The sequence below is a fragment of the Conger conger genome, chromosome 10 (assembly GCF_963514075.1).
Source record: "Conger conger chromosome 10, fConCon1.1, whole genome shotgun sequence".
Taxonomy (NCBI): domain Eukaryota; kingdom Metazoa; phylum Chordata; class Actinopteri; order Anguilliformes; family Congridae; genus Conger; species Conger conger.
In genome coordinates this window covers 39127521-39237586 of record NC_083769.1, presented here as the reverse complement: position 1 = coordinate 39237586, position 110066 = coordinate 39127521, and the positions used below count along the sequence as shown (strand labels likewise).

At 44.8% G+C, this 110066-nt stretch overlaps 7 protein-coding genes and 1 pseudogene across 18 annotated transcripts; 2 read left to right on the top strand and 6 right to left on the bottom strand.

Annotated features, from left to right (window-relative positions):
• Window positions 1-5195: 5195 nt before the first annotated feature.
• tmem82 (transmembrane protein 82) lies at window positions 5196-9727 on the bottom strand. Of its 2 annotated transcripts, XM_061258416.1 has the most exons (6): window positions 9403-9727; window positions 9135-9207; window positions 8440-8626; window positions 7585-8002; window positions 6897-7081; window positions 5196-6715 (listed from the first exon to the last, which is right to left on the bottom strand). In XM_061258416.1, the coding sequence occupies exons 1-6, from the start codon at window positions 9485-9487 to the stop codon at window positions 6674-6676; spliced, it is 990 nt and encodes a 329-aa protein (XP_061114400.1). In that variant the 5' UTR covers window positions 9488-9727; the 3' UTR covers window positions 5196-6673. The 2 variants fall into 2 exon arrangements, with proteins under 2 accessions (XP_061114400.1, XP_061114401.1); XM_061258417.1 differs by lacking the exon at window positions 9135-9207.
• A 3327-nt stretch (window positions 9728-13054) lies between these two features.
• LOC133138803 (F-box only protein 42-like) lies at window positions 13055-21245 on the bottom strand. Of its 3 annotated transcripts, none has more exons than XM_061257851.1 (10): window positions 20606-21245; window positions 18313-18569; window positions 17846-17962; window positions 17288-17422; window positions 16935-17088; window positions 16671-16781; window positions 16107-16203; window positions 15807-15863; window positions 15188-15304; window positions 13055-14891 (listed from the first exon to the last, which is right to left on the bottom strand). In XM_061257851.1, the coding sequence occupies exons 2-10, from the start codon at window positions 18566-18568 to the stop codon at window positions 13812-13814; spliced, it is 2124 nt and encodes a 707-aa protein (XP_061113835.1). In that variant the 5' UTR covers window position 18569; window positions 20606-21245; the 3' UTR covers window positions 13055-13811. The 3 variants fall into 3 exon arrangements, with proteins under 3 accessions (XP_061113835.1, XP_061113833.1, XP_061113834.1); XM_061257849.1 differs by having other exon boundaries at window positions 18313-18573; window positions 20606-21244; XM_061257850.1 differs by having other exon boundaries at window positions 18313-18573; window positions 20945-21244.
• Window positions 21246-25009: 3764 nt separating this feature from the next.
• On the top strand, window positions 25010-30983 carry szrd1 (SUZ RNA binding domain containing 1). The gene is made up of 4 exons (XM_061257657.1): window positions 25010-25101; window positions 26890-26939; window positions 27483-27752; window positions 28860-30983. The coding sequence occupies exons 1-4, from the start codon at window positions 25051-25053 to the stop codon at window positions 28969-28971; spliced, it is 483 nt and encodes a 160-aa protein (XP_061113641.1). The 5' UTR covers window positions 25010-25050; the 3' UTR covers window positions 28972-30983.
• A 2424-nt stretch (window positions 30984-33407) lies between these two features.
• LOC133139111 (microfibrillar-associated protein 2-like) lies at window positions 33408-38597 on the bottom strand. Of its 4 annotated transcripts, none has more exons than XM_061258420.1 (8): window positions 38524-38597; window positions 36653-36732; window positions 35943-36002; window positions 35651-35722; window positions 35491-35532; window positions 35320-35407; window positions 34803-34876; window positions 33408-33754 (listed from the first exon to the last, which is right to left on the bottom strand). In XM_061258420.1, exons 1-8 carry the CDS (start codon window positions 38532-38534, stop codon window positions 33651-33653), a joined length of 531 nt encoding a protein of 176 aa, XP_061114404.1. In that variant the 5' UTR covers window positions 38535-38597; the 3' UTR covers window positions 33408-33650. The 4 variants fall into 4 exon arrangements, with proteins under 4 accessions (XP_061114404.1, XP_061114406.1, XP_061114405.1 ...); XM_061258422.1 differs by having other exon boundaries at window positions 36653-36729; window positions 38489-38569; XM_061258421.1 differs by having other exon boundaries at window positions 36653-36729; window positions 38524-38552.
• Window positions 38598-38782: 185 nt separating this feature from the next.
• On the bottom strand, window positions 38783-65703 carry atp13a2 (ATPase cation transporting 13A2). 5 transcript variants are annotated; one of them, XM_061257669.1, is made up of 29 exons: window positions 65578-65703; window positions 60912-60988; window positions 59399-59566; window positions 58614-58672; window positions 58245-58314; window positions 58083-58162; window positions 57628-57705; window positions 57324-57393; window positions 57074-57208; window positions 56048-56114; window positions 55821-55952; window positions 53555-53716; window positions 52856-52966; window positions 52525-52571; window positions 51179-51367; window positions 49742-49948; window positions 48328-48423; window positions 47769-47925; window positions 47176-47287; window positions 46890-47014; window positions 46496-46659; window positions 46101-46193; window positions 45493-45572; window positions 45043-45195; window positions 44065-44161; window positions 43590-43813; window positions 43057-43208; window positions 41379-41551; window positions 38783-39150 (listed from the first exon to the last, which is right to left on the bottom strand). In XM_061257669.1, the coding sequence occupies exons 1-29, from the start codon at window positions 65585-65587 to the stop codon at window positions 38959-38961; spliced, it is 3480 nt and encodes a 1159-aa protein (XP_061113653.1). In that variant the 5' UTR covers window positions 65588-65703; the 3' UTR covers window positions 38783-38958. The 5 variants fall into 5 exon arrangements, with proteins under 5 accessions (XP_061113653.1, XP_061113656.1, XP_061113657.1 ...); XM_061257672.1 differs by lacking the exon at window positions 65578-65703 and adding an exon at window positions 62331-62456; XM_061257673.1 differs by lacking the exon at window positions 65578-65703 and adding an exon at window positions 62297-62317.
• Window positions 65704-68309: 2606 nt separating this feature from the next.
• On the bottom strand, window positions 68310-70381 carry LOC133139537 (succinate dehydrogenase [ubiquinone] iron-sulfur subunit, mitochondrial-like; annotated as a pseudogene).
• A 3256-nt stretch (window positions 70382-73637) lies between these two features.
• Window positions 73638-89839, top strand: LOC133139648 (ATPase family AAA domain-containing protein 3-like). The gene is made up of 16 exons (XM_061259255.1): window positions 73638-73938; window positions 74661-74737; window positions 75997-76098; window positions 76212-76271; window positions 76852-76921; window positions 77256-77421; window positions 77512-77581; window positions 77748-77903; window positions 78133-78189; window positions 78984-79109; window positions 80321-80445; window positions 84450-84501; window positions 84617-84687; window positions 84794-84961; window positions 85488-85596; window positions 86931-89839. The coding sequence occupies exons 1-16, from the start codon at window positions 73752-73754 to the stop codon at window positions 88473-88475; spliced, it is 3141 nt and encodes a 1046-aa protein (XP_061115239.1). The 5' UTR covers window positions 73638-73751; the 3' UTR covers window positions 88476-89839.
• On the bottom strand, window positions 89425-103763 carry tmem240a (transmembrane protein 240a). 2 transcript variants are annotated; one of them, XM_061259256.1, is made up of 4 exons: window positions 102815-103763; window positions 102310-102416; window positions 97659-97870; window positions 89425-90756 (listed from the first exon to the last, which is right to left on the bottom strand). In XM_061259256.1, exons 1-4 carry the CDS (start codon window positions 102869-102871, stop codon window positions 90602-90604), a joined length of 531 nt encoding a protein of 176 aa, XP_061115240.1. In that variant the 5' UTR covers window positions 102872-103763; the 3' UTR covers window positions 89425-90601. The 2 variants fall into 2 exon arrangements, with proteins under 2 accessions (XP_061115240.1, XP_061115241.1); XM_061259257.1 differs by having other exon boundaries at window positions 102310-102931; window positions 103089-103763.
• Window positions 103764-110066: the final 6303 nt, after the last annotated feature.

Sequence of the window (110066 nt, the reverse complement as noted above, 5' to 3'; positions counted from 1 at the left end):
GCACGCGCTACAATGCGGCAAAGCAGGGGAGCCGCAGTGGACAGAATGCGCATGCGTTTCCACGCCTTCCAATTTGCGGGTTGGTCGAGCAGGGAACGAAGCCACGGCTGGTTCGAGTAGCAGAAATTTCTGGAAAACAGACGACGACAGGAAGGATGGAAAAGAGCAGCTTTCTGTTACTGAGGAAATTATACACAACCTCCACAATGCTCTTCAGACAAAATCCAAACAGGGGAATACTTGGAGTTTATTCGCTTTCCTCTCACGAATAAGATACGTTACAATCTGCAAAAACTGCTGGTATCTTCATAATAATAAAAGAAACACTGAAGGGAGTAATAAAGATAGTTATAAATCTTTTCTTTTTGGAATTTATGGTGGAGCTTTACTGCCTGGCTGTTACATAACAATGTGAAATGGAACTACAATCAGACTCAGATGAGTCGCTAGCTAGCTACCTTGCTTGCTGGCTAAATCCCTCCATCCCACACATACGGGCTTGGTCTATGCGGGATTTTATTGAATTAACAACTTCGTCTTCTACCCCTCGTTACTTTGTGTTGGAGCTATCACTGGAAGGACTAAAAAGTGAACAAAGTGAACCAGTGGATTTACCCAACCATGTTTATCATCATCAGTGGTTTAAATCGCCTGCAACACAGCAAAATGAAGTGACGTCCCCCATATGTAACTTAGATACACAGGATATGTCTAGCTAACATTTTGTAGACAAATGGTAACTACGTTACAAGCAAGGCAAACAATGTGTGCCATCAAAATAGCATTAAGTTAACTTAGTCATTTAGCTCGTCCGACAAAGCTGGGTTTATTGAATCGCACTGGCTAAGTAGACTACTTGTTTGTGGTAAAATTGCCAATGGATTTGTGGCTATTATGGAAAATGTATCATTTAAAATGTTGTTTGTGCACAATTTGGAATGATATTTTATTGATATTTCGAGTTCGATAGCCCGTTTTCTTTTTGGGTGTTGTAACATAAAACGCCATTTTGTATGGGCTTCGACCACAATGACTTGCTTACTTCGGCCATTTTGTATTTAGTTCAAGTACTATTAGTTCTCTGCGCACACAATTGCCCAGGCAATGTTTGCGTATGAGCTAAATGGCTGACAAGATTCCTTGCGACTTGCCTGGTTATTCACCGACAAAATTAGCTTATTTTGCGTGTGTACATTTCCACATTTTCTCATTATTACATATCAGTATGTTTATGAAGGCTTTCTCTGGGTACACGGTAGGGCGTTTTCCGTGCAACGAGTCAGACTGAGAACGCCACGATGCCACTCTATGGATCCTTATTTTTAGTTGGCTAAATTACTGGAGCACTTTGCAGGGTATTTAGCCGCCTTGTTCAAAACGATGGCAGAGTTGCTTAGCCATAGCCTGTTCGCTTAAATTTGGTCCGGGAACCAAATTGAGTGACAATTAACCAGGTCTAACTTATCCACTGTCACAATGTCATGTTTGCTGGTAACGTTATATCAAACGAAAATTGCTCGTTGGCTGTGTTTGTGAGATTGAGATTAATGGCAAGCGACTCATCTATCGGTAGACAGAGTTGTTGGCTTTACATGTCTTGGGCCCACGCAATGTTCACATGCTTATCTGTTGATAGAATGTAGACTGATTGGACAACCGTCCGATGGGGAATTAACCTAAAAAAATCGGTGACTGTAGACATTTCAGGTAGTCTCTCTAATAATTTTATAAGATGTCCAGGGACTATATTGACCCATAAGAATCGATGAAGAATAGGCCTATGTGTTACGAGTACATTTTGTGCCAATAAGTAGCCTAATTGTTGTGTGTCATTCTAGACAGCCCTTAGGTAACATCAAAATGCAGGTTTGTGTGTCTTTAAACTTGACAAATAGGCTACTCCAAATTTCTTGTTTAACTCATGACATGTACCAGTATATTATTTTACTTTCACCTTTGAGCTGTTATGCAATGCTCAATATAATCATAAGACGCCAAGTATTTTGACTAGGTATCCTACAGTTAAGTTACAGCATGCTTGTTGCACTGAATTGGTAATTTGGTCTGTACTAAAAATATGAATACCCGTAGCAACAGTACAGTGTAATGCCTTCATCAGACCAATGAATTACCTTGCCTGCCCACCACTGATAGATCAGCCTTTACAAGAATGTATTTTTCTGCGTATTTTCGTTGTTTTACAAAGCAACCGTGCCCACCACCGTTACACTGACGCACATAGCCACACATAATGTCACAGAACATCTGGAAGATTAGATATGTTCAGAGAAGGACGAATGCACAGAACCAGCATTGCATTAAGGATTCATTTATATGAAGCTGACCTGATTCTTAAGGATTGTGTTTCTACAGTGGAGGACAAATATTCTTTAATTTGTTATGCAGGATTAAGAGGGCGAGGAGAGGTTAAGCATAAACATGGAATCAAAAGCTTGGGGAGTTCTTTGCGGTTGATCACAAGACTATATTTTTGCCCTGAGGTTTCACAAGGTTCTCAGACTTTATGCTTATTATTTTCAAGACATATATCTACTTCATCCATGCATGAATATCTTCAAGGCAGTTAACTAAACTAGGGAGTTGTAATATGCATTTAATGTAAACCCAGTGATGATATTTTGAGTGATGAAATTGGATATGAAAGTACATGATGTCTAAATGCGAGAAATTAGGTAATGAAGATGCACATTCGACCTGGTTGCACCTAATGCCATTTGTTTCTGTTGGAGTAGGAGGAGGGAGACTACTCTTTACATAGCCTGCAGACTTGTTTGACTATTTGCATTTAATTATTTTGATGTACCTGAAGCATTTTAAATGTGAATTACTCTTGGAATATTTTATATACGGTATAATATCTGATAAATGCTTTGCATTTATATAGCGCATTCTCACAACCAAATTGCTTTTTAAGTTTTTAAGTTGCTTTTGAGTAATATTTCTCAATCATTCATGCTTAGGGTGTGGATAAATACTCAGGTTGTTATTTTACATGTAATTCAGTCCTCCCCCACCAAGGGATCAACAGAGGTTTTACTTCAAAATAACATTGGACTATATTAATTCAGTCTTACAATGTATGAGAGAGAAACGTAAGTGCATTCACCCGATTAATATGAGCAATAGCACCAGACCTGACTTCTCAGCCCCCTGAGTATAGATGCAGCATTGTTCAAGCACAAGTGCCTTGTAAGCTTTTACCAAGGTTTTAAATTTGATATGAACTGTAACTGGTAGCTAGTGAAGTGAGATGAGGAGTGTTGAGCTTAGGAAGGCTGTAGAATTGTGTGGCTGAATTCTGTACTAGCTGCAGTGTTCAGGTTCACAAGCAGGGAGACTGGTGGAAAAATAATTGCAATCGTCCAGGCATGATGATACCAGGGCATGGACTAGGAGCTGTGTACAGCAAGCAATGAGGAAAGGGTGAATTCTTCATTCTGTAACAGATTCATTGATGGACAGCAGGGCAGTGTTCGGTGTGTGGATTGTTGTCATGTACCACCATTGTAGCCTGAAAATATTCCAAATTTGATTTCCAAGAATAGCTGGAGAGTATTATGAGGGGGTTGTAGATATAGCAAGCATCATCCAAATACGGGGTAATTTTGAGCTTGGCATTCCCTGCTTTAATGATCGGGAAGAATTTTGTCAGATGGTAACTGGCAAAGATTCAGTAGAAAACTGCAAATAAAAGGGGACTGGGGACTGGTCTTAGGGGACTGTCTAGCACCCCCTGAAGTGAAGATGATTGGTAAATTAAGGCATTAGAAATTGTTTAGAGTTTAGGGTGTTTTATAACTATTTATCAATTATATTCTATACAAAACTCATATTTATAAGATTTGGAATAGAAAACTTCTGCGTACTCGAAATGTTTTTCCAGCATCTAGTGAGTTTGGACTTTTTTGTCAAATGTGCATTTTTTGGTACACACGCATTTGCTACAGGAAATAAAACAAATATGTATATATATGTACACATGATTCTGTGTATTCCTATTTGCAAAACTGAGAGTAACACATCAGGGGTTTAACTGAGACTATTTATTTAGCACATTGTAAATGTTGATAGAGCATGTAGCTCTGGAGACAAGAGATGTCACAAGAGAGGAATATGATTCATTAGCAAAAGTAGCTTAAGTGGCAAAGTTCAAGTTGCACCATAGATTGGACACATAGGGTCAATTGCAGTGTGTTTAGCTCGAGTTTAAATATCAGAATTGCAATGCATCTGGAACAGGTATTGACAACTGTTAAATAAGGATTTAAACCTCTAAACTGCAGAATTGCATTACGACTGGAAGAGCTAATCCTTATTTCACAGATTTGGATAGCTGTTCCCATTGTAATGCAGTTCTAAGGTTTAACTCCAGCTCAGCACACTCCAATTGACCCATGAAGACTAATCGGCTTGTTAATCTATAAAGCAGGGGTGTCCAATCTTACCCAAAAAGGGCTGGTGTGGGTGCAGGTTTTTGTTTTAGCCCTGTAATACAACAACTGATTGACTAATCATAGTCTTCAGTCAAGACCTTGATAAGTAGAATCAGGTGTCTTAGTGCTGGCGTACAACAAAAGCCTGCACCCACATCAGCTCTTTTTGGATAAGACTGAACAATAGTGCTATCAGGGATAGAGTATGGGAAATGCTTTGAAATGGTGTGTTGCATATTTCAATATTTTATGTAACATTAGTATTTCGATATTTGTGGTTATAAAATGGAAATACAAGAATAGAATGGTAAAATGTGTGGTTGCTGGTCTTACCTTGCCTGACCTTGTGCAAAATTATATACACTTGTCTGCCCTCTGGTGGCCTTCTAAGGCATTTATCTCATGTGCTTGAACATGCTGTCAATATAACACCCATATCATATCTTATGGGATTAACTGTAAAATATGTTTATTATGCAGGGCTATAATCTATAAACTGAATTAGAAAAGAAATTATGCACAATGTCCTCCGAAATGGTTCATACCCTTAATAAAGACAAAAAGACGAAAAAAAAGAAGATAAAATGCGTACTGAACTACATTGTAATACTCAATGTGGAAAAGAGAATTTTTTTTTTTTAATAATTGGGACAAAATTACTTTTACCCAAATAAATCCCCTTTGACAAGGATAATGGAACTGTCTTATAGTGTTTTATTATGAGAAAATATTGTAGGGTCTTTCACCATTCCTCCGAATCCGAATCATTTGCGATTCTTCGGTCTGCCCTTCTGGACTCCCCACTTCAATCCACACATTTTTGGAGACTGAGGTAGCCCTTGTAGAACAGACATTTAGTGGTCGGTTCACCACTTCTGGGTTGATTTGGGGGTATGCTTAGTGTCAATGTGTTGTGAAAAGATCCATTTGCAGGCAAGTTTGAGCTTCCTGGTAGGCAGAACCAATTTTTTGGCTAAAATGTCCAGGACCAGTACATCAGAAGAAATAACCATCATGAAATCATATTTCAACAGTCATCCCCCTTTGATTGCCAAGCTTACCACTTTTCTGCATGGCCAAAAAAGCTCATTTTTCATCTCATGTGACCAAAACATGCATTTCTAATGGTAGATTTCAAGATTTTGTGTGCCCACCATGTAACCGAGCTGCAACCAATCTTTGTCGATCTCTACATGTGGTCCTTTAATTTTTCTTTGCTACCAAACCATCTGCCTCATTTGCATGTGGACAAGATGTACTTGTACCTCCCTTTCAGTTGTCTTAATGTTTAAAACCACTGAAAAATTATGGAAAGTGGTATATTTTTGAAGGCAGACAACCCTTTATTTTGTTTCTTCTGGGAGCTCATTGCCTTGGATGTCACCTAATTCTTATACTATAGTGAACCAGCATGTTCACTAAAATTTGTTTTTCTCTAAATCTCTCTATTAAAATTATCTCTAAATGTTAAGAATTGTATTACCATGTAATCCAGCTCATTAACTGTGTTGTTAATTTATACAAGCTTCTTTTATCTTTTTTTATGAAGGGGTGAATGATGGCAGAGGGTATTGTAATTTATTGAGGTCAGATTTCATGAAGAAAAAGTGTTTAGCACCAGCAGCCTGTGATCTATTCACCTGTTTCTTATTATCACCACCCTCTTTCATTCCTTCTCTTTCATTTTATCTTTTCATTTTTCATAGTTTACACTGCTTATTCCCTTGCTTCCATACCTTGCCTTTCTTTTATTACCTTACTCGATCTTTTAAATAGCATATACCCAACGACAGCACTGCTATTGTGCATCCCCAGTGACGTGGACCATAAAAATACTGAAATAATATTTCATTATCAGAATCATGGAATAATAATGAATATCAAAACATTTATCTGATATAAATAAAAATCTTATATTGTGAACAATGAAATCAATATATTACCAATTAATGAGAAATGCTTTTTTTTTAAATGGCACACCAATCCTTTTAAAGGGGGACCCAAATGAGGATTTTGCCCAAGTTCCTCCTGTATTTATTTCTTATGCCCATTTCTTGTAGTAATCACAAGTTAACAATGCTGCACACCTCACTGAGGTGTATTTTAAATGCAGATAATCATCCAGGAGAGAGAGGCTTAGTATTAGATGTTTAGATGAGGCGTTTTCTTTCAGGAGTCAGATGTAGGGACTGTCGCTCTGTGCCTTCTCTGGCTCTCGGTCAACTTCCCTTGGGAATTCTGGGAATTTCTTCACTCACATCCTACATGGAAAAACAGGCATGGTGGTGGTATATCAATATCTGTACAGCATAATTTAGAAATCGTAAAACAGTGCAGAAAAAACAACACTACAATCCAACAGACAATGGTTAGGAGTCAGATCCTTCTGCGATTCAATCACACAGCTCAAGGATGGACAGGGTGCATGGCGAATAAGCTCACACGCAGCGCGGCATCCAGCAGGTCCTGTGTGGGAATCAGACAGCCGGCTTCGCCCAGAAAGCACACGAGAATGTGGAGCACGTCGCCCCAGCGGCCCACGGTGAGCATCAGCACCATCAGCCCACCGAGCCGCACCATCACCGTCTGCAGCACCGCCTGCGCCCCCGGGTGCCGGCTCTGCTCGTCTGGAGGAGGAGCACACAGCAGTCCTTCATTCATCACCTCTTTTCCTGAGGCAAAGAGTGAGGCTCCTATCCCACCACAGGCCCATCACTATCCCTTACACAGCCTAGGGATGGGTATCGTTTACATTTTGCTGATACCGTTGCAAAAGCAATACTTTTTAAATCGTACCGGTGACTAAATGGTGCCTGAACCAAACCTTTATTTAAAATAAAGAGCAAACAATGACATTAATTAATTTTATTGAAAAGGCGCATTTTGAAATTATATTTTCTACTTCTACCATTTCGCTTTGGCGTTGGTGAAGGTGAAGGTGTGTGGCCCCGAAATGAGACACTGAAAACTGTTGCGATTCAGTCCGGTAGGTACTAGCCATATGGGAACCAGTGCTATAGTGGTACCGGGTTTCAGTACCCAACCCTGCTGCAGGCCCAGAGCCCACCCCTATACCCACACCGTTTCCCCGTACATGGTGTCCTTTGGCCTACTGCCTCCCCTCACTCACCCTGCATGTACACCACCAGCAGCGTGTAGCAGATAGTCAGCGGTGTCCAGAACCTGAGGGCCTCAGTGGCTGACAGGAAGTGGTGGTTGATGGTGAACACAGCAGTGACAGCCGCCACAGTGAAGGTCAGCACCAGAGCGCGGGTTAGCGCAGGCAGGAGGGAGCGGCCTGAGGTCAGGAGGGTGATGCACACCCCACAGTAGCGCTGGGAGCTGTGTAGCGGGTACAGCGCCTTCACGTGGCTCCAAAGACGCGCACTCCGGCTGGCCAGCAGCCAGCTCAACCCTGCTGCCAGGAGAAGGCTGAGCAGGCGCTGTGGCGCCCCCTCGTGGAGAAAGTGGAGACTGCAGCTCAAAGCACAGCCCAGCGAGAACTGGCATTGCACCATGAACTGCCGGGTAGAACTGGACTGGGACTCCTGGGTTTAGAGAGGCGGGGGAAAGAGAAAAGGTGAGAGCAGCTGAGTGCTGCCATTTAAAAATCAAGCATTATAAACTACAGAAAGCAGAGCACTGCCATTTAAAAATCGAGCATTATAAACTACAGAAAGGAGAGCACTGCCATTTAAAAATTGAGCATTATAAACCACAGAAAGGAGAGCACTGCCATTTAAAAATAGAGCATTATAAACTACAGAAGGGAGAGCACTGCCATTTAAAAATCAAGTGTTATAAACTACAGAAAGGAGAGCACTGGGAAAAATAAGAGCTGAGAGTGGGACAGTGATATGCCCAGTGAGACGCAATGTGTCTCTCTCAGCAAGACAGCTGCTAATTACAGTGCCACTGTATTAGCCTGTTGATGTGTGCAAATATGCAATTATGTGTCAGTACAATCTTTATGACTGAGGCTTACCGGTCCGGCAGTAACACGGGTCGACACTGCTCTTAGGCAGAACTCCAGAACTACCAGGGAGGCAACTCGAGAGCCGACCAGAGATAAGATCAGAGTCAGGATCCAGAACTGGAGCCATGAACCGAGTCCGCCCTTGGAGCCACTCGTGTGCAATGACCTGTCCTTGCTATTTGGTTCACTGCCTTTGCTACCAAGAGATTGCCAGAAACAAGAAACCAGTTCATACAGTTGCTTTGTTAATCTATAATAATAATCAAAATAGATCTGTACTGTTAGGAACCTGAAAGCAGACCCTTCTCCAGAAAAATATCTTTAGTCTTACAATTCCTGTAACATTAGATATTTTTCTAACAGAGAACGGTCAGGTTTTCATTAGTGGCTCATGATCGCTGATTATATTTCCTCTGGCATTGGTCCCGAGTAAAAACTGCTTATAAAGAGGCCACACAAACACCAACACACGCCAGTTTGCAGTTACAGCCACACCAGAACATGTGCACATGCACACACCCTGCCCTGTTTGTCGATTTTAAAGCAGGTTTTGTGCTGATATAGCCCTACTAATCCTCATATTTCAGATCATTGCAATCATATGTCCACTACCAGCCTGTCCAGATCATATCAACAACATGAGTATATGCATTGATCAAAGTGAACAAGCAATTTGTTTTCTGTCAGTGTGCCCTCTATCTCACCTAATATCTTTGATGAACAGATGAACTCTCATCAGATTACACAGCACAGATATCCCACAAGCACCCACCAGCCCTGTGCATCACACAAACACAACAATCACCATTAGTGTTTAATGAGTAGTTCATTTTAAGTGTTAAATCAGGAACAAGTGGTTCCTGTTCCTGTTCCTCGTTCAAATGAAAACAAACGCTCCAATGCCGTTTTATATAACAGGAACAATAACAGTAAACGTATATATTATAGCTAATAAGAGGAGCTACAACTCACCTTGTAGGAAACTGTTCAGGGGTGTAGTCTCTAACGTGAGGCAGTCCAGTATCCATGACAGCCACGAGCCAATGAAGGATACCATGTTGCCAGCGTACGAATCAAAATCAGTTTAGGTTTTTTTTTACGGCAAAAGCCTATTACTGTTTTCTTCAGTAAGTAATTATTCATTCAAAATGCCGTACCAGAAGTCACATTTTTAAAGCTCCACCAGGAATGCGAATTACTCAATCAATGAATACATTATATGAAAGTGAAACGATTTTTTATAGCTAGCTTTGCTGTTCGGACTTCGAGCAGCCTACAAAATTCTTCATTCTTTCTCACTGAGTATTGTGTACCGTCCCTGTTCAAAGGTCATTGTCAGGTTATGCTGCGCAGACGTCTAACTATGGCTACACACGAAAAAGTAGTCCATACAAGTTACTTTATTTATGAAAGTATACTTAAATCCATCAATTTTATTATTTTGTAACGCGACCTTATAAAACTAAAATGTAAGTATATGCAAAGCATTTCCTGAAACTACTGTCATAAATTGGTAGCATTTTAAAACGTGGTTTACTTCGGGAAGTGCACTCTTCACTACCTGGGATTTAGTTCAGCAAAGGCCTACTTAAGACATAGAATACTTTTATAAACTTCATTTTTGTAAGTGTGTAACCTACTTGGTTGAATGGTTATATCACTGGTTGGGAGGTAAAACAGAAATAGAGCATACAAAGATGCAACTAACTGCGTATTACTAAATGTTTCCACATCATCACGGATACCTTTGTTGATTTCAATATCGTTAAGCACTTAATTCTCGCTTATCTAAAGTTTGGTAGAATGAATGCAAGAACAACACGCTCCGGGTTATATAAATGAGCAAACAGCGCCGTCCCGTGGTGGCAAATGTCACAACCGACGTTTTCAACGAAATAGATTTTCAAAACAATCTGGATAACCTTTGTCCTACTGCAAGTCATTCGTATTCAAGTGCCTTTGCCCGATAATCTGGTCATCAAATTGATTTTATCGTGGATGGGAGGAATGCAAAGATCGGTTTGTGAACATGTGATATCCGCTTCCACATTTGGCTATCCGCAGATAATTTACAGATAATTAATTTAATTTACAAAGCTCTCGAGGACTTGAAAGTAAAATAGGTCCACAGTAGAACCTAAAAAGCCTAATTCCAGACTTTTGTAAAACACACATAATCTAGTATAATCATGAATTAGCCCAGTTATTAAATGTATAATAGTGTTGTTTTCATTATTAAATATATTAAATATACGCTGGCTTCAGTGAGTGCAAGTAATACATGTTGAGGATTCCAAATGAAGACTGAAAAAGCTTTTGAATTCTGGATAATTAAGATGCTGTATGCTAAAATTCAACCTATAGCTGTCCCATATATTACAGATACTATAGAAATAATTAAATGGTTTTAAATAACTGGTATAGCAATTTGTATTCAATAGTTTTCAAACTGTTTATGTAATGAGGTATAGTTTTTATGAATTCAAGCAAGATTCTTGTTGAGCTGAAGAAAATAATATTTTAAATATGTTCAGCTGTTATTCTGCCCATTCCTCAACCCGATACCTCTAATTTCTTTGAAACAAAGTGCCCATTCGTGTCATCCATTAAGTCACTGACCTTTGCTTTGGGCCATGGTTCAAGTGCAACCAGAGCCTGTGCGTTTGTCAGCCATTTTGGCATGAAACTATAAAACTTTTCATTTTATTGTAAACATATGTCTGAAATGGCTTTGGAGGCAGTTCTGTGACACTGTTCTTGTTGAACCCTTAAGTTTTGGCCCTTTTATTGCTGTTACATGCCGCTATATTTCATTTTAATGGTGTATCACTGGTATAACCTTGTTTTCCTTCGTCCTTTTTTTACAAATGCACTCATACTATTTTCTCCCCTTATGCCCAAACTCTAAATCACCAATTCATGGTACGTGCAAGGGTAGCCAGAGTCTGTCATTTGACATCCTTACTTGGTAGCCAACGACCATTTCACACACTGAAAGCTATACAGTATATGCTCAGAATACAAGTGGAGTCAAATCAGAATATCGATACAGCGATATATCGGAATTCACTTCTTGACGATTCAAGATAGTGATGTCCGTAACGATAGTGGCGGCCGTATATGTTTTGTTTTTTTCCTGATGTAAAATGCCAGCATTTGTGTTTTGTCTGAGCCTGTTCATAGATATGCTGTTAAAATTATATTTTAGAAAGTCAGTGTGATTTAACAGTTCTTATGTTAAAATTATATTTAATGTTAAAAAGTCAGAGCTATGTAATTCTTTTTAGTTTTATTTTGTAGATTTTGGCTACCACTTCTTAATTATATAGCTCTGTATAATATATTCTACAATAAACAACTGAACTTGTTTACTATTCAAATAGCCTGTATGAGATGTGCTTTTTTCCAACAGAACTATTTATTCCCATTATTTCCATGCCTTTCCGTTCACGGTTTTCATTCCATCTTCTGGCCTTAATTACTGAATTAGCCCTAACAAACCGTAAGAGCACAAAAACATTTCAGCCTCAGAGATGAAGGTTCATTGGTCTGCAGCTTCAGCATCCACAACAGCAGTGTTGCTCCTTCCTGCCAGAGAAAATCGCAAACCGGACGGGTGTCTCTCCCAGAATCTGATTTATGAACTGTGAATGTTTTCCTCTCAACAAGATATGGGAGCATGTCCGTTCCACTACAGAGAGAAAAGGAAGAGAGGAGGGTTACCGGGGGCAACGCTTGCATTGTAAATACAACTGGCAAGACAATATAAAATAAAGTTTTAAGTGAACATGTCAGTTATTCCACGTTAACCAATGCTGAGAACATTTTTGTCAGAAGTCACCATTAGAATACCAAATAGTGGTTTTAAAAGCATCTTCACACATGGGGGTTCTGACTGGAGCAACTAGCCAATTCAAGGTTCACAGATTCAATCTTCAGCACATTGGTTCCAGCCGTACACCAACATGAACCTACCAAGCTAGCTCTCCGTGTTTTCTGAACAGTGCAAATTTCATGACGAATATCTAAAAAGTTACTTCCAGATCAGCTTTAGTTTTTGTGTGTGTGTGAAGTACATTTCCTTGCCGTTTTCATAAAAACTTGGTATGAGTCACATACTCGATCCATTTCAGCATACAGTGGCATGGTAATAGTGCTCCACTGTGACATTGTGGTGGGGAAGCTGTTGCCGATGAGACTACAAACCGGACAGGCTTATACGGCGGTGTTCAGACCATCATGAGCTAACACACGGTCTTCTGAACACAGGGAAGTTGTGCAGTTATTTGTAGTTTTCTCTATAGTTATTAGTACAAGTCACATCAAAGAGTTTTAGTGTCTGAGATAGTCAGACAACCATACGCAACCATAATCAGGAGAAAAAGTACCATTGAACAGAACAGTTAACTTCTGGTTGAAGCGGCTGCTTCCCCGTGTTCCTTTACGCGAGTGCTCACACTCCCATTCTGTACTCCACTCTCTGCACTGTTGGCACCACACAGTGGGTTTGGTACGCTAAATGGACCAAATTGGCCTTTTAAGAAATATGAATCTTGGATTCCCCCCCCCCCCCCCCCCCTTAATTAAACAACCTGGAGCATGCATAACACAGATTTAGAAAAGGTAGCATTTTTTTCACTTTTTATTTTTTTAATGATTCATTCATTCAAATGTATACATTTACTCAAATATACTCCAAATTCCATGGTGGTTTTTGCTCTTGCCATTTGCATTATTTTCTCCAACTGGTATCCTTCCTTTTCTTATAGCCCATCCTGCAACCCTCACCAGGAAAAAATGGAATATAGTCGAGTGAAAACCACTTGTATTTTTAAACACACACAAACACACTCACACACCATTGTAAACAATGAACTTTGAAAGCGTTCCTCCATCAATGCAAAAGACAAAATAATTAAAAAATATACACAACAGTCCACTTCTCCCTTCTCTTCCACAGAACAGGTTTGAAGCTCCTCTCGACAGTTAAGATATCCTGTCACCCAGAGAGCAATGGATGAAAACCCTCCATTTATTTTTATTTATTTTCCTGTGGAGACAGTGGTGGGAGGTAAAAATGTTTATTTTTAGCTAATTGTTATAATGACCATAATCATAGTCAGGTGTCTATCTGCTTTTGAAGTCAAATTTCTTTGAAGAAACGTTTTTTGCAGGAGAAAAGGCCAGAGATGAACGGGTTTAGAATGTCTTAGCATTCCAGTCTCTTCCATCTCCCCCCATTTCCTCCATTTTGAGCCAGAGCACACAGCCAAGAGTGGGTTAAACAGAAACCTCATCAGTTCTGTGTTCAGGCTGGACCGGATTAGTGTCTCTTACTGCCCCTTTCTCTCTATCTCTCTCTCTCTCTCTCTCTCTCTCCACTATCTCTTGGCGCGTACAAAATACAAGGCGTTGGTTTTGGGGTAGTACTTCACGTTCTGCTTCTTGTCCATCAAACCCCCGAAAATGATCAGCTCCCCTCTTCCCTGGACCACTGTGTGCAGGCTGGTCTCGGGGGGGCCCACCACGGCCATGCCCCCCCCGGCCCCGGCCCCGGCCCCCGCTGCCGCGGCGCTGCTGAAGACCTTCCAGGAGACGAGGCGTCGGTCGCGGGCCTGCGACAGGTCCAGCACGTACATCTGCATGGGCTTGCAGTTCAGCGACTGGTACAGGGGCTTCCCCACGTTCAGGCTCTGCGGGGGGTGGTGCCCCAGGCGCCGCGCGATTGGAGGGATGGAGTGTCCGTCAGCCGCCGCCTGCCCGGGAGGGGGCGGGCTGCCGGACGAAGAGGGAGAGGGCGTGGCCCCGCCCGTGGCCCCGCCCGTGGCCCCGCCCGTGGCTCCGGCTGCCTGGGCGTGAGACGTGGAGGAAGAGGGCAGGGATGACGATGATGATGATGACGAGGAGGTAACGAGTGCTTTGACCGCCTCCAGGCCCCTGCGGAGGGCGGCAGGGGAGACTGCCCCGGGGGGGGTGTGTGGGGAGCCCGGGGGGGTGTGGAGGCCGTTAGCGCTCGCCTGCTCAGGGGCAGCGACCGTGGAGGAGGGGGAGGAGTCCCAGCAGGGGGGGTGTGGCCGCGGGGCCGGGGGGGAGGCGGCTTGGCCGGGGCTGGTGCGGGGAGAGGGGGAGGACCCGTTGTGTAAAGGGAGGGTGGGTAAGGGCGGGCTGGGAGACTGCTGCTGAGAAGAGGAGGGGCTGGCCTCTCTGGCGCCCCCTCTGGCTGAGGGCCGCGGGCGCAGCGTTCCCCAGCGGCCGTTGACGCAGGGCGCTTCCTCGTACGTCCCCGGGACCGCCCCTGCCCCCGCCCCGCTCCGCACAGGCGAATGAGAGCGCAGGGAGGGCTGGTCGGGGGCGAGGGGCGGAGAGCTGGCGCTGATGGGGGAAGGTCGAGAGTTCAGGCTGGGGCTCAGGGGGGCATGGCCGGAGGGCGCCTGGGAGAAAACCACCACACACTGGCCCACCTGCAGGAAGAGAGCGAGCTGGTTACCCAAGGTGCAGAGCGCGTTTTAAACCGAAACCACACTAGACTAAACTTGAGCCAATCCCCACCTGGAGCAATGTGGGGTTAAGGGCCTTGCTCAAGGGCCCCAACAGCTGATCTTATTGTGGCTACACTGGGGCTTGAAGCACCAACCTTCCAGGTCATAGTCAAGCAGGTCCTACGAGGCAACAGGCTGCACTTCACACCTCTTCAATGGAGAAAGTGACAGACTAAAGGGGGAAAGGGGAATTTAAGGGATACACCCTGCAGACGTACCCTGCAGGCGGGGTGACACCACAGCTCCGGAGCTCCGTGCTCCTCGTTCTCCACCCGCAGCTGTTGCCATGACCACGGGGCAACGGCCATGTGCAGGAGCCAGGCGTCCTTCAACAGCTGGGATATGAAGAGAGGAACGGATATTTACATTCACACAGTTGGATGCATACTGAAGCAGTTCAGGTTAAGTACGTTCCTGAAGTCTAGGGTCCTACCTGGGGATCAAACCTGCAACCTTCTTACAAAAATATTATCATCATTTTAAATTTTGCATCGAAAATTTGCTTTACAGCCAAATAAAATTAGAATTTTGCAAAAGAACATCAGGTTGATCACACATACTCACTCAATCTTGATGCAAATGAAAGGTTTTGTGACCCAAAAAAACCCCCCAAAAAACCCACCCAAAAAAACCTAAGCCAACCGAGGGTAGTGTAATCAGTTACGAGGTCTCATCAGGTTATTCACTTCATCACTTTAACAGACATGCATTCAGCCCCACGCACAGTCTCACACACATTCAGCCCCACGCACAGTCTCACACACATTCAGCCCCACGCACAGTCTCACACACATTCAGCCCCACGCACAGTCTCACACACATTCAGACGCTACTCACAGCATTGGGACCCCCACAGCCACCTAGAATCAGCAATGTCTTGTCATCGAGGACAATCTGGGAGAGAAGCAGAGAAATGTTCCAGATGAATATAAATGCAGAGAAGAGGAGAAACAGAAGAGAGAATGCATCCAGAGCTTACCTATCACAAGTTCTTTCCATTAACTGGCACTCTGGCACTCTGGCACTCTGGCACTCTGGCACTCTGGCACTCTGGCACTCTGGCACTCTGGCACTCTGGCACTCTGGCACTCTGGCACTCTGGCACTCTGGCACTCTGGCACACACAATGACCCTTACCTGTGACTGACCTCCCCGCGGGTGGGGGGCGGTTCCGGTGATGGGGGGTTTGGACCAGGACCAGTGCTCCAGATCCAGCACCCAGACCTCATTACTCCTGACCAGGGAGGAGCGAGGGAAACGGGACACAGGACAGAACGAGTAGGCAGAGAAAGTAAGTAATGTTATACTCAGATAGGGCACTGATCAATTTACCAAAAAAGGAAATGCAGCTGATCTGAAAGCAGTTTTAATTCCAACCGGCTTTAAAGACACTGAGCGTCCTGTACAGGGGTCCTCCCAGGTTGTGTGCCAAAACACTAGCTGTTGTTGCAGTGATGCCCCTGGCATTGAATAATGCCGATGTCTGTGCCGACTATGACCAGCACATCCCGTGCTCATGGAATACTGCCCTTCTAGTTTAACACTGACTACTTCCAACAAATCCCCGGTCGGATTTCCTGCTACGGTACCATTGGACGTAGCAGGCCGCTGTCGGATCAGTTTGTCTATGGTTTCATTTGACATTATTTCCTGTTGTCCGAGTGGGAGCAACTATAAATCCTTTGCAAAATTGGAACTTACATTTGCCGTGCTCCAAGGGAGCCCCCAAAAACGACCATCTTACTGCCGATGACTGATGAGGAGTGTCCGGCCATGGGAGGGGGCCCGTGGGTGGTCACTACACAATTCCACCTGCGATGGCAAGACAGAGGGGTGGAGAAAAGAAAAGAGAGATGTGGGGGCATGAAACAAAGTCAAAGATGCATTTAATCTGTTTATACAGGGGAGGTTGACTGAGCACACATGGTCATTGACAACAATGTCCTGTCATACGTCTCCACTCACCAGTTCTTGGATGGCGAATAGGTGTGGATCTCATCGAAGAACCTCTCCGGTTGGTGCAAGGGGTAGGGGCTGGGGCGGGTCCAACCCCCAAAAAGAACCAGCAGGTCCCGGTACACCACCAGGGTAGCCCCAGCCTTTGGAGAGGGGTACGAACCTGGTGGGACAATGGTGGGACAATGTTGGGACGGGGGGGTAGCCAATATGTTCAGCAAGTACAGATACACACACACACACACACACACACACACACACACACACACACACACACACACACACACACACACACACACATATATATATGAAACCAAGACAACGCGAGCAGACGGGTGTTAAGGGGAGCGTGTTGTCTGCACCTGATGCCAGAGGCCGGATCCACTCTTTGCTGTTGAGGTCGAGCCTCCACAGGTCATTGAAAGCAGCGTTGCAGCTGCTCTGTGTGCAGCCACCAAACACGTACATGGACTGGTTGGAGTCATAGTAACATGCACCTACACAACACAAAACACTGAGTCACTATTACCTCATCACAGACTTGTCATCAAATCTACTATTCCCTAATTTAACCAGTACATAAGAATATCATATACACTGATACTACAATTAAGGACAGCTGATGAAATATAAACTCACTGAGCAATTTATTAGGACACCTACTTATTCATGCAATTGTCGAATCAGCCAATCATGTGGCAGCAGTGCAATGTATAAAATCATGCAGATACAGGTCAGGAGCTTCAGTTAATGTGTCAAACCACTAAGTGGATAGGCTACAGCAGCAGAAGACCACTAAGTCTAAAAAATAAATCTAATAAATACCTAAAGTGCTCACTGAGTGTACACCAATTATTCTAGTCATGTCACTAGGAAACTTCAGAATGAGAAGACTGGTGAGGGAAGGCTGAGCCACTGACTGTGTGAGAAGCGCTGTGTGATGGGGGTCCCAGGGTAGGGGTAGGTCCGACTCTCCCACTGAATATTGCCTTCCTGAACAGCCTTCAGGAACCCGTGGTAGCACTGATGTGCAACTCCTGTGGGGGAGACCATTTACAGTTAAAAAAATCGGCTGACCATGTCCGCATGAGACGTTCTTCAAAATTCTTCAACTTGTCAAAGCTTTTCTCACAGAAACAGATTAAAGAAATACAAAGAAAGGTACTCAAATGTCAAAATGCGTCAAAAGCTCAGAGGTCGAGTGATAAACAATGCCTTACTGGGTGTGTCCCCAATACTGAAAAAATCCTCCTATACGGAGGACGTATAATCCTCCTTTTCTCGGGGAGGAAACGAGTGGAGGAAAGGAGCATACTTTTTTTTTTTTTTTTTTTTTGGATGCACCCCCATCGAGTCAATATTGATTAATTGAAACGCCATGGCTTACCTTTAATGAGGCGATACCACTGTTTGCACACCAGGGCGGCGGTCTTGTGCTCCTGGTATGGGGACAGGAAGGACAGGATGTACTCGAGCACCTCCTCGGGCAGTTCTCCCATGGTGCGCTCGCTCGCTGTCGCGCGCTCCCCTCCCCGCGGCTCCGCCCGCTCGTGCTCCATGGCCAACTGTCCCGGCCCCGCTGCACCCTCTTCTGTATCCATGGCAATGAAGCTGTCATCCTCACTGTCTGAGGAGCTGGACATCCTGGCTGCCAGCGCGGGCAACAGGAAAAAGGGAGCAAGACAAAAAGACAGGTAAATAAGAATTCGGGAACCATCAATAATCACTTCTTTCTCCACATGGGGAAAAATGGTGATGATGATGATGACGATGAGGTTTGCTCAGTTAAAAACACCTAGTAAATAATGGGGGACACAGCAATGGTTCCCAATGCTGCTCCTGGAAATCTACCGTCCTGTAGGTTTTCACTCCTATCCTAAACTCACACCTCATTCAACAGCTGTTAATTAGTAGAATCAAGTGTAAAAACCTACAGGACAGTAGATCTCCAGGAACAGGGTTGGGAATCTCTGGGGTAGAACCTTAAACCTTCATAAATAAAAAAAATAACAAGTGGACCTGTCATAGCAGTAATTATATACACAGAAAGTTAACAAAGTATGTTTTTGCACAATAAAGTGACAAAAATAAAAGTGCATGGTCCATATGCTCTTTGACACTGAAAGGCCTAATTAGCCATTTCCTCCGGGAAAACGCCTGCGCTGCTTGAATGACATTAGCATAAAGCTCACGAGTGGTCTCGAAAGGAAAAGGAAGGAAAGCAGGTGGAGGTGAGCGTACTTTAGAATCGCTCAGGCAATACAACGTTACTGAAGCCGAGACAATAAAAGAACAGGTTAGATGTGCAGTGACTTTGCATCACAGGCCAGTTTCTGTTGCCAAAGAAAGGCAGGAGCCCAGCCAAATGAACAGCGATTACTTATTCTGACTTCTGCAGCTCATTTGCACACTGTGGTAAAGTTCCATTAATATTCCCAGATAAAAATTGTGACCTACAAAATAAATTAGAGGGCCCCCCCCCCCCCAAAGGCAAATAAGTGGCTCTTTCATCCAGAGTGCCAGGGACATGACACCAAATGTGATAAATGATATAATAAAAGCAATGTAACACCTATGTGCCGATTCAATGCCTCAATGTAAATTCTCTCTCCTTTCACCCTTTAATACCACTTTACTACCTTCCCCCAATCACACAATCTTTTTGACCATCTGTGCTGCTGCATCACAACCACCTCTTCAATACTTGCACAAATCTTTGAATATATGTGCACTTGAGGATGCAAATGTAATCATTCCTAGACGAAGCATGAGAATTTTGCATGATGCACGGTTTGGAGGGGGGGGGGGGGGCGTAAAGTTGATGTCATCCCTGCGGAGTGTCCACTTAAAGGTGTGACTAAATGAAAATACGTTCGTACGAAAACACGAATAGGAACTACTAGTTCACTCTTCAGTTCCTCTAATGCTTATAGTTAAACTATCGCTAACCAACATAGAAAGTAACATTCCCGGATGGCAAGTGACTCCGGACCGGATCTGTGTCGGCCCCGACCGACTTCGGGCCAAAATCGGGGAGGATCCGACCAGGAGACGCTTGCTGTTTGAGTTGTTATGAGGGAGCCAGAAAAATACATTGAATCGTCATCGTCTTTTCTGAAGAATAGCTCATGTTAGAACAGCTCGAATGAACTAAGTCAACATTAAGTGCTTGAGGCGATGAATAACTAGCGTTCCCCATGACGCCACAAGAGTTAGCCAACTTGTGCAATGTCAGCTAGCTAGCTTCGGCGTATTGAAAGGTGCATCATGCATTGACCCAACAGTGTCTATTAGTTAGTTAATTAGTTAGCTAACTGCGTTAGATAATGTCGTTAATTAATAGTATTGGTCATAGGCAACCAAGCAGGCTGGTGCGACAGCTGGCGAGCTGGCTTGATAACTTGTTACATTGTGATAGCTAGAGCTAGATAGCAGCACCTAGCTTGTTAGGTTGATAATACTTAGGTAACCTAGCTTTTAACGTAGCTAATGAACGTGGCCACCAAGCGAACGAACCAGCCAAGCCGAGTTCAACATAGAAGAGAGCAAACCCGGTAACTTAGCCGACAATTTAGAGAAGAATAGATGCAATCTGTTAACTGCCTAGCTTACAGTTAGCCAATGAACCCAATTTCACCTAGCTAGCTTGTACTCGTACTCCCAAAACACATTACTCTCACCTCGCCCCTGTCCCCGATTGCGATGCTTTATCCCGGCCTCCCTGCGAATTCCAGTAGCGCCCACTCGTAAGTCCAAGATGCAGAAACGCCGTCGTCTCTTTCTCGCTGGCAGCAACACTACCCCAACTCCCCTTGGCCCCACTACAGATGGGCAATTTCCAACTAGACTAGCAAGCTAAGCTACGTAACTTAGCTAGCTAGCTAGCTATCTGCCGGTGTACAGCGCAGCGGCAGCTAGGATTGAGGGGGTCTTATCACTCATCGATCATCGAACTGTTTGCTGAAGGTCTCTTTCCTGTCCCTGATCTCTATGCCCTATTGAACTGTATCTATTCTTACCTCTCGTTTGCGTCTTTTCTATGTCTTTCTTTCCTACTTATGCCTTGATACCGTTCACCAGTGTCCACACAGACGCCATCTTCCTTGCAAGCGGCATCACCATTCCCAGTAACTACGGGAGCGCGCACGTAACGTATAAAAAGAGGAGGAATAAAAGAAGTTGAAGAGCTTCTGGTGATAGGCGCGCCTTTCCGTGTCTATCACCAGAACCCGAGTGAACTGATATTAATACTATTGAAAGACTAGATATGTCAGGTTCTTCCTCAAATGTTCTTCTTCAAATGTCCTTGTCCTCTCAATTAAATACCTCACGTAAATGATACACATGCCTGCCTATATTATGCCTACCGTATATTAACATTCAATCATGTGATGCTCTTATTGATTGCCTGATCCAATCTAAAATGCCCTTTCTTACCAGAGCGATTGGCTTTACATGCCTAACACCACCTTACAATCTAAAAGCACAAACTCTCCGGCAAAACGAAAGGCGTCACAGTGATCCTACAACACTGTTCTCCTGATCAGGAATCTTTTTTCATAAACTGCAAACCCTTCTGCTCCCCCCGTGAGTTTGTTTCATTCATACTAGTTGGTGTTTACATTCCACCGCAGGCTAACGTGCAGGAGGCACAGCGCATGCTCGCCGATCAGATGCTGTGTGTGGAGCGGACAAACCCGGACTCTTTAGTTATTGTCCTCGGCGACTTTAACACAGGAAACGTCAGCCATGAACTCCCTAAATACAAACAGTTTATTAAATGTCCGACCAGAGAGAAGAACATTCTGGATCACTGTTACACCACAGCAAGCAGTGCTTATCATGCCGTCCCCCGCGCTGCACTGGGACACTCTGACCACGTCATGGTCCACCTGATTCCTGCATACAGGCAGAAATTAAAGCTCTCTAAACCTGTTGTGAGGACATCAAAGAAGTGGACCAGTGAAGCTGTGGAGGATCTTCAGGCATGTTTGGACTGCACTGACTGGGATGTTTTCAGGACTGCTACCAACAATCTAGATGAGTACACAGAGGCGGTGACTTCCTACATCAGCTTCTTTAAGGACAGCTGTGTACCATCACGCACCAGGGTGGGTTACAACAACGACAAACCCTGGTTCACAGCAAAACTCAGACAGTTAAGGTCAGAGAAGGAAGAGGCATTTAGGAGTGGGGACAGAGTCATGTTTAAAGTGGCCAAGTACAATTTTAGCAAGGAGGTGCGAGAAGCTAAACGACTGTACTCAGAGAAGCTGCAACACCAGTTCTCAGCCAATGACTGTTTCTGTCTGGAAAGGGTTCAGACAGATCACTAACTACAAAACAAAAACCCTCTACTGTCACTTTGAAGGTCAATGGGACAGTCCTGACACCATCCCCCATGACAGCAGCCACCAGCTCCAACTCCAGCCCCCCTCCTCCCCCACCTCCTCCATCACAGCAGGTGCCTGGGCCACTCCACAGCTACTCACTTCAGCGACACCTCTGTCCTTACTGGAAAGAGATGTCAACAGGATCTTCAAGAGGCAGAACCCCCGCAAAGCAGTCGGGCCTGACTCTGTCTCTCCATCCACTCTGAAGCACTGTGCTGATCAGCTATCCGGTGTTCACAGACATTTTTAACATCTCACTGGAGACTTGCCATGTACCAGATTGCTTCAAGACCTCCACCATCATCCCAGTCCACAAAAAGCCTCTGTGGTGATGCCAAAGACAATGATGGTGCACTTCTACACTGCCATAATTGAGTCCATCCTCACCTCCTCCATCACCATCTGGTATGCTGCTGCCACTGCCAAGGACAAGGGCAGACTGCAGCATATCATCCGCTCTGCAGAAAAGGTGATTGGCTGCAATCTGCCATCTCTTCAGGACCTGTACGCCTCCAGGACTCCAGATTGCTTCAAGACCTCCACCATCATCCCAGTCCCCAAAAAACCTCTGTGGTGATGAAGTCTTTTGAGCGCCTTATGCTGTCCCACCTCCAACAGCTGCACTTCCAGTCACCAGTCTGTCAAGCTCCTGAAGTTCGCGGATGACACCACCCTTATTGGACTCATCTCTGGTGGGGATGAGTCCGCCTACAGGTGGGAGATTGACCATCTGATGACCTGGTGCACTTAGAACAACTTGGAGCTCAATGCTGTGAAGACAGTGGAGATGGTTGTAGACTTCAGAAAGAACCCAGCCCCACCCACCCCCATCACCTTGAGAGACTCCCCTGTCAACATTGTGGAGTCATGCCGCTTTCTGGGAACCATCAGGACCAAAACCTCTCGCCACAAAAACAGTTTCTACCCATCTGCAGCTGGCCTCATCAACAAGGCCCGGGGGACCCCCCACTGTCACAGAACCCTTACACCAGACACGTTACTCCCTGTGATTAACGTCAACAAGGCCCGGGTCTCCCCATTGTCACTGACTATATCCCGCCCCCATAGACTTTAGATTTTGCACTTTAATAATACTTCACATACCCCGTTTCAGTATCATCTTGTATTGTAAATATTTATTTTTATTTTTTATTTATATTTACATTCCATTTACATTTTATATCTATGTTTCTATTTTTAGTATTATTCTTTATGTGGTCTGCATGCATCCACTAACCAGAGAAAATTCCTTGTATGTGAAAACTTCTTGGCGAATAAAGTGATTCTGATTCTGATTCTGATTCTGATTATGTTAATTTTCCTCCCTGCAAATCCTGCTACCACTTCTCTCGCCAATTTCTCCACAAGTGCGGAAACACCCTCTCCTCTGTTGCTCGTAAAGGGCTCTGGCCTCGTTTTTAGATTTAATTCGCAGGGCTGCCAAAAAGGTGCCTAATTTCCCGTTTCAGAAGTTCCATGGAAAAACTTGGGGCTGAGCTACAGAGCTTTCCAAAAGTAATAGTGATGGTAGAGGGAAATTTACCATTTTGGGCTTTTTCAAAGATTCATCTGAGACGAAAGTACGGACAATCAGCCTTTTGTCTGGACCAAGTTCACTTAGTGGAAGGTTGATGGTTCAAGCCCCAGTGAAGAAACAAAAACATCCCACATTGCCACAGGGAGAATTGGCCCTTGCTTAGTCTAATCAAATATAAATTGCTTTGGACAAAAGCATCAGCTTTTTGTGATGACATTTCAAGGTATTTACATGTATGCAACGATTTGTCACATGTCACCAGCTACACCCATTACCAATCACCTGCAATTTATATGCACTTATTAGGTATTTAATAGACTTATTTTTGAGACTTCTGCTGCTGTTATGATGTGTTGTGTATTCAGAGATGCTCTTCTGCATACCACTGTTGTAATGTGTGGTAATTTGTGTTACTGTTACCTTCCTGTCAGCTTTGACCAGTCTGGAGTCTTTCATTAACTTCTGTCCGTTTCTGTCTGAACTGCTGCTCACTTTTTTTGTTTGTTTTTTGCACCATTTTTTGCAAACACTAGAGACTAGTGTGCATGAAAATCCCAGGAGATCAGCAGTTTCTGAGGTACTCAAACCACCAACAATCATTCCACAGTCAAAGTCACTTAGATTATATTTTTTTCCCCATTCTGACAGTTGATTTGAACATCAACTGAAGCTGACCCGCATCTACGTGACGTGAAATGCACGCTCAAATGGATTTAAATCAGGTGACTGACTTAGCCAGTCCAAAACTGTCCACTTTTTCCCATCGATGAATGCCATAGTTGCCAAGGCATTGTCTGGCCAATGAGGTTGGAAGAATTTATTTGTACATAAACCAGAATAAAATCAGTCTGTACACTTCTGAATGCATCCTACTGCTGCCATCCTCTGTTACATTAGCAATACAGACACAATCAGCCTGTTCCAGAAGCAGCCATTCATGCAAAAGCCATGACACTACTCTTCCATATTTCACAGGGGGGGGCTTTGGATCATGAGCTGTTCCTCTTTTTCTCCACACTATTGGCTATTACACTATTTCCACTGCTTTGGCAAAAGTTTGTTTCGTCCTTACAATAGCGATGCAGTTAGCATCCAAAACAGCAGGTGGCGGCAATAAAAGTTTTGTATGTATATTAATAGCCAATAGCTGGTAGACCAAGAATTCGTTCCTGGAGTGTGTGTGGGAGATTGGAACATGGAAGATGAGGAGGTTACGGAGAACTGGGAGGAAGCAGCAGACAGCGGGGTAAGAAAACGATTGGGTAAACCGTTTTTCCAAAACATCCTTGACGGTCTCTTGGTAGCTTTCTGTTAGAACAGGGGATTTGTTTGAACTGTGCGATAGGATCGAAGACACGACGAAGTCCAGCCCATTGCATTGCCATGTTGTACACGACAAGGCGCAGAGCAAGTAGGCCACAACTTAAAGGGACAGAGGCCTGGGGTTGTGTTGGGGGTGGGATACGGAGGGAGGGAGCGCGAGGAATGGTATGGAATGTAGCTAGCTAGCTTACTAAATAGCTTCCATCCAGCCAGAGAGTTCATGATATCTGATTAGCCGACCCAGTCACTACAGCGGAACTGACAAATTAAGAGGCCAAGTTTAATTTTACTAAAACTTATAGCTCGTCCGAAAGTTGCCGATTATCCAAGTAGCAAAAGAAATGGCTAGTTAGCCATTAGCTCAGTATTTCGCTAAAACGTCTAGCTAAAGCAAATTTTAGCTGGCCTAACGACTAACTAGCTAGCTAGTTGGCTTACAGAGCTTCCTACGCCTGCTACGCCTGTTACTTAAACGAGTGATTTTGCCAACATAGTGTCTGTATACGGCAAAATCACCATAACTTGATTGTTAATTTTATGGCGAACTACTCTTGCCAGCTGCGATGACGTTTGTGGTTTTTTAGTTGGCTAGCTGGGGAGCTACCTAGCTAATGTTAAACCCAAGCTAGGGTAAAACGTTACCGCATTAGCGGCATTAGAACTTGGCTAACTAACGTTAGCTAGGCTAGCTAACTCGATAACGTCTCAATGAATGACACTGTTCATAACGTCAATGCTATTTGCTAAACAGTAAGTTAGCTACCTAACTTCTGAAGTCGATCGTCAACGCAACTGCAAGTAATGTTAGCTAACGTTAGCTAACGCAAGAGTACGCTGAGAACTAGCTGCTAACTAGGCGACTGTCTCGCTTGTGCACTTATCAGCTTGTGAGCCGTCCCATTAATTAATATTTTTGGCTGAATTGCAGGTTGTATATTGTCTGTCCTGTTGGTTAGCTAACTAGTAACCCGCTATCCATGCGATGCTTGAAGTTTGCCACTGAAGCTAGGCAATGCTACAGCTAAGTTAGCCCTTTTAGAAAGTGAGCTTTGGATAGTGAGTTTTTATTTCTATTTCGGTTCTACGCCTTGCTAGCCTTCGGCATTTTGAGACTTCAGGCGCTGACCATAACGTGATAGAAATATGGACATTGTAAGTCATATTGGCATTTCAACTTGCACTGTAATGCAATTTGGCCTGCTATACTGGTAGATTGAGGAGTGAATTTGTCACTACTGGGCCTTATCGCTGCAAGAATGTGGAAAAGTGGCAGTGTGTTATGCAGTAATTGGCATGTCTTTTAGATGGATGTCCAGTATCAGCCCAGTGAGAGAATTGAAGGGTGTTCTAATTGACAAACTGATTTTGCTTCCTCCTCCAGTGTGCCATTCAGTCTCTCCAGTATTCAATCTGCTAAACAAAAATAACTTTGAAACTGAATACCCCCCCCCCCCCCCCCCCCCCCCCCTTGGGTTACCCCTCCTCCTGCCTGTGTGGCCCATGAAAACTTTATTTATAAAAACAATAAAACCAGTTTTACCCGTTAATAAAATCTAGATTTGGAAGTCATTTACATTAAGCAGGCTAGGATTTGAAATTTGAAGCCTCTCATCTTTACAAGTGGCTTACACACTGTCAATAGTGGCCTCTGCCCGCTGAGGCTTATGTTGGCGTATTTGCTGGGCAATAACACTTCATTTTCTATATGCAGGAAATGGAAAGAAGACTGGAGGAGAAACTGAGGATCAGCCAGAAAGAGAAGTGAGTGATGATCAAACCTACAACCTCGCGGCCATTTTTGGTCATGCTGTTCGTGTTCGATAGCTGTTCCGCCTGTTCGCTCTAGTGTTAAAGAACATGTCACTCCAGTGTACAGTAGAACAGCTGTTAAAATAAATTTTAAAGAGTATCACTGTCCTGTTTAACAACAAAGATCAATTAGAAATATGTACAAATACAAAACCTTGGCCAGTGGAAATTTGTGTGACTGCAGAGAGACAAAATTTACTTGAACACTGAATTAAAGAAATTAGAGGCATTCCATTACATTATTGGCATTTGGCAGACGCTCTTATCCAGAGCGATGTACAACAAAGTGCATATCCATAACCAGGGATAAGTTCGCTGAAAGACCCTAGAGGGAAGTACAATTTCAACTGCGGACAACATTCCTTGTCAATTGAACTCTGTGAAGATTATGGTCAGCCTAAAAGGCCAAAACATTGAAACCTGGTGACACATTTTGAAGGAGCAGGAACTGTTGATGAGTTGTGTGGTTGTTGAAACTAAGGCTGACTCCTGCAGAATGTCGGGTGGCGGTTCTGGACGATCTCCGTTGAGGACGGCTATCGTGATCCAGGATGACTCCCTCCCCGCCGCCCCGCCACCCCAGATACGCATCCTGAAGCGGCCCTCCAGCAATGGCTCCCTGGGGTCCCCGCTGGCCCCGGCCCGGCCCCTCCCGCAGGTGAAGTCCCTTGCTCAGCGAGAGGCGGAATACGCAGAGGCCCGCAGAAGGATTTTGGGCAGCGCCAGCCCTGAAGACTCGCCCCAGGACAGGCCCAACACGGACAGGTAAAGACCCGTTCACCTGCCGGCACCGCTAGATGCACTGCAGACCTCGGTCAGATATGTAATTGTTTTGGATTCAAATATGTTTCTGTGCCTGGTTGATCTTGCCTGGTGTAATTGAGCTATCCAAGAGGACCAGAAGGTGTGGTTCTCACTTTTTGAAAGAATTTTATAGCTTCTAATACACCAGACAAGCTCATTAAAGCATAGATTATTATTTGAATCTGAAACAATTTTGACCCTGGTCTGATACACTGATACACTCACCTTAGTAACACTGACACAGGGGGATTCAGTGGACTTGAAGTTCACATGTAACCTTAGTGTTAAAAGTTGTTGCAGACTGTGTAATTAAGTGATGTCTGTTATATTAAACCGTCATCATTTTTTATTCATTTAGTGGTATAATGTGTATAATTCTGTTCTGAGGAAGTGGTGAAATGCATCCTGCAGTAATTATCCTTTTGGCAGTCAAATTCTTTAGATTGCTCACCTCCATTTGTACCAATACTTTCTAATGACTGTGCCCAACAATTAGTTGTCATTTTACCCCAGGGAGGCACTAGGTGGTAATATTTGTTTCAGTTTTTGACAGCACACTCTGAATATTGTGCTCTGCAATCATTTGCAAAAAATAAAAAATAAACGTGTGACTCATGGTTTCCACCATTTTTGTATCTACGGTATGTTGCGAAACTTATTAAAATCAGAAATGTATGAGTCATTCACCGAAGCTACACTTTGTGGTATCCATAGCCTCTGCATACACCACGGGCCACAATGAAACCTGCTGTCTTAGTCTCAAAGACCTTTACAAACTCTCATGACCTCTGTTCCCAATGGGCTTTCAGCATAATTAGTCTTCAGCCAATCATTGTGACTTGCACCAGAGACTTGCAAATTTGATGCAAAAGATGTTTTCAGCTGGTTTGTTTACCCCAATGTTTGGCTGGCCTGCAAACGGAGCTGTACTAAGGCACAGATATTTTTCTTCTGATGTAAACAACTGTCAGGCCAGTGGGCATGCTAGATGCAAAGCATTGTTCACAGACGCATTGTCGTGCATTCATGCTGGCTCATTTTCACTTTTCCTTGTCTTGACCACGTCAGGCCAACGCGAGTGAGCGGCCCCCAGGCCTCGGAGGATTCCCGCTCAAACAATCACGTGATCCGCCAGCCGGCTGGTCCAGACGGTACACAAGGCTTCCGCCAGCGCAGATAGAGGGGGGGCGCATCCTGCCTGGGGGGGGAGGAGAGAAGGTGGGGTGATGGGTGGATGTCAAAGAGGGGTGGAAATTCGAAACCCGATCAAAATGGCGGTATCGATTGATTTGGAGAGGGGAGATGTAGAACAAGTGTGCATGCGTTTTCTCTTCTCTTCCCCCCCCCCCATCTCCCCCCCTGCCACAGTGTGGTAGCAAGGTTAGGGCAGGATGCTAATTACAGGGGAAGGGAGGCAAGGAGTGTGGGGGAACAAACCTCCCCCCTCCACCCCCTCGATCAACACTGTGATGAGGACATTACTTGTTTAGGACACGGTTCACTGTGATATCCCCTTTAAGACACCTGCCCCATGCAAATTCCCCATTACCCCACCCTCCTCCTCACCTGCCCCCCCACTCCCACTGTGACTGGCACCCTGTTGCTGGGAGACAACCTTTTGGCCGGGGACATGACCGACCAATCCCAGGACAGCCTTGGATAACTCTGGGAAGAAGGCTGAAAGACTTGAGTGTGTAAGAGGGTGGAGTTTGGAAGCAGTTGAAGAGTGCTGGAGTGCATCATTGGATCAGAGAAACTGAGAGGTGACAGACAGGCACTCTTATTGGATGAGAGCGCTGCACTGGGTGCTGGCTTCTCCCAGCAATAATACAAATAATATCATTAATGATAATCATCCCTTCCTGCACTGTATACCTGACAGTGTTTTAAACGTGTTTTTTTTTTTTTCTTTTTTTTTTGTATTTTAATTTCAAGTTTTTGGTGACTTTGCTAAATACACTTGTAGTTTTTAAATTGGGAGTGGGAGAGTTGAGATGGTAAGCTGAAAACAGTTGTTGGATTTCTGTACAGTTCTCTTGTTTACGGTTTTGGCTTTTTTTATTATTATTTTGCCTTCCCTGTGTCTTCCTGTCCTGATTTCTATTTATAAACAACATGAATTAAAACCGTAAAATGGAATGACAGTATAGTGACAAACAAATCAGTTAGTCGAGTGAATTCAGTTTTAAAGCGGTGTTTTTTTTATTTTGTTTTATTTTTTGGGGGGGTTGTGATTTAAGGAAAAGTATTTTAATTCAAATCAGCCACAACAGGAAATGGATGTTTGAAAGAAAGCTCATCCTGTAAAGAAGCGGTACTTGAGGGAACCATTCGGTCAGACGTGGCCAGAAAGCGATTTTCTCTGGGTATTGCTTTTTTTGGTGTATTTAGAGACTTAATGAAGATATGACGATATCCTCCATACTACTCGTTTTCATACGTCAGCAGCCAACAGCATCCGCCATCCGTTCCGATGTGCATTACTAATAGGACCTCAGGTGCATGTGATGGAGATTGAAGGTGATCTGTAGTAAGTGAGAAACTTGCATGGGAATGGCAGATTTAGAAAGTTATCTTCATTCTCTGATACAGGTTGAAAATTATGGGCACGTTCTAGGAGATTGTTGAAATGATTATTTTTTAAAGTATACACATTTTGTAGTGGGTCACAGAGTTATTGGACCCAGTGGAAAGGAGAACTGTCCCACTCCTGTGGAGAAGGACAGGACTGGGTGGAGATTATACAGGGCCCCCCCCCCTACGGTTTGTGTGTGAATCATAGTTTGTTTTGAGACCAATGTCTTGACTCTGTTTAATGAATTGTGCTGGAACCGACATGGATTGTAAGCGTTTCACACAGATGTGTATTTTTCTTTCTTGCATTCGGGCTCCCCAGATTCCCGCCAGAGGGTGCTGTGATTTTGAACGGCCATTTTTTTGTAGATCTCCACCCCTCATCTCTTTACATGTATCGAATGATTTACTCCCTTTGTTGGTGATGTGTGAGTGTTCACCCGGCAGCCTGGTCTGAGACCCTCTGGGGCTGCCTGGGAACTCTGAAAATGGCCCTGAACTCACAGCTGCCCAGGCGAGCGTTAAAGGTGGTCAGTGTTGGTTTCACCCCCGAGGAAGAACACAAAATCAGTCTGTAAATACTTTCAAAGATGCCCATTTAATAAAAACTGATTTTTAAAAAAATATTAAAAATGGTAAACCTTTTTATTTCTCTTATATTAAATGTTCTGTGTGTGACTACATTTGTGATTATTTGCATGATATGAAGAGATCACATTGAACTCACTTGGATAGTCATTCTAATGATTCTAATTTTGTTAAATCTTTGTGTTAGGGAATAACCAATTGGGCTTTCATACTTAATTAAATTGGTGGGGGGGAGGGGAGAATGAAATTCACATTTGCTGAGGTATACATGCAATGTTCAGTGACTTTCAGTGCTCAATAACTACTGACCATTAAATGTTTTAATTCCCCTGACCTGGAGGATGCTGTTCCCGAGATGAGACGGGCTAAAGAATCCAAATCAGTAATTCAAAAATAAAATGTAACATGTCTTGTAGAGCAGTTACCACATTAACACAAAAAAATGTGACTACAAAACAATGTGGTGAATAATTGCAAATAAGCAAAATTGAATACATTCACGGCTCAGCAGGACCCCTTCAAATGAGTAGACAGCTGTGGCCTGTTATTGGTTGAAGATGCATCTCCATGGAGACAGATTAAAGCTGTGGTGTTTGTGAAGTGCATTTCCTCTCCGTGTCTGGAAAAGAACAGCTCTGTCAGACTGCAGCAATGCCAAGTGTGAAAGAAACGGACACAGTTTCTGTTTCCCTCCAGCTTGGTCTAATTTTACCCCAATTCCTGGGTCGTTATGAAACTGCTGTTTTCTAGAACATTTCCATGGAGCGCACTGATTTACTCATTCGTTGGTTCAGTATGTGTAAAGACATTTCTGAATAAACCTGCTCACTTTTAATAAAGGCATTGGGGGGGTAAATTTCTATTTTTAGTGAAATTCTAGGTCCTACTTGTCCTACTTATTCACAATACGTACGAGAATGAAAATCATGGGGAAGCGAATTCTCGCCCCCCCGCCCACCGTTCCTCTATCAGGCGTCTCAGACTTCCTGGAGGGAAATGGTCTGCTGCTTTTTTATGACTTTCTTTAAATCATCAGCCAATTTGGGCCTTAGGGACTCCTTAGGCAGTCAATGACTTAAATGAACCACTGTTAAGTGCAGGAGCAAATCAAAGCCAACAGACACAGTCGCCCACCAGGATTTGAGTTTGAGATTTCTGCTCTCTAAGTTGGGCTGAAACACCCACTACCAGGGTCCTATGGAGGGTGCATTCCTGCTGCTAATTCCAGGTGAGTGGATACGTTCAGCAGGGCTGTTGCTTCCTGTTGCTTTTCATTACCATTACGGTGTCTCTTCAGTTACACATCTGAAACATAATGATCCCACTCCAGTATGCACATTTATTCAAATGCACAAATTTGATGTAAAACTTTATTTGTAGTAAAATCTGACAAAACTTTTTGTGTACATTACAGTAAGTTTGTGGACTGTCTTCATAAAGTATTTATAGCTGTCTGATATTTATTCAGCATAATTCCTTACAAAGCAAAGCGCCAAGCCAAGTCAATTTAAGTCTGAAGGGTAAATATGATCAAGCAAACACAGAAGGAAAACCATAATTAAACAATGTCTGGTCAGTGTGTAGAAAATCTGTATTGCGGACACATTTTACACATAACACATAGAAGTGGATACTATGCCACTTCCATATAGTTGTGTCAAATTCATAAAAATTTATTCAAAACCCTTAAAGTATTGTATATTCCCCAGGTCATGGCTTTCTCCGACTCAGTAACATGTAAAATGAACATGCTAATGACATGATATCCCCTTACAATGAGTAGTTCAGACGAAGAGATCACCTGTACTTTAAAGACAATTGAAAAAACCTACATAATGTTCTTTAGATCATAGTGGACTTAAATGCAGGAAAGCACTGGGAAGCATCAGGGGACATAACACTACCTAGGCACTCATTGAATGTAAACCTTTATCCATCATAGTGCAATGGCAAACTTTCTTTATAGCACTACAAGCAAACTATGTGTGTGCGCTAAATGCTGTGATTTACAAATGAATGGCCAAGTCATGTTTAGTTTTCAGGCAATATATTGCCGAGATGCAGCATCGGTTAAATCAGAAATATGCACAAATCACTAACATACAATAAATACAGAGTTTTCTGTCTGCTGTGCTTCTGTTGCAGAACAGGTTAGCCAGAGGGGCTAAGGATACAAGATTCTGGCTCATTCAAATATATTAACTATATTTTTCTTTACTCTGTTTGTGCTATTTTTTCTAAATGTTTATATGGGCTGATTTTACAAGTTTATCCAGTTGTAAATTACATTTCTGTTATGAAATGTGCATGTTGCTTTCCTGGCTTTAGTTTGCAGTTAGTTGTTAACCTGTAGTGGCTTCAGTGAACCCAGCCTGGGACTCAATGTTCTCAATTGTTCGCCTTAAGAATGACCAGGAAAAATACAGCATGAAGAAAAATCCATTCATACAGTTCATGTGAAGCTGAATGACTGGTGCTTAATGTCAGTGACGTGCGGCCACTAAAATATACATTTAGATATGAGTATAATATATATTTCTATACACTTGAGTTGGAGGAAGGTGGAGAAGAGAGACAGAAGATTGAAATATATGGAGAGTGGGGCTGTGTTCTGGGAGAGAGGAGTAAAGTGAGAGGCAGGGGTTTGAGGACTGGATTCTGATGCACAGGTCTCATCTCTCTCTACCTCCTGCAGCCTTAACAGCTTCTGCAGCTCTTCAGGCAGCTCCTACCCATAATTCCACACTGCCCAGTCAAGGCAACTACGCCACATCGAGAAAACTGGTCACGGCAAAAGTCAGCTGCAGAGAGAATACAGTGGACAATAAATGCACAGTATATACATTCAGTGATCACTTTGAGGTAGACCTGTACACCAGCTTGTGAATGCAAATATCATCAAAATCATCAGCCAATCATGTCAAAGCAACTACATGCATAAAAGCATGCAGACATGGTCAAGAGATTCAGTTGTTTTTCAGACCAAATGTCAGAATGGGAAAGAAATGTGATCTAAGTGACTTTGGCCATGGAATGTTTGTTGGTGCCAGACAGGGTGGACTGAGTATCTCTGAGCATCCAGTGAGCAGCAGTTCTGCGGGCAGAACGCCTTTTAATGAGAGAGGCCAGAGGAGAAGGACCAGACTGGTGGAAGGTGACAGTAACGCAAATAACCACACATTACAACAGTGGTCTGCAGACAAGCAGCTCTGAACCCACAGCACATCAAACCTCTAAGTGGATAGGCTACAGCAGCAGGAGACTTAAGTCTAAAAAATAAGTCTAATAAATACCTAATGAGGTGCTCACTGACACACACTCAGTGAGCACTTTATTAGGTATTTCTTAGACTAATTTCTTAGACACAGTGGGCTCCAGAAGTAGTGTAGCCACCTTGAAATCTGAGCTGTGTGCATATACATGTACACGCACTTGCAATAACCAATGTTGGCAAATGTGAAGGTATGGGATGAGCGGCCTTATAGGGCTGTGCTTCCAGTCCTGGGGACCCATGTGTTCCAACCACAAAAACAACCCAAGAACAAGCTGTTCATTTTTCTCAATTACACTTTTTCTTTTTTTAATACTACGAACAATAAAATCCCACATTCACATTGAGCCTTTTGTGCAACACTACAAAGGATGACATAAAAATAAAAATAAAAATAAAAAATAAAAATAAAAATTTTAAAACATTTTGTGACTGATCAAATCTAAGGCCGGGATGAATCAATAGCATGATAATTAAATAACTTAAACTCAACCCTACTTGAGCAAGAGGCTATAGCAAATACAATACCAGCATACGCAGGAGTTTGAGAACCCCTGATATCAGGCACCTCAACTCACCCCGGAGCAGCTCTTCATGTGCGCACACCATCCGCACACACACCTCCTTGTTCACCACATACACTCTGCGTAGGCTGAAAAAGACAGAGACGGTAGGGAGGTATTTCCGTAAAGATTAAACAAAAGGTGAAGGCAAAACCGTAACTGAAGCCAAAAGCAATAAGAATGAAAAGGAGTTGCACTGAGGCCTCCTTTTGACCCACAATTACTCATGTATAGGAATTATGCCAGTTAGTACCAGCCCCAGGCAGAAGCTCTTAAGCGGAACGTTAGTAACTGTGGTTCAGCCTTGCATGTACAACATCACATTAAGGCTTGGACGCTTGTTGGGTGCAATGTTCCACTCTTGCCAGCTGGTCATTGTTACCACATGGGTTTTTATTTCACATACACACGCACTCATCAATTGCACACACAAAAGTGCATGCACACGCTCACACACACACACACAAACACACACACACACACACACACACACACACACAAGAAAGCTGGTGGAAAACCTTTTCTGTCTTACCTGTAGAAGCAAAGACTCTTCAGGCATTGTCTGCAGGGTTTATGAACCGAGTAGAGTCTGGTGCAGGGATACTGCTCCTCTCGACAATCTGCACAACAAAACAACAACTGAGGAATACTCTTCAGCACCTCAGTGCACCCACAAACATGTTCTGCCCAATCTCTTACTCACCAAGGGGTCCAGGTTCAGTCGGTTCTGTTTGAAACTCAATCTCTGAAAACCAAAATGGAGGCATTAATTAATACCAATTTCCTCACAGATCGTCTATCGTTTTACTACAGTGACTTCATCTTAAAAATATATATATGCGCTGAACGGGTCGCAGTCATACCAGTAGGAGAAGGGTCGAGCTGTGGTTCTAAAATGACCTGCTGCTGGACTGAAGAATCCAGCGCTGGAATATCTGAGATCAAGAAAAATAGCATTAATAAAATCGAATTGCATTAAAAAAAGTTTAAAATCTGTTTTAAAAACTAGCTGTATATTGATTAAAGGACAGATATGCACACAAACAGCAGATTAAAGGTACAAGAACAACACTGAGGTGAACAGTGGATGCACTTAGGGAAGGAGTGTTTGTCCAATATGCTGTGTGTTAAGTGGACGGCTCATTCTCGACTCACCCACGGGTTGTTGGTTGAGGAAATCTTCTGTGACATCAAGCTGCTGTGCAAAGAGTAGGACTGTGGGGGTAAAACAGACCATCGCATTGGCACTATGTATGCTGAGGGACAGTGCAAGCTTCCACGACTTCTTTTCGGTCATCCATTGTACTACATTCCACTGCACTGCTGCCATTTAGCAGGCACTCTTATCCAGATTGACTTGCACAGCTTTAGCATTTAAATTTTTTTTGCATTCCATCCGTTCACGCAACTGAATATATACTGACGCCATTCAGGTTAATTACTTTGCTCAAGGGTACAACAGCTGTGTCCCAGTTGGGAATCAAACTTGTAACCGTTCACTCACCCACCATTAGATTACATGGCCACAATGCCAGACGAGAATGCAATTAAGGAAAATGCTAGCTCTTGCGAGTGTATTGTCGCAAAGACATTTGTTTTCTGAGAACTTATCCAATACATCAGCGAATTCATCAATACAGGAATTTCATTCTTTCTGGCACTGTCGCACTGTGTCCTTCAAGGCTCAGGGCATATGACCGTTCAGCTAACAGCAGACTACACTTAGTGATCTGCAGTGCAATTTCATTTGGGATCAAAGGAAGCAGTCACCAGGAAACGGGCACGCAAGGACACGATAATTAACCCGCTTCATGCGTGATTGTTGTTTACGCACAGCGCGCCGTGTGTTGTGTCGCCATACTGACCGGGAACAGAGAGCAGAATTAGACAGCTGGTCCTCATGGTTACACTGTGGAGGTAGACTGGCCCCAAAGCTGAGGGACTGCTGGAACAAGGGCAAGAGAGGGTCAAGCAAAAATACTGTTCCTGCAAAGTTGTGACCCAGGATTACAAAAACAGCATATATTCATTTGCAGACAAGCCATGCCAGTCCCCTTTAACCTTAGCTCTCTAGCTCCCAGATCATGTTCCTCAATTTCCTTCTTTCTCCTCACTTGATCCCACTGTCCCCCCTGGCCTCCCCTGACTTGCAACATTCGTATAAAAAAGGACACTCTAGCAGAAGACTGTGGCACGTTTGTCTACCTCAACAAATCCCTCACCATTTTCCTTCCCCTACTGCACTAAGACATAAATGAACAGAGAAAGACATAATTTCCAAGAAAGAAACCATAAGTTTGAGGTTTTCTAGGCTGACTTCATCGCAGCATTAATACATATCACAGGCCAGAGGGATGAGGGGGGGGGGGGGGGGGGGGGGGTGAGATGAAAAACCTACAAAAAGTTTTTCATCATCTTAGTCTCAAATGAGCCACAAGATTAAATAGATTTGCACAAGAAAAAAAGACAGTCTGCCCAGAGGCACTTGATAGGAGTAATTACAAACACATCATGTTTCGGTTAATTAGTACCGTACAAAAAAAAGAAGAAAAAAAGTAGTCTACTTCATTTCCGCAATGCAGAAGTTCAAATCCCATCACACCAAGTATGAAGGTTGCTGATTTTATCTTTATCAACAATTAAGGTTGGAAGAAATATGCAAAAAAAAATACGCACGAAGCTCAGGACTGATGATAAAAACAAACAAACGAGCAATAAAGACCCACCCATGTATCAATATATTCTGAAATGTGGCACATTAACTGCTATGTTGACCGGGCTACATGCAGGAGCACGGTCAAGTTTATTTTCTTTTTTCCCCGTTTTCAGCGCGCTTCATTAAAATGTGTCGACGAGTGCCTTTCAATGCATATAGCCTATACGCATTCCTCGTGTGCATCACACCGGCTATAGGAGACCTCTATTTTTACAGCACACATCTGGGAACTATTACACCCCCCCTTCCAATGCAATGGGACCGCTGAACAAAGCGCACCCACGCTAAAACAAAGAAAAGCATGATTTATCTGTAGTGATCAAAGAAAATGTTCAAATGAAGAAGCGATTTAAAATATTTAAGACACGAACAATGGAACACAGCACGTTAGCAACATCCAAAAAGATATAGCTTCGTACATATCCCAAACCGTCTCAAAACTCATTTCACTCCTCCAGTTGCTCGCTACATCCACTCCGTAATATTGTTATTGCTTGAGCAGTATTCCAACCCCCTAGGTCCGAGCACGGACCCCCCACCTTTTAAATGAAACAAAAAAATCTCATAATCTGACTAGTCTGGAGACGGTACATGAAAGTACATGAAAGCTATACTCAGACAATTACTGGCGACAAAAAATGACTTTGGAGCAGGTTCTGAGTCACTTCACACAAAAAAAAAAAAAAACGCATTAGCCCACAAATCAAAGGGAAATACACCAAATACGTTATCAAAGTAAACTAGGACAATGCATTTAATAACGTTACCAAACATTAGCACAAAAGCAGTTTGCTGTTACACTAAATTAGAAGTCAACGAGCATCTTCCTACTGGCAACCCAGGTTTTTAAAGTAAAATCCTCATCGCAACAAATTGCCACATGCAGTAATCACACAACCCTTCTTTGACAAGGCTAGTACACCTTGATACCTAAAAGTAATTGGAAAATGATAACATTTCTTAGACACACTTCTCCAGTTCTCACCGGCAATCAGCCAATCTCAATATTTCCAGCGTTACCTCTTGTGCATACAAATCCCGGTTCCCTCTCAGCCGATTTTTGGAACTACAGGACGTCTGTATGCAACACCGATTGACACAGCGCGACAATGTGTCGCCCCGCCCCGGCCCTTTCCCTCCCTCCCTCCAGCCTTGTTCCTCCAGTAGGTCCAGGCGTTCACCGATCAGCATATTCAAACGGTGCACATAATTTCACAAAACTCGGACAGTTAGTATTCAAAAAGGCTTTATTACAGAAGCTTGCAGAATTGCAAAGTCCTTCAAATTGTTTCGTTTTTTTCCCCAGTGGTATTCCAAAAGTAAAACTCATAAATTAAAAAAAAATTGTCTTCACGTGATATGCTATTGTGGCAATGAGGCTCCTAATTGACCGAAATATAGGCAACCATATGCCTGGCAACTGGCTCTTGACAGAGATGTGGCACTCATAATACTCTAGAGGAGAGATTGTCCCTTCGATGTCACCGAAGGCCAAACAGTGCTGTGTTCGGAAGGCAGTGGTTGGTCCAGTGGAGGCCAATTGGGGCTGTCACTGAGGAAGGCATCCAGACGCTTGTACTGCTTCTTCGATTGGCGTTGCCCTTTCAGTTTCCGAAGGCAGTTCAACATTCCATTGTCAATCAGCACCTGCGGCAGATCACAGTGCAGGGATACAGGTGAGGCAAAACCGAGACAGTAAAGTGATGTAGCATCACACAGACAATCGGCAACAGCAAATGTATATTATGGGACTAAGTGAACAAATTCACAGTTAACTCAAAGAGTGCTAGCTAGTAAGCTTGTTGTAGCTTCATTTTACATTCATGACTTGTAACATTGCTACATTTGTGCTGGGATAGAACTAATGGAAAGTTGAGCAGATTTGTAAACACGTGTGCAAGACTGAGTCAGCAGTTCAGTCAGATGAGCTCGATTTACAAAAACCAGCCCGAGAGCAGCCATAAGCAGCTGAAGTCAAGTCTCCATCAGATGAAGAACGCGGGGCAGGCCTCGCGGGGCAGGCCTCGCGGGGCAGGCCTCGCGGGGCAGGCCTCGCGGGGCAGGCCTCGCGGGGCAGGCCTCGCGGGGCAGGCCTCGCGGGGCAGGCCTCGCGGGGCAGGCCTCGCGGGGCAGGCCTCGCGGGGCAGGCCTCGCGGGGCAGGCCTCGCGGGGCAGGCCTCGCGGGGCAGACCAATAAGGCGGCAGGCCTCGCGGGGCAGACCAATAAGGCGGCAGGCCTCGCGGGGCAGACCAATAAGGCGGCAGGCCTCGCGGGGCAGACCAATAAGGCGGCAGGCCTCGCGGGGCAGACCAATAAGGCGGCAGGCCTCGCGGGGCAGACCAATAAGGCGGCAGGCCTCGCGGGGCAGACCAATAAGGCGGCAGGCCTCGCGGGGCAGACCAATAAGGCGGCAGGCCTCGCGGGGCAGACCAATAAGGCGGCAGGCCTCGCGGGGCAGACCAATAAGGCGGCAGGCCTCGCGGGGCAGACCAATAAGGCGGCAGGCCTCGCGGGGCAGACCAATAAGGCGGCAGGCCTCGCGGGGCAGACCAATAAGGCGGCAGGCCTCGCGGGGCAGACCAATAAGGCGGCAGGCCTCGCGGGGCAGACCAATAAGGCGGCAGGCCTCGCGGGGCAGACCAATAAGGCGGCAGGCCTCGCGGGGCAGACCAATAAGGCGGCAGGCCTCGCGGGGCAGACCAATAAGGCGGCAGGCCTCGCGGGGCAGACCAATAAGGCGGCAGGCCTCGCGGGGCAGACCAATAAGGCGGCAGGCCTCGCGGGGCAGACCAATAAGGCGGCAGGCCTCGCGGGGCAGACCAATAAGGCGGCAGGCCTCGCGGGGCAGACCAATAAGGCGGCAGGCCTCGCGGGGCAGACCAATAAGGCGGCAGGCCTCGCGGGGCAGACCAATAAGGCGGCAGGCCTCGCGGGGCAGACCAATAAGGCGGCAGGCCTCGCGGGGCAGACCAATAAGGCGGCAGGCCTCGCGGGGCAGACCAATAAGGCGGCAGGCCTCGCGGGGCAGACCAATAAGGCGGCAGGCCTCGCGGGGCAGACCAATAAGGCGGCAGGCCTCGCGGGGCAGACCAATAAGGCGGCAGGCCTCGCGGGGCAGACCAATAAGGCGGCAGGCCTCGCGGGGCAGACCAATAAGGCGGCAGGCCTCGCGGGGCAGACCAATAAGGCGGCAGGCCTCGCGGGGCAGACCAATAAGGCGGCAGGCCTCGCGGGGCAGACCAATAAGGCGGCAGGCCTCGCGGGGCAGACCAATAAGGCGGCAGGCCTCGCGGGGCAGACCAATAAGGCGGCAGGCCTCGCGGGGCAGACCAATAAGGCGGCAGGCCTCGCGGGGCAGACCAATAAGGCGGCAGGCCTCGCGGGGCAGACCAATAAGGCGGCAGGCCTCGCGGGGCAGACCAATAAGGCGGCAGGCCTCGCGGGGCAGACCAATAAGGCGGCAGGCCTCGCGGGGCAGACCAATAAGGCGGCAGGCCTCGCGGGGCAGACCAATAAGGCGGCAGGCCTCGCGGGGCAGACCAATAAGGCGGCAGGCCTCGCGGGGCAGACCAATAAGGCGGCAGGCCTCGCGGGGCAGACCAATAAGGCGGCAGGCCTCGCGGGGCAGACCAATAAGGCGGCAGGCCTCGCGGGGCAGACCAATAAGGCGGCAGGCCTCGCGGGGCAGACCAATAAGGCGGCAGGCCTCGCGGGGCAGACCAATAAGGCGGCAGGCCTCGCGGGGCAGACCAATAAGGCGGCAGGCCTCGCGGGGCAGACCAATAAGGAGGCAGGCCTGGCGGGGCAGACCAATAAGGCAGCAGGGTGCGCTCGTTAAATTGTATTTTTCGCCTGACGCCCGACACGCTCCTACCTCCAGCAGGTAACAGGTGAAGAGGTTGAGTGCAGCCAGCGCCACCAGCAGCAGTTTGTAGTTCATGTCGGAGACGTCGCACAGCAGCAGCACTCTGCGTATGAAGGGTGCCGGGTACAGCACCAACCAGCACATCAGACCGGACAGGACCAGCAGCACGCAGACAAACACCACTGCGCAGACAGGGAAAGACCATCCGATACAATTAGACCGTTCAGATCTATTCATTTATGAAACAAGGACACACAGAGTGCTAATCGCTATCCTTGTGGTGAATCTTCAGTCTGCTAAACGCACATGAATGAGTATGAGTGAGTATGTGAGTATGGGTGTGTGAGTATGAGTGTGTGAGTTGGGTGTGAGTATGAGTGTGTGAGTATGGTTGTGAGTATAAGTGAGTGAGTATGGGTGTGAGTTTGGGTGTGTGAGTATGAGTGTGTATGGGTGTGTGAGTATGGGTGTGTGAGTATGGGTGTGTGAGTATAAGTGAGTGAGTATGAGTGTGTGAGTATGGTTGTGAGTATAAGTGAGTGAGTATGGGTGTGAGTTTGGGTGTGTGAGTATGAGTGTGTGAGTATGGTTGCGAGTATAAGTGAGTGAGTATGGGTGTGAGTGTGGTTGTGAGTATGGGTGTGTGAGTATGGGTGTATGGTTGTGAGTATGAGTGAGTATGTGAGTATGAGTGTGTGAGTATGAGTGAGTGAGTATGGGTGTGAGTGTGGTTGTGAGTATGGTTGTGAGTTTGGGTGTGTGAGTATGAGTGTGTGAGTTGGGTGTGAGTATGAGTGAGTGAGTATGGTTGTGAGTATGAGTGAGTGAGTATGGTTGTGAGTATGAGTGAGTGAGTATGGGTGTGAGTGTGGTTGTGAGTATGGGTGTGAGTGTGGTTGTGAGTATGGTTGTGAGTTTGGGTGTGTGAGTATGTGTGAGTATGAGGGAGTATGAGTGAGTATGAGTGAGTACGTGGGTATGGATGTGAATATGAGTGTGTGTGTGAGTATGAGTCAGTGCGAGTGAGTTACAAATAATATTATCCCCAATTCTCTGCCTCTTTGTCGGTTTGTGTGTTCTTTGAAACCGGGCCAGGCTGCTGCTGCTTCCTTCCCAGACTCTACAACACTTTGACCAATTACTCCTGCCCCCAGGGCCCCCAGCAACAGCTGCCAGCTGTGTGGTCAGGACTCCAGACCACGGTTCGCAACACTGCACCCAGGGAGTGCAGAACTGGAGCCACCATCACACGAGGTGTGCTCTTGGCGGGTGACAACGCTTCGCTATACAAACACATTTGAATTGACTTTAATTTAACTGAATTTCTGTACAGGGACAAGTGCTTCAGCCGAACATGCCGACCAGGCGACCCACGTCGAAGATTCTGAATCAGGATTTCACCACAGGAAGCAAGAGCACAGCACCACAGAGGGCTTGACCAGCCGAGGAATCATCAACTCTGGACCTCCAATCCAAATCCAGCCCTGGGTTTTTTTTTTTGTTTCACCCAGGTAATTTGTGCTACTGATTGGCAAGACCGTCTTCACACCTGACTCCCAGGTAAAGGGAGGGTGGAAAACCAGCAGTTCTTGGTCCTCGAGGACCGCAAGATCCCCGCTCAAGCCAGTGGGTGCAAACAGTGCCTTTCCACACAGGAAGAAATGACCATTTCTGTGCACAGTCTCACCGTTGCTGCAGAAGTGCTTTTTGAAAGGGTGGCCTTTGGTCATGACTACGGCCATGATTATGTACTGGAATCCTGAAACGGCAAACACTCCCGTGTCCTCCAAATTAGGCAAGTTGTCCGCTCCTGCCAGCGTGGAATTGAGAGGCACAAACCTATCAGAGCAAAAGGTGACAGGAGAGTTAAACCTTTTTCATCCAATCAGAAAACCTCCCAAGCCCAAGACCCTCCCCCCTACAGATCCTCCTGCTCCCCAAAGCAAAGGATGCGAAGGATGACAAGAGGGTGAAACCAGGACATTTTCTTTTCAATCAGAATCAATCAGACATTATTTATATAGCACAATTCATGCATACGACACTAAACATAGAAACAAGATCAAACGAAGGAAAAACAAAGTCTGTATGCGTGTTAGAAGGACATAAGATTAGATGGACACAATGAAACAGAAACAGATCAAAATAAATAAAATAAAATAAAATAAAATCATCAAAATAAATAAGATAAGAACCTCCCAGGTCCCCCCCCCCCCTTACCAGTCCTGTGCCTCTGTGACCAGAAGGGCAGCCACCTGACCCAGGATGAGCAGGCTTGTGTGGAGCAGGAGGCTGGCCAGGACGGCCATGGAGAACAGGCTACTGGGGGGCCGCTGGGGGTGCAGCACCTTACTGGGCCCCCCCCTCCCCATCACGATGGCCAGCATGGTCACCAGCACCAGGTCGAAGAACAGGAACTGCAGGTCGCTCAGGTTCGTCTTTACCTACGCAGGAGGTGAAAGAGCGCGCGTCCCAATACTCGAAAAACGCATCCTCCTTTCCTCACTCGCCAATGTGCCAACATGCACGTACGGTTACAAAAGGACCAGAAAACGTCCAGCAAAGTTTCGGAAATTCCCAGAAACATTTCCTACGGAAAGTTTCCATTCCTGAATATTCCCAGAATTACCTTACAACCCTTGTAAGGGTTTCTCAAGTCAGCAGAGAGTTAAAAAAACCGACGCGGGACACTCACGGTATAGAGGATGAGCACAGAGGAGAACTGGATCAGACTGTACAGGGCCATGTACTTGAACAGACTGAATGATGTCACCAGGGAACACCTCCCTTCCCTGAGAAAGAAAGAGATTCCGTTTTTTTCCTGTCACCGATTTGCCATATTATTTTGGAGAGCCTCATTCATCACTCACTTAGCTGCATTTCTCCATCCTACAGATGACAGACTATTTGATTCGATGCGACCACTCAGCTGTAGCCCTTTTACTAAAAGACAGTGGCAATCTCATCGATTTTGTCCCTTGTACGTTCAAGATGTTTTAGAGCTTAAAGGGGAAGTAGTTGTCTATTGTCATGTCTACGTTTGAATGTTAGAGGACCACACTGGAAATAAGCCAGCTGGCTTTCTTGTGTTTTTATCCTCAACAATCTTTAACAGATTACAGTCTGCTAGAATTATGCAGCCTTACGACATTTTTGAACCATTGTTTATTCACTCAGCGAATGCTCTATGGAATCGATTCATTTATTCACTCTGTGAATGCCCTATGGAATCGATTTGTTTATTCACTCAGCGAATTCTCAATGGAATCAAATTGTTTATTCACTCAGCGAATGCACTATGGAATCGATTTGATTAATGACTCAGCGAATGCTTTATGGAATCGATTCATTTATTCACTCAGTGAATGCTCCATGGAATCGATTCATTTATTCACTCAGTGAATGCTCTATGGAATCGATTCATTTATTCACTCAGTGAATGCTCTATGGAATCGATTCATTTATTCACTCAGTGAATGCTCTATGGAATCGATTCATTTATTCACTCAGTGAATGCTCTATGGAATCGATTCATTTATTCACTCAGTGAATGCTCTATGGAATCGATTCATTTATTCACTCAGTGAATGCTCTATGGAATCGATTCATTTATTCACTCAGCGAATGCTCTATGGAATAGATTCATTTAGAAAAGAAGGAAAGGGGGTCTTGCCGAATCAGCAGAGGCACGCAGCTGATGTTATCAGACTTTGAGGTGAAGGGCGAAGCCACGGACGCCTCTGCCTCCGATAGGGACACGCCCGCGTCAGCTGCTCTGAGGGCTCCACAGTCATTGGCTCCGTCTCCACACATCCCCACACGGTAACTGGAGAGGGGCGGGGCCAGCGGACAACGCAAAGAGGGGTGGGCAGATTCGTGAGAGCCGTGGCTTAGCCTTTTACTCTTCTTTCTTAATTTATCACAGCTCTGGATTTATTTAACTGGATTTCATCAATAACACGTCTAAGTACATCACTGAATATATACATATATTACACTGAATCTTAAGCAATCACATTGATGGAGAGCAGGCTGATAGTCGTGTAAGGGTTGATCCCTCTCCCTCCCATCTCTCTTCTATCTAATGCCCCTGCCTCTCTCTATCTTCTCCCCCCTCTCTCACTTGAGTTTCTGCAGCTCTTTCACCAGCTGAGTCTTCTGATCCGGAGCCATGCGAGCGTACACTGTGCCCCTCATCAGGACCTGCAGTGGACCGCAAATCCCACAATGCATCACTCACAATCACAATCAAGATGCATATGTCCCACAATGCACCACTCCCCATTTCAGACAAATCTGACAAAATCATTGGCATACTTACCTACTAATGAGTATACTAATAAGTTGTATGCAATATTACACTCTATATACACTATATATTTAATATTAGGCAAGTGTGCCGATATGCACAAAGCCACAGTCAAGAGGCAAATGCACAATCACTCCTCATTTTTTAATTACAATCAAGAGGTGTATATCTCACAATAAATCATTTCTGGTTATAATCACAATCAGGAAAGCAATACTGCTTCCTGGGTGAGGAACCGAAGCATGAGCTGCAGGCTGGCGTTTGCAGGTCAGCTGTTTTTGTGAACCCAACTTTCTTTAGGGTTCAATATGTACATTAATCGATAACAGGATTTTAGTTACTTCTCTCTTTTTGCGGTGGCACGGTTTGAGAAATGAATGTGATGAGCACTGAAAGGAGCATTGTGATCATGTGGACATTACCTTGGGCAGGTACTCTGGGAAGTGCTCACACAGGGCGGAGAAGGACTGCCCGTTGATAGCCAGGTGGTAGTAGTTACTGCTCTGGTACAGACTCTGGGGACCAGGAGAATGGGGGAATGGGGACCAGGGAATCAATACATATCAGTTCCTCACTAAGAACTTTATAACATTATAACACCAACAGTAACATTGTCACTTCGAGAACATCAGCGCCGATGGTAATCCACATATTCAGGCTAATCCATCGGGTCATGCATATTAACCCATATGCAAGAAATGCAACAATGTGCATAGGGACATCGGTAGCGGTAACATTAGTAACATGCAGCTGCCTGTGTAACACAATCATTCACATGCGATAACCTGTGCCAGCACGTTGGTAAAAACTCGGTTACCTGTGTAAGGGCATCATCATCCCCGTCTGCCCCTGCCCGGTGAAACTGCAGTAATGGTGGCGCGTGGCCAGTAGGGGGCGCCGCATGTACAAAAAGCACCTGTTCGTCCTTCCTCACCATCTCACAACTTCTGGCCACATTCACCGCTGTGAGGATGTTGTCACCTTGTGGAGGGATGCATTGGGGAACAGAGATTAGTGCTTATTTAAGACATAAATAACTGCTACCAGATTGAGGAAGTGTTCATGTGAGGTACAGGCAATGTTCTGTTGTGTGTGTGTGTGTGTGTGTGTGTGTGTGTAAATGAGAGTGCGCATATTTTTGTGTGCCTGTGTGTGGCCTAAAAGCCCCCTCTTCCTCCAGTCCCCTTCCCCTGAAAAGCCGCCCCTCTCACCCGTGACCATGACGGTGCGGATCTGTGCCTGTCTCAGTGTGCTGATGACATCAGCACTCTCCGGCTTCACCAGATTCCTCATCACAAGGAGGCCCAGGAGCTGCAGCTCACTCTCTAGTGCCCCCCTGTGGACACCACCAGAAGGACATGCACAAGGTTTCACATGGTATCGTTGTGACCAAAAAAATATATAAATTAAAAAAATGTTGTAGGATGGTTTTACAGTTTTAACTGGTGTACAAGGAATGTAGGGGCATGAACATGAGAACAGCTTTGGTGGTCTGACCTCTCCATAGTGTTTATGTCCGTCTGTCCGTCGAGTGGTTTGTAGGCCAGGGCGAGTACCCTGAATCCCTCGCTCGCAAACTGACGCAGTGTTTCTGAGAACTGAGCAGGCACTGAGGGGGGCACGGGGATAAGAAAATACTTTATTACTTATCTAGTTACTTTACTGAAGAAAACTATTCATCCAGCAACAATTCTTGACCTTATACTGTATATACTTGTTCCAACACTAAAAATCTTTTTTTTTTCTCTCAAGTACAAAATATTAGCTTGTTTTAAGTTACCGTTTGTTTGACAAACTACATTTTCTTTCCCCATTGGTAAATCTTGAAATGAGTCGAACTGCCATTCTTCATTTGCAATATACTGGTCTTACTTAGTGAAATAAATCTAAATATAAGACTGAGAAATTTAAACAGGTAGGCCAGTTGAGAACTCAAGTTCTGGCCTACTTGGTTAAATAAAGGAAAAATAAAAAGATAAAATCTGTGAGAGTATCATCTCCCCATAAAATGTAATCTTTCGTTTTAAAACTGACCCTGATCCCTTTGTCCCCCCCGTCCCATTACCCTCTCGTTTTCTCAATTTCCTCACCACTCTCTCTCAGGCAGAGGCTGGCCACCATCTCTGGCGCCCCCTTCAGGAAGACGCATGCGCTGCGGCCCCCAGGCGCCACGGTGACCACACACATCCTCTGAAGCGCGGAGGAGAACGGAAAGCGTCGCACGATGGCCACAGGCTCACGGATGGACTGAGACACGCACGGCCGGGGGAAGGAGACAAAGACGGTTTTGTGAGCAAAAATAAGATGATCCTCTTCAAATCCCCTTCAAAACAAGATAATCCTCTTCAAATGTGACCAGCCCATGTAATTACACCTTAGCCCTCTGCACTTATTTCCAAACCAACACCCTTAACCCTTCCAATCCCAAGAGTGCTATAGGGCACTCTCGACCTAATAACTTTTCAACCAATCAAAATGACTGTGATAGTTATGAGCTCCTATTAAAACCCTACTCAATTCTCTCAACCAAAGCCAGAACCCCTTGAGACTTGGGTGGAGCCACTTCATATTGGGCTTGGGGCTGAGAGGGTTAAAGATCCTCTTTCTGCCCAAGATCCACGCCCCGCCCAAGCCCTGACCGACACTCACCACGCCCTGAGGCTGGAGCTCTGGTGAAGGCGGCCTCATTACTGCCAGGACCTGGGCACTCCCAAACTCCCCTTCCACACCTGGTTCCTCCAGCACCTGTAGGACAAAACACCACAACAGGCCATTCAGACTGTCACGATTCACCAACAAGCGACTGTTCAGCCAATCTAGACTCACAGTTCAGACTGTAGAGACTATTAACCGCATCTAGGCTCACAAGTAACCTACTAGGGACTATTCCGCCTTTCTATTCTGTTTTTTAGTCTTTTTTTTTTCAACTTTAAAGTCAAATTTCATCTTATGTTCCTTCCGCTGAGAAAACCCAACCCGGAAATATCTATCATAGTTCACTTTGTTAACTCCGTATGTGAATAAAAATAAAACAACACTTATGCACAAGGATGTTATGCGGTTTACTGTTCTTTTAATCTGGGAAAAGTAAATATGTACCTTTCAAGCCAGACTATAAACCTGCAATCTTTACAATCTTCACCAATGAGCAGCTAGGCAACTGCCTGTTTGCCCCTCTATAAACGTCCTTTGCAATTTAGACTTACTCTATTTTGGCATGCATGCATGTCTGAGCAGGTCAGTACTCTGCAGTATGTGCTCATGTTTAGTTTATTTGTTGTTCCACTAGACCAGGGTGTGGGTGCAGGTTTTTATTCCAACCAAGCATTTGCACAGCAGATTCTGCTCATCAGCCACTCGAGTCTTTGGCTGCGTCTGAAAAGGCGGACATGCTGCTTTCCTTGGCAGTATTCGAAGGCCGTCCCACTTGAAAGTTTGCAAAAATGGTACCTTCATTGAGATGATTTTAAAGGCAGCATGCATCCTTCACTGAGAAGGATATCCCCCTCGTGTTTGCGATTACATCAGGCTTCTTACTTCCGTTAAAATAATGATGGCTGAAAACAGTGGCGGAGTTCACACAGGCCTGTATAAAACGTGTGAGAATACAGCAAGCTCGATAAATCATTGTCTAAATACATAAATCATTAAATAACTTTTTTAAGCCTCAGTGAGCTTACTATGAGCTAGCCAGCTAACTGGTTTGTTATGATGCATCGACAGGCATCATATAATCACATTACTTTACTGTGATGTCTTCCTGCATCTCACTGCATGCTGCCTAACCACCTCAAAAGGTGCCTTTGAAGGACGGTGACTAATGAGGCAGCGAGGCATCAAGTCATCTGCCTCTGGTTTGAGTCCCCTTTGCTCAGGACCTTGATTAGCGGAATCAGGTGTGTAACTGCTCGGTTGGAACAAAAGCATGCACCCACACCGGCCCTTTCTGGATAAGTTGAGGAGCCCTCATCGACACGTTCATATGGGTTCAATGGCATGCCAGACTATAACCATACAATATGACCTTATCCTGTTATGTTATAACACAGCACTGGGGTCTCACCCAGCCGGTGGACTCGATCATCTTGAGCTCCAGAGGATCACCCAGGAGCTGCTGCCTCAGAAGGGCCACAGAGTGGCAGCAGGCCAGGGCAGAGAGCAGCTGGCCTGGGGGCAACAGCCGGGGGTCGGGCACAAGCTCCCCAAACCCTGCTCCACTCCCCTCCATGACCCCCCACACGTCCAGCCCCTCCTCCGTCAGAGTGCCTGTCTGCGGGTGGAGTTAAAGTGGGTACAGTCAGCTTACAGCAGGGCTGCCCAGTCCTGTTCCTGGAGGTCTACCGTCCCGTAGGTTTTCAGTTCAACCCGAATTTGGCACACCTGATTCTACTAGTCAGCAGCTCAGCTGTTGAATAAGGAGTGCGTTGTCAGGGTTGAAGTGAAAACCTGCAAGACTGTAGTTCCTCCAGGAACAGGGTTGGGCAGCCCTGGCTTACAGTATATGCATTCTAAATTCAGGGTTTTTCCTGCATAGAGAAATATTTGGCCTGTGCCAAAGCAAAGATTTAAGAAAACATGAAATTGTTGTGAAATTGAGCCAAAAAACTGGAAAAATGATCATTGAAGTAAATTTAAGTTGGAAGTTTAAAATCGGGCCCATCAAGCAGGTAAAATCCACAGGTTTCAAAGTTTTAATTTGGAAACACAGAATTACATTACAAGGCATTTAGTTGCTACTCTCTCGAAGAGGACAGACACAGTTTACTTTCTTTTTTACATACACTCCATGTAAACTGTTGGACATTTCCTGAGGCTCTTCAGGTAAGCTACATTGCCTACAATTCAATTCAACCTACAACCATGGAATTACAGGTCCAGAGTTAATGTCCACATTATGCCAAACTCCTGCCCTATACATTTCATCCATCTATCTATCCATTATGTAAACTGCTTATTCCTGGTCAAGGTTACCATTCATGCCTAAGGGACATTTACTCAACAATTAGCCTAAGCTGCATGTTTGTGGACTGTGGGAGGAAACCGGAGTACCAGGCGGAAACCCTCGAGGAGCCAGAGAGAACATACAAACTCCATTTGGAAAAGCTCTTGTTCGGGACATGAACCCGGGACATTCTTGCTGTGAGGTGACAGTGCATCACCGTGTGGTCCCCTTGACACATTCTCCGGTTTGGGGCGACAATGGCTCAGGCGGTAAGAGCAGTCGTCTGGCAGTCAGAAGGCTGCTGGTTCAATCCCGCCCTGAGTGTGTCGAAATGTCCCTGAGTAAGACACCTGACCCCCAATTGCTCCTGACGAGCTGGTTGGTACCTTGCATGGCAACCAGTTGCCGTTGGTGTGTGTGTGTGTATGAATTGGTGAATCAATTGTACAGCACTTTGGATAAAGGCGCTATATAAATGCCAGCCTTTTACCATTTGCATTTTCCAGGCGATGTGCGTGTATAAAACCACAGCAACGCCTGGAACCACCTCGCGCTTACCTTGTCAAAGCAGAAGAGGGAGATTTTTCCGCAGATGTTGATGCGCGGTGGGCTGATGCAGAAGATGCCATCTTTCTTCAGCCGGCGCTGGGCATAGATGGTGCCCGTCGTTATGGCAGCAGGGAGGGCGGGCGGGACCACTATCGTTATGATGTCCAGGGATCGGATTACCAGTTCCTTCATCGTGGTCTGCAAACGGCACCAACGCAACACTGGAGTTCAGAGCTCCACGCAAGATAGCGTTACGTTCTGAACAAAACACTCACTGTGATTGTCTGCTCAATTGGAGACACGTGTCTGGGGGGCAGCTTGTAGCATAGTGGTTAAGAAACATGACTGGGACCCGCAAGGTTGATGGTCCGATCCCTAGTGTAGCCACAATAAGATCCGCACCGCCGTTGGGCCTTGAGCAAGGCCCTTAAACCTGCATTGCTCCAGGGAAGGACTGTCTTCCTGCTTAGTCGAATCAACTGTACGTCGCTCTGGATAATAGCGTCTGCCAAATGGCAGTAATGTAATGTAATATGTAATGTGTAAGCACACTTGCCTACTACTGAGTGTAGTTGTTGAGTACACGGGATGGCAAATGAAATTCTCTCTAAATGTAGTGCACTTAAAATTCCAGGCTGATTTGCATTTGAATGAAGCGAGTGGGGGGCCTCTGGGAAGGCCCAGGCAGTGAGTACGCTTGTTCTCAGCAAAGCGTGAGCCCTACAACTGGGTGCGCAAGCCTCCGTCTGCCATTTCCACTGGTCTCAGTGCTCTTTAGCGGCCACTCCTGGTCAGACCTGGCGCCTGCGGTTGCACGAACTGAGAATACTTTGGCCTCATTCTCCCCCAACGACATGGACAGTGTGTGTTAATTACAAGTTAAAGACAGGCCTTTTCTCTTTCAAAAAAAACATGGTAGACAAGGTAGAAAATAATTGAATTAGTTCCACAGCTAGCTTTTGTGAATGCAATCCTGAACATAGCAAGACCAGTAAAATATATGCCAATATGCACAATAGATGTACATAAGTTTGGTGAGTTGTCGTTAATCCTATGCAATATGCGTAAATGAGGACAATGTGAAAAACAATAATGGTGCAAATGTGGTATTTAGTGTGATACATCCCAAACGCATTGACAGACCCGGGTCAAATATGTAACTATTTTGGATTCAAAAACTTTTCTACGCTTTAATGAGTTTGTCTGGTGCACTAGATATTAAATACTATTCTGGTAGTCTTGGTTGACTCAACAGCACAAGGCAAGATCAATCAAGCACAGAAAAGTATTACGTATTGGACACAGGTAAGATCCAAACGCAGTGTGGGGAGCGTTATCAATGGTAAGACACTCACCGCACTCCTCATCAGGACTGAAATGCTGTATATAGTGCCAATTAATGCTGAAAATCAAACAAAAATAAATATTGTGATATTTAGCAGGAACCCACACAAGAATATAATGTGGCAGAACAAGGCAGCATAATGTGTTCCCATGCAGAGACAAACAACTACGTCAATGGCAAGACCAAGTCATCAGTGTTTACATACTGACAAGTGAGGTAGAGAGCCTGGAGGCAAGTGAACGCATTGAGGCATTAGGTGGTACCGGAAGCTTCAAACAAACACACCGTCCAGGTGGACACACAGTAGACATGTACGGAAACGCAGGTGCAGCCTGGCGTACCTACAGCCCCCAGGATTAGCAGGAATTTTATGGCATCTTGATAGAAGCGGAAGTTGAGGGGCTGCGGATAGAGGATGGAGCTGATTAGGTCTCCTTTCGCTGTGAAGAAACCTGGAAGACAGATGCAGGAGGGTCACATGAAGGTAGAATGACCGAACTATAGAGTCACATGACACGTAGTCACAGAATGAGTGAGGCTGTAATATACAACAAACTTTTCCGTAACTTTCCATTTTTTTTTCGTTTTTCTAAATTCAAAATTAGTGTTCTGGAACTCATTACTTTTAATTACCAGCAGTGATTGTTACATCAGCATTAGCTAAGAACATTCTAATCACGTACTTGACCTCACACCTCAAAGGGTTAAGCCTGGCTTGCTATTAGCGGACTGTGGCGAGGGATTTGCAGCAGGAGCGTACAGCTGGCTCCGTTCCACTGGGTTCGGATGCTTTTAGGTCAGATAAGACCTAATCAGCAGAACCAGCATCAATGCCAGTATCAGTGTAATTTAGAGATGCACCTGGATTAGTGCTGACTAATAATGTAGTACGCTTACAGTGGGCAAAATGGCCACTGGCTTGTGGGTGAGTTAACTGGAAGACTGCAGCCACTTAAATTTGTGATAAAAAAAGAAAGGGTGAAAAAAATGGGAATGACTAACAAAATGCGAGACCATTGGATTACGTCCATGCCTCTTACCTGTGCGTGTGACGACAGCGAGTGCCTCCGTGGCTCCCTGCTGCCCCCTCTTGGCCTGGATGACGTGGGTGCCGCAGAAGAGGGTGTGTCTGCCCTGACCTTCGGGGCTGTAGCGGGCGCTCCCGGTCGGCAGACAGGTTTTCATCACAGGAATGCTCTCACCTGGAGCAGGGTGAGGGACGAGCAGCACGTTCCACACTCCAACTTTCCACACACAGGAGCATTTAAACTTAAACAGACAACAGGAACGGCAGCAGCGCTAAGGCACAAACACACGCTTATCCATGTAAAGGGCGGCCTGTAGCGTAGTGGTTAAGGTAAATGACTGGGACACGCAAGGTCAGTGGTTCTAATCCCGGTGTAGCCGCAATAAGATCCGCACAGCCGTTGGGCCCTTGAGCAAGGCCCTTAACCCTGCATTGTTCCGGGGGAGGATTGTCTCCTGCTTAGTCTAATCAACTGTACGTCGCTCTGGATAAGAGCGTCTGCCAAATGCCAATAATGTAATGTAATGTAATGTAATGTAAAAAAGATCCGCACAGCCGTTGGGCCCTTGAGCAAGGCCCTTAACCCTGCATTGCTCCAGTGGAGGATTGTCTCCTGCTTAGTCTGATCAACTGCACGTCGCTCTGGATAAGAGCATCTGCCAAATGCCAATAATGTAATGTAATGTAAGTAAGAGTCACTTTAAGTAACACAAGGCATCAGGTACCTGAACACCTCTCCTAGATACACACACATATACATTGTGTAGGTGGAAAATCCAGAAGTCAGAAAGTAAAAGTCCTCCCCAGTAGTTTGTTTCCATCACCTAGATTTGCTTATTAGCACAAGTCTTCAGCCAGGAAGTAGAATTAATTATTGAAGTCAGCTGGCTGAGTTCACGGGTGCACGAAACACATTTCTTCCTGACCCCTGGAGCTTCCACCTCCGACTGAGAGGTCAGAGCAGAAGGTCGACCGCAGAGCAGCGTCCCTGGAACCCGTCACTTTTCTCCCGCACCAAACAGGATTGCTCCTTCATTATCATATATTACTTCGCTTCTTTTTGCAGTGCTATGACAATGGCACATTGTCTCCCATCTCATATTTTCCATCCCCCGATAAGGGGCCCTTTGTGCCCAGCTTGCTCTGCTTCCTCTCCCAGGCCTTGAATGGGCAGGAGAGGGAGAGAGCAGGAGATAATGAATGCAGCTGGCTGATGACATTTAATGTTTGAAATACAAAAGGTCAACAAAGTACAATGTATATATTTGCCTAACAATCTGACAAGTTGCTAAACACTGAAACGTCAGCCAATGCCATCCCGACAACCACGTATTTCATTATCAGTTGATAAGACGCTTGCCAAAAACTCAGCAATTTGTCACCTTTGCGAAGATGAGCATCCTGATCAGAACTCTTCCCCCAGGCCTGCATTAAACTGCTCTCCTGCCTCCACCTGCCCATTTCACTGCTCCAACCAAACGAACCCTCTCAAACCTCAACTTAGACTGGTTTTAACAAATACGTGTTGAAGTCAAACTTGTGAAGAGCTAAGGATTGGACTAGGCACCAAATATTCACATTGCAATGGGAACACCAAACTCCTCTTTAAATGGCAAATATCAAATTATAATTGTATTCTTTGCATCAGCCTTTCTGACAATTTGAAACAGCAAATCAATTTTAAATTAGGAAGTGAAATTCCCCTTCAAAGGTTATGTTTTATAACAGAAACAAGAAGTAGTGGGTAATACAAGGCTTTCAAAGCTGTAAGCCTGGTAGGCTGTTTGAACAGTCCAATGGGTTATACCAGATTATATACATATATACTCCATATGCCAACAAAATGTATGCAAACAATACACATTCACCCTATACATAATACGGACAGCAAACATGTGTTGTCAATGCTGTACAAAAACTAAAAACGTTGTATGAGCACATAGGACCTAGCGGGTAGTTGTGGTTGAAGGCTATAACAAGGTATTTGCACAGCTGTTCAAACAACAAAAAGAGTGTCAGAGCAACTTCACAGTTCCGCATTTAGGGTGAAAAACAGGTGCAATTATTACAGAAAGAAGGAAGGATGACTCTAAAAAGATTTGAGTGTCTCAACCTCAAAAAAAACAAAAACCTGATGACGAGTGTAAACCCCAACCCTCAATAATGACGCACAAACGTTGGCACAAATGCGCTGCCGTGCGCTGGAAACGTTACAATAACACTGACCTAACATTCCGGGAACAGTGTGAGAACGTTCCGTCAGCTGGGCCGAGACTCACCGGTCAGCATGCTCTCGTTGACCATGCACTCCCCGGCCAGCAGGGCGGCGTCGCAGGGCAGCAGCAGCCCCTCCTCAGGGATCAGGATGCAGTCCCCGGGGACCAGCTCCGTGGAGCTCACCATGTCCTCGGCTGAGAGCGGAGAGCGGAGAGAGGAAGCGTTTAACCCGGCGGTCTCCCGAAAGCGAAACGCTGAGAGTGAAGACGGCGCGTTGCGGGAGACTCACCCCCTGTGTCTCTCCTCAGCCTCACGCTCACGATCAGCTGCGCCATGTTGTGCAGCGTGACGCTTTGCTGAACGCGCCGGGAAGAGAAGAAGCAAAATAAACATACACCGTAACTTCATCTAAGGTGCTGGTGATCGCAGCGATTATACTAAACGAAGAAATGAACACTGCGCGCTTCAACTCCCTAGTTCCACTTCAAGCCTTCGTCAGGGTATGCCTTGAAGTCGAAACGTTGGCAATAAAATAACAGTGCTCATGTGTACACTGTTCATTTCTTCTTTTTGCAGAAAGAACCCACAGCACAACAGTACAATTACACCTCACAATTACACCTACTGCACAAACTGATGGGATAAATATACAGAACCATGCTTTAAATAAGTAGGTCTGTTGTGGTGGAGGGAAAAAAAGAATGACATGAATGTTTCTCCTGAAAAAAATAAAATAATAAAAAATAATAACTTGATCCGTCAGTTATTACTTGCAAATTAAAGTTATTTGAATCCTGGCAACATCATTCTTTGATGCAATCAGGGAGTCTCAAGAGGAACGTCTAATGTGACACAAGCTATGAAGCAATGTAACCAAATAGCTACGCAACTCCCAAAACAGACCAGTCCAGTGCCTCCTCAGTAGCGTTTGATTCCTCTCATAGCGGCGCGCTTTACTGTGTAGTAAAGTACAGCCAAGATTCCAGCCAAGTGTCAACACCAGAGCTCAACAAGCTCCCAGAATCCTCTCTGTTAGAACCAGTATGCTTGACGTGCAATGTCTTAGTCCACACACTCACCTTAGATGACACTCTATACAGTTTCTACGGTATTAACAGGTACACACCTGTGTGTGTTTGGCATGGCTGATTGGAAAGGAGCACACAGTCTCTCGTGGCATCACTTGAGAGGATGTTTGAGACACGTTATAGTTTAAATTTGCACATCGGGTGCCGTGCGAGACCATGGACTGAACGCAAAAACACGGTCAGCCATACCCATCAAACTGTTCTCATGACGTCAACGGCACTCTCACCTTGTGGATCTCATAGAGAGAGATGGCGATGGAGATGGCGGAGATGAGGAAGATGCAGCCCGCGTAGTAGTAGTACCTATCCAACAACCACAAGATGATGCTGAGCACCTGGAACACGTAGAATGGGTTGAGTACCTGGAGGAGAGATAGAGAAAGAGAGGGGTCAGTCGGTGTGTGGTGTGACCTTTGACCTTATCTCAGTACCTAGGGACCATGCCTATGTCACACAGCCTGGAAGAGATTCCATCACCTCCTCAAACAGCAGACGCCAATAGGACTTCACCGGAACATCGATCACGTTCTGCCCGTACACATTCCGCCTGACCAGAGAGGGGGGGAAGAAAAGGAAAAAAAAAAAAAAAAGAAGAAAGATCCATGACCTATATTTTCATGACCTATATTTCCTGTCACATTAACAGATACTCAGGGCGTGTGTGCATGCATTTGGGAGTATGTATGTATGTATGTGTGTGTGTATATGTGTGTGTGTGTGTGTGTGTGTGTGTGTGTGTGTGCGTGCGTCCACACATGTATGTGCATTTGGAATGACTCACCTAGCACTTTGTTCCTGGGGACTCAGCCCTCTTTGTTGCCGGTACAGGTCATCACATGTCCAGTGTTCATTCAGGGTGCTGAGGGGGGGGGGGGGGGGGAGAGAGAGAGAGAGAGAGAGACCCACCGTTTACTCAAATCCTCTTCCTCACATGAGAAACAAAATGAGCTTAAATAAAATTTCCTCCTCCTTGAACAGGAAGAAATGTTAATGGAGTTTATATGCTTTAAAGGTCTAGATCAGAGCTGCCCACCCATGTAATATCATGTAGATAAAATTTCCAATTCTTGAATGGGGTGTGCTTTGTGAGGTTTGGAGTGAAAACCTACAGGATGGTAGATCTAAAGAAACAGGTTTGGGCAGCCCTATTTTTGATAAATAGCTGAAGACCCTTCCCTCCCTTATCTGTGGGGGCCACACCCCAATCAGCCAAAAAATCCCCCCTCCCCAAAGTACCTGACCGGGCAGAAGGCACCCTTCCTCGACATCCACACGTAGCGAAGCCCCTCAAACACATAGTAGCGTAGAAGTGCTTTCTGAAAGACACACAATTTGACTGGGTAAAAGTGACACAACGCCGTATGACATAATCTCCCTCCCGGGAAACCGTTTCTATACCTCATCTTTGTACAGCTGGATGGTATCTCTCCCCTCGTTCTCTTCAATATCCGTTCCCGGCTGCTCCAAACTGAAGACAGGCAGAAGCGCAGATGCAGTTATTTGCATTGGCAATCACCGCAATGGTATCACATTCCGAGCAAGTACAGGCCAAACACCGTAATGGCTTTGGATGCATATACTTTTCGGTGCTCGACTGATCTTGCCTGGGTGGCGAACCAACCAAGAGGACCGGAAGGCTAAATAAAGCGTAGACAAATATTTGAATCCAAAACGATTACGCATTTGACCCAGGTCTGGCAAACATAGGGGTATACGCGTGCAAGTCCTTGGGGGAGTGGGTGTGTACACAGCCTAGATCCGACCTACCTGCCCTCCTCAAGCTGCTCTGTCAGCACTTCTATAGCATACTGCTGACCACAGCTGTCCTGAAGATAGACAGACAGACAGACAGGCAGACAGACATACAATGCAGTTTTTGGTTAGCCATCAGGGTGGTTCCATAACAAAATCAGACCTTTTTTTTGTGCAATTAGCTTTCATCTGTATTTTTTGAAGATTCCAATTCAGCATGGGTTAAATAAATAGTTATTTTGTCAGAGCCATATATTTTATGTCAACAAATGTGTGTGTGGCAGGTTAATTGTTTGACTGCTTTAACAGTTAATAGGCTGCAACAAACCATGATAACAGGATTTCAGAGCAGAGTTGACATTCAAATGCATGATGTTCACAGGTGGGTAAAGAAAATACATTGCTGAATGAGAACGAAAATGATTCTTCATGTCTGGGTTAAAGTTAAACGCAAGATCACGGTAACCTTGTTGAATGATGCAAGAGCTCAGCTGGAACTGAAACTGAGAGTTTAGCATCTTGAGGATCTCCTTAATAAGCATTGTTCCCAGTTTCAGCATAGCCCCTGTTCTGTACGCGTGACTGTGTTACCCTTATGAGCAAAATGTCAGCGCAGGCCCTGCTGTGTAAGTGTGACTGTGTTACCCTTATGAGCAGAGCGTCGGCCAGGCCCTGCTGTGAAAGTGTAACTGTGTTACCCTTATGAGCAGGATGTCAGCGTGACAGTGTTACCCTTATGAGCAGGATGTCAGCGTGACAGTGTTACCCTTATGAGCAGGATGTTGGCGTGACAGTGTTACCCTTATGAGCAGGATGTCGGCCAGGCCCAGCGGACAGGATCGACAGCGAGCCAGCACGCGGAGACGAGGACGCCAGTGGAACAGGAGCAGCAGCAGGCCCAAGGAGAGAACGGCGGCCGCGTAATACAGCCACGTGCGCCAGCGCACGTACCGGTACCCCTGAATGTCCTGAGAGACAGAGGCACAGACAGGGGGGGGTGAGCTTGCGCGTCCTGTTCATTGTACTCACGCACATAACCGCTGAACAGCACGCAGGGCACAATGTATTTCTGTTCAAGTGTTTGAGGGGAGAGGAAAAAAAAGGAAAGAAAGAAAAGAAAGTGGCAAAGAGTGTGTGGTGGGCGGTGCATGGAAGATCCTGTTGAACCGCATTTGAGAATAGCCACAACACCTGGTGAACAAGGCTATCATTCAGCGGTTCAGAAACCTAACCCAACTGACCTAAGTTCTAACACCTGATAGCGGTCGGGGGATAGTAAACACATTCCATATTATTATTATTGTTAGCAATCAGTAGCAAAGGGGGGGGGGGGGGCTTGTGATGCTTTTATGGACACATTTAATAAGCAAGAGGACAGTAATTTGGGGTGAAGGAGGAGAAGGAGGAAAATAAATATATGTTTATTCATATATTTGCGGAGTACCTTTCCTCTCAAAAGCCCAAGTTAAACTGGCGGCTATCCATGACTTAAAATGAGCCCTGGGGCCCTGACCCCTGGGCCTTGTTTTTGTTTTTTTTTCCCCCAGTGATGATAGTTTTCTCACAGTTACCTTCACAGCTCAATAGGTAAATATAAAATAAACACAAACTCTCATGCTTTATGCACCCAAATAAACCCAGCTCAATGACTTCTGTACAATCTGGCACAAACAAGAGTCAAATGTCCAAGCATCAACTGTCCTTTTTTCTAGCACAGTCACCATGGATTGACCCACATCGGAGTAAGGTGTAGCCTGCAGCCTAGAGGTTAAGGTACATGACTGGGACCTGGAAAGTTGGTGGTTCATGCCGCGGTGTAGCCACTGCAAGATCCGCACAGCTGTTAGGTCTTTCAGCAAGGTCCCCCTGTATTGCTCCTGGGGGATTGTCTCATGCTTCGTCTAGTAAACTGTAAGTCACTTTGTATTCATTCATTCATTCATTGCATGTCATTCATTCGTGTAAGCAAGATGTTCGGTAAGCGTAGTAAATAAATGTCTTGGCTCAAAGCACTACATTAGCTACTCCTTGTGACTTGTATTCATTTTACTTGATAGGGTTCATGATCCATTGACCTGAACAAGATCCCCAGGGCTGGCATATTTAAAGCTCAGACAAACAGACAGACAGACAACAGCTCAGTTTTAGCCTCATCTCACCATAACACCCAGTCCCAACTGAGAATTCAAATGCTGAAGCTCAACTGGAACCAGGGGCCATGTTCAGAGGAAACAGACATTTTGCGTTTCGGTCAGGTGCATTCACTAGCTTTGTCGACAGCAAGTTAGAAAGAACAAGGAGGAAGGAACATACCATGTGTGAAACTGTGCTGGTGCACGGGGGGCCAGGGCTGAGGGCAGAAGGCTCACCCAATGGTGGCACTCCGTTCTCTGCAAAACAAAAGTAGCCTTACACACTTCACATACTGCATTTTCAAAACCGCACACAATTTTGTTCAAATGTTCATTCTGTGTTATGAATGTGTCCGCACAGTAAACTCAAACTCCTCCTCAGCGACATTTCCTAATCTAACGATTGGTCTTCAGTCACGTCATTTCTGAAGGTAATCACGGAGCACTAGACAGCTAAAGTGCAGATGGCAACTATAAAAGGTATTTGCGAAAAGGAGATAATCGTAAGATATCACCAATTATTTTTCATTTCTGTTTTTACACAGGCTGCACAGCCAATATAATAAAGTCAAGGGTTGACAAGGTACAAGATAGCCCCTTTTATAAAGAAAGTTAATGCCTAGGTCTTTTTAAAAATATCTATAAATTAATTTTCAAAGAGTGTGGTATTTTCACTCCTGTAGAATTGTTAGTCCTACGGTTTGTCATCTTCACCACTTTAACATTCATTATGAGATGCCACATGGTCTGTATTAATTTTTGAGTGTAAATTTAAATAAAATAAAACGAATAGTTCTGCTTTAGCTGCGTTTCAGACTATTTAGGCAAACTATGCTTATCACTTGATTAATATCGTCCACAGACTAAACAATCACACACACACACACACACACACACACACGCAAATCTGAGTGCAATACCGGCAATGCCGGTGGCATGACTACAAAAACTCGACAGGTGTCAAACTATAACAGATAGCCGTCAATATAACGTACCTGTATCCCGAAATTTCGTTCGACAGAGATTCAACCGACAGTTCACCGAATACCGAGAACAATAAATGGATTCCACACGTCTTTTTATAGTTCCAACAACCAGGAAATGAGTTTGGCGAAAACGACTTCAAACCAAACCGACTCCAACATCCGGCATAACACAAATAGTCGGAAACCAGGACGGAATCCAATTATATTAGTAAATGTAACCAGGTTACTTAATGTAAATGTAGGCTGAACAATTAGTCTGAAGTATTCAATAATTTTATAAAAGTGTTCTCTTCCATTGCAAATTCCATTCTATTCAATTCAAACAGGTTGACAGTGTAAAACTTGTTGCGCAAGAACTTTAAATAACTTTAAATGACAATGCTTTCAGCGCCATCGAATCCCAACCACTCTCCGGTTTACCTGTTAAAACGAGGCGTTAAATCGGTCATAAGACCTCTATGTGCGCTGTTAAATCAATGGTTGTTGCTCCCACCACCATCGCCACACCTGGATGTAGGCTACACAGCCGGTGCGATATTCCACTCCCTCTACTGTAGATTCCACGTGCGCAGGCGCTCACCTACTCCTACCCCGACTGTTCTTTTGCGACTTACGAGAGAAGATAGATAAACCTTTCTGAGGCTTGTCAGAATGAAGTTACTTATTCCTGAGTTTCTTTCTTTTCATGAGGCTCTTTGGAATGAGCTTTAAACAGCTGGACTGGTGAGGCAAGGTTCCTGGATAGACTGAAATTCCTGAAATATGAGTGGGACGACGTCATATGACGTCCACAGAAACCGAACCGAAGAACACAATACAGTCAAAATCTGTTATTGTTCTCCACTCCCCTCCCACCCAATAAACAAGTACAGCACGTTTTCATGTGTAAAAGAATGTATTTGGACATCTTAAAAATAAGTACTTTTTAAACATATTGTCTATATAAATGCAATTAATAAATAATAATCCATCCATCCATTATCCTAACCCACTTATCCTGAACAGGGTCGCAGGGGGGCTGGAGCCTATCCCAGCATACCTTTGGCGAAAGGCAGGAATACACCCTGGACAGGTCGCCAGTCCATCGCAGGGCACACACACCATTCACCCACACCTACGGACAATTTAGACTCTCCAATCAGCCTAACCTGCATGTCTTTGGACTGTGAGAGGAAATTGGAGTACCCGGAGGAAACCCACGCAAACACGGGGAGAACATGCAAACTCCACATAAAGAGGCCCCGGCCGACCGGAATTCGAACCCAGGACCTCCTTGCTGTGAGGCGGCAGTGCTACCCACTGCACCATCGGTGCCGCCAATAAATAATAAAAATAATAATAATAATAATAATAATAATGCAATAATATGTACAGGTGCATCTAAGAAAATTATAATATCGTGGAAAAGTTCATTTTTTCCGTAATTTAATTCAAAAGGGAAACTTTCACATATTCTAGATTCATTACAAAAGTGAAATATTTCAAGCCTTTTTTTGTTTTAATCTTGATGACTATGGCTTAAAGCTAATGAAAATAAAAAATTCAGTATCTCAAAATATTAGAATATTACACAAGACCAATCAAAAAAAGGATTTATAATAATGTCGACCTTCTGAAAAGAATACTAATTTATGCACTCAATACTTGGTCCTTTTGCACGAATTACTACATCATTGTGGCATGCCATGGAGGCAAATCAGCCAGTGGCACTGCTGAGGGGTTATGGAAGCCCAGGTTGCTTTGATAGTGGCCTTCAGCTCGTCTGTATTGTTGGGTCTGGTGTCTCATCTTCCTCTTGACAATACCCCTTAGATTCTCTATGGGGTTCAGGTCAGGCGAGTTGGCTGGCCAATCAAGCACAGTAATACCATGGTCAGCAAACTAGTTACTATTAGTTTTGGCACCGTGGGCAGGTGCCAAATCCTGCTGTGGAAAAAAAATAAAGCTCCTCCATAAAGCTTGTCAGCAGGTGGAAGCATGGAGTGCTCTAAAATTTCCAGGTAGAAGGCTGCATTGACTCTGGACTTGATAAAGCATAGTGGAGCATCATCACCAGCAGATGACATGGCACACCGAATCATCACTGATTGTGGAAACTGCACACTGGATTCTGTGCCTCTCCACTCTTCCTCCAGACTCCGGGACCTTGATTTCCAAATGAAATGCAAAATTGACTTTCATCTGAAAAAAGAGGACTTTGGACCACTGAGCAATGGTCCAGTTATTTTTCTCCTTAGCCCAGGTAAGACGCTTCTGACTTTGTCTCTGGTTCAGAAGTGGCTTGACACTAGGAATGCGACACTTGCAGTCCATTTCCTGGACATGTCTGCGTGTGGTGGCTCTTGATGCACTGACTCCAGCCTCAGTCCATTTCTTGTGAAGCTCCCCCAAGTTCTTGAATTTTACATTACATTATTGGCATTTGGCAGACGCTCTTATCCAGAGCGACCTACAACGAAGTGCATACCCATAACCAGGGATAAGTTCGCTGAAAGACCCTAGAGGGAAGTACAATTTCAGCTGAATTGGCTTTGCTTGACAATTATTTCAAGGCTGTGGTCATTCCTGTTGCTTGTGCACCAAGTCCAGTCAACTTGCCATGAATATGCTTTGATACAGCACTCTGCTGACAGGTCAGTAAAAACGTAAACTGGAGGAATTATCCAACATATCAAAAAAAAATCTGTGTCAGGTTTAGGTTTATTCAATAGACAGAAAATATGGAAATCACAAATGGAAATCATACATTCACGTACGCTCACTACATTCCCTTTAGGCCAGGCGTTAGTTGTGCCGTAACAACGTCAACAGCGGATTAATGAAGAAGCATTATTCTGTTAGAGAAACGTCACTTGTGTGGGCTTGGTTAGGCTATTTGAAAAGCAAAATTGATACGGCAGGGGATCTTGGGCCAGTAGAGAACTCTTTCCTCTGAACGCTATAGAAATTACTTGCCCTGGCAAAGTAAAAAACTGAGGCAAGTAGGGAGGAATACATGTCAAAGAACCGAAGGCTGACTGTAGTTCATTGTGAAACTACCTGGACCTGCGTTGACACCAACACTATTAATATTGGAACTTAAATGCATATTTATAGCTATTAATATAATTCATAAATGTGCACAATAAGCAAAACCGTAATCTCGAAATCCAGCTAGTGCGAACGCATGACTGAATTAATTGACTAAATCGGGAAGCGTAACTGAATGCCTGAACTATTTTCGAAACATGCTCTCCGAAGCACCTGGTCCGGGGTTAACCATTCTACTTGTAAACAGAGGAGGCAAATTAACTACGGTGTTATGATAAAATTTTCACAAATCTAGGCTTCCGAACTGAACAAGGAATTGTTGGCAACTCATTTCAATTGGCTAACATTACAATTAAAACAAGTAATTTAACAGCTAGCACATTGATAGTAGCTAACGGGTCAATTGTATTTAAAAAAAACAACTGACCAAGCTTACTACATTAAAGCAGGGAGTTAATTACATGGATATATGAAAAAATATATAGTGTGAATTCACTAGTAGTAGGCAAACGTTAGCCAGCCGAAACACTAAACGAGACAGGATCGCTATAGTTTGCAAGCAGCGTCACAAAACCACACCAACCCCTCCAAATGACAGGCAATCGCGGTGCCCATGAAAGGATAATCCTCGACCACAAAATATATTTATCTTAACGTTCCATAAATTACAATGTAGCTACAATTGTAGTCAAACCGGTATGAACAACACTCAGCAGTGTTCGTCCTTGCAGACAAACCGGAATCTGGAGGGGAAATGTAAACGAGCTAAAGTCAAAAGCATACAACAAATTCTGAAAAGGTAGTGCTTGTATTCAGCCCAGAATAATTTACCTGAAGCCATATTTCAGAGTTCTGCCGGTATCCTTGTATTTGCTACATTACATCCGCACCGCCCATCAAACATCACTGTATTCGCCATACTGACTCCCAACCATTTCAATACTCTCAACATGTGACGTTAAGGTCTGTTCACATACGGGCTCTGCTTGCCGACTGCAAGCCCCGCCCATAAACAAAGATCTTCAATTTGTCAAAACAAGCGACTCGGCTATTGCTTATTTCTCTCCTTCTCCGGTTTTGATCTTGTACGAAAATGCGCCCATACGTCCACTGCAATTGAAGTTTGCTGTTAAACGGTATGGCCACAACAGATAGTGAGGCAGATGCTTAGATTCATTCAGGAGAATGAAAAATAGCAGACAAATTGCATGTGCCATTCCCAATGTTAAAACACATTTGAAGTTAACTGAGGGAGCGATTGATGATCTTTGTTCATGCAATCTTCAACATCAGCATTCAATGGCCTGTCAAAGCTTTTAATTTAACTGTGGATCCCAGTGGATTTTACAGTTTTCGGCTGGGTCACATTATAGCAGATATAGGTTATATCCTAACCTTGACACAAGGCATGGCCCTTCATAAATTATTATTTTTGGTGACTATGTTGCAGCCTGCCTGGTCTCCAACATCTGGAACACAGGTTCACTGGCTATCAAACATCTGAAAACCCACCTTTTGAGAAAACACCTCAATGTTTCTATAAAAGAATGCTTCCCTCCCTTTACAGTGCATCCGGAAAGTATTCACAGTGCTTCACTTTTTCCACATTTTGTTATGTTACAGCCTTATTCCAAAATTGATTAAATTCATTTTTTTCCTCCAAATTCTACACACAATACCCCATAATGACAACGTGAAAAAAGTTTTTTTTTTTTAATAAAAAACTAAGAAATCACATGTACATAAGTATTCACAGCCTTTGCCATGAAGCTCAAAATTGAGCTCAGGTGCATCCTGTTTCCACTGATCAACCTTGAGATGTTTCTACAGCTTAATTGGAGTCCACCTGTGGTAAATTCAGTTGATTGGACATGATTTGGAAAGGCACACACCTGTCTATATAAGGTCCCACAGTTGACAGTGCATGTCGGAGCACGAACCAAGCATGTAGTCAAAGGAATTGTCTGTAGACCGCTGAGACAGGATTGTCTTGAGGCACAAATCTGGGGAAGGGTACAGAAAAATTTCTGCTGCTTTGAAGGTCCCAATGAGCACAGTGGCCTCCATCATCTGTAAATGGAAGAAGTTTGGAACCACCAGGATTCTTCCTAGAGCTGGCCGCCTGTCTAAACTGAGCAATCGGGGGAGAAGGGCCTTAGTCAGGGAGGTGACCAAGAACCCGATGGTCACTCTGTCAGAGCTCCAGCGTTCCTCTGTGGAGAGAGGAGAACCTTCCAGAAGGACAACCATCTCTGCAGCAATCCACCAATCAGGCCTGTATGGTAGAGTGGCCAGACGGAAGCCACTCCTTAGCAAACGGCACATGGCAGCCTGCCTGGAGTTTGCCAAAAGGCACCTGAAGAACTCTCAGACCATGAGAAACAAAATTCTCTGGTCTGATGAGACAAAGATTGAACTCTTTGGCGTGAATGCCAGGTGTCATGTTTGGAGGAAACCAGGCACCGCTCATCACCTGGCCAATACCATCCCTACAGTGAAGCATGGTGTTGGCAACTTCATGCTGTGGGGATGTTTTTCAGTGGCAGGAACTGGGAGACTAGTCAGGATTGAGAGAAAGATGAATGCAGCAATGTACAGAGACATCCTGGATGACAACCAGTTCCAGAGCGCTCATGACCTCAGACTGGGGCGAAGGTTCATCTTTCAGCAGGACAATGACCCTAAGCACACAGCCAAGATATCAAAGGGGTGGCTTCAGGACAACTCTGTGAATGTCCTTGAGTGGCCCAGCCAGAGCCCAGACTTGAATCCAATTGAACATCTCTGGAGAGATCTGAAAATGGCTGTGCACCGACGCTCCCCATTCAACCTGATGGAGCTTGAGAGGTGCTGCAAAGAGGAATGGGTGAAACTGCCCAAAGATAGGTGTGCCAAGCTTGTGGCATCATATTCAAAAAGACTTGAGGCTGTAATTGCTGCCAAAGGTGCATCAACAAAGTATTGAGCAAAGGCTGTGAATACTTATGTACATGTGATTTCTTAGTTTTTTATTTTTCATAAATTTGCAAAAAAAATAAAAAAATAAAACTTCTTTCATGTTGTCATTATGGGGTGTTGTGTGTAGAATTGAGGGAAAAAAATGAATTTATCTGATCTGACTGATTTGTATAAGCACCAGCTACAGCAGCTGACCTTTTATATGTTTATTTTTGTTTGTATAAAATAGCATATTTGAGATTTCCAAATATTTATTTTCCAAAAGATTAAATTTGTTGGTGTAGGAGTAGTGGGGAAGTCGAAGGGGGGTGGGGTTGGTGCGAGTCAGCTGATGCTTTTCCCGCTCGACATTCACATCAACCATCAGAATGCGGAAAACTTTGACCGTGGAATGATTGTTGGTGGCAGACAGGGTTGTTTGAGTATCTTAGAAACTGCTTTTCACTCACTTCATTCACTTCTAGTGTTTGCCAAAAAAAAAAAAAAAAACCAGTGAGCAGCAGTTCTGCAGACAGAAACGCCTTGTTAATGAGAGATGTCAGAATCTTTTCATAGGAACAAACAAGAATGGGTTATACTGTGAATGTAACATAGTTGTGTTGAGTCTAGGGGGTTGCATAAGCTTTTTTTTCTGCTTGTTTGGCAGTTGTCTCAAATTTGATACCAGTTTGTCTGTTCTCCACAGACTGCATATACTGCGCCCTGCCCAGCTGAGACTCATCCCTCTTCAGATAGGGTTAGATACGTTTATGCTATGCATAGAAGTTACTCATGTCCTGCAAAACAAAGGTAACTCCATTGCAGGCCACCCCGATAGCCAGAGACTTCACTTAACGTATTTGCAGAAGGTCTTCTACAGATGACCAAACTGGCCTATCCCTTCCCACAAACAGACACATCAGGCCGGCATAGCTCCTATACTCTGATATCAGCGGTAAAACAAAGGTACTCACAGGCTCCAAATCCTTGACGACGTACATATGTGGTAAAGGGTAGATCTTTGCCACCTTGCTTGTGTTTGAGTCGATCTTGCTCAGGCAAGCAAGCGTGTTGCCCTCATTAATGTTCATTGCACACGACCCACAAATACCTGGACAATCGCACATGCACCGACAGGCACACAAGCAAGCACAATAACAGTAATGACAGGACACCACTGCATGCACCCCTGCAGATTAATCAGCATCTGCACTTGCTGCACTGAATTAACTCATACTGGAAGCCTGCAATCCTGCCCAGTATGGCTGTAAGGTGCGCTGGTCTCTGTTTTACTGAGCGCAGTCATCCAGCGAACTCCATAATCCTGCCTTGTGAAATACCCCCCCAGCTCTGGTTACTTAAATCTGAATTGGTTGGATTAAGGTTAAAACAAAGACCAGTGAGCCCTGCAGCTTTTGAAGTTTGGCTGCAGACCCCTCATCTAGGTTAAAATGAGAGCACACGGCAGATGCATAAGGAGTCTACAGCAGGGACCCTCAGACTACACACTGCAGCTTTTTGTGAATTCTTCTCAGATGCCAGCCAGGAAAACAAGGTGTGTGGATTGCTCAGCCAATCAATTACCTAAATCAAGCAGTTCCATGCAGGGTCACAACAAAAACCAGCAGGATTTGAGTTTGAGATCCTTGGTCAATTATGTCTGAAAGTCCCCCTGTCCCCTCCATCCCTCCACTGTTCCGGTTTTCCAGGCTAGTCCTTTCATACCCTCTCTCCAATAGTGTCGGAAGGTCAGTGTGGGATTCAGCTGGTTCTTGATCTTGATCAACGCATCCAGGACCATGGGCCCACAGCTGAGGAGAAAGAGACATAACCAATAACTTGTCTACAAAGAAAACACAAAAAACAGGTTGAGCACTCAACATGCAAACATTAACTGGACACTGATTTGAACATAAGAACATTCTCTTCTCCAAGCAAAAAGAGAAGCAGCTATTAAAAGTAGCTTCTTGTGATTGTCCTTCAGGCAACTAATTGAAAGCTTCTGCACAGAGGCAGCACTCAACTTCAGTACTTTCCAAAACCTTTCACTTAATAAGGATATCTTAATCACAAGAGTTCTATTGATTATTTAAAGCAGGGATCAGCAACTCAGGGCCCTTGAGGGACAAAAACTATAGGGTGGACCTCCCCTTTGCTGAGACAGTCTGGCCAAACAGCACTAATGGCCGGGGAGAAAGGAAAACCAGGGCTGGATTTGATAATCCCTGATTTAGAGCCTGATAAGTCTATCCAGAGCCTGAGCTGTGGTCTTTAAGCCTCAGCATTAATCACATTTTGCACTTACACATTTAGATGGAGCAAAAATCAGGAACACCTCTGGCACTTTTGGACCAGGGTTGCCTACCCCTGGAATAGTCTCCTTTGGCAGTTTCACCAACACTTACGTGTTGAGGTCAATCTCATAGGTCTGCATCCGAGGCTTGTCTCCGGGTTCCTCAGGGTCCCATCAGTAAATCTGGAACTTCTTTATTCTTGGCTGCACTGGCAGGGCGGGAGCCGTCTGTGCACTGCGCACTGACTACAGGAGACAGACTGTGAGGGTCAAGGGGTGCTGGAGCCTATTCCAGCATGTACTGGGCAAGAGGCTGGAATACACCCTGGACAGATTGCCAATCTATTGCAGGGCCCACACGACTGATGGACGTACCCTGTCGGGAGTACGGGACAGAGGAACCATGTACAGACTCAGGCATAAGGTGAATAAGGCAGTACCCTAATGGACCCAATGCAGACACAGGGAGAGCATGTAAAATCCAAGCAGAAAGGCCAGGACTCAAAGCCAGGGTATTCCTGTGCTACAGTGACTCATCAATCTTTAAAAATGCATCTTGATTCTTTGACATGGGGGGGTTTAGAATTAGATAGATTTTGCCTAGGAACTTATCAGTCAACAAAAAAACTTCTGATGAAACACAGGAGGCTAACAAATGCATCTTGATTCTCTGGTATGCAGGGTTTAGAATCAGATGCAGGTACTGTCTGTGAAAACTGCTTTGGTGTCATTAGTCAAGAGACCCCGCTTCGTCAGCATGTTGGAGAAATAGAGGAGGGAAGTAACAGTACACTGTAGTGAAGGCTTACACAATCCGTCCACTCTAATGTCCATCTCAGCAGTTGAACGCCCCATATTCTAGTAGCATCAAAGTGTTCTGAAGGTCAGAACCCTTTCCCTTGAACTCTCTTGAAAAAATAGTTTTTATATATGCTACTCCAGAATTTTTGTATTTGTCTTTTAGTTCCTTTCCGGAGATGATTATTTTTTTTATTGTGTAGAGTTGTAGTAGCAACACTGATCAGCAGTGGTCTCCGACCCTGGTCTTGGAGAACCAAAGGGTCTGCTGGGTTTTGTATTCACTTTAAAATCAGCACCCAGTTGAGACACAAGTAACCAGGTGAGGCGAGTTAACTGTGCAATCAACTGCTCTAATTGATTCATTAAGTGCAGAGTAACAACGAAAGCCAGCAGACCCCATGGCTCTCCAGGACCAGGGATGGAGACCACTGGAATATAGTAGTTAGCTAACTTACTCATGAGCAGTGGTTCTCAATCTCAATCATTGAGTTCCACTGTGTATGTTGGTTTTCGTTCAGACCACAATTGCAATTTCAGAATTTTAACAAGCTTAATTAGGCGCAGTTCATGCTTTGAGTGATTATTTACCCTCTTCAGCCACAGAAATATACATGCCATGAAGAAGTTCCATATTTACATTGTAGTACATTCCAAGTCAAACATGAAACCTAATTAGGAGCCTATTGATTAACCTCAGTCCTTGTTCAATTAAAAAGATTACCTCTCATGAATTATGTAACTGTATTATAGTATTTGTGTGTTAATTACTTTTGGTTACATGGGCTTTAGAGGTGTTAATAAAAATCAATTGGTCATATAAAAGCATGCAAAGTAGGCATGGCTTAACAAACCATGCTTTTAAACACAACATCAAATGTTCTTCTGTGTCCTGAACGAGGGGATTACAGCATCCTTTTTTCCTTTGTAAAATACTTATCTTGTTACTCCACATCCCATGTCATTGACAACTAGAGTGTCAAGAACAGGGCTATTTAACTGACAGTACAGAGGAGAAATATTTGGCTCCCAACCAGTCCAACCATTGATCATAGAAAAAAAGGGCTATACAGATGTATCGAAAATTGTGGCTATTCTGCGTCAGTTCTGTATATGCTCAGTGTCAACAAACAATAATAATAATAATAATAATAATAATAAATTTTATTTGTATTGCGCTTTATATATATTTTTTTAAATCTCAAAGTGCTACAGATTAAAAAGCAGAAGTGCTAAAAAAGAAATACAAAACATGAGAAAAAAATTTAAAATCTAGCAGAAGGCTCTAGAAAAAAGGTAGGTTTTTAGACCTCGTTTAAAAGTATCCACAGTCTGTGGTGCCCTTAGGTGGTCGGGGAGAGCATTCCACAAACTGGGAGCGGCCGAGCAGAATGCCCGATCCCCCATTGTGCGGAGCTTGGTCCTGGGGGGTTTGAGGAGGTTGGTGGTTGCAGAGCGGAGGTTACGTGAGGAGGTCTGATGGTGGCAGGATAATAGACACTACCAAATATTTCCCATGCTATCCCCTCACTGCCCTCAACTGGTAACCACTTGCATCGCAGCTGCCTGAAGAAATTCCCCTTAAACACGTTCAAATGATCATCAGGCCACACACACCAGCCAGACCCCTTTGTTCCGCAGCCTTAGGACGTTTGTTTCCCCCCTCCTCTCTGTGCCTGCACTTCCCGATCACGTCTCCTGTCTGTTCTGGTTCTTCCTTGGTAGCGCGAGCTTCACAGTGGCTGTCAGAACAGCGGAGGCATGTCTACAGCCATACCTGATTAAGTACAACTTTCTGTTTTCACAGATTTTTTGTTATTTGCTTGTTTTCATGAGGTAGTTTATTTGCTTGTTTTCATGAGGTAGTTTATTTGCTTGTTTTCATGAGGTAGTTTAATGCTCAGTGGGGTAGTTTTATTTGTATAAATTAGTATCATGTCATTAGGGGAGTTGTCGATCAAGTCTGCACTTCTTGCACTTGCTGTCTCTGTCGAGATGACACTTGCCCCCTCTGTTACAGTACTGTACTTTGATCCCTGGTCTTCACAGTTATTTCTGTACAGTAAGTCACTTTGAAAAGCAGCATTGACTAAAAGATGATGAATACATTGTCCACACACGTGCAATATCATTTGTGTTTTAGAAACTGTCTGAGGAAAATATCTGCCCTGTAAACAGTGTTTACAAAAATCTGATCCAGGTGGAAAAACAATTGTTAAAGAATCCTGATCTAGAAACAAGTAGTGTGCCTTTGTTATTTAAACAAAATATGACCCGTCTTCATCAAGCTACGGACACGGCTGGCTCTTTAATCTGCATAGATGCAGTTGTGCCATTGCTAATTCATTGTTTTAACAGAAGCTAATATAGAGCTATGAAGTCTGGATTACCGCTTAGTTCATGTTTTTCCTTCTGGCCTAGCAGCAGGCCCCTCACCCCGTCAGTCACATATCTTTGTAACAGGTTAATTATTGGCAAAAATGTGCGGTTACATTGACCGTGTCACATACAGTGTAATATCGGCTAGACCGATTTGATTATGCGTGATTATCAACTGTCGATGTAGTGTATGTATCTAAAATCTAAAATATCGTCTGAAGTATGCCGGAGGGTCTTTGTTCTTGGGAATTATGTTCCGCACGTGTCGTCGAGAATCAACGTTGCCTCCACTGTACAGACTGTCACGTTACGCACTGAGAATCTGCCCTCGCCCTGGAACAGGCAACAGTGTGGGTGTGGTTAACATGTGACAGAACCAACGGCGAATGACATAGCTATAGTCATATTATCGGTAGCCAATAAGAACTACCGACTGCCTATTCTATGTAATATGTATGTATATTGAACGCCTGCCCATCGTGGAGTGCGCCTGCGCAGTGACGGGACGCGTGTGTGGTGGGTGTGTGTGCTGCAATCAAAGAAAGGATTCCAGATTGCAAAGTGCCGTGCAGTTGAGAATTAATAATTTTGGTGGAAAATGTCCTGGCTGTTCCCCTGGAGAAGAGGGCAATCCGCTCCACCACCGGATTCCTCTGAAGAACCTCCTCAATCAGACGGGGGTTCTGGGGGAAATGGTGACGATAAACCCAAGGACAAATGGAGTAACTTCGATCCGACTGGACTGGAGCGAGCTGCACGGGCGGCCCGAGAACTGGACAAGTCCAGTAAGTCTCGTGCTAACGGCAGCTAACCTGATGTATAGGGTACTGAAATGCGTTGACAACATGACTGGAATCAATTGAGATAAACCAACAAGAGAAGCCGCCTGCTCCCGGAATTCGAAAACTTATGTAACCTATTGATGTTGCCGGGCATGTTGGCGAGAACATGATGTACAATAATTTCGAACTCCAGTACTAATTGCTACTTGGGTATGAATGTAATATGTGTAAATAAATGCAGACATGAATTCATAAATGACTGAATGAATGAATAAATAAATAAATAAATACATTTAAAAAATATATAAAAAAAATACCAGAGAGTTGATCAAGAGACAGACTGTATTTTTCGTAAATGGTTGCATAAGATCACATAAAGTACTGGTGCATGGCTGTAATTCTTATGAGTGAATATTACTTTGGATCTTTTCTGAAAGAAAAAACATATGGAGGAGTATATTTAGAAACTTGTCTGAGAATGAGTGCTATAGAACGTATGGTATGTGTGATTGTGTCAGTTGCAGCACGGCCAAGGTTAAAAGTTCAGATCTCATTACCAGTCAGTCTGTTTGTGGCCTTCAACATACCACTTGAAAGTTTTCCAACATATTTTGAAAGGATTTATTTTGTCCTCAGGTTGACAAAAACTCTGAAATGTGATTTGTGAGTGGATGGAAAGAGAGTAGCTACAGGTGTGACTCTCTTTCTGTCCCTTTCTCCTCAAGCACATGCAAAGGAGGCGCTGGATTTGGCCCGTCTGCAAGAGCAGACATTGCAGATGGAGCACCAGGGCAAGCTGAAGGTTGGGCTCCTTCCTGCTTTGAGTGACGGTCTGCTTCACGTGTATGCTGTCTCTCCTGGCCTGTGAACTTTGTCTTTGTCAGCGCGACAGGCTCTTGCAGTGCTGATCATTCAAAAATGTGTTAATCTTTGTTTTGAGCAATAAAGTGGTGTTTCTCATGACTGATCGCACAAGGCCGACATGTTAACAGTTCCCTGTTTGCTGTCATAGGGGGCTGAGCTAATTTTCTGATTCTGTCACTGTACAGTAGCATGAAAACTGCAATTCTGAATGCTTATCCTATTTATTTGGATTTTGGAGTGTGTACATTAACTGGTAGACTGCAGGTGGTACTGAAATGACAAGAGAAATCACTTGCCTGATGAGGTTTGGGAGTGCTCTTGTTAGACTCCCAAGAATTGGTAGGAAAAAGTACAAGGCAGGAACGCTAAATAATCAGTGCTCTTCATTCAGAATGGGAATCCGTTCCCAAAACACGATTAATGTTTAAAAGTCACGCAGATCGGCAGTCCCTTAAAGCATTTATAACATTCATATCACACCACTCCTCTTTACTTTTCACTGGTCTCCCAGATGAGGTTAATAAGGTCAGAGCTTGGGCTGTACACCTCCACCTGTCTGGGGCTCTTCACATCTAAACTACAGTGCTGCTGTGAAATATACAGTCAACAAATCATACATACTAACACAGCCCACCTCATTCAACAGCTAGGGATCTCATTGATCTGCTAATTAGTAAAACGTGTTGAAATTAGAGTTGAAATGTAAACCAACAGGATGGTTGATCTCCAGGAATAGGTTTGGGCAGCCCTGCTCTAGTGGTTGAATGAGGTGTGCTTTGGTAGGTTTGGAGTGAAAACCGACAGGATGCTAGATCTCCAGGAATAGGTCTGGGCAGCCCTGCTCTAGCTGTTGAATGAGGTGTGCTTTGTTAGGTTTGGAGTGAAAACCTACAGGATGGTAGATCTCCAGGAATAGGTTTGGGCAGCCCTGCTCTAGTGGTTGAATGAGGTGTGCTTTGTTTGGTTTGGAGTGAAAACTGACAGGATAGTAGAACTCCAGGAGTAGGTTTGGACAGCCCTGCTCTAGCGATTGAATGAGGTGTGCTTTGTTTGGGTTGGAGTGAAGACCTACAGGATGGTAAATCTCCAGGAACAGGGTTGGAAAGCACTGCTTGAACTGAATGTATCACCAGGGTGGTTGCAGTAAAGCACCAAAGTGATTTTGAAACTATAGAAATAATCTATTTTTCTCCACAGGAATATGAGGCAGCTGTGGAGCAGCTGAAGTCGGAACAGATTCGCGCCCAGGGGGAGGAGAGGAGGAAGACCGTCACGGAGGAGACCAAGCAGCATCAGGCAGTGAGTGAGGAGGGGGGATTAAAATTGGTGATTGTGAGTGCAGTGGGTGGGTTGGGGGGCAAAGTTCAATGTGAACACTTTGTGTATTTATTGTTTTTCCTTACCCATTCCAGAGGGCACAGTACCAAGATAAACTAGCCAGACAGAGGTACGATGACCAATTAAGGCAACAGGTGAGACCAACTGGGACCTCCAAGGGGGTGTGGCCTGACACTGTCCTTCTCACCCCTCTTTGTAACTGTATTAGGTTATCTGTGTTTTTCTCAAAGTCTGTGTTTAGAACTTTGATCATACGAAGCATGTAAAATCTTTCTTCCGCTTGCTTGGCCCATCAGAATGGCAAGTGTTAGTGTGTGCACTTGAATTGACTCCACCATTCAGAAAAAAATGTCAGGTAAATGTCAGTCAAACCAAAAGACAGAATGCAAATGAATAGTACATTGAAATAGTTTTCAAATTTTGTGTTTTTAAATTTGTAAACAGGTGGCTTGCATAATTTATTGGTCAACAGTTTAGGACCAGGCCTGTCTTTTTAGCTTCTGATCACTTCATTCAGAAGATCTTAATTGAGAACAGCCTGAGATGGAAAGCTCTCCATTTTAGACTGGAACAGGAGGCTCAAGCAGCACATTTTCTGCCTTTTCTCTTCCTGTTCACCGTTGAGGCTGTTTGGGTTCATCTCTGTCCAACAGTATGTACTCTGACATGCGTGTCTTACTTTGTATGATTCTGACCACTGCTATGTTTCTGCAGCAAGCCCTCAACGAGGAGAACCTGCGCAAGCAGGAAGAATCCGTGCAGAAGCAGGAAGCCATGCGGAAAGGTGCGCGTGCAGTGATCCATTGCGTGTTCATGTCATTAACACATCTTTTAAACATGTACATGGTCATGCATCTATACATGTGGTCTCTTTGCGATTGTATTGATAATGGAGACACATTTCTTTACCACAAAAAGGACAAGCAAATCAGTAATACCAACACAGAAGAAATACCATTTTGCAAGTTTGCAACACAAGACGACAGCAAACAACAAACACGACAAGTGTGTGTGTACAAACGTGTGGAGAATAGGGGGAAAATGGAATAGAAAAGATTAAGATAGAGGCATAGGTTGATATTGGCACAGGGACGCCTTATTCTGTGTGACTCTCTTAGCAACGATTGAGCACGAGATGGATTTGCGGCACAAGAACGAGCTGATGCGCGTGGAGGCAGAGTACAAGGCCCGCGCCCGCGTGGAGCGGGAGAACGCGGACATCAACCGCGAGCAGATCCGCCTGAAAGCGGCAGAACACCGGCAGACAGTGCTGGAGTCCATTCGGTGAGAGGCCGGGATTTCGGGCTCTGGGTGCTTTAGTTTCCGCTCGCGATGCTGCCGTTAGTTGACCCGGTTGCGTTTTGTCTCCGTCAGGACTGCTGGCGCTGTGTTCGGGGAAGGCTTCCGAGCCTTCGTGTCAGACTGGGACAAAGTCACAGTGACGGTGAAAGCTCCCTTTCGAATTACTGGAATTATTCTCATCATTTCAACTGTCACTTGATGACTTTTTTGATTTAATAGCATCCTTAAAATGTTCCCCCCGTGTATCCAACGTTCACCTTGTTCTCAGGATGCTGTAGTCAGGCTGACAGTGCTCTTTTTACCTGCAGGCTGCAGGGCTGACCCTGCTGGCGGTGGGCGTGTATTCAGCTCGGAACGCCACTGCTGTGGCGGGGCGCTATATCGAGGCCAGGCTGGGAAAGCCCTCGCTGGTCAGAGAGACGTCTAGGATCACTGTGGGAGAGGCAATCAAACACCCTATAAAGGTACGCCTTGTCCAAGTGAGAGCACGCTAAAAGACGTCATGTTACCAGGGGTGGGAAGTCCAGGGGTCAGAAAATAAAAGTCCAGCCTTAGGTTTCTTCCACCCATAAACTCTAATTAGTGTTGGCCATTGCCATGGCTGTGCTTTAGACTATCTGCGATCCTTTTGGTGTCACTCTGGAAATCGGATAGTTCGTGAAAGGTGTGACTGTGTGTCCTCCCCCTCTTCAGGTGTCAAAGCGAGTGATGAGCAAGCCACAGGACGCCCTGGAGGGAGTGGTGCTGAGTGTGAGTATTGGTACTCCATAGAACCAGTGCACGATAAATACACATCTATATGTATAGCTATAGCACAGACAAAAAAGTAAAATAATGTTATCATAAAATATATTTTTAATAGAGCTGATGGCATCAATTAAGGGATTCCAAGCATTATTGCCCAAGAAGCAAAAGATTACTCCTTTGTTCAGTTTCCGTAATAATATGGAGGGTTTTAATAGTTTAATTCCACAGTCGATAAAGAGCGCATGAGCTCATGTGGGCTTGAAGCCTGGCCCTCAGCATTTGCATATTAACAGCCTCAGCCTGCACCATGGAGTGGGTGATCAGGCCTGAGCAGCCAGGGTGAGCAGAAATTACAAAACTGAATCAGTGAATCACTGCAGGTCCTGAGCTGAAACATTAATTAATTAATTAATTCATTCATTCATTAAAGTTTTGTCTTGTTTGGAAACCTGCGCCCTATTATGCATAACACGTTAAAGCTAATTGAGCAGGATAATGGCCATACCTTCACACAGACTAGCTTTCTGAAGCATTCAGTGTGCGTGAATGTTGAGGAATGCATCCGCAAGCTTTAGCTGCAAATAAATAATATGCATGCAGAATGGCCTCTATGTTCTCAGTGGAAACAGTTCTGCGTGAATAACGGCTCCAGGGTTTTGTGTGACATTTGCAAATGGTTCAAATTTACAGTAACCCATCGTACAGACTCACAGAAAAGTATCTGACGCCCCGTGACGCCAAATGTCTTTCCCATTTCTCTTCGTTCCCCGCTCTCCTCCCACGTTCTCCCGTTAAAGCCCCCTCTGGAGGAACGGGTCCGTGACATCGCCATCGCGACCCGGAACACGCGGAAGAACCGCGGCCTGTACCGCAACATCCTCATGTACGGTCCCCCCGGCACGGGCAAGACCCTCTTTGCCAAGGTAGGGCGTAGCACTGTGTGTCGCACACAGCTTTTGCCACTAAACTTTTAATACAAGTGTTTTTAAAGAGTGTGTCGAGATTTGGCACAATAATGCGCAATAAAAAGTTAGGTAAGAGATAATAGGGGCGACCATGGCTCAGGCAGTAAGAGCAGTCGTCTGGCAGTCGGAGGGTTGCCGGTTCGATCCCCCGCCCGGGTTGTGTTGAAGTGTCCCTGAGCAAGACCCCTAACCCCCAAATGCTCCTGACGAGCTGATCGGTGCCTTGCATGGCAGCCAATCACCGTCGGTGTGTGAGTGTGTGTATGAATGGGTGAATGAGAAGCATCAATTGTACAGTGCTTTGGATAAAGGTGCTATATAAATGCCAACCATTTACCATTTTAATATTTTGCCTGCAGGGTAGGAACCTTTAGGTTAGGGTTGTATAATCATCCATTATGTACCGATACACAGTTGCCCCACACTATAGCTCCACGCACAGTAATGCCACACTGTCAACACCAGGTCAGATTTCACTGTATGTGTAATCTATACATACCAGACTGTGTTGTAACCTGCACCACTGTAAGGTATGCATTAATAAATGAATAGATGTTCTTTCAATGGTAAATGTGAAACCACACTAATTTATTTAAAGCTGTTATGATGAATGGTATGGGATAGGGGAAAGAAGAAAAAGCCAGTATTTTATCGTCCTTATGTCAGGTTTTTGCTTTTGGTTCGATTCTGTACAACAGCAGTGGTATATGGTTATTTGCAAATGAAAGGGGCCATTGACGCAATCGTCTCCAGTTAATGGGCTTTTCCTGCCCGATAAAGAACTTTATACCTCTTTTGACTCAAATTATTGTAATTTTACCAAGAATAACACTTTCATTAAGTTGTTCCCCATCTGTTGTAAGCCATTTAAAAATCAGTCTGCAAATCTTCTCTGGAAAATTAGTGAATATTATTGCTAATAAAATGTGTAATTTAGGCTTGTGTGTTATGAAATGGTTTCGCGTGCCTCTATGCATATCTTTGGCTGTATTCTTTTCTCACTGAAAATCTATACAGAGAGAAATGGGTCATTTGTTGGCCTGTGCCGCTTGGCATTCCCTAATTCATAAAATCCGATGAATTCAGTGAGAAAAGTGTGTCTAAAAGTGCTTTGCTAACCGTGGAGTAAAGTACACGTTAACCGTAGCGGTTGTGTGTGTGCTGAGCAGAAGCTGGCCTCGCACTCTGGAATGGATTACGCCATCATGACCGGAGGGGACGTGGCCCCCATGGGCCGGGACGGAGTGACGGCCATGCACAAGGTCTTCGATTGGGCCAACACCAGCCGCCGCGGGTACGACACCGACACCGCACACGCTCAAGGGCGTCCAGGCCATCAGAGCGGGCGGCCCTAGGGACATTACATTACATTACATTACATTATTGGCATTTGGCAGACGCTCTTATCCAGAGCGACGTACAACAAAGTGCATACCCATAACCAGGGATAAGTTCGCTGAAAGACCCTAGAGGTAAGTACAATTTCAACTGCTACCTGTACAACAAAGATAAGGACAAGGGCCATTTTTTTTTTTTTTTTTTTTTTTTTTTTTTGAACAAACAAACAAACAGAGCAAAAGTCACCAAAGTTAACTATCCAAACACTGCTTACCTAGCCAACTAAAATACTGATACACAAGTCACAGAGACAACAATTAAGGTTCACAGGGAGGTAGGGAGGGATGGGGAGAGGTGCTGTTTGAAGAGGTGTGTCTTCAGCTTGCGCTTGAAGGTGGGGAGGGATTCTATAGTTCTGACCTCAACGGGGAGTTCGTTCCACCACCGTGGAGCCAGAACAGACAGTAGTCGTGAGCGTGAGGTGGAGGTTCTGAGAGGGGGAGGTGCCAAGCGGCCTGTGGAGGCTGAACGAAGAGGTCTGGCAGGGGTGTAGGGTCTGATGATTTTTTGCAGATAAGCTGGGGAAGACCCTTTAACTGCTTGGAAGGCTAGCACCAATGTTTTGAATTTGATGCGAGCCATGACAGGCAGCCAGTGGAGGGAAGTAAGCAGGGGGGTGACGTGTGAGTATTTGGGAAGGTTGAAGACCAGACGAGCTGCTGCATTCTGGATGAGTTGGAGGGGTCTGATGGCAGACGCTGGGAGGCCAGCCAAGAGGGAATTGCAGTAGTCCAGGCGGGACAGAACCATCGCTTGGACCAGGAGCTGGGTCGAGTAGGGGGTGAGAAAGGGGCGGATTCTCCGTATGTTGTATAGGAAGAACCTGCAAGACCGGGTCACCGCCGCAATGTTCTCGGAAAGGGACAGTCTGCTGTCCATCACCACGCCGAGGTTCCTTGCACTGGGTGACGGCGTGAGTGTGGTATCCCCGAGGGAAATGGAGAGATCCAGATGGGGAGAGGCATTAGCAGGGATGAATATCATTTCAGTTTTACCTGGGTTGAGCTTTAGATGGTGGTTGTCCATCCAGCTCTGGATGTCCCTCAGGCAAGCGGAGATACGGGGTGAAACCTGCGTATCAGACGGCGGGAACGAGACGAAGAGTTGGGTATCGTCCGCATAGCAGTGGTAGGATAGCCCATGTGCAGTGATCACAGGGCCAAGGGAGCGAGTGTAGAGAGAAAAAAGAAGCGGGCCAAGGACTGAGCCCTGGGGAACTCCTGTGGCGAGGGGCCGAGGTGTCGATACCGAACCAGCCCAGGCAACCTGGAAGGAGCGACCAGAGAGGTAGGACTCAATCCAGTCCAGGGCTGTGCCACAGATGCCCGTTGCTGACAGGGCAGACAGGAGGATGGAGTGATCCACAGTGTCGAAGGCAGCAGAGAGATCTAGAAGAATGAGGACAGAGGAGAGGGAGGCTGCTCGTGCGGCATGAAGTGACTCACTGACGGAGAGGAGCGCAGTCTCTGTCGAGTGGCCCGATCTGAAGCCAGACTGATGGGGGTCTAGCAGGTTGTTGTTAGAAAAGAAGGAAGAAAGTTGAGTAGAAGCGGCTCGTTCTATAGTTTTAGAAAGGAAAGGAAGAAGAGATACCGGGCGGTAGTTCTGGATGATGGAGGGATCCAGGGTAGGCTTTTTTAGCAGCGGAGTGATGTGGGCCCTCTTGGAGGATGCCGGAAAACAGCCGGAAGACAGGGAGGAGTTGACAAGGGAGGTGACAAATGGGAGAATGTCAGGTGTGATAGTTTGGAGAAGAGAAGAGGGGATAGGGTCAAGGGCACAGGTTGTAGGGCGGTGGCAGAGCAGGAGTTGAGAAACATCAGAGTCTGTAAGGGGGGAGAAAGTGGAAAAGGAAGGGATGGGCCTAGAGGGGGGGAAGGGCACAGTGAGGGGGGCGGCGGTTGTAAAGGATCTGCGGATGACTGCGACCTTCTCATCGAAGAAATCAGCAAAGTCATCAGCAGCGAAGGAGGACTGAGGAGGAGGAGGCGGTGCGTTGAGGAGAGAGGAGAAAATGGAGAAAAGTTTCCGGGGGTTAGAAGCAGAGTTCTGAATTTGCGTTTGATAGTATTTTGCTTTGGCGGCAGTGACATCGGAAGAGAATGCCGCCAGGAGAGACTGGTAAGTCATGAGGTCGGAAGCGTCTCTGGATTTCCCCCACTTCCTCTCCGCTGCGCGGAGGCTGGCCCTGGAGGTACGGAGGGTGTCAGATATCCAAGGACTGGGAGGGGATGTGCGAGGTGGCTTTGAGACAGGGGGACAGAGAGAGTCAAAGGCGGAGGAGAGAGATGAAAGGAGGGTGGCAGATGCAGAGTCAGCGGGGAGTTTGGAGAAGGATTCGAGAGGGGGGAGTGAGGCGGTGACGGTGCTGGCAAAGGAAGAGGGTGAGAGGGAGCGGAGGTTACGGCGGGCTGAGGAAGTGTGGGAGGGAGAAGGGAGAGGAGGATGGGGAGGAAGAGGGAGGGAGAATGAGATGAAGTGGTGATCAGATGTATGCAGAGGGGTAACCGTGAAATTGGAGCATGAGCAGTTCCTTACAAAGACAAGGTCTAGGACATTGCCCGCCTTGTGGGTTGGAGGAGAGTGTTGCAGGGAGAGGCCGAAGGAGTGGATTAGCGGTAGGAAGGCAGCAGACTGGGAGGCTTCTAGGTGGATGTTGAAGTCTCCAAGGAGAATCAGTGGGGTGCCATCCTCAGGGAAGGAGCTGAGAAGGGTGTCTAGCTCATCAAGGAAGTTTCCCAGGGGCCCTGGAGGACGGTAGATAACTGCAATGAAAAGGTTAGTAGGGTAGGATACTGCAACAGAATGGAATTCAAAAGTGGATATGGACAGATGAGAGAGGGGGAGAACAGAGAATTTCCACGAGGGGGAAATTAAAAGACCAGTACCACCGCCACGGCCGGAAGGCCGGGGAGTGTGCGAGAAGGAGAAGGAGGATGAGAGGGCAGCGGGAGTGGCGTTGTTGTCAGGTGTGATCCAGGTCTCCGTGAGGGCAAGGAATTGTAGGGACTGGAGGGAGGCATACGCAGGGATGAAGTCAGCCTTCCGAGTGGCAGACTGGCAGTTCCATAGTCCCCCTGTGACAGCAAAGTCCTCACAGGGGGTCAGCGGGGGATAGCTGAGGTTTGAGGGGTTCCGACGCCGTGGAGGCCCACGTCGCAGGGGGGGTCTTCGAGGGAGAGAGCAGACTGGGATGGGGAGAAACATAACATCACAAACGGGGACGGAGCGACGCTAGCGTCAGACAAATGTTCAATCACTCTACAGGTATGCAACCAGTAGAAGTGATTAACAGGTAATAGACAAACAACCTGGCTCAAGCCCTAACCCTTGCTGTTCAAATGAGCAATTTAAAAAAATCTACGTTACCGCGTCAAGAGGAAAACCCGCAGCGATACTAAACACCTGGTCAGAATGATGCACTTACGCACTTACGCACTTACACTTACGCTTACGCTTTAACTGTGTACATTTCTGCTCGTCTTTTGAGTTTTTGTCGGTGTGTTTCATGAAGATTTGTTACTGCCGCTGTACTTTTTTCTCGCCCCAGTGCATTTGGATCCATGTCTTGGTGGTGCTTTACAGGGCTTGCCTAATTTATGTCTGAGGCCTGTTTTTTAAACAGGGGTGTCTGTGGACCCCTGGGGGTCCTCAAACATGTTGCAGGGGGTCCCTGCTCAGACGTCAAATGTGATGATAATCATTTACCTTTTTTCAGTAAATATGCATTTAAAATGTAGAAATATTCTGAATTGCCCATAGCTTTGTGCTTTTGGTTTTCTTCTCTGGCCGTGCTTTGAATTTGGGCTACATTAAAAAAAAATCTTGGGCTGCCAGAAACCCTGAATAAGGTGCGCTTTTTTGCCCCGTCGGTGTCTGATATTGTCTGGTCTTCCACAGAGTTCTGCTCTTCGTAGACGAAGCTGACGCCTTCCTGCGGAAACGAGCCACTGTGAGTGAGCGTATGCGGTGTTCATGCACAGAGAACGGCTGTACGGTGGCTGAGCCAAAGCTGTGTACCTGTACATTGTGGTTTTGTGATTGTATTTTTATTTTCTTATATTCAGGAGAAGATTAGTGAAGACCTCAGAGCCACCCTGAATGCATTCCTCTACCGCACAGGAGAGCAGAGCAACAAGTGGGTTTAAAAAAAAGAAAATAAATTGTCTTCATGCAATCGCTAGCTTGTCTGCTTGTCTATGTTTCTCTCTGTTTGTCTAAATATTTGTATTCTATTTCCCTAGGTTTATGTTAGTGCTAGCCAGTAACCAGCCGGAGCAGTTTGACTGGGCTATAAATGACCGAATTGATGAGATTGTCAACTTTGCTCTGCCGGGGCCAGAAGAACGGGACAGACTGGTGCGGCTGTACTTTGACCGCTATGTGCTGGGTCCAGCCACCGGGGGGCGCCAGTGAGTTCACCCGGCAACAGTTTTACGTATTGAAGCTGGAACTGTGCACTGGAATGCAGAGTAGCTTAGTGGCCTCCCATTGGTCCCTGTGTTTCTCCTGCTGATCGATCACTACTGATACAACTTTTGTACTTGATGGTTAATATGCACCAGATTAAGACATGATGCGGCATTAAGTTGTTGTCATGGTAATTAAGGTATTTTCCATAATATTGCTATACAATTGCTATTGCTGTAGTCTTGTTGTTGAGGAAAGTGACTGTTAAACTGTAAAAATCTCAAAGAATTCTCCCTCATATGAAAGTACATTTCAATACCTTAACCTCCCAATACCAACACCCTCCTCTATACTTAAAAAAGTAAATCTTAAAAAGTAGACCTATATACATTTAAAATTTACAGAATTTGACAACATTTTTGAAAAGGTGATCGTTTTCAATATAAACAGCTGCGGACAAAGAATGTGCAAGGAGAAGACGCGGTTAAATTTCACTATGGCTCTCTTCGCCCTGTCTGCTCACTCCAGGAGAATGAAACTGGCCAAGTTTGACTACGGCGAGAAATGTTCAGAGATTGCCCAGCGGGCCGAAGGAATGTCCGGCAGAGAAATTTCCAAACTGGGCGTGGCCTGGCAGGTGAGTGTGCGCTTGTACCTGTTTAGCCTGCCGGGAGTGATTCCACCCAGGTGCTCATTTCAATTCCGTTCATTAACACTTCAATTCATTTCAATTAAATTCCGTTCCACTCCCTTCCATTCCGTCTCATAGAACTCATTGCCATGACAAGAGATTTACCAGAGCAATAGGATTTGGGACAATGCCATTATTAGAAAAACCTGTTGTTTGCATTCTGTAGAACTAATAGAGTTAAATGTGCCATGTTTGGAGCCTTGGTACTACAGAGCCCAGTCCTTATTGAAGTTTAGGGAGGAGAGAAAATTGCTCCATAAATAAAACGGCTTTGTAGCGCTGGATTAAAAGTGGAAGTAATACTATCATTTCAGCTCAATGTCTGGACACAGGACTGCTGAACCAGTGGAAAAAATACGGTCGAAATAAATCTGAAATACATCTTGCGGGAGAAAAAAAAGCTTTTGTTCTGTTTCATTCCCATATGTGATTACAATATCCTTTTTCTTTTGTGTTTTATTGCCAACTTGCAATCTGACTTCTTTTCACTGTCATTCCCTCTCAGAGGATAAACACAAAGATGTTTCCATTTTCACATGAACAGCTCTTCTTATCTAATGAACTGAATGTCAATAAGATATGGGAACTCGGTAATAATACTGACATGACTCAGAGTTACTTAGCCGTTTCTGTCCTCTGTTGCTGCCTGTTTCTAGCGCTGTCACATATTGAGCAGTTATTAAACCGATGTGTTATTGGTGTGCAGCTGACAAATTATTAATAACTATGTTAACTATACACCTTCCAGTTATTTATAATCATTTGTTTGTGCATAGTCCATATTCGCTTCTTGAAGTGTCAAGATTAGTAAATGTGTAAAAATTAACAGGATACGGGTGTTTTTTTCCAGGATTTTCTGGCATCTGGATTGGTGGATGGGGATTTAGTGTCGATTATCACACTTCTATACTTAAGCATTCATGATGTGTTAAGTGCTCAAGTAGTGTAACAAATGAGTAATCTATGCTTGAATTCTTCTATAGGAGATGCTATCTAGAATAACTGTGTAGTGCTTTAGAGTGTGATGACCACTGGCGACAGTTTATATTTTATTTTAGGTTTTATTTGTAAAATGACACGTGTATAATCAGATTTGAAGACCGCATATTTAGAAATATCCTGATGGCAGTTGGTCAAAGCAACAGAAAAATATTATATTGTGTTTACATCATCTGTCAAGGCTGTAGATTTGTAGAGAGAGAGAGAGAGAGAGCCGGTCAGAGTAACCGCAAACTGTGCTGATTTGAAATTTGAAATGCATACCCTCCCCCCGCCCACAGGCTGCGGCGTACTCCTCGGAGGACGGGGTGCTGACGGAGGCCATGATCGACGCGCGGGTGGCAGACGCCGTCCAGCAGCACCTCCAGAAGATGGACTGGCTGCTGCGGGAGGGGGGGCCCGAGAGCGGGGGCAAGGTGGGCATCACGCTGCCCAAGGAGGCCCCAGCGGAGGCGCCGATGGGCTTCGCGCTGGCCCAGGGCGGGGCCGCGCTGGCCCAGGAGGCGATCGGGAGCGAGGCGGCACTGCCTCAGGAGCTGGTGATCCCCCTCGTCCAGGCCGCCATTCCCCTCATCAAGGAGGCGGAAGCTGAGGCGGCCCCTGTGGTAGCAGAAGCTGAGGCTGCCCCAGTTGTCAAGGAAGCTGAAGCAGCCCCTGTTGTTGCAGAGGCTGAAGCAGCACCTGTTGTAGCTGAGGCTGAAGCAGCCCCCGTTGTTGCAGAGGCTGAAGCAGCCCTCATTAAGGAAGCTGAGGCGGCCCCTGTTGTTGCAGAGGCTGAAGCAGCCCCTGTTGTAGCTGAGGCTGAAGCAGCCCTCATTAAGGAAGCTGAGGCGGCCCCTGTTGTTGCAGAAGCTGAAGCAGCCCCCGTTGTAGCTGAAGCTGAGGCAGCCCCCATTGTAGCTGAAGCTGAGGCAGCCCCTGTTGTCGCTGAAGCTGAGGCAGCCCCTGTTGTAGCTGAAGCTGAGGCAGCCCCTGTTTTAGCGGAAGCTGAAGCAGCCCCTGTTTTAGCGGAAGCTGAGGAAGCCCTCGTTAAGGAAGCTGAGGCAGCCCCAGTTGTTGCAGAGGCTGAAGCAGCCCCCATTGTTGCAGAGGCTGAAGCAGCCCCTGTTGTAGCTGAAGCTGAAGCAGCCCCCATTGTTGCAGAAGCTGAGGCAGCCCCTATTGTTGCAGAAGCTGAAGGAGCCCCAGTTGTATCTGAAACTGAGGCAGCCCCTGTTGTAGCTGAAGCTGAAGCAGCCCCCATTGTTGCAGAGGCTGAAGCAGCCCCAATTGTTGCAGAAGCTGAAGGAGCCCCTGTTGTATCTGAAGCTGAGGCAGCCCCTGTTGTAGCTGAAGCAGCCCCCATTGTTGCAGAGGCTGAAGCAGCCCCAGTTGTATCTGAAGCTGAGGCAGCCCCTGTTGTATCTGAAGCTGAAGCAGCCCCAGTTGTATCTGAAGCTGAAGCAGCCCCAGTTGTATCAGAAGCTGAGGCAGCCCCTGTTGTATCTGAAGCTGAAGGAGCCCCAGTTGTAGCTGAAGCTGAGGTTGAGGCTGCTCCAGTAGGCCCCGTTGCTGCAGAGGCTGAGGCAGCTGCCACTGTGAAGGAGGGCGATGCAGAGGCTACTCCAGCTCAGGAGGGCGCCAGCGCGCCTGCAGATCAGCCCGGCACAAAAGATCCGGCTTCCTCTGAGTCTGAGTCTGAGTCAGAGTCCGAGTCTGAGTCAGAGCGCGCTGTCCCCCCCAAGGAGGGAAAACCAGATGGCGGGAGCAAGGCTGCACTTAAGGAAGAAGACCCAAAAAATCCAACAAAAGAAGGGAGTCCCCCTAAGGATGGGACACCTGTTTAACATGAGGGAAGGGATACCGGTTTGGGCTAGGATGTGGTGGGATGGGTTTGGCTGGGCTGGTAAGGGAGATGTAATCTGTACCATGGTGGTGGGTAAGATGTGCGTTATTGTGATTAAAATACAATTGTTATACATTGTCTCACCCGATTGTTTTTTTGAACCTATTCAGGGGAGAATAGTTCTTGATTGGCCACTCTGGTGAGAATTTGACGATGTTCAGAAAAGATGGATGGGTGGAAGCGAAGGGATTGTGTCGCAGGTTTGATGAAGCGTCCATTTAAGGCTTGACATTTCAGTACCCTTGATGACTCCCAAGAGACTGGATTAAGAGTTTACAACCATTTTTGTTGGCAGTTTGCTATTAAAAAAATGTGCTTTCTTCATTGCTGAAACTTACTTTGAAACTTTTGTCACTAGAAAAATGTCTAGTGTTACTCTCCCCTGCTGAAAACAGCACTGTTATTTTGTAGTCAATCTGAATTGGATGTTGGAGCAGCACTGACCTATTACATATATATATTACATATATTGGAGTGAAACAAATTTTTCGGGGAATTTTTGAAGGATGAGAGGTGTCTAATTGACTGACGGGGGGAGAATGACTGCCGCTGCTTGAAAGGATATTGATTGGAGGGGGAGGGGTACAGAACAAATATACACACTTGATTGACATAAATGTTTTCCAGGCAGTGGTTGGAAAATACACAAGTATTACAACTTTCTTAATTTTATGGAATATGAAGAATTGGTTCCTACGGTTATGAATAATTGAATACATAGAGGAAAAAGTGCATTTTGATTTCAGCTCGTCTTTGTAATGTAGCCTAGATATGAATGCTAACCTTGTGTCACCTATATATATGAGAGAGAGTATATGCTTGTCTATGTCTTTGTCCATTGTTTTTGTCTGATTTTTCAGTTGGGTAAACATGCATCCAAACACTAGGGGTCACTGTGGTGCTTCAGTAGCACTTTTATTTAAAACAGACATTTCATCTTCACAACAGCAATGTCTGGATGAGGAGGGGGAAGGGGGGTCAAATTCCTCTCTTCTGGCAGGCTTGTGTGCACCTGCTGAGCAGGTTATTTCAGGTCCTGGACACTGGAGGCAAGACAGGCCAAATGTCCTTCCACCTCCGTCCTCTGCACTGTGACCGTTTCCTCTACGGACCCTCAGAATAGCACAGAGGACCTTCAGTGCCATCGTGCTTCTAACCCCCTCCCCCCTCAAGTATTTACAGATAAAATTACTACATTCATCATCAAAGTCACTAAGAAACAAAGCTAATTAATCTGTACTGCAATCACGTCTATTTTCACTTCTCGGATCCATTTCGTTTCATTAAAATGAAAATGTTTGAATATTTTCTGTCTGTTCTGATCTTTGCCTCCTCAGTAAGCCCCTTTCTCCAGTTTCTCCAATGTCTCCCTACTGTTACTTCCCATGAACCTGTATTTATAACTATTTACATAAGTGGCAGTCTGCAACTGCTGAATCGCAAAACCCTGAAACCCACCCGCCCTGAACACATTACGCACATAAAATAATCCTCCCCACTTACGCCTCAATAGCACCCAAACCCCCATCCTGCCAGCACTGAGACACCCATCCATTATGAGTATGACAACATTTCAAAAACAATTTCTCTGTCCAGACAACACCCTCTTAAGTAGATCTTCTCCAAGTACAGTGGGTGCTTTTGGCGGGCCTTTAGTTATTAAAAAAATATTTTTCTCTTGCTGGGGATGGATTGGACAGGTCATGAGCTGTGTTTTGGTGGTGACTGTAGCCAAACGTAGAGGGGGGTGGGGGCTGGGGTGGGGTAAGGGCGGGGCGGTTGTTGCTGAGGCTTTTCGGAGGGAGCAGCAGGAGGTGGAGCAGGCCTGGGTTTTGGGGTGAGAGTCAGAGGTGGTGGAGGTTGGGGTGAGAGTCAGAGGTGTTGGGGGCTGGGTGGGAGTCAGAGGTGGTGGGGGGTGGGGTGAGAGTCAGAGGTGTCGGGTTAAGAGTCAGAGGTGTTGGGGGTTGGAGTGAGAGTCAGAGATGGCGCGGGCTGGGGTAAGAGTCAGAGGTGTTGGGGTGAGAGTCAGAGGTGTTGGGGTAAGAGTCAGAGGTGTTGGGGTGGGAGTCAGAGGTGGCGCGGGCTGGGGTGCCCGTTATGGTAGAGCTTCTGCTTGATGTGCACCATGTTCCCGCCCGTGTCCTGCAGCTGTCGCAGCTGCAGACGCCTGCGCAGATCCCGCAGGTTGCAGAACCGGGGAAGCCATGACCAAGAGGGGCCGTCTGAGAGAGAGGCAGTGAAGGGGTGGGGGGAAGGATGACAAAAAGGACACAAAGTCAGGCTGTGTTCGTGGCCAAAGACATTTTGGATGAAACAAAGACAAAGGGTTCATTCCAATTGATTATGTTCACTCCTTACATCTCGTCCTTGCGTCCTTGCGTCCTTTCCTCGTTCCCTAGCCCCCGATAACCGAGGGCACGAGGACAAGATGAGACACAAGGACGCAGGAAACGAGGTGATTGTATTGGTGAAATGGAACATCCTTGCTCAGTCAAGCATCAGTTTGAAGCCACATCACTGAGACACGTCACATGTTTCCGAAAAAAAAAAAGAAAAAAGAAGACTTCCGCAAAGGCTGCAATCGTGTTACCTCGCTCCTTCAAAAAGCGTTTGCCAGATTGGAATGTCCTTAGAAATGGTGAACCTCGAATCAATTTTCGGGTTATTTGAGGACCGAGGAGATGAGGGCGGATAAAATAACGATTGGAATGAGCCCATAGTGGGCCCCCCCTGCAGTATATCTCCTAATCTTCCTCTTCATATCCTCTTCTCATTCTGCATACTGCCACAGCTGGTTTCACTTTCCTCCAGAGCTTTCTGCTGCTGTATGTAGCTGGTGCTGCACAGCTGTGTGTGTGTGCGTGTGTGTGTGTGTATGTGCATGTGTGTGTCAATGTGTGAGAGTGAGTGTGAGAGTGTGCGTATACATGAGAGTGAGTATATCTGCGCTTCTCAGACGCCTGTTCTCCATATGTTTCCACAATTCATTCATGTCTAATTTACCTATGAAATTACACATTACACAGAAACATGTGTAGCCATGGTGCATTAACTACTATATAAGGTATATACCGCTTGATCAGAGTAACTAATGCAGTGGTACCTGGAGATCTGTCATCCTCTAGGTTTTCACTTCAACCTTAATTTGGCACAGCTGATTCTACTAATTAGCAGCTCAACGAGACCTCTCGCTGTTGAATGACGTGTTCTTTGTTAGGATCGGAGTGATCACCACAACCAGGTTTTGGAACCACTGAGCTAATGTAAAACACAGTATCTTCCACACTAACCCTAAGCATGACCCACACACCAGACCAAATTATGTAATAGGCCATAAAGAACAAAATACGACCCACTTTTATGTGAAACAGAATGCACTGAAGTATTGTCAATTGAAAAATATAATGAGAAAGTTTTTTATTGCAATGTGCTTATAATATACTGAATGTTTGTAGGTGGCAATAAAATATACACCCATATACATGTGTGACCTGCTCTATCAAAATGAGCTAAAGCTAGGTTTTGAACCAGCTGGTAGCTGGTATATCAAGCTGGGTTTTACACCAGGGTCCCGTTTCATTTTGACTGCTACCTAAACATGTTTTTGAGAAAAACGACACTGGGCTAACAAAACTCTGGGGCTATAACTTGTCATAAACCGTGTAAAACTATATTTTTACTCTGAACATTTACTCTTGTGATTAAGACATACAGGCCATGAAAGCAAATACATTAACCTGTAGCCACGAACGTAGCTGATGTGATTGTTTGTGACTGGTGAACAGTGACAAGCTGGCTAGCCTCCAAACAATGCAGAACAATTGTGTTACTTTCACAATCTTGCATTTAAAAGCTAAAAAACTATATTTTTACTCTGATACATATTTGGCATTAAGACATGCAGATTATGAAAATGAAGACGAAAGCCTAAAACAGCCAAAAAAAATTGACATAAACATCGATTTATGCAAAATTGGCTGTCGCGACTTACGACTGATTATGTTGGAACGGGGGCACATATTGTGAACATTTATTTTCTGATATTCATAACATATTTAATAAAGAAATGTTGCAGCACGGCGAGACCCGACACAGTCACTCTCAAGCCCTGCGTGAGCGCGCCTGTAGGGGTGGGGGTTCGATCTTCACGCACGGCACCTTCTGAGCTATGATCCCTTCTCCATCTGTTACCATCTCTGCTCTCTACAGTACCTGTCTGAATCATACAAAAACGTAAAATGGAGGACAGGGAGATGGAGGAGTCCGGAATACAGAAGGATATGATCATGCAACACATTGATGAAGGTGGTGGGGGGGTGGGGGGGGGAGTGGAGGTTGTATGCTTATGTACTATAAGTCAAAACTAATTTGAAAGGTGTTGCTGTCCATGAGCCCAGGAAATATCCATAGCAGGTTACTGATTACTCTGACCTCACTGTGTTTTATTATTTTATGATTGTGTTGCTTTAAAAATAACCGGCACTTTGAATCAATCGATTGAGAGCAGCCCTACAGGACAGGGAGCGATGGTACTGTGCTGGGAGCATTCTTATTTAAAAATGAATAATTTAGCTAATTGTAGGAGAGACAGGTGGGCAATAAAAGAGGGAATCAAGAGTTACAGTGCAGTGCGTAAGTATTTGGATGGGGACGATGTACGAAAATGGCTATAACTGTAATTATGTTGTAATTTTGTGTACTGGGTGTTTATGAATTTAGGGTATATTAATATATATATATATATATATATATATATATGAATATATGAGTGTATATGAATAGGAACATGTATAGTAATATGTTTGCGAGTTAGAACATGGTCAGTTAAACCTTTTCTGGTTTTTATTTTATGTGGTTGTTTTGTCTGTGAATTCCTCATCTCTCGTCATGTTATTATGTTCTGTGTCCACCCCAGGAAGAGTAGCTGATGTTTTGCATCAGCTAATGGGGATCCTAATAAATCTTAAATCTTCTAACTGCAAACTGTGTGTGAGTGGGTGTTTGAGGGGGGTTATGCAGTGTGTGTGTGTATTAGAGAGAGTGTGCGTGTGTGTGTGTGTGAGGGGGGTTATGCAGTATGTGACTGTGTGTGTGTTTGAGGGGAGTCATGCAGTATGTGAGTGTGTGTGTGAGTGTGTGTGTGTTTGAGGGGGGTTATGCAGTATGTGAGTGTGTGTGTGAGTGTGTGTGTGTTTGAGGGGGGTTATGCAGTGTGTGAGTGTGTGTGTGTGTGTTTGAGGGGGGTTATGCAGTGTGTGAGTGTGTGAGAGAGGGTGTGCGTGAGGGGGGTTATGCAGTGTGTGAGTGTGTGTGAGAGAGAGTGTGTGTGAGGGGGGTTATGCAGTGTGTGAGTGTGTGTGAGACAGAGTGTGTGAGGGGGGTTATGCAGTATGTGTGTGTGAGTGTGTGTGTGTTTGAGGGGGGTTATGCAGCGAGTGAGTGTGTGTGAGAGAGAGTGTGTGAGAGAGAGTGTGTGTGAGGGGGGTTATGCAGTGTGTGAGTGTGTGTGAGGGGGGGATGTGATGCCTCCTCCCGCCTCCTCTCTCCAGCTCCTTTCTCTCTCTGTGCTATTTTTAGCTGCTGTGGCGAGAGCGCAGTGTGATGATGATGGGGGGTGATGTGACAGCTTCCCCCATCCTGCCCCGGGCTCCGTCTCCTCTCCACTCCCCGCCACTGCGGGGCTAAGTGAAGCTGACCCCCCCAGCCCTGCCTCATACTCTGCAGCAGGGCAGACGCCTCTGGGGCATTCCCACGGAGCTCACAGAGCAACGCAAAAATGAGCGAAAAAGGCACCATTCAATCAATGCCGTAAAATCAGAGAGTGATTAACACAGACGTTAATGGAAAGGATGTGGTGTTCAGGTGGTATGCTCACTATTAAACACTGAGCTCCAGATGGCCGGTTTCTAGCAACTCCCCTCAAGCGTAACACTGCACGAATCTGTCTTCTCTGAAACCCCCCCGCCCCTCCCCCCACTTCCCCGTCTCTTCCTCAGGTTAATCTCAGCTCCATCGTCTGATGACTGAACCCCCCCCCCCCCCCTCCCCCTTCCCTCTCCATCCCCATCAAACGTGCAGCTTTCACCAGCTCCCCACGGGCTCTTTCCTACAGCTGTCTGCTACTGTACTTACACTGCATTTCAAGGGACGTCTGACTTTTAAAAGCAACACTGGGTTATATTTCCAGTCCATATAAACAGCTTTCTCCAGCATTTGTGCTCTCTTATCCCCACGGGGGCAAGGTTACTGCTACACTCACTGCCCTTAATTTACCCTCCCGCCGTTCATGTTTGGGCTAAATTGTGCCCGGTTTCCCTCACATCGTGCGCTGATAGCTCAACCTACACCGGGCTCAACAGCTGGAGCGTCTACGGCAGGCGGACTGGAAAAGAGACGCCGGTAATTGACACAAAGGCACCGCGCGACTGACACAATACAAGCCGGGCGACGCAACGAAACGTCGGCGAAAACACTGTTTCGAAGTGTTTAATTTCCTTAAAGATGAAGTGAGGTGCAGAGGTACCGCTCACACTCGCTGTGAGGAACGCAGAGAGATGAGACGCAGGTTTACGCTTGTCTTCACTGACAGCAATTAAGGCATTTCATCACAAACCAGCCGTTTTGTGCAGTGGAAAGCATGTCCCCTCCCTCTGTCCTCAGCGCAGGGAAACTGTTCTACCCTTCAGCCAGACGGGAAGAATCATCATGGGCCCTCCACACCCATATGGAAAATTGTACATGTATTTTCATAAATGTACTTATATCTATTCTGTATTTTATCAAATATTGACATACATTTCACTGCATGTTGTGAACATATTATTTAAATATTCAAACTTGCCCTCTTTTGCATATTTCTGACATGTACTTGCAGGTATTTAAATATAAGAATAAAGTAATATTGTGAAATGAGAGCGCTAGTAAATTATACACATAATCAAATATTACATTACCTGTTGTTAATTTACATACAGTATATTACACACTATATGTAAATAGATTTGGAATTTCCTGCCATCTATTTAAATATATTACTATTCCGTATGGGCAGATGCAATGGATTAGAACATATTATGGCACATGCAGAGTGTGTTCCGAGTGTGTTCAGAGCGTGTTCAGTATCTTCATGGCACATGCAGAGTGTGTTCAGAGTGTGTTCAGAGCGTGTTCAGTATCTTCATGGCACACGCAGAGTGTGTTCCGAGTGTGTTCAGAGCGTGTTCAGTATCTTCATGGCACATACAGAGTGTGTTCAGAGTGTGTTCAGTATCTTCATGGCACATGCAGAGTGTGTTCAGAGTGTGTTCAGAGCGTGTTCAGTATCTTCATGGCACACGCAGAGTGTGTTCAGAGTGTGTTCAGAGCGTGTTCAGTGTATCCTCTCTATAATACTGTGGTGAAGTTGCATATCATCAGTCCTCCCTGAGTGGGAAGTCGTGATACACAGGCCCTATAATGAGAATGCTATTGGGTTAACACCCGAAGCCCAACGTCACCCAAAGGATTGTTTTTCATGTAACTTTGTCTTTTTCTCCCCATTTTGATTTACATCACAGGTTCCAAAAAGTCAAATCTACTGTTCAGATTATATGAATCTAACACATTGTTTGTATCCATGATGTAAAATGTAAATATGAAATGATGATTGCCTTGAATGTAAACATTGTTGAATATGATCCGGTTATCCCTCCACAAAGCAACAATACCATGCATATATATGTAGGCTTGCTGCAGCTACACTCCACCTGACAAGTACAATAGCTGCTATTATAAATTGCGGTGAGTCCCACTTTTGTATTCCTGAGACTAACAGTGATGTTCTCTACTTCTGTAAGTCGCTCTGTAGAAGGGTGCCTTGTAAGTGACTGCAATGCAATTATGCGATGTAATAGCCAAATGTTGTTCTGCACAGCAGAACTCACCAGCCATTGTAACTTCACAATGTGCAGGAACTACAAACCTGCTGAGCAAAATAATGTTTTATTATTTGAACATTCAAGTCAGAATGTCCTGCTGTCAGTTATATTGGCTATCATGTTACATTATGAAGCATTCCTGTCAAATTATTATTTTTTTGTGATCAAATTTAATCTTTTAAAATTAATTTTTAAAATTCTATTTAAATTATAATACAAAATATGCTTTGATAAAGGATAATTTTTCCTTCAAAATGTCCTTCTTTGTAAAGTTTTCTGTAATCCCCTTCCAAACAATAACTCGGTTTTGCCATATTTTAAGATAAAAACATCTAAATTTGACATTGAAAAAGTCATTTTTTTAACATAGATAAAATAGTAATTCTCTATTTTATCTTCAACCTTTCAGGAAAATTATTGAAAATTGATAACTGGCCTAAAAATGACTAGACCTTGATTCTCAGAACACCCGTCAGGAAAACAGCAGTATTATCTGACTGAATTTATAAATTTAGCATTCGGAATATTACAGGGACAAATCACAAGATGCACCTGGAGCAGGTAATGACAGTTCTGTTCTCACCACACCTGATTCTTAGTCCCACTTCAAATGACATTTCTCTGTTCATGTTTTCTTATAGCTCCACTTTAAATGTAGGCAATATCTACTTGATTCCTTATAGCCCTCTCATATACCACACCTCATCCAGTGCTGATTGCCTTCACCTTACTGGCCTCACATTCTTCTGTCTATCCAGAGCCCTATGAGCTCCACATGCCCCAATATGGTGCCACCCCCCAACCATCCAGTCTCCATGGTTTATCCTCTATGTGCCCCTTCCCCCTCCAGTCGCCATGGTTTACCCTGTGCCCCCTCCAGTTGTCATGGTTTAAACTACCCCTTCTGTTCAATGGTAGTTTTTCCTTCTGAGGAATGGGGTTGATGATGATGGTTGCCTATTGACTATTCCAGACACTAAAACACTCTGATTGAAGTGAATTGGACCAATAACTATAGAGAAAACTACAAATAACTGTGTTCGGAAGACCGTGTTAGCTCACGATGGTCCGAACACTGCCGTATAAGCCAGCCCGGTTTGTAGTCTCTCGTTAGCAACAGTTTCCCCACCACAGTGGAGCACTATTACCATGTCGCTGTATGCTGAAATGGATCGCGTATGTGACTCATATCAGTTTACGTTACTCACCATACTGGCGGGGGCTGGCCTTCCAGGTCCTCAGGGCGCACTGCAGTACCCCCTCCAGCCACAGGAGGAGCCAGCTGATACAGAAGCCCAGCATCAGGCCGAGCATCAGATCCATCTCCTGCTTGGTCACGCTGTCACTCACAAAGTAGTTCTCCGAGGAGTCCATCAGAGACTGGTCCCCGTCATACGGGATCACATAGTGGACATGGTGCCTGGGGGGGGAGGTCGAGAGAGAGAGTGAGAGCGAGAGAGAGAGAGGGGGGAGGAGGAGAGAGAGAGGGGGGAGGAGAGAGAGTGAGTGAGAGAGAGAGGGGGGAGGAGGAGAGAGAGTGAGTGAGAGAGAGGGGGGAGGAGAGAATGAGAGAGAGAGTGAAGGGAGAGAGGGGGGAGGAGAGAGAGTGAGAGAAAGAGAAAGAGAGAGCGAGAGAAAGAGAAAAAGAGAGAGAGAGGGGGGAGGAGGAGAGAGAGGGAGGAGGAAAGAGAGAGTGAGAGAGAGGAGAGAAAGAGAAAGAGAGAGCGAGAGAAAGAGAAAAAGAGAGAGAGAGGGGGGAGGAGAAAGAGAGAGTGAGAGAGGGGGAGGAGAGAGAAAGAGAGGGGAGAGAGAGGGGGAGGAGAGAAAAAGAGGGGGAGGAGAGAGAAGGGGAGGAGGGGGGAGGAGAGAGGTAGAAAGAGACAGAGAGGAGGTTGGGGTAGGTGGACAATTAAGGAAGGGTGGGGGAATATTAAGAGGAATCGATCGTTCATTTCATCTTTCCTTGTCTCCTCGTTCCTCAACTGTCCCAGAACTGTCCACCATTTTGAAGGTCATTCCAACCCATTAAATTATCCTTGGAGGAGCTAGGAGCATTGACCTAGGAGGCTCCCAAAGGATTCTTGAACAAGGAAACTACAAGCACATCCCTTGTGGAGGTATTTTTCTGAATGTGTTGATGTAGAAATTATTGACCTGTGGATCAATGTCTCCTCATGTGCCATGTCTGTTACTGATGTGCCTTCAATTTGATGCTTGAATTCCTCCATCCTCAACATCCTTTCCTCGCTTCCTCCTTTTATGGGTGAAGCTAGGAGCAAGGAAAGGAGGTAAGGAAAGGAAATGATGAGGAAACCGTAAGCGATTGGAAAGAATTATAGGGCTCTTTGCAATCGCTTATTTTTCTTTGTGCCTCTCCTTGCGCCTTGCTCCACCCATCGGCAATATCGGCAAGAAGAGGAAGTGAGAAAAGGAGGTGAAGATTAGGGAACGGAGAAAACCTGAATTAGGCACACGTAATGTCCTTGCTCATTCAAACGTCAGTTCACAGCTACATCACGCACAGACCTGGCAGATGCATGGCAGATGGGGAGAGGTAAATCCACAGCTTTTATACGTCATGGTGCATTAAAAAAATAATTCCACAAAGGACGCTCTCGTGTTTTCTTGGTCAATAGATCTTCTGGAGCCTCCTACCTCAGGATTGGAATTTCCTTAAAGGTCCTAAATTGTAAACTTTTCCAGTGTTTTATTTTCGGTCCTGATATCCACAAGAAGACGTTTGGGTGGTTGTGTGGTATCAAAATCAGTCTCTATCTAGTTTTACATGTTCATTCCCAAGCATCTCTCATGAGCTTTACCGAGAACAGGCTGTTTTAGTCCTGTGTCTGATATCAATGAACCTCTGTTCTGATTGGCAGGCTAGCTCCAATGACCTGAACACGTCTGTGCCGAGTGCTTCGATTTGTTCCAGCTACAAGGTGGGGCGTGCTGAAGCAAATGAGTGTATGATTATGATGTCTCAACTTCAGAGAAGTTGCACACTTGCACATTTTTTTCATATGGATTTTGTGGATTTATTTGGGCACTGTGAATTTTCATACATCTACAGTGTTTTTATAGCACGCTCAACTCCTTTATAATCCACATAGCAAGGGAAATGTTATTTTCCACTATATGGGACCTTTAAAGATGGTGGACCTCGATTGATTTCCGGGTGAGGCACGGAACAAGCAAAATCGAAGTGAAAAATAAGATATTGGAATGAGCCCCTATAGATTAATCAGCCCCTATAGATTAAGCGGAAGACAGAAAGGAAACAAGGGATCACGGGTGAAGAGGCCTCACACAGAAGAGGCCTCGCACGGAATGAGACACGTTACACTTAGAACAGAAGTAATACATTATGTATGTTCCATCTGGTTATGCATTTCAGCATTGTTGTGTGAGGCCATGTTAAATGTAGAAACGTAGGGTAGCTGGCAAAAAGAAATAAATCCATATGAATAATAATGGAAATATATATACAATTCACCAACAAAATGAGAGCAACCCCAGAATCTAAAAACGTCCAAGCATTTTCACTGTGGGTTTTCTACATAGCATGGAGTTTTTCAGTCAGAAATAAATATATGATTAGAATGTTGTTAACTGAACATTCTAATGCTGATGTAATAATCACTACTGATAACTGCAATCGAAGCAACAGAGTTCTAGAACAGTGACAAAGGATTTTGAAAAGATATATATAGGTTTAACCAGGAGGGCAGTGGGCAGAGTATCTGGAGTTGAAGGACAAATGAGGAGTGACCTTCACTCTCCCAGCAGAGCTCACTGCCCTAAGGGCATAGGGGAATGTTCTTACTGAGCTATGCGTAAAAAAGAGTTGGACACGCAGAGATGAAGAAGAGTGCAAGTCGTGAGAGAAAGAGAGAGCAGATGTGTGTGTGTGTGTGTGTGTGGGGGTCTCATATAGAAACCAGGAGTACAGAGCCTGGGATATTGTCTTCCACCTCGCTCAGTCTCAGCGCAAACCACCATCCTTTCATTACTGTTCGCCCTCTTATCTAACACTTCAGTGTTTCACAGAGAGTTGAAAGGAGAGCAGAATGAATAAAAAACATCACATCAAAAAATCGGATATCCAGCCATGGCAAATAAGATATTATCAAACGAGTATTAACCAGCAGTGTACGGGGAAGGGGGATGGGGGAACTGGGGATGGGGGATGGGGGAACTGGGGAAGGGGGTTGGAACAGCAGATCTCATTTTCAGTTTGTTATCCACTGGAAGATTCGGGTCATGCAATCATGCACGGCCATGCACGCGCCTCTATGGATTTAACAAACAATAAACAGGAAGCTTCTGTCCTTAAAGTCGGCTGCTAAAATGGCAAACCCAACTGAAAGAACCAAACCACCTTTAAATGGAATCCCAGGTTCCTCCAAAATCCAAAAACTGTTTCAACTGCCATCAATTGCAACAAGGTACCGGACGATGGTGAGCCTTCACTGTGATATATGATATGCATGTGTAGAGTAGCGCTGAATCATTCTATCACCTTTATATAAACTGTATTGAGCAAGAGTGTCTGAATCTCTGACACCTCGTCAGGCTCTCTGCAACCACGGAGCAAACGATTGCATTCGGGTATAAAATTTGGAAGACTTAAGAGTTAAACTAACAGCATAGGCCCAAGGATTTTGGAATTCTACTGTGGGTAAAGGTGTTATTAACCATTACAATAAAAAAACAATCCTGAAATAATTTGCTGTGATATCCTCTGAAGAACTGATGATTCACTGATTCACACCATTCTCTGATCTTAATCTGAAGAGCCTTATATACAACAACACTGAAACCTACACTGGAGCATTCAATAAAAATAAATATTATTATGTATTTCATATTTTTGAAAATATTTTCACTGCAACCTGTTATATCATCCAAGCCACTTGTACTTGACCCTCGGACAAAAAATGTGAATACTTTAAACTTTTTTTCTGCAGGGTCTCAGGAGGATATGTCAAAAAGCAGTGTTACTTCATATTTCCACTTTCTAAAACAGACTCGCACAGAGTGATCTGTATCAGGATAATATACAGAACCGTTTATTTTATTGTAATCAATCCTACATGACATACATGCACTAGCGAGTCAGTTGCATTGTGATAGATGCATATATGATAAAAAGAAATAGCACAACACACACACACACACACACACACACACACACAATGTATGTGCAAATACATCCATTCTTCATCATACATTCCAACGACTTTACTCTCGTGTAAAATAGGAAAACGTGAGAACACGCGTGTATGCATCTCCGCTCGGTGACGGTGCCTCTTTTCAGCAAATACGTCAATACACCTGCTCCCATACACTACACAAACTCTCGATACCTGGCATTAGCCCTGCGGACTCCACTGCTACGCGCACAAACAAGAACGTATTCGAGTCATGCATTAAGGCTCATGGAGAATTCTGTCGCTGTACACACAAAAAAAGAATAAACGAAGGGTCGTCCATAGCTCATTAGTTCTTAAATCGTCTCGGCCATTCCCCATCACTCGCAGAATATTCAGCCCTCCTCATAGACGATAACAAACCAACGGAATAGCTGTGCGTTGGAATCCAAAGAGAGCGCTGTTCTGATTTGGTGGCAATGAAAATTTGCTCAGCGACAGAAATCTACCTGCGACAGGCCTATTGTGGCTATAGTTGGGATGCATTTGTAAAAAATAAAAATAGAAGATAAGCCGAATAAATAACACAAATAAATAAACAAAAACAAAACCACTACTGACTCTCGCATTTCATTATATGGTTTATATGATGTATTATTTAAATAATAATTCATTCATTTTTAGATTTTGAGATATTGTGCCTTTTTACCTTCCACAGTTGCAATGACAGACGCGGTCCTCCCCTCGTAAATGCGGTAAGATATAGTTGTGAAAGCGATCCAGTAGCGCGTTCATGTCCATTAAACACGCTATCGCCTGCAAAGAACCATTCGAGTCAACTGGGACAAACAGGCAGAGTGTTCCGACAACAGGAACCGCTACACGACCTGGCAAAGCGGTTTACTGGAGACACATCATATTGAAATAAATATTATAATCCACCAAAGAATAAAAACGAAAAAAGTGGTTCCGGGAGAAATGTCCTTCGTTTTTTATGCATGATAAATAGAATTGTTTGTATGAACACTTCTACAAGTCGGTACGTATTCTTGAAATCGTTATCCTCTTGTAGTTTTTTTCTGTGCCAAAAATGTCCACTTACTCATTTTCTTATTTTAGTATAGGCTAGGTTAAGAAAATTAGCCTACACTAATTGCTTCACTGAAAGATGCTCTAAAACGGTGAGCGGTATGAGTGTAGAAAAATCCTCTTACCATAACAACAGAAGCCCCAATAATCATAAAGATCATGGTCGTTGTGATCATATGCATCAAAACTTCCAAACTCGCGGTTCCTTCTCCTCCTCTCTCCCCGCGTCGAGTCAACGGATCCTGTTGACTCAAGGCGAACACTATTTCAAAAAAAGAGGCTCATGGAGGCTTCCTCACTGTATGTGACTCCCCGTTCGTCTGTGCTCGCCAGCTCGGCTATGAGCTTACGGGACATAAGGTGGGGTGGTCCGGTTTTTCCTTCTGCTCACCAACGCACCTGCGGCTCTTCCCCGCCCGGCGATGCGGCGATTGGACCCAGCGAACCAAGTAGTGTTGTGTTGGGTTCAGTGCTGCGGCCAGCGGATACGGCGCAACCATGCAACAGAAGGTGGCCTTTTCAGATTCAACGGTGCAACAATTAATATTTACACCAAAGCGCTCTGTAAAAAAAACCCCATAAAATCCTGGCAAGGTCGAAGGACAGCGAACCGCAGGGAGCGACGGTTATGTCCCGGTGTGCCCCTTGCTCCAAGTCGTTGGAAACGGAGATACCCCCGCTTTATTAATTAATAAATATTTGGCACATTAATTATTTAATTAATTAATTAAATGGTTGTTAGAAATTCTGATTGTTTGGCTATTATGCTAATTAACAATTTCCCGTCCCTGACTCTTTTTATATAGGTCGGGCAGCCAGGTTGAGGGGCTGTCGTTTTTCTTCTCGGGTCTTGTGGCGAAGACAACATCAATGCCGAGGCGGATCGATGACGGAACTGGCGCTCGTCCCTTTACCCAATCCAGCTAAAATCAGACAGCAGCGGCTCTGTCGTTAGTACCCAGAGGCAGACAGACGTGTCCAGTCTTCTTACAATCGCCGACATCCCTGGTAAAGAGCATATTTTCCCCTATGTGTGTGCGTGTATGTATGCCTGTGTAGCTATGCGTGCTTCTGTGTATGTGCGCGCGCGTGTTTGTGTGAATGTTCGTGCGTGTGTGTGAGAATGTGTGTGCGCGTGTGCCTGTGTGTGTGTGCGTGTGTGCGAGAGATCAAAAGTCACATAATTAGTGTGGTTCAATTGTGCAGACTGTGTAGTTACAGGCTAAATATGGATAGGAGAACCAAATCTATGGCGGACTAACTTCAACCTCCCCAGTGACTCAAAAACGGATCTCTCTCTCTCTTTCTCTCATGCATGTATGTAATATAACAGGCTAGGTTTAGATTAATGTCAGTACATAACTGAGTTATATGGCACACAGCCCATACAATTGCAGCCTTTTTGATCAATGTTGGAGGATTTGGTTTGGGTTCACAGTTGGGCGGTGTGTGGTGAAGGGGAGGGGTGGGTGATATACCAAAAAAAAACTAACATCATGCTTCCACAATACTTAACAATGATTTAATTTAGCGATGCATGTACTGTGATAAGATTCAGTCACCCAATTTGGCTTTTAGAGATACAGAATATTAGGATTGTGGAGCAGAGTTTCTTCTCTGGGAGGGGGGGGAGGGGGGGGCAGAGGTGTCATCAGATTCTCAATGCTCTCCGTGGGAGTGGAAAATACAGGGAGTGCTTCTTCAACAGTTTTAGTCTTCAAGCCTACACACGACGGAACAATCTCGCATGGAGGCTTTGGATGCATTCTTAATATTTAGGAGATATCACATATGAAACGTCTTTACATCTGTCTCTAAATGTGGAATACAATTATTCTTGTGTGCCCATCTGCTCAAGCATTTCAGCTGGAATGTGGCCTTGAGATATTTTAATATTTTCATCACTCTGACACCAAGACAGCAAGTATTTACAACAAAACAGTACGTGATTAGGCTTCTGTTTACGGACAGTTGTGAGATTATAACATATGCAGTCCTGCCATTTGGCCACCTTGTAACTGTACATTGTCTTGACTTTCAAGGGGTGACCTGTGGCGTAGTGGTTAAGGTGCATGACTGGGACCCGCAAGGTCATGGTTGGATCCCCAGTGTAGCCACAATAAGATCCGCACAGCCGTTGGGCCCTTGAGCAAGGCCCTTAACCCTGCATTGCTCCAGGGGAGGATTGTCTCCTGCTTAGTCTAATCAACTGTACTTCGCTCTGGATAAGAGCATCTGCCAAATTCCATTAACGTAATGTAACTGTTGGTATGGCAAACATCTAGGTCAGACCAGTGAAATTTTCAAGACAAAATCATGTTCTCATTTCTTATTTGCACACTGAGGATGGTATTAGGTTGAAATGCACCCGTGTACTAGAGAGGGTGGTTCTTTGGAGACTACAATGCAAAAATCTAGTGCTAGCCTTTATTTTCACATAATATTCCCACATCAGTACCTTTTTTCTTTTTTTTTGCATCAGTTGAGTATTTCAAATATCTTAATACATTTCACTGTCTAGTTTCCTGTTCATAGCAGGAAAAAGGCCTTTGTCAGTCAAATGTAATTTGGTATATAACCCTTGGCATTAGCCCAGTATTGTTATAGGGTGCTGGCAGAAACAAAAATGCTTGGAAAAGAGATTGTGAAAGAGACTGAGGAGATTCAGAAGACCTTTTTGTTAATTCAATAATAGCGTTAAGTAGGTAAGTCAAAATAAAAGGCAAATATGATGACGCATAGGTGACAATGATAGGAATGTGTGGTTTTGTCATTGTTAGAAGCAACATTATACTATATGATGACAGCCTGGCTTTCACACAGGTAAAGGAAGTCTATTCCCAGTTTAGACCCTCTCTCATTCATTTACTGAAGGAAACATTCAACCACTGCAGTTTTGCTTATCAGGCCTAAATGCTGCATCACAGATTCTTTTCACTATAGGCACATCTGGGCAGCCACCCAGAACCTTCAATACATATACAGTTATAGCAAGTCATTATGTAATAACTGTACATGATTTAATAATGGCATGTAATGCAATAAAAAAGATTAATAAAAATCCTAATGTAATAATCTCCTATAATGTAATAGAAAATGTTGAGCGCATAATGTAAAAACTTTATGCATGTAATGCAGAGCGTTATTGCATTTGTGGCTCGACTGATTTGATATGGGCTATGCTTTTCAGAGAACACTCCCATTGCTCAACTGATTGGATACCTGCTATGCTTGTCGAAGAACACTTTCCTTGAATAAACATTCGGCTTATTACAACTGTGGCTCATCCTTTATTACATTTCATGACCTTTATTACATTTGTGGTCTACCATGTATTTGTGGTTTTGTGACTCCTCATTACATTTGTGGACAGTTATTACATTTGTGACCTTGTAATACAGGGTGTTCCCCCCACCGACCTGTAGCATTCTGGTACACCCATCACTCTTGAACCGCCACGCCCAATTAGGAATGTCAACCAAGGTAGTTTTAGCCGACTGTTCTATGCAGGCCCAACTATGTGATTATTTCTGGCTATGCTGCTGCTCCCAGCCCTCATCCTGTGATAGAACAGGCCCTGGTGGACTAGAGAGTATGTTATGCCTTTGTGTCGTGTGCTTGGTTGGTCTGCTGTGGTTTACCAGTGTGTCCATATAAGCAGACTGCGTGGAGGAACTAGCAACTTTTTTTCTCTCAACCTCTTACAATAATCCATCCATCTCCTGCAACAGTTCATCCATATCCTGCAACGATTCATCCATATCCTGCAACGATTCATCCATATCCTGCAACAATCCATCCATATCATTCTCTGTGAATCTGATAAATGGTTAAAGGGGAGAGAGAGCCAGAGGTGGAATGAGAATATACAAAATCAATGTTTTTATTTTTTATTTTTTTATTTTTTAACATTACATTACGTTCTAGATGATGCATGGTTAGATGCAATCTTAATAACTAGAAAACACTCACACATGGAGAAGCAATCACGAACCAGTATTTGCAACCTGTGAATGCTGCATTCCAAAAAATTTTTTTAAGAAACAACATTTAAAACCTGCATTGCGTGGTACACGGACGGCTGTGACCCCAAATGACCTCATTGACTGTTTATGCCAGAAGCCAGCTCTGGGTGATGACCAGGTCAAGCGTATCCTAGCAGCTCTGGAAGTGTTTTGACCGTCCCTTGAAGCACTGGTTGCAGTCAGGCGTGTGGAGGATTTCTTTCTGTGAACATCTGAAGCAAGGCCAGGTCAAGGAATGCGAAAAAAATGATCTCATGCAGCAGCACATAAGACACAGCTCAAAGGCAGCTGCCAATAAAACACAGCACAAATGCTTCACATTCTCCACAGAACATTCCAGAAATCAGCGGAAAAATAACCACGGTTTGTCATAGCAGTGTACCAATGCATTAATGTACCGAAGGGTATGGTCATAGATTTGTATATGACTGCAAGCATGTACCCACACATAACAGTAAACAAAGAGTAACAGATGGAGGCCCACAGTGGAGGTCTGTGTTAATCACATTATTTAGCTGGTCAGCTAAAAGCATACTACAGCGCCCTCTACTGTAAAAGAAATGTACAACATGTACAATCCCAAAAATGTGTTTGCTTAAAGACTAGAAAGTCTACTTCATCTTCACTTGCAGAAATACAAACCTACTTATGTCAGTGGATGAAGGAAAGTGTACATACATAGGTAAAGGAGTATACAATTACCAGATGTCCAGGAGAAAACATCCATCCATCCATCCATTATCTTAACCCGCTTATCCTGAACAGGGTTGCAGGGGGGCTGGAGCCTATCCCAGCATACATTGGGCGAAAGGCAGGAATACACCCTGGACAGGTCGCCAGTCCATCGCAGGGCACACACACCATTCACTCACACACTCATACCTATGGGCAATTTAGACTCTCCAATCAGCCTAACCTGCATGTCTTTGGACTGTGGGAGGAAACCGGAGTACCCGGAGGAAACCCACGCAGACACGGGGAGAACATGCAAACTCCGCACAGAGAGGCCCCGGCCGACGGGGATTCGAACCCAGGACCTCCTTGCTGTGAGGCGGCAGTGCTACCCACTGCACCATCCGTGCCGCTGCAGGAGAAAACAAAAAGTTTAAAAAAATAATTTTACTTGAATATTTTATTTTCCAACTATTCGTCCACCATGCCACCCCACAACACCACCTAAACCGTTAGTAGGCAACTTGTACTGCACACACACTGAGGTCTAAGAGGGAAGTCTGTAACAGTCTGCAAAACCCGCACTTTCATCACATGGCTGTTGCTCCATTCCACACAGTACTAGAAGAAGAAAGTGAAGAAACATATCGAGAGTTCAACGTTTTAGTGGTGAGAACAAAAACGACATTATTTTTCCAGGTGGTCACTTCAGATCAATGACCTTTTTTGGCAGCAAAACACAACAAACACAGACACAACCACAGACATGAACATTAAAGGCAAAGTAGTGCAAGGGGATACATTTGAGAAGGAGCAGACAAGATTGAATGGGATTGCGGGGGATATTACATTACATTGTTGGCATTTGGCAGACGCTCTTATCCAGAGTGACGTACAGTTGATTAGACTAAGCAGGAGACAATCCTCCCCAGGAGCAATGCAGGGTTAAGGGCCTCCCTCAATGGCCCAACGGCTGTGCGGATCTTATTGTGGCTACACCGGCTTTGCAGGAGGTTGCTGGGGAATTAATAAATATAAAGTTAATAAATATAAATATAACACCAAATTATACAGTGAAGCATCAACATTTTCCCCATCTCATTCTTTAGAAGGTCTGTAATTTGAGCTTTAAAATTGACCAGGTATCGTAATGAAAGCCTGCAGTTTCAGAGTTTTTTAGGTCCATTTTGAAGTCCATTAAGGCAGAGGGAGCAGAGGACATGAAAGCCCTTTTCCCAAACTCAGTGCGGGTTCTGGGTCCTGACCTGCGATCACAAGCTGTAGAATGGGTTTGATGTGACAGCAAAGTATCAACAGAGGCAAAAAGGGAGCTGACCAATGATTGCTTCATCAATGTTGTACAGATGACGGCCAGTTTACTTTAAGCATGCAGAGCTGAATGATGGGTAAGTAATCCATAACCGGTAATAAATCTTAATACACACGTCCAACATGTGTAGAGGTGGAACAGGCATTCATGTATAAAACGTCACCATAATCTGATGCTTGTAAAAAAAATAATAATAAAGTGGCAGTGACTAGTTTCTTTTTTTGCATTTAAGGAAAAGCATGACAAGAAATAGAAACCTCACTTTTAGCTTCCTAACCAGACTTTCGACATGTGGTTTAAAAGACAAGCTGTCATCAAGTAAAAGGCCTAGATATTTAAAAGTCAATACAACATGAATATGTGCAGGGAAGAAGAAAGAAATAAGGTAGTGAGAGAGAAAGAACAGAAGTTGGTGTGGCCACAGACACACACACACACACACAGTGTTCCAATAGCCCAGTAGCTATGCGCCCACCACTCCCTGAGTCACACAAACACACTTCAGACAGAGCGACTATGTGTCAAACTTGGCAGGCTTTAAAAACTGAATGCTGTAATCTGAATTTCAAAAGACTTGAACTTATGGACCTTGTTGAAATTCTGGGGGTTTTTCAGTATTCAGTTTCAGTGCAGTTAAAAACTACAGTGAAGACATGTTTGCGCAATACTAGAGCACACATCGCTATTGATAAGTAGAAAATGAAAAGATAATTATGCTCCCTTTAATGGCTAGCTCTTTATATACCTTCAATACCTTTGCTTTTCAGTAGTAAAACTTGTTAAAACATGTCCTGGTCTACAGCAAATGCTGTTTCTAAAGTTTTGAAAGGGCTACACAAGATAGATTTAGCCACAGTCGGGATCAGTGAAGTTTAAATTCAACAAATGTCTTGAAATTGAATTCATATTCTGAAAAATCTTTTTTTGAATTCATAGAATTCATTTAATTTCCTAAATTGAGACAATTCATCCCAGTCCCAAGAGCAAACCATTTTCAAATAATTTCTATCTAATCATTAAGACATCTGATGTAAGACATGTGAACCATTTAAAAACCAAAATAATGGATACAAAATTCAATAAACCTTTACCTCAGTAATGGAGTAAAACATGTAGACTACAAGATGACTTGAAGCCACATATGTGAGACCAATAACTAAACTTATTTGGAATTAATTAAATCTATATTTGCACCAGCTCATGTAAATGCCATGTTTCCAGTGTGTTAGGAACACTTGCAAATTTTTCATCAACATACAATTATAATAAAAATATTGTATAAATGCTGCCATGCAGATTTTTATTGCATTTAATATGCCATCATATTGCTCATTGGTTATACTTACACTA

What these genes read in the sequence shown, in the direction of transcription:
- tmem82 (XM_061258416.1), bottom strand. Translation starts at nt 9,487, where the DNA reads ATGGTATCCTTCATTGGCTCGTGGCTGTCATGGATACTGGACTGCCTC. An exon ending in CCCGTGTTACTGCCGGACCG is followed by an intron (nt 8,003 to 8,439) that starts GTAAGCCTCAGT and finishes CTCTAAACCCAG; the next exon opens with GAGTCCCAGTCCAGTTCTAC. An exon ending in TGCTGGATGCCGCGCTGCGT is followed by an intron (nt 6,716 to 6,896) that starts GTGAGCTTATTC and finishes TTTTCCATGTAG; the next exon opens with GATGTGAGTGAAGAAATTCC.
- LOC133138803 (XM_061257851.1), bottom strand. Translation starts at nt 18,568, where the DNA reads ATGTCCAGCTCCTCAGACAGTGAGGATGACAGCTTCATTGCCATGGAT. An exon ending in TATTCGCCATCCAAGAACTG is followed by an intron (nt 16,782 to 16,934) that starts GTGAGTGGAGAC and finishes TTGCCATCGCAG; the next exon opens with GTGGAATTGTGTAGTGACCA. An exon ending in GGTGTCACCCCGCCTGCAGG is followed by an intron (nt 14,892 to 15,187) that starts GTACGTCTGCAG and finishes CTCTTCCTGCAG; the next exon opens with GTGGGCCAGTGTGTGGTGGT.
- szrd1 (XM_061257657.1), top strand. Translation starts at nt 25,051, where the DNA reads ATGGAAGATGAGGAGGTTACGGAGAACTGGGAGGAAGCAGCAGACAGC. An exon ending in AGGATCAGCCAGAAAGAGAA is followed by an intron (nt 26,940 to 27,482) that starts GTGAGTGATGAT and finishes TGACTCCTGCAG; the next exon opens with AATGTCGGGTGGCGGTTCTG. An exon ending in GACAGGCCCAACACGGACAG is followed by an intron (nt 27,753 to 28,859) that starts GTAAAGACCCGT and finishes TGACCACGTCAG; the next exon opens with GCCAACGCGAGTGAGCGGCC.
- LOC133139111 (XM_061258419.1), bottom strand. Translation starts at nt 37,948, where the DNA reads ATGAGTTTTGAGACGGTTTGGGATAT. An exon ending in AATTCTGCTCTCTGTTCCCG is followed by an intron (nt 36,003 to 36,652) that starts GTCAGTATGGCG and finishes TTACCCCCACAG; the next exon opens with TCCTACTCTTTGCACAGCAG. An exon ending in AAGAGTCTTTGCTTCTACAG is followed by an intron (nt 34,877 to 35,319) that starts GTAAGACAGAAA and finishes TGTCTTTTTCAG; the next exon opens with CCTACGCAGAGTGTATGTGG.
- atp13a2 (XM_061257669.1), bottom strand. An exon ending in GGTGCCTTCTGCCCGGTCAG is followed by an intron (nt 57,706 to 58,082) that starts GTACTTTGGGGA and finishes CCCCCCCCTCAG; the next exon opens with CACCCTGAATGAACACTGGA. An exon ending in CCCCAGGAACAAAGTGCTAG is followed by an intron (nt 57,394 to 57,627) that starts GTGAGTCATTCC and finishes CTCTCTGGTCAG; the next exon opens with GCGGAATGTGTACGGGCAGA.
- LOC133139648 (XM_061259255.1), top strand. Translation starts at nt 73,752, where the DNA reads ATGTCCTGGCTGTTCCCCTGGAGAAGAGGGCAATCCGCTCCACCACCG. An exon ending in AGCACCAGGGCAAGCTGAAG is followed by an intron (nt 74,738 to 75,996) that starts GTTGGGCTCCTT and finishes TTTTCTCCACAG; the next exon opens with GAATATGAGGCAGCTGTGGA. An exon ending in TCCTGCGGAAACGAGCCACT is followed by an intron (nt 84,502 to 84,616) that starts GTGAGTGAGCGT and finishes TCTTATATTCAG; the next exon opens with GAGAAGATTAGTGAAGACCT.
- tmem240a (XM_061259256.1), bottom strand. Translation starts at nt 102,871, where the DNA reads ATGCATATGATCACAACGACCATGATCTTTATGATTATTGGGGCTTCT. An exon ending in TGTCATTGCAACTGTGGAAG is followed by an intron (nt 97,871 to 102,309) that starts GTAAAAAGGCAC and finishes CTCCCCCCCCAG; the next exon opens with GCACCATGTCCACTATGTGA. An exon ending in GGCCAGCCCCCGCCAGTATG is followed by an intron (nt 90,757 to 97,658) that starts GTGAGTAACGTA and finishes CCTCTCTCTCAG; the next exon opens with ACGGCCCCTCTTGGTCATGG.